The sequence below is a fragment of the Carassius auratus genome, chromosome 43 (assembly GCF_003368295.1).
Source record: "Carassius auratus strain Wakin chromosome 43, ASM336829v1, whole genome shotgun sequence".
NCBI lineage: Eukaryota > Metazoa > Chordata > Actinopteri > Cypriniformes > Cyprinidae > Carassius > Carassius auratus.
The window spans coordinates 13,896,868-14,033,491 of NC_039285.1; the positions used below are offsets into that span (position 1 = coordinate 13,896,868).

General features: G+C 37.8%; 6 protein-coding genes and 1 long non-coding RNA gene across 11 annotated transcripts; 4 read left to right on the top strand and 3 right to left on the bottom strand.

The window, feature by feature from the left end:
• Positions 1-36,314: 36,314 nt before the first annotated feature.
• On the top strand, positions 36,315-45,347 carry LOC113061754 (peroxisomal membrane protein PEX16). The gene is made up of 11 exons (XM_026231162.1): positions 36,315-36,554; positions 37,316-37,351; positions 37,481-37,557; positions 39,391-39,524; positions 39,934-40,034; positions 41,161-41,241; positions 41,326-41,475; positions 43,133-43,205; positions 43,315-43,434; positions 44,344-44,408; positions 44,505-45,347. The coding sequence occupies exons 1-11, from the start codon at positions 36,428-36,430 to the stop codon at positions 44,561-44,563; spliced, it is 1,023 nt and encodes a 340-aa protein (XP_026086947.1). The 5' UTR covers positions 36,315-36,427; the 3' UTR covers positions 44,564-45,347.
• Positions 45,348-47,018: 1,671 nt separating this feature from the next.
• LOC113061755 (para-nitrobenzyl esterase) lies at positions 47,019-60,676 on the top strand. 2 transcript variants are annotated; one of them, XM_026231165.1, is made up of 9 exons: positions 47,019-47,103; positions 48,668-49,369; positions 49,527-49,634; positions 52,964-53,160; positions 53,430-53,635; positions 56,341-56,399; positions 57,237-57,404; positions 57,628-57,849; positions 59,089-59,231. In XM_026231165.1, the coding sequence occupies exons 2-9, from the start codon at positions 48,676-48,678 to the stop codon at positions 59,229-59,231; spliced, it is 1,797 nt and encodes a 598-aa protein (XP_026086950.1). In that variant the 5' UTR covers positions 47,019-47,103; positions 48,668-48,675. The 2 variants fall into 2 exon arrangements, with proteins under 2 accessions (XP_026086950.1, XP_026086949.1); XM_026231164.1 differs by lacking the exon at positions 47,019-47,103 and having other exon boundaries at positions 48,676-49,369; positions 59,089-60,676.
• LOC113061756 (ADP-ribosylation factor GTPase-activating protein 2-like) lies at positions 60,597-74,034 on the bottom strand. 2 transcript variants are annotated; one of them, XM_026231166.1, is made up of 17 exons: positions 73,879-74,034; positions 73,082-73,200; positions 72,901-72,973; positions 72,474-72,605; positions 71,086-71,166; positions 70,027-70,132; positions 69,884-69,940; positions 69,490-69,528; positions 67,774-67,826; positions 64,015-64,151; positions 63,693-63,824; positions 63,380-63,508; positions 63,155-63,304; positions 62,948-63,074; positions 62,096-62,186; positions 61,845-61,966; positions 60,685-61,746 (listed from the first exon to the last, which is right to left on the bottom strand). In XM_026231166.1, exons 1-17 carry the CDS (start codon positions 73,948-73,950, stop codon positions 61,726-61,728), a joined length of 1,641 nt encoding a protein of 546 aa, XP_026086951.1. In that variant the 5' UTR covers positions 73,951-74,034; the 3' UTR covers positions 60,685-61,725. The 2 variants fall into 2 exon arrangements, with proteins under 2 accessions (XP_026086952.1, XP_026086951.1); XM_026231167.1 differs by lacking the exon at positions 69,490-69,528 and having other exon boundaries at positions 60,597-61,746.
• A 579-nt stretch (positions 74,035-74,613) lies between these two features.
• LOC113061757 (signal recognition particle receptor subunit alpha-like) lies at positions 74,614-83,713 on the top strand. Of its 3 annotated transcripts, XM_026231169.1 has the most exons (15): positions 74,614-74,764; positions 74,854-75,003; positions 76,072-76,155; positions 76,252-76,415; positions 76,598-76,767; positions 76,854-77,001; positions 77,972-78,119; positions 78,206-78,327; positions 78,426-78,544; positions 79,610-79,696; positions 79,787-79,959; positions 80,474-80,687; positions 80,766-80,929; positions 82,495-82,593; positions 82,683-83,713. In XM_026231169.1, exons 2-15 carry the CDS (start codon positions 74,881-74,883, stop codon positions 82,809-82,811), a joined length of 1,944 nt encoding a protein of 647 aa, XP_026086954.1. In that variant the 5' UTR covers positions 74,614-74,764; positions 74,854-74,880; the 3' UTR covers positions 82,812-83,713. The 3 variants fall into 3 exon arrangements, with proteins under 3 accessions (XP_026086954.1, XP_026086953.1, XP_026086955.1); XM_026231168.1 differs by having other exon boundaries at positions 74,718-75,003; XM_026231170.1 differs by having other exon boundaries at positions 74,718-75,003; positions 76,598-76,758.
• A 1,584-nt stretch (positions 83,714-85,297) lies between these two features.
• LOC113061238 (protein FAM118B-like) lies at positions 85,298-92,486 on the bottom strand. Its single transcript, XM_026230275.1, is given in 8 exon segments — positions 85,298-85,360; positions 87,166-87,232; positions 87,234-87,292; positions 87,671-87,899; positions 90,511-90,762; positions 91,143-91,232; positions 92,164-92,208; positions 92,323-92,486. Coding segments are annotated over 6 exon segments (753 nt in total). The 5' UTR covers positions 91,226-91,232; positions 92,164-92,208; positions 92,323-92,486.
• A 5,106-nt stretch (positions 92,487-97,592) lies between these two features.
• On the bottom strand, positions 97,593-110,823 carry LOC113061758 (acetolactate synthase-like protein). The gene is made up of 16 exons (XM_026231171.1): positions 110,715-110,823; positions 110,408-110,547; positions 107,143-107,344; positions 106,928-107,055; positions 106,334-106,472; positions 105,752-105,863; positions 104,987-105,086; positions 104,575-104,672; positions 103,759-103,895; positions 103,484-103,618; positions 102,780-102,894; positions 102,478-102,647; positions 99,882-99,952; positions 99,692-99,763; positions 99,177-99,282; positions 97,593-98,965 (listed from the first exon to the last, which is right to left on the bottom strand). Exons 2-16 carry the CDS (start codon positions 110,507-110,509, stop codon positions 98,787-98,789), a joined length of 1,866 nt encoding a protein of 621 aa, XP_026086956.1. The 5' UTR covers positions 110,510-110,547; positions 110,715-110,823; the 3' UTR covers positions 97,593-98,786.
• A 179-nt stretch (positions 110,824-111,002) lies between these two features.
• LOC113061278 (uncharacterized) lies at positions 111,003-112,707 on the top strand. The gene is made up of 3 exons (XR_003278337.1): positions 111,003-111,081; positions 111,725-112,209; positions 112,353-112,707. It is a non-coding gene; the product is annotated as an uncharacterized LOC113061278 (long non-coding RNA).
• The last annotated feature ends 23,917 nt before the right edge of the window (positions 112,708-136,624 follow it).

The following is a 136,624-nucleotide window of genomic DNA, read 5'->3' on the forward strand; positions in this document are numbered from 1 at the left end:
CTGGGGTGGCCAGACAGGGGTCTTTTACTAGAGTGTTAAACACAAGCTCCGGGGCTGCTCTCTCTCTGACTGTCAGGTGAAGGTCTTAGCCTAAACCGTAGCCAAGGGACTGATGAAGACTGGCACAGTAATAGCTGTCGCAGGGCAGATGTGGGATGCTCATTTGTCTTCACACAGGTTGGAAGGGGAAGACTGGTGTGCCTCAACAAAACTGTGTGAAGATACAAACTAGGGTCGGTTTACACCATAAAAATTAACCTGTCTTATGTGATTCAGCCAAATCAAGGCTGGGTACTGAAACAAATTTAATGATTTGATAATGATTCACAAGATTGTTATTCAATTCACTTCCAATATTGACTGGTTTCAATTCAATTTTAATTCACGTGGAAATGTCAGGTATAGTATATGCCAATCTCTCTCAAATCTTCCTCAACTAAAGCTGTGAAATTGGCAGAATTTAAAAGATGCTACTTTGTTTCATATCAAAAGTAACAAAGCACAAATCTTTTTTCTGTGATTTATTGAATGGGAGGCATGGTACAAATTATGTTTAGTCAAGTCAAGTCAAGTCAAGTCTGCTTTATTGTCAATTCTTCCACATGTACAGTACATACAAACAGAGAATCAAATTTGCATTACTCTCAGACCCTTGGTGCATACAGATAACACTAACAGTAGAGCCTAAAAATCTAGATCAAATATAAAATATAAGATACAGCTATACAATAAGAGAAATAAAAAAATCTATAAAATTAAAAATAAAGTTAAATAAAGCAGCGCAAGGCAAATAGCAGTTAGAGTGCAACCCAGTGAAGTGAACAAACAATGCAGATAAAAAGATTTTGGTCCCACATTAAGTGGCCTTAACTACTATGTACTTACATCAAAAAATAAATACATGTACTTATTGTGTTCAAATTGTATTGTTAATTTGTTTTGCTGCTATTGAGGTGGGAAACAGGTAAGGTTAGGGACAGATTCGGTGGTATGGGTAAGTTTAAGGGTGTGTTAAGATTGAGGGATGGGTCGACCATGTAATTATACATGTAATAACAGAAATGAATTACAGATGTAATTACGTGCAGATATTTTTCAAATATAAGTACAATGTAAAAACATGTATGTACACAATAAGTGCATTTTACTAAATTAATAATTTAAATTTAAGTACATAGTAGTTAAGGCCACTTAATATAAAGTGGGTCCAAGATTTTTAGTGCAAACTGACTGACTGATGAGGTTGTAGAATGCATCAGTTCCACTGAATGAGGTAGTGAGCAGACTAATGATGCACAAAGTGAATGGTGCATGTCATTGTATGTTAGTGAGAGGGGGGAGTGGGAAAACCTGGCCATGAGGAATCCGAAAGGGGGGTCTGGAGGGTCATAGTTCAGTGTTGCCTGGGGCAGAAGAGGGACAGGGGGGGCAAGTTTGGGAGCGAGTTCAGCTTCCTGACAGCCTGATGGATGAAGCTGTCCTTCAGTCTGCTGGTCCTGGCCTGGAGACTCCGCAGTCTCCTCCCTGATGGCAGCAGACTGAAGAAGCTGTGTGAAGGGTGGGTGGGATCACCTTCGATGTAGAGGGCTTTGCGGGTGACACGGGTTCCATAAATATCCTGGAGGGAGGGAAGAGAGGCACTAATGATCTTCTCAGCTGCTCTCACTATGCATTGCAGAATCTTCCGGCATGACGTGTTGTAGGCGCCGTACCACACAGTGATGCAGCTTGTCAGGATGCTTTCGATGGTGCCTCTGTAGAAGGTGTACAGGATGAGGGGCGGGCTCTGGCTCTCCACAGTTTGCGGAGGAAGTAGAGATGCTGTTGTGATTTCTTGACCAGTGCTGCGGTGTTGTCGGTCCAAAAGAGGTCCTTTGTGATGTGCACACCCAGGAACTTGGTGCTGCTCACTCTCTCCACAGTCGCACGATTGATGGTCAGAGGAACATGCTGAGTGTGTGCTCTAATGAAGTCAGCTACAATCTCCTTCATCTTCTCCACATTCAGAGAGAGATTGTTGCCACTGCACCATCCAGCCAGGCAGCTCAACTCACTCTCGTAGTTTGTCTCATCTTTGTTGCTAATGAGACCCACCATAGTCGTGTCATCCCGAAAACATAATGAAGAGGTTGGAGTTGTGTGACGGTGTGCAGTTGTGGGTGAGCAGACTGAAGAGGAGGGGGATCAGCACACATCCTTGGGGGGGCCCCAGTGTTCAGTGTGATGGTGCTGGATGTGTTACTGCCGACTCGTTGTGCCTAAGGTCTTCCAGTCAGAAAGTCCAACAGCCAGTTGCACAGCAAAGTGTTGAGACCCAGCTGGAGCAGTTTGCAAATGAGCTGTTGAGGATTTATTATTTGAATGCTGAACTGAAGTCTATGAACAGCATTCTGACGCATGAGCCTTTTTTCTCTATATGTGTGAGTGGTAAGTGGACGGCAGTGGAGATGGCATCATCGGTCATCGGCATCATCATTTGGTGAATTTAATGAGCGGTCTGTATTCAGGCATTAGCATGACAGTGATGTGGTCTGAAGCACCAAGGTAAGGGAGGGGGAGGGCTTTGTAAGCTTCTCTCTGTGTGGTGTAAACAAAGTCTAAAATCTCGAGTTGGAAAGTTAATGTGTTTGTGTATTTTTGGAATCACACTCTTTAAGTCAGCATGGTTGAAATCCCCAGCTATGATGAGAAAAGCATCAGTGTGTGCTATAGTCTGATCCTCACTGATGCGCTGGTGCAGTTCATTTAGTGCATCTTTCCTGTTGCAGTTGATGTTGTTCGGGGGAATGTAAATTGAGACGAGCAGTATGGCAGATAGGACAGCCGGCACTTAATAATCATAAACTCCACCAGGGGTGAGCAGTTTTTGCAGATCACAATAGCATCGCGGCACCACGCGTCATTGATGTAAACACAAAGCCCGCTGCCACAGGTTTTTCCTCCCGCAACGAGAGCTCTGTCCGCTCGATAGCACGTCAGCTGGTCGAGCTGAATAGCGCAGTCTGGAACGTTGTTGCTGAGCCATGTTTCCGTGAACACAAAAACACAACAGTCTCTTACAGTCCTCTGAGTTGTATTTTGAGTTGTACATCCGTAGTAATCGGGTACATAAATCACTCAAGATATGTATATCATTTTTAAAATGTCTCAAAAATGGTCTTAAAGACTTATTTTTTTAAGTTTTTGGTATTAATGTTTTTTTTTACGCAACTCGGTGATGACGTCATGTTGGGGAGAAGTCGAGGAAAGGTAGCCTCAGTTTAGTATGATGCAGCGTTCCAGGCCACCCGTAACCCGTTTTTTTCCAACCTTAAACCCATGAAAGTGCACTGGAACGGCAATCAAATCCGTGACTTCCCACCTGTGAACTCGTGTCTCATACTAGTTCGATGCACTCCGAGTTCCGAGGTCACACAGCACGCGAAACAACGATGACAGCCCATACGAATAATACTGCCTACAGATGCAGTGTTTATGCAAGTAGTACACGTTGAAAAAACGATTTTAGGTCAATGCAACGTTGCAATAAAATAAATAATCTAGTTACAATTAATACAAGTAATTTCGATCGAGCCAGTCGTGAGAGGGCAAATGAGGAATTGCCAAGAACTGATGTCCGTCAAAGCCTATGCATGGTCCGAGGAGAATGAGTGGAGAGTTGGTGAAGTGTCCTGGTGAGTTGCTATCATTTAGCATCGCAGCAATGAGCACTGGAGCTAGTTTACGAGCAGCAGTGCACAATAACCACACACACACAAACACACACACACACACACAAACACACACACACACATATATATATTAATATATATATATATATATATATATATATATATATATATATAATTTTATTTATTTATTACTGTCATTGAATAGCCCCGAGTGAAAAATCAATGTTTTCTTTATATCTAGTGGCAGTGATCATGACGTTCCTTCAGAGATGTACCGGTAACCTTTGTCATAGTGTCGTAGAACTGGTAAATTTTGTCTTTGTCATCTAGAAATAAAAGGCATCATGCTAGCTATATGGACGTTTCTAAGCGTTTATCTCATCCTCCGGTGAAAATGTTGTTGCAAACGTAGCCGTGTGTCTGTCGCTGTGTTTGACAGGAGCTTGTGTGGGTGCCGTCCCATGTAAACTGCGTTAGAAAGCTTGTGCTGCAGGGAAGTGAGTGCGTTTGGGTCACTGTTAGTCGCTATCTCACTATCTATCTATCTGTCTGTCTATCTATCTATATACTGTATCTAGTCTATCTATATATATGTATTTATCTATAATCTGCGTTCTGCGCTATCTGAATACTCTCATCTCTCTAGTCACTCTCAATGCTCTCAAGGCGGCTTTGGTAAATTCTCTCCCCAACGTGACGTGATGCAATGCATTGTGGGGGAAAGGAGACCGCTGTAAGATAGTACCTATTTTTTCGTATTATATTCCGTTTTGTGATACCCAACAACATAAAATCGATGGATAACAGTTTAAATGTTTATTACCAACAAGCAAATTGCACATATTCGTTAAAAAATTAACCTTGCAACACGGCCTTTAAGAATCAGGAAGGGTTTTAAAAGTTTTCAGGTGAGATCATTGGTGAAAAAGAGTGGCAAACCCTAAATAACATTCAGCTTCTAAAACTTCTGGAATCCTGACATTTTTTTTATTGCAATTGTTTAAATACATTTGTTTCATATAATTTTTATGTTTTTAATCTAAGAGTGTCCAGATTAAAATAATTATTGAAAGCAAAACTGGGGCTAAAGAGCCTCTGAATATAAGGCCTTGAAATCAAAAAGGTTTAGTTTGAGAACCATTGCTAGCTACAAGTCTGGAAAAAAAAAATGGTATGAAGTATGAAATAAAAGGGTTTTAAAATATTACTTTTAACTAGGGACTAAACTGAAATCAAAAACTATGTAGAATTTTTTTTACTTAAACTACTTGTAAATTTCATAAATAATAATAATAAAAAAAAAAAACGAATGAGTCCCACACTTCCAAAAGTATATATATATATAAAAAAAAAAAAATGTATTCATGTTTTGTTCCATAAACTTCAACAGGCATATTGACAAAGAGGCTGAGGCAGAATGTGAATCCATTTGCAGGAGTTTATTAAGGGAACATCTTACAAGCAGAGTCGTGTAACCAGGCAAAGTGTCAATACTGTAAGGGCAGTCCGATCTTTCAACATACACAGGGGTAATCCAGTAGGTAGAGACGAGTAGGCAGGTGAACAGGTCAAACACATACATCAGTTCAATCAAGCAGTAAATCCAAAGGAGCAATCCAAGAGATGTGAATGTGGTAACAGGCACAATCATGAACAAACAGGCAGTCAGAATACTCACAAGGGAAACGCTCGGCAAGGCAGGTAAACTGGCACTACTTTGCAGTGAAGTTACATGCTGACTCATGTTAAATAGTCCCAAACAGGAAATTAGTGTAGAAGCAGAGGGAGTGGTGAACAGTCAATACTCCGGTGAAAGCTCCCTCTGCTGGCGTGGCGTTACAGAATCCCCCTCCCTATGAGTTCCTCCGGTCACTCGGCGCGGACATCCCCGTGGTCGTGGCGCTGGTCGATCGGATCTGACTCAATGGAAGTACTCCATGAGAGACGGATCCAGAATGTTGCTGGCGGCTACCCATGACCTCTGCTCAGGTCCATAGCCCTCCCAGTCCACAAAATATTGGAACTGACTCCCTCTCCTTCTCGAGTCCAGTAATTCCTTGACCTTGTAGGCCGGTGCTCCATCAATGTCCAGTGGCGGTGGTGGCTCCTAAGCCTCATGATTTGGGTCAGCATCCGTGTGGACCGGTTTCAGCAGTGAGACATGGAAGGATGGAGAGATATGGTAGTTAGCAGGAAACTCTAATTGGTAAGTGACTTCATTGATTCTTCGTAGAATTTTAAAAGTCAATGTAGATTGGGCTGAGCTTTCCTGCTTGGTAGCCGCAACTTGAGATCCCGTGTAGAGAGCCAGACCCATTGTCCTGGTTGGTAGGAAGGATGTGGCTGACATCGCTTGTTAGCCTGGAGTTCCTGTACTCTGACAGCTCATTGGAGGCGGACGTGAGCACTGTCCCATACCCTCTCGCACCGACGAATCCAGTCATCCACAGCGGGGACTGATGATGGTTCGCCAGACCACGGGAACATAGGGGGTTGGTATCCGAGGACACACTGGAAAGGGATCAGACCTGTTGACGAATTAGTCAGTGAGTTCTGTGCATACTCTGCCTATGGGAGGAATTCTGACCGTCGATGCTGTTCTCTGCTGCAATAGGACCGTAAGTATCTGCCTAGTTCCTGATTCAACTTTTCCACCTGACCATTGGCTTGTGGATGATAACCAGAGGTGAGACTGACGTTGATATCCAGCTGTTTGCAGAATGCTCTCCATACTTGGGATGTAAACTTGATACCTCTGTCACTGACAATATCCTCCGGGATTCCATAGTTCCTGAATATGTGGTGGAACATAGCCTGTGCATTCTCCATGGCGGTGGGGAGTCCTTTCAAGGGGACTAACCGGCAGGACTTGGAGAACCTGTCTATGATAACAAAGATTGTCGTGAAACCATGGGACAGCGGTAAGTCTGTAACAAAGTCTATTGAGAGGTAAGACCAGGGACGTTGTGGAATGGGCAGAGGTTGCAGGAGTCCAGAGGGTAATTCTTTTGGGGGTCTTAGATTGAGCACAAACCTGAAAAGCTTTAATGTAATTAGTGACGTCCTTGGACATTGAAGGCCAACAGAATGAGTTACGTAACAGTTGTTGGGTGCGGGAGATACCTGGGTGTCCAGAGCTGACTGAGGAGTGGACCCACTGAATGACTCTGGGGCGCAGACCTTGTGGAACGTAATGGAGGTTAGGGGGGCAGTTGGTAGGAGCTGGATCTTGGATCTTTTCCCGTTGGATCTCCTCCATGATATCCCAAGTAATTTGGGCAATGATTACCTATGGAGGAAGAATGTATTCTGGGGTTTTGTTGTCCATGAGGACATCATACTGCATGGATAGAGCAGTATGTTACTGTTACTTACTGTTTTTACTTCCTGGGCGATAAGTTACTGAGAATTGGAAGCGTGTGAAGAGGGACCATCGAGCTTGGCGAGGGTTGAGTCGTTTTGCACTTTTAATGTACTCCAGGTTTTTATGATCAGTAATCACCTGGAATGGGTGGACTGCTCCCTCGAGCCAGTGCCTCCATTGCTCTATTGCTGCTTTCATAGATAGGATTTCCTTATTCCCTACATCATAGTTTTGTTCGGCTGCCGTTAACTTCCTGGAAAAGAATGCACAAGGGTACAGTTTACCCAGTTGACCATGGCGCTGGGAGAGTACGGCTCCAATGCCTGAGTCCGAGGCATCTACTTCCATGATGAATGTTAAGTTGGGGTCAGGGTGCTTGAGGATAGAAGCCGTGGTAAATTTAACATTTAAGATGTTGAATGCTTGAGTAGCCTCCTCACTCCACTTGAGTTTGGAAGGTTTTCCCTTGAGGGGTGATGTCAGTGGTGCTGCAAACCATGCTGTAATTTCTAATGAACCTTCTGTAAAAGTTTGCAAATCCCAGGAATCTCTGAAGTTCCCTGACAGTGGAAGGTTGGGGCCATTCAATTACTGCCTTCACCTTGGCCTCGTCCATCTTAACACCTTGTTGACTAATATGATAATCCAGGAATGATGTCTGCTTGACGTGAAACTCACATTTCTCTGCCTTGACATACAGGTGATCCTTCAGGAGCCAAGTGAGAACGATCTTGACATGGTCAATGTGTTCTGCTTCAGACTTGGAGTAGATGAGAATGTCATCAATGTAGACAATTACGTACTGGTTAAGCAAGTCATGGAAGATTTCATTTATGAAGCGGGTGTGTTGACAAGTCCATACAGCATGACCTGATACTCATAGTGTCCTCTAGTGGTGAGGAAGGCAGTCTTCCATTTGTCGCCCTCTTTGATGCGAATGAAATTATATGCACATCGTAGGTCTAGTTTGGTGTAAATCCTTGCTTCATGGAGCTGTTCCAAAGCTGAAGGGACCAATGGCAAAGGGTAGTGGAATTTTATTGTGATGTTGTTTAATCCCAGATAATCTATACAGGGCCGGAGTCCTCCGTCCTTTTTCTCCACAAAGAAGAAAGAACCCTGCTGCAGCTGGAGAAGTGGAAGGTCGGATGAGTCCTGAACTCAGGGCCTCCTCAATATAATCCTCCATGGCTTGGGATTCTGTACGAGATAAGGGATAAACACGACTTTTGGGGGGCATGGCATTGGGGAGTAAAACAATACTACAGTCCCAGGGATGATGAGGTGGTAGTTGTGTTGCCTTAGTTTTGCTAAAGACTTCTGCTAGGTCATCGTAACAGGGGGGACTATTGACAGTCTTGGTACTCGAGGGACTTTCAACACTAGTGATACAGCAAGGCTGGGGAACTGACGAGAAACAGTGACCTTCACAAAAGGCTGACCACTTGGTCAACTCACCCTGATGCCAGGACAGGACGGGGTCGTGAATGGACAGCCATAGGAATCCGAGGATGACTTCATGCTTAGGAGAGTTAACAACATAGAAGGATATGGACTCCTGGTGAAATAACCCCACTTGCAATGTAAGTGTCTTGGTTTATTGAATTATTCCATTTCCTATTGCGGTGTCGTTGATGGCTTTGATCTTAATGGATGGGTTACATGGTTGGACGGGGTAAGTTATACTTCTTGACGATATCTTCATGAATGAGATTTAATGCAGCTCTGGAGTTGATCATTGCGGTCAATGAGATGGACAGTTCTTCAGTTTCAAGGTAAGGGGAAGTTTGAAGGATTGATTATTAGGTATTGACAAGTGTTCCATATTTACCAAAATGGGTTGCTGGGCCTTGTGTGGACATCTCTGGCAACGATGGCCTGGTTCACCGCAGTAGAAAGAGATGGCATCGCCGTGCTCTTTCACTTTCAGAAAGTTTGGTAAAATTGACTTGAATGGGTTCTTCAGACATTATAGTTTTAATTACAGTTGGGATAACAGGCGGTGTTTCCTTCACATACCTTCCTTGCGGAGTCTGTCTCAAATTATCCATCTCGATTGCAAGCGTGACGAAGTCAGTAAATAATGAATTTTCTCCTTTACATACTAGCTCTGCCTGAAGATCTGTGTTGAGGCTTCTCTGGAATACAGCTTTTAGAGAAACATCATTCCACCCACCCACTGAACAGCGAGGGTGCGAAGTAAGATGGCGTACTCTGCGGCTGTTCGGTTTCCTTGCAACATTTGCAGAAGTTGAGTTGATATATCCTTGCCCCCTGTGGAATATTCAAACACTTATTGAAGTTGTTGCAGGAAATAGTCAAAGGATGGTCTGAATCTTATGTCAGTATCCCAAACAGCTGCAGTCCAGTCAATCCCCTTCCCAGACAACAAGGACATCATAACAGCACATTTCTTTTCGTCAGAGTTAAACTTGTCTTCCTGATTGTCGAAATAAATCTTCACTTTGCGAACAAACCCCCGACATCTATCAGCAGAACCATCAAATTTATCGGGTAGTGCAAAACTCACCGCTCTAGGCGTGGTTGATGGAAGTGACTGGATGTAGCTCGTCAAGTGCTTGTTGACTGCTTGAAGTTTACTCAACTGATCTTGGTACCCCTTTAAGACTTCACTTTGATAAGCGAACGCCACTTGCATGTTAGTAACTTCTGCTGGACTCAGTTGAGGCGAAGTATTCTATAACGAAGAGGCTGAGGCAGAATGTGAATCCATTTGCAGGAGTTTATTAAGGGAAGATCTTACAATCAGACTTGTGTAACCAGGCAAAGTGTCAATACCGTAAGGGCAGTCCGATCTTTCAACATACACAGGGGTAATCTAGTAGGCAGAGACGAGTAGGCAGGCATACAGGTCAAACACATACATCAGTTCAATCAAGCAGTAAATCCAAAGGGGCAATCCAAGAGACTTGAATGAGGTAACAGGCAGAATCGTGAACAAACAGGCAGTCAGAATACTCACAAGGGAAACGCTTGGTTAAGGCAGGTAAACTGGCACTACTTCGCAGTGAAGTAACATGCTGACTCATGTTAAATAGTCCCAAACAGGAAATGACTGTAGAAGCAGAGGGAGTGGTGAACAGTCAATACTCCGGTGAGAGCTCCCTCTGCTGGTGTGGCGTTACACATATACCTTATATGATATATAACAATTTAATGCCTGTTGAAGGTTATGGGACCTAAATTTTGTGAATATTGTTTGTTTATTTATTTATTTATGTTATTGCAAGTACTGATAGTGTGCGGGAATCATTCAGTTTTGTAATGAGTTTCGGCTTATTTTTGGCTGATTGTCCAGCACAGCTATCAGTTGCCTGGAGGTGTGCAAGAGTAATTATTTATTGATAAGTAATTAATGAGAAATATCAAGTAACACTTTGAATTAAATGTGACATTTTGAAGTAGAAAGACTGAAAGTGTTTTTTAAAATATACTCCAATAATCTTTGTTTAATTACGATGGACAAGAACTAAAGCACATTACATTTACAAAAATTCATGTGTAAGTTTATGACATATTTTAATTTTAAAACAAATAAACATGTTTGGGGTCAATAAGATTTTTTTATGTTTTTGAATGAAATCTCATGTTCACCAAAGCTGAATTTATTTGATCCCCCAAAAAAAACAGAAACAAAAAAAAAAAACATTAACTACTTATGTGATAATTACAACTTAAAATAATGGTTTTAATATATAATATATTTATATACATTAATATATATATATATATATATATATATATATATATATATATATATATATATATATATATATTATATATATAATATATTTCACAATGTAATTTATTTCTGTGATGCAAAGCTGAATTTTCAGCACCAATACTCCAGTCTCACATGAGCCTTCAGAAATCATATATATATATATATATATATATATATATATATATATATATATATATATATATATATATATCAGGATTCTTTGATGAATAAATGTTTATAAGAACATAATTTATTTGGAATAGAAATGTTTTAATGCGTCCCTCCCTGTTTAATACAAGTAGTATTAATTTCTTTTGAATTTTAGTGTTTATACAATGTTTAATTTGCATGGTTAAAAATTTGGGTAATGTTGGGTCATATAATGCTGAATAAAAAATCTGTCTACTGAGGCAAAACAGAGCTACTGTATAGTTTATTGTAAAAGTAAAAACAGAAATGAGAGGAAAAATGGCAGAAAAGACAGGAATACTGTATGTGAGTCCAAGCTACTTGGTATTTTTGAGGACCCTAGAAAAATAGGCCCAATGAATCGAAGCAATCATAGAGAGCTGTGAAATCCAGTCATTTATGCCGAAGCTTTCCTAAAGACTCGAGAATTTCAAAACAGATCCAACTCAATGCCCTGAGAGCATGAACCAATCAAAATCAGGCTAACCCCTGAATGGGATCCAATCCAAGAGCCCCGAAGAAGGAACACTGACAAATTGAACTCTATCTAGATTAATATCAGAGACCCAATCACCCAGAATGCCACTGCGAGGCATCAGGTGGAATGTTTTCACCAGGGTCAGGCTCAGAACAAGACACAGGCATCAACTCTGTCACACATCAAAACAGTCAACACAAAAGCCCATTTCTGGCAGTTCTGCAAAATGAGAGTATATCAAGAAGATTTAGCCTGACAGATGTGGATTTGTTGAACTGTGTGAATGATTAGGAGAAAAGGAAGATGGATTGCAGACAGGAAGAGAAAATCAGAACTCAGGCAATGTCCTTTCTACAGTGCAACCTGCTACCTTTACAAAACTAACTTTTTAATATCAAATGAGCTTAAAAAAAATCTTTCAAAAAACTAATCAGAAACTAATCTACAGCATCTTAACACAAATCAAAGTCATAAGAGTAATGTTTGTGCCCTCAGCAGCACCAACTCGATATTATGATAATTTTTTTGTATCGCGTTCGGTTCATATGTAAGTGTTTTTAGAAAAAAGTGAGCGTGAAAATCCACCTCTGTAACCCCATCCCTAAACCTAAGTTAGTATAGCCTAAATACAGGGCCTGCCCGTGGCATATGCGGTATAGGCAAATGCTAAGGGCGCCACTCATCCATAGGGGCGCCAGAATGAGTGAACGAGTGAATTTTTTTTTTTTTTTTTTTTTTACATATATTTTTTTTTTATAATAGGCTACTATTTAAAAAACATTAATTCGAAATACTACCAAATAAAGCAAAAAAAAAAAAAAAGTCCGGCTCTTCAATCTTCCCCCGCCCATCGAGTGCTTGAAGTGCGTCAGAAACAGAGCGCGCGCACGATCAGTTGTTGGTAATTTGTTGTGTAGCGTGCCCGACGCCGCATCCAATGTAGACAGCACTGCTTTTGTTAACACACAGCTCGTAGAAACGGGCCTGGCAGCTCGCGCCAGTTCTAGACACGGTGAAAGTTTCCTGATTGTGACGGAAGGCCGAATTTACATGACACATTATAAATGAGCATAGTCTGCGATAGATACAGTGCCAAAAAGAAGAGAAGAGGATAAAGACAGAGGTAAAGAGATGTAGTGAAAGAACAATTTATTGCATAGATAAGAGTAAGATACTATAATTTCATGGCAGTTATTTTTACCTTAAACTTAATGTTAGCAGTTGTTCTGAGTTCTGAGTCCCCAGACTGTGATTTTGTACAATCATGTCAGTTTTAAGACGCATTTTTTATTATCACTTTTTTATTAATGTTTTACTCTACAGTTGTGCAGTTTTGGGGGGATACAGTACAGGCCAAAAGTTTGGAAACATTACTATTTTTAATGTTTTTGAAAGAAGTTTCTTCTGCTCATCAAGCCTGCATTTATTTGATAAAAAATACAGAAAAAATGTATTATTGTGATATATTATTACAATTTAAAATAGTTTGTTTTCAATTTATTATACTTTAAATAACATTTATTTCTGTGATGCAAAGCTGAATTTTCAGCATCATTACTCCATTCTTCAGTGTCACATGTGACATCCAGTCTATCACATGATCCTTTAGAAATCATTCTAATATGATGATTTATTATGAGTGTTGGAAACAGTTCTGCTGTAATGTGTGTGTGTGTATGTGTGTGTGTGTGTGTGTGTGTGTATATATATATATATATATATATATATATATATATATATATATATATATATATATAGAAATATATATGCTAAATCATGAACACAATGACAGGGTGAAATGGGCTGTGATGCATGGGGCGCCAGGTAAAATCTTGCCTAGGGCAGCAAATTGGTCAGGGCCGGCCCTGCCTAAATAGATCGTACAAAAACATACAAATGGGATTGTACAAATGTATACAAATTTGTCACCATGTTATATATATATTTAAAGTTACTACAATCTCAATATTTGTTGTTCTTATAAAGGCCTATTATGAGATTATTCATGAAACATTAGGATGCAGATAGATTATATTTTTGTATATAATATATTATTGTCTGACAATAAAATGCCTTCACTCCAAATGGAATTGAAAAATAATGATTCCAGATCTCATTGATTTTCTCCATAGGTTTTTAATGATTACATATAAGCCTTGAAAGATTTGGTAAAAAACGACATTACGTGTGAATCTGCAGAGAAATATCCACCAGTCTGAGAATTGAAACAAGCGAACTGCTCCAAAATAACTTTACAACCCATTCACTCCCATGAAATATATATATATATTTATTAAAGTTTTTAATGTTGTGATTCACCTCATAGCTGGTTGCATTGATTCATTGCCTATAACTCTGAATAAATACTTTTTTATCCCTTTGGGAAAAATTCTTACAAAACTAATACCAAGGCAGCTGAAAAGGTGGAAAATAGTGAATACTGTCAAAATCAAAGCTACAGAAAAAGTGGAAAGGTCAAGGTTGCACTGTGTTGTGGTTTAACAACTTCAGAGTAGAGTTAAAATTCTCTAGTTATTTGTGTGGGTGGGAACCAAGAACCTATATCTTGTTTTATTATTTTCATTAAATTATTTATTGTGGAAGTGGAACCATTAAGGGGAATCGTAATGAGAATCAATATTTTCCATAAAATTCCCATCTACAGTATAATTATCTAAGAATGAGAATGATAATTAAAAAAACAGGCAGAAAACTAGTGCCGCTGTGTTGGATAAACAATCATACAGTTCAGGATCAACATACAAAAGTATTTTGCCATGTCCATGATTGACTACGAGAATCAAGCAATCCAGAGAAACAGCATACAGGACAAAAAAAAAAAAAAATCAAAAATATTGATGAATCATTCCTATACTCTCAGTTCTTGTTATTGATGTCACTGAGGAGGTGGATGGCCTTATGGAAGAAGCTGTCATGATGACAACCTTTTGAATCTATACAGACTTGAATGATAATATATAAGATATTATATATACTGTAGAAGGCTACTGTAGAAGGCAACTGTAAACTCTGCGCCAACATCCATTCAACCAATCTAAGTTTGCAGATATGAAATGTTGCCATGACAGCGACATCTAACCGTTTATTGAGGGCGCTGGAATGATCATGTCGCTGACCTTTTTTAGAGATGACCTTTAGCTGCTACACTGCAAACTGTAGTGAACACTGGCAAATTAGCATCAAACCTCAACAATAGCATCACTTTCATTAAAGTCCACCAATCATTTCCTTTAGATGGCCCTGATAGGACTAACATTTTTCAAAGTTGACCTGTAGTTCTTCTGCATTCATCACACAAAACCACTGGATATAGAGATCCCATCAGTCCGCCAATGCAATTTTCTACTTTGGTACCATTCAGTGAGATTAAAGGAATAATAAAAAAAAATTAATAAATAAAAAATAAGCCCTTGGCTCTCTCAATAGCGTTATTAAATGTGAGTAATCTACTGAGTGTTTCCCCTGAAGCAGGAAATGATGTTCTACAATGTCTGTTTAAAGGCCCTAAGCAAACAGACTTCTCTCTTCAGCCCAGCAGCTCAACATCAGTTCTAACAAAGCGTGATCTGATGTGAGTTTCCCAGGCCAACTTCATTACCATCCACCTAAAGCATTTAACTACACGCTGTGTTGATAATGGAACCCTCCAGTAGCAGGGAAGCATCTACTACTCAAATCGATATGTGGCATGGTTGACTTAAAACTTCCTGACACCTCTTCTGAGTCGAGAGTTTATACCAGAACTGCAAATGAAGAAGAGATGTTCTCTATGGATTCACTTTGGGATTTCTATGGAGATGCAGAGCAATGAAGAAAATTAAGACAAATGTTATCCATCTTCCTAGTTAGTTTTCCTTTCCCCTCTTTTAAATCTCCTCCAGATTCTGGCATCTGAAAAAACAGGTGGTCATGCCGCTTTCAAGTCCTCCTGGGGCTTTCTTACTAAAGAGTTCAGAAGTCATAATTATGATATGATATGCATTGTAAATTTCATATTTCTCTTTTTTTGACAAATACTTTTTTTTAGCATAAGTGAATCTAAAAAAGAGATTGACGACAGGAGTTTTGTCAAAGCAGCCCACATTCCTATAAATTGGCTAAATAAGTAGTGTTTTCAGGGAAGCTATGTCACTATTCTTCATCAACAGTTCATAAATTGAATGTCAAATAATTTTCACAGGCAACATTGACAATGACAACTTATTTATGACCAATAACAATTTTCTTCTTCTGTGATTCTTTCATTTACACTCAGAAAGTCTTCACTCTAAGAAAAAAAAACAGAGCATCCCACTGGTAATAAGACATTGTGATGCCATCCATGTGTGTGTTCATCTTGTAAATATGATAATTTATGCTTACACAACTAGACTTTTGATTAATGGAATAAAGTGTTGTCCAGATTATAGCAATACTGGCCAAAATCACTAACACAGACAAGAAGAGATTAACTGACATACGAAGCAACCAACCACAGTTTGTATTATTTTTAGATGTCATCTAGGTTTAAATTATACAACAACAATAGACTGCTATGGGGAAAAATATCTTCCTTTGTGTTCCACTGAAGAAAACAAGCCAGGTTTGGAACAAAATGAGGGTGAGTTAACAAAACTTTCATTTTGGGGTTAACTATCCCTTTAACTAATTGTTATAAATAACTGTATATCATAATTAATGTTAATTTTCATTTTCATCATTTCAAAACAATGTAGATGTATTTTCAAATTTCAAAGAAGACTTTACTAAGAACACTTGGATAGTACAACACATCACACTAAATAATAACCTAAAAAGAATTGAACCGCATATGGAGTATAAATGCACACAAGGTAAATGAGGGATCTAAACAGAAGCAGCTGGACAGGGATTAACTAATCAGAAGCCATGGCAACTAATGAGAACTCATCACTCAACAGACATGACAGGAACTGAACATAATCTGACATTAGCTCCCCCTCTCAGAAGGCATGACTTCACGTCACAACAGTAGATGATAGACAAGGCAAGAGAGGGTGGAGGCTTAGGTGGAGGGCGTGGTGCTTGTGAAGGACAGGAACCTGGAGAAATGAGAGGAGAGCAACACCATGGTGGAGGCAATGGTGGGAGGAACCAGGTTGGAGCTCTGGGCGAAGGCCAATCAAAGGAAGCAGAACCAGGGTGAGTGGATTAACCAGTTGAGCAGAGAGGCCGGCAGACCAGGGCAACATTGAAGGCCTGGATGCCCAAGGTGGAGCAGCTGGCTCACGTGATCTAGGTGGTGCCGGGGATTCGGTGGACCGGGGCGACGATGGACCGAGTGAGGACGACAGAGAAACCATAGGAAGGGAGGAGCCTGCTGAAGCCAAAGGGATGGAAGGTAGAGGTGCACCAGAGACCCGGATGTCCGTGCCAGTAGCTAAGCGATGACCGACCAAGGTTTGTCCGGATGGAAGAAGGAGCCCAGAGGAGTACTACAGCTGATCGGCAGAGGTGGAGAAATGGGCCCGGAGGGCCGAAGTACAACCATGGACTCATTGCAATACTGAGCTGGTGGAGTGGAAGCCTGGGCAAGGATGACAAGCCGCATAGAGCTAGCAGTGGAGCCAAGGAGCTGGATGACCCCAATGGTACTGACAGATCCAGGGAACTGGCCGAAACCAGCAAAGGAGATGGGACCAGGAAATCCGAGAGTGACATTGGAGGAGGAAGATCTCTGGATGGGACCGAAGCTTCTAAAAATCTGGATGGAATGGCTAAGAAGACAAACATTTGAGGGTGGGTACTTGGGTGGGAACTGGATCTGCGGACTACAGATCTTTAAGGGTTAGGTCCTCTCCTGGCTCTTAGGTGGACTGATCAGCGAGTTTAGTCTCTGAGGCTTTGGTGGTATCCGGCCTTGCTGACCGTGAGGGAGAGGCTGCCGTTCTGGATACTCCAGCCACATTTGGTTCTCCAGCCTGAGGAGGAGAAGTAACACTGTTGAGTCCTTCCTTTCTTCTTGTCCTTTTCTCTTTTTTTCTTTCTATTTTGTGGTCGATTATTCTGTCACAGTTCATAGAGTAATGATGAATATAGATGTGATATTCAAACTTAAAAGAAGACTTTACTGAGAACACATGGGTAGTACAACACATCACACTAAATAATAACCGACAAATAATAGAACCGTATATGGAGTATAAATACACACAAGGTAAATGAGGGACCTGAAAGGATAGGCTGGAAAGGGATTATCTAATCAGAAGCCATGGCAATTAATGAGAACTCATAACAGACATGACAGGAACTGAACATAATGTGACACATACAGCTTTTAATACAAATAAATTTAGAAATTTTATTTTGGAAATGGAAAATATGATGATGAATATAACTAATAATAATAATAATAAACTATAATAACGCTGCTAGAATTTGAATGTCTTTGGAGATTGAGAGCATTTTTCATCTCAACCAGTGTTTTTTGACAATTTAATAATATCCCAAAATACCCTTTAAATGTAGTCAATGTTGTGTCATATTCAGTAATTTAGCAAAATTACACAAAATACTTGAAGAAAAAATTTGTTAATGTTAATTTAAACATGCATCATCAATTGACATGTAAAACCAGTTAACAAAATTACATTAAATAATAAAATAATAATAATAATAAAAAATTGTTAACAAATATTTGGTCAGTATTTTCATTGAGAAGACTAACCCTGATATCAACCCAGTGCCTTTTAAACATCACTTTGTTTGCAGAATCTGTTTCATCCAAACAAAAGCCAGAAGCTGTATAAATCCAGCCAATCACATTGGAACTGATTATTTTATCCAGCGCTTGCTATTTTTGTGCACAATATGCATTAGACAGTCAGAGAACAGACTGTGAAGCTACCCATATGAGATTACAATTACTCTACTGATGGAGGGCTGGAAGTGTTGTCTGTTTACAGCAAGGCTAATTAGGGATCACAGTCTTGCACCTGTGAGGATATTGATAAGTTTCTAGCAGTTCAGATTCAGCACAATATTCTAAAGTGAAATCAGGTGTTGTAAAACGACCTTCTACATGTGATACCCACATCTCACTGCTCCTTCTCTTCCCCTACTGCTTTCTATTCACTGACTGTAGATGAAACACTTGACGTGCCTTGGTCGGCCCCATGGTCCCAGAGCAGCGGCCTGAAGTGAGAAGGGAATTCCCTGTGCAGTGCTCAGAATTGCTGGCAGATAGAGAGCCGCACTGACAATGCAGGTGTCAGATGGGCTAGACAATTGGCTGATGCACTCCGAGGGCTCTCATGGTATCACAGAAGTTTTTACTCAAGCGACTCATTCTTAAAATATCTTTGCTGAGGAATACAGTTCAGCCAGAGAGGAATTATTTGTCTCTGTCTTTTCTATTGTTAGTCGTGTACGAGAACAAAAGCCCTATACAACAGTTCTGTGGACTCAGCCAGCGGGGAAGTATATGGGCACTTTAGATAAGCACTACCTCAGTGCCGCGAATGAGGTGCTTCCCACTTCTCCAGTATTTACAGTCCATCCAAGAGCTGTTTTACAGCTTCTGTAATGCAATCTCATTGATTCATAGACACTCTCCCAAAAGAAGCATATTACCCAATTACAGTGGCCCGTAGCTCATCGATCTCCCCTCTCCAATGACAGCGGGTCAGAAAAGAAGAGCTGCCTTTATAATTCACATCACTAAGATAGGTGACACTTCACAGGATTACTACTGACCCTATCTAAGGTCATGGTTTATGCAGCTCGAACGGAGGACAAAAGCAGGCTGGTGTAGATGGTACAGCAAATTAATGCAAAACGAAGACCATTAAAAGTGAATGCTTGATTTAAAGCCGTGTGATAGCAGGAAATGGTAGGGCTGTTTTTTTCCACCTAGAGTAGGGATGTCAAACTCTGGAGGGCTACAGTCCTGCAGAGAAGACTAATTAAACACACCCCATCCTAATTCTATTCAAATCCTTCAGAATTATTTGGAAACTACCCGGTGGGAGCAGGGAACTAAACTGTGTAGGGCTTTGTGTAGGGTGTAAGAGTTTGACTCCATCCATCCATCCATCTATCCAACGATAACTAAAATGGAACATTTTGGAGGGTAAAGCATTTGTTTATTGCTGCAATGCAGCACAGATATTACACATTACTCTAAATCTGAAGGAGTTTTAACATTTGTTAAATGTGAGCCAAAATCATCAAACTTAAAAGAACCAAAGACTTTATCTACAATGTACATGCAGACATATGTATTCTGCCTTCTGCCAAGTTTATTTGTATAGCGCTTTTTACGATACAAATCATATGACAGGATTTTTTTGAAAAATGTATACAAGACGTAGTCAACCAGACAATGAACACTTAACAGCAATTATTATACGATGCAATCACACTTGTCGCAATATTTGTTAGTTCTGTATGTTGTTTCAGAGTTAGCATCATCTGAGGGGATGGCATCATCTCTTCTCAGGTGTTCTGGATCCAGACGTGAGCTTGTGGCAAAACAGAGAAACAAATAGAGACATCATTAGCATAGCTGCTGTTCCAACCAAGTACAATTAATTAGTTTAACCCAAGCTAAAGAATAATAATGCACATTTGATTAGATACAACCGCAATCACAAATTATGAGATGCATTATTCGAATGCTTGGCGAAAGAGATGTTTTTTTAATCTAGATTTAAACAGAGAGAGTGTGTCTGAACCCCGAACATTATCAGGAAGGCTATTCCAGAGTTTGGGAGTCAAATGTGAAAAAGCTCTACCTCCTTTAGTGGACTTTGCTATTCTAGGAACTACCAAAAGTCCAGCATTTTGTCACTTTATGATAGCGTGGTATAGGGCTAGTTAGATACGCAGGAGCTAAACCATTAAGGGCCTTATAGGCAAGTAATAATAATTTGTAACTGATAGGGAACTTAATAGGTAGCCAGTGCAGAGACTGTAAAATTGGGGTAATATGATCATATTTTCTTGACCTGGTAAGGACTCTAGCCACTACATTTTGGACTACCTGTAGCTTGTTTATTAAAGATGCAGGACAACCAACTAGAAGTGCATTACAATTGTCCAGTCTAGAGGTCAGGAATGCATGAACTAGCTCTTCTGCATAAGAAATAGGTAACATGTTTTGGAAGACGGAAGAATGCTGTTTTTGTAACATGGGAAACATGGTTTTCAAAAGACAAGTTGCTGTCTAATATAACACCCAGATTTTTTAGTGTAGAGGAAGTAACAGTACATCCATCTAGTTGCAAACTGTAGTCTACTAGTACTGTTTTTTGGTCCAATAAGTAATATCTTATTCGAATTTAATAGGAGAAAATTATTTGTCATCAAATCTTTTACATTTTTCAACATACTCTTTTTAGATAATTTAGAATTTTCATATGTTCTCGTTGAGATATATAGTTGATTATAATTAGCATAACAGTGGAAACTAATATTGTATTTTCTAATAATATTACCAAGGGGCAACATGTATAGAGAAAAAAGCAGAGGACCTAGGACAGATCCTTGTGGCACTCCATATTTTAATGGTTATAAATGAGATGACTCCACATTTAAATAAACAAAATGGTAGCGATCATACAGGTAGGATCTAAACCATCTTAGAGCCTGCCCTTGAATACCTATTTAGTTTTGTAATCGATCTATGAGTATGTCATGATCTATGGTGTCGAACGCAGCACTAAGTTCAAGAAAAACTAGCAATGAGATGCCGCTTTGATCTGAATGTCATTTTGTAATTTTAACAAGTGCAGTTTCTTTGCTATGGTGGGGCCTGAAACCTGACTGAAATTCCTTATAGAGATCTTGAAATGGGCCTATAATCTGCCAGTTCACTAGGATCTTGTTTTTGTTTCTTAATAAGAGGCTTAATAACTGCCAGTTTGAACAGTTTTGGGAAGTGACTTTAAGATAACGACGAGTTAATAATATTTAGAAGCGATTCTTCTGCTACTGGTAACAACTCTTTCAGTAATTTAGTGGTTACAGGATCTAATAAACATGTTGTTGGTTTAGATGCAGTGATAAGTTTATTTAGCTCTTCCTGTCCTGTAGTTGGAAAGCACTGCAGTTTATGTTATTGTATTTCTGATGTTATCTATTTTATCAGTGAAGAAATTCATGAAATCATTACTGTTAAACATTGATTGAATATTTGAATCAGGTGGCGTCTGGTTATATGTTAATCTAGCCACTGTGCTAAATATAAACCTTGGAATGTTCTGGTTATTTTCAATGAGTTTGTGGATATGCTTGGCCCAGGCAGTTTTTAGGGCCTGTCTATAACTGGACATACTGTTTTTTCCACGCAATTCTAAAAACTTCCAAGTTAGATATCTATATCAGTATCATGATTAAAATTATGACTGGCCCCGGTGACACCAAAAGAGTTTGTTAGGTCAGTAAACGCAAGTCCTAATGCATCATTTGTATTATCAAGTATACAGCGGGGTTCAATATGTTGGCTAGTAATTTCAGATATGACATCAAAAATATTGCACCAAAAGCTTTGGAGACTAGGACATAATGCATAGCTGTGAGGCAGGGACTCATTAGCCGTCCTGCATTTGTCACATTTTGTACAGACACCTGGAAATATTCTAAATAATTTTGTCTTAGAGTAGTTTAGTCTATGCAAGATTTTGAACTAGATAAGCCAGTGTCTGGAATTTATAGAACATCTATTAACTCATTGGAAATTGAAAAGTATTTTAGTTTGTATTAGTTTGTAGTTTGTATTTTTCCTATTTTTTTTCAAAGGAAATAAAGGTACCATCTTGAAACAGATCGCTTACTGTGTGATTTCCTGCATCTCTCCATTGCTGAAAACCTTTATCTAGTATAGAAGGTATAAAAGAGGGGTTGTCAACTGTGGGAATAAGTGAAGGTAATGTCTTCACCCCAAAATGCATTTTAATTTGTTTCCAAATACAAATAACAACTGCTAATGACAGGGCTGCTTCAGTAAATTTATTTTTTACAGCTTGCTGGTGAAAGAATCACAGCACCGAGATTGTATGGGGTACATTCATCTTGTTCTAATCTGAGCCAGTCAAATTGTCCGCTTTTATCATTTAAAATTATTGATACAGTTCTGAAGGTTAACCGCCCAGTAATAGCGGTAGAAGTCTGGAAAGGCAAGACCCGCTACATTTCTAGGTTTGGTGAGATGTAGTTGTTTAATTCTATGGTTTTTATCTTTCTAAAATAAAGGGTAAAATAATTGAATCTCGTTGCTTAAAAAAGGACTTTGAGGGGTGTTTTGTAACAAATACAGGCCCGTCGTCAAGGGGGGGCATCGGGGGGCAGTGCCCCCCCAAATGACTTTTTGTGCCCCCCTAAACGTAACGCACAGAACAATTAACCAAACTTGCATTACTGTGCATTCACACCGCCGGCGTCGAGAGCGTCAAAGTGGCCGGAAGTCATTCATTTTCAATGTAAACCAGCGTCGAGGAGCGGCGCGGCGCGACTTGGCGTTTGAGAGCGTCGAGCAGAGTTTAAATCAAGGCAACTTTATGTTAATGAGCTATGACGCGGTTGGGCAGCAACCAATCGGAACGTAGAAGTCAACCGCTTGAGAGGATTCCAGAGAACGCAGCTCCGATCACATTAGTTCCCAAGCAAAATAGAGGACAGGTTGATTATTGCTGTTTCGCGTTTGCAGTAATCTATGATGTGTCCCTGTTTGCATACCGGGACATAAAAAAATAATTAAAAGTGATACGTGGACCAAGGTGTCTGAGATCGTTCAGTAAAGGATCTTAATATTTCGTCCACAACAACATTTAATGAGATCAACTTATAACGTTAACCTCCTTGTGGTTAGTCTGCATAAGATCAACAAGTCTGATAGCTTTGCGAACACTTTCCATACAAATTCGGACTACGTCAGAGCATCTGAGCGCTCACGAATCTTTCTGCAGCGTCGTGAGCAGAACTGCAAGAGGTCTTATTGACGCTCCCGACGCAGTCGGTGTGAACGCGCATTTAGACGTTAGATATTGAATGTTATTGATTTAGAATAACGTTGTTTCAGCAGAACTTGGCTCACAGGAACAGTAATCACTACAACGGTAACACTAGAAATGCATAACACATTACCTTCAGAAATTATTCAGACGATTCATTATTCAACGCATTATTACACAGAACATAATTTTAAATATAATTATATTCATAAATGACTGTTAAAACATCCCAAAACAGAACCCAAACCTTGCAAAGACCTACCTCATTAATTACTCAAATACAACAGCCAATGGCAAGTCTCCAGCAGCAGACCTTTCAATATGTTATTTTTGTGTTAGTAGTTTTATTAATTCAAATTACAATATGCAGTTTGTGTGTAAGTATATGTATATGTATATATAAATCATGCAATTCATTTAGTTAAACATACAGTATTGTATTGTTTATACGCAATTCCTTTGCGCAGCTGAGCTGCGCGTTGCATGCGATCTCAGAATAAATTTTTGGCGGTTTTGGAAATGTTAAGAGACAATAAACAGAGACGTTGAGATCAAACGGTGAAGTATTTTATTTGAATAATTGAACAAAACAAGACTATTGTGGTCTATTTTAGTTATAGCCTAATATGGGTTTATGTTATGGTCTGTCTCAGATCAAGTGTGCCCCCCTATGAAAATTAAATGCCCCCCCCATTTGGTTTGTTCTGGCGACGGCCCTGAACAAATATAGTAGTTGCGAGAGAAAAAACATCTTAATCATTTATTCTACCTATTAACAAATTAGGAAAAGTCCTCCAGATCCCTTTTTCTAAAAGGGGGGCATAGTTGGCTTCTTGTAGAAAGCTAAATTTCCTGGTTATAACAATGTCATTAGCTATTTTAAAACAAACATTGCATGAGTTCACTTTTGTTTAGATTAATTCTATAACCTGAAAATGAGCCATATTGTTCAATCACTTTTAAAATTACAGAGATACTAGACACTGGCTTTAGTCACATATAAGACATTGTCTACATATAAAGAAATTTTATTTATAGTTGTTTTAGTATGGAGCCCATGAATTCTCTCATCACAGCGGATGGTTCCGCTAGAGGCTCAATGGCCAGGGCAAAAAGAAGGGGAGAAAATGGGCAACCTTGTCGAGTACCCCTAAATAAAGCAAAAGATGGTGATAAAATTCTATTTTTGAGTATACATGCGCTAGGGTTTTTATATAGAATTTTGAGCCAATTCTTACTTGGAATTTCGGTAGCAGAGGGAAGAGGTAAGGCCACTCTACTTGGTCAAAATCCTTTTCGGACATTTTAGAGAAAAAATCACCAGATCACATCGATTAGTCTGGGAAGAGTATAAAATATTAAACAAACCATGAACAATATTAAAAGAACTATAGCCTAAAACAAATCTAGTCTGATCAGGATTCACTAGTTTTCCTAAAAGCGTATTGAGTCTAGTGGCTAATGTCTTTGCTAACATTTTTTGGTCCACATGAATAAGAGATATTGGCCTATACCCCCCAACCTCCTCTGGATCTTTACACAATGCATTTTTATGAAACACTTGCCGAGTCCTTGCACGGCTGCTTACGGCATTTCTTCTGACAACACATAAATCAGCTATTTTCAAACTTATGTAAATAGAAAAGCCCAAAATGGCTCTTTTCTCACCCGAGCGATGAGAATATGACAGCATCTGACTAAACCGTGACAATTTGCCTCCACCCGAAGCATAGATACAGAAGGTCTTCAGTATGCTCTGCGCAAAGGAGAAAAAAAAGACACAGTGTCACACAGTATGACGCCACCACAAACCTTCAGTTTGCTTCCATCCCTGTGAAAGAGAGAACAAAACAACCCGAAGACAACAACCAGAACACCCTGTCATTTACTGGATCGAGTCAAGGTGCTGGATGAGGTTTGTGATTGATGAAGACATCTCCACAGCTTCTGTCAGTGAACAAACGGCTGACATACAGGGCACCAGAATCTGTATCCCAGAAACAAAGATGCAAAACCTGCCACAAACATAAAAAAAAAAAAAAATCCAGCAGCTGCATGTCTTTGTGTAACTGTGGAATTTTAATATGAAGAATGAATTAATATACTTCTCACACACAGAGGCGTAGCAATGGTGCAGATATAAGGCAGGCAAATGGCTTACTGATTAATTTTGCCTGGGGCCCCCACTTCATGTAGGTATTCATCTGATGACATGTTATACCTGGAAGCACATTGGCTACAGCAGCAGAAAAACAGGAAACTGAGGCTAAATTAGCATGTTCGACCTAAATTGGACAACAGCAGTTTTTGGCAGTTTTTTTCTTCAACAGGGAAGTCTTGATTTCTTCTGCAATATTCACAAAATTGGGTGTAAACAACATGAAAGCATGGATCTATCATTTCTTGTTAAGCGATTCAGGCTTGTGCTGTAATTGTGTGGGGATATAGTATTTATTAAACATTCAAATTTTAAAAACAATGATGGACTTTTCCATGGTCCATCAGCATAACGGGAGAACTCTGAATCATATCCAGCTGCCGACTTGATTTTATAAACCTCATTTATAAAACTTGCATACAAACAGATTTGTTCATAGAATATGCATATACTAAATCCACACCATCATTCATATTTATAAAAAAAGTCTTTGATGCGGAAAGTGCTTAACGCTACATCAGGTTCTTTGCGGACGCTGTGTACATAGATGCCACATTCGATCGCTCCAGACATGTTGACGTATCCACCTTCTTGGAACGTTTATTGTGTCATCACTCAGTAACATGCAAGGAGTTTTCCGAGATGCCACAACATTACACAGCTGTAATTTACATTCCCAAAGAAATGGGATTCACTTTTCACACGTGAAAGCTTGTGTTTTTAATTTGTATTAACTCAATGTTACAGGTTTTAAACTAAGGTAACTTTTTAATGTCGTTTTAGTCAATGGCTTCTTTTATTGTTTTATTTTAGCATTTTATCTGAAGACCGCTGCAAGACTAATGTAGATATTCATACATGCGTAGCTACTAGGGTGTAAAGATTCACTCATTTTCTCGAGGCATTGATTACAAACCCTGACGATTCATATGCATCGATCTTGAAACATGATTTTTGAATAGTGAATTGCCGATCAGTAATCGTACAGTAATCGATTTAAAACGCTAAGAATTCAATGAATCGCGATTTCTTTAGCTATTCAATGCTTTCAAAATATATACACATTAAATTACTACAAGCACAAATTAATGGAGACCTTGAACAGTTTTCATACCTCTTATCTCTCCTTCACGTGCTCCACTATTACCGCCCAAGATTGTAACAGTATTGCGCTCGTGCTCCGTTCGTCTCTGACGCAGCTGATGTGAGATCTCTCCTTAGAACTCGTGGCCAGTAATACTAAAGTGAAGTAGTTTTACTTTTCTGTAGTTTTTCAATGACAGTCGAACGCTGTTTATTTATTGCATGGACGGAGCAGAAATGTAAGTGTCTAAAGCACACGCACAGTTCCATTGAATGATAAATGTGTTTTAACAATGCTGATGAACCGAATGTACAAGGAAACTGAGGCCCTGTCCCAAATGGGGCACTTCATGTGGACTTGTGGACTTAAATTGCACGTGCTTGCCGAGTCTACGAGTCCGACTCCGTAGGCTGTCCCATTCATAGATGCAGGCTTCACACACTTTAATTACCCAGGAATCCTTGCGAAATGCCATTCAGACAATTGGATGGGAGGAGATTTCTCTCAAGAGCAATTGCTGACATGGCTGCGAAGAAAATATTTAAGTGTAGGTATCATTACGGTTTTTATGACCTAGGTGTAAATTTTTACCAGTTGTTACCTACAGTTTATACAAACATTATGGTCATCGACCAGTGGTTGATATCTCATAACATAATAAAAGCACACTGAATAATACGATCGCATTATGATTCATTAAATAAATAGAACAGAATGTCAGGGCTTTACTGAGTTATATGTAAACTTAGTATTTATATTTAAACCTGTAAATTCATCTGAAACTCACGCACTTTTATTAGGTGTTAAAATTGTAATCTTAGTTCAAATGGAACATTATGTATTATTACAACTGTATACATTATTTAAATTAACATGTATATATTGTCTTATGCCCAGGTGGCATAAGCAAAAGCAACCAGACCAGACCAGACCGTTATTTCCAGCGTGACGATCAAGTCTGTCCCAAAAATACCTCTCAATGCACCCTCGTGGACTCGCAACAAGGGCCCTATATGTCTGCACTATATGACGTCACCAAAGTGTCGACTCTGAGGAAGTCCACAAGTCCGGAGTGTGCCATTTGGGACAGGGCCTGTTAAAATAATCACAGCATTAACAACAACCTTGAAATAAGAGCGCAAGGTTTATCTGACGATCAGATCCATGAAAGTAGCGTTTGTTGCTTTAGCAAGATATCTGGTGCATTTTCCTTCAGAATCTTCATTCGCTGATGGAGAGGAAAAGTTACATAGCTACTGTAGCATTTTATTTTGTGAAAATTAGATAAACAAGTTTTTACACTGAAAGAGAAGTGATTTCACTCTCATAGACGTGCCAGACTTTATCTGCAGCTAAACTGAATAAAAGCAGAATGAACTTATAAATAAATACAATATATAAATGATGCAGTGCTAATTGACATCATTTATTACAGTACATAAACTATATCACATATATATAAAGTATATTTTCTTCCTTATTCTGAAATGATGTCTACGCCCCTGGTGTGACAAAATGTTAGCTAATAGATAACACTTTTAAAGCTCTTTTTTTTTTTATCTTGCCATAAAAATGTATGCATGCCATGTCATGCCATATCATTAAACTAGCATCTAACAATGGACCAAAATGTTTATTTATTTATAATTTTTTTCTAATCTATGGTTCTAGAACCATACAGGCAAATCATTTTCAAACCGTAATTTCCCCCGACTAAGCATTTATAGAATTTAGGGGAAAAGAGTGAAGAATTTTATCGTTATAATCTAATCGAATCTAATTTAATTGTGAATCTAATCAAAAATAATCATTCTAAATTTGCAAAAATCGTTCTTGAATCGAATCAAAAACTTATGAATCGTGAATCGAATCGAATCGTTGCCTACCCAAAGATTCACAGCCCTAGTAGCTACAGTTGCAGACTCACAATCTACTTTGCCTTCAAATGTTTACAGACCAGCTTTGACTGTTCAAATAAGGCAGGCGACTTAGATATAGCAGCCCATAGAAACAGATGCTTGTAAGGCATCTTCGTATACATTTCTATTGATTTACAAACTTTCCTTTGTGGCAGTGTTGGAAATGTAAGAAATATTTTTGTAGCTCACAATTCTCAACTAAAGGATTTGGACGTTGACTGGCGCTCTTGTATACATTAATGACAGGCGGCATTTACAATGCATTTACAATTTTCATTACAGTTCTGATCCCAGTAAAACTCAGACACCTCAAGACATCTGTTTTAAACAAACACGAGGGACAGTCTGTGATGCGAAGGCCAAAATTGCATCCAGACATCTGAGACTGCAATGTTTGGATGATTAACAACAGGCCTTAGAAGGAAAATGGCCCATCTCAGCAATTTGATAAATTTAAGTGTCCAGCAGGGCAGAATAGTCTGTAAAAGCCTTTATGTGTGAGTGAGTGAGTGAGTGTGTGTGTGTGTGTGTGTGTGTGTGTGATTTCTGAAGTGTGTGATAAAATAAGCGGAGGAAGAATAAGAACGGTGGCCCATATAAATCATTTTGACGGGTGGCTCTCAACACCCTGATAACATTATTACTTTTGGGATAATTACCCTGGGTAGATAACAGCTAGTATGGCCCCTGCATTATAGAAAATACTTCTGTGCATGGATACATCAGAGTGATGAAACAACCTTTTCTGAAAATTATAAAAACCTGTTGATGCAGCTGTTATGCCATTGTTGAAACCACAGTGCTATCCTTTTCCAAGTATCTCCATTTCTTTTACTCACAGTTAAAGGTGATGTTTGTAAGTTTTTGACTCTACTAAAGCATAAAAATACCATAATATTTTTGCAGATATTTAAGAAACATGCTAAGTTAACATACTTGTTTAACATACTTGAAAAACAATGCTACAGTCAGTTCTCGTTTGAAAATGTGAGTTCCGGGCCGGAATGCTCAGATCTGTTTTGGTTTGTGAAACCTGCCCAATTGCCAGTTTGCGGAAAACACAGTCAAGTGCGCTTGTTCATATACATATAGCACCTTTAATATATGGCAAATCAGCAGCAATTAATTTTTTTGAAGAGTTAGGTCTTCATTAAAGTAATATGTTTAGATGTAATTTGTCTAAATCAAATGTTTGAGTTGGTACTATACCAACATTATTCCTTAGGACAAGAGTTTCCTTCATGCAAACAATTGCTATAGATGTACACAGTCATAACATGAGTTGAAAGATTGGATGTAACTTTACACATACTATCACTGTGTTACTATTTTCAAGTGTTATATGAAACATATGTTTTCCAAAACAAATTTTACTGTAAAACTATGAGAAAATTAAAGCCATAAATCTAAACTAGTTGTGTTTAAAATGTGAGGTTGATATAAAAACAAGGGGGAAAAGAAGAAAGAAATGCCCTTATGTCCAGCCCAAGAACTCGTCACAGGTGTAAGACTGAACTAAAGGGATTACAGTTCATTTGAAAGTGCTGTAAATTTAAGAGCCGGGCAAATCACTCCATTTAATGTCTTCATGTTCCATATTGCGGCAGAGATTAAGGTATTAAGGCCAACAATTTACTCTGGCCTTTACTCAGTAAAGTGAGAAAGACAGTAATCAAGGGTATACGTGAGAGAACAGCTGATTAAGGAGTTTGCGTTATTTATGAATTGTGGGGAAATGTAAAAAGAGGGATTGACAGCACATTCTTTCCTGTCGTGCATTCAGAGAACCTCTTCTGCATACCTCAATTATTAACGCATGGTTATTTGAGTTACTGTGGTCCTTCTCTCAGCTCAAACCAGTCTGGCTGTTCTCCTCTCACTGAATACATTGGGTTGCTTCAGTGAGACTGTCACTGAAACAAGTGAAACAAGCACCTGCTTCAAGATATTGTTTACAAATTATAAATGTGAACTTTATATTGAATAGTGTATATATGAAATTATATATGAATATAATAGAAATATATGCAATCAGATTAATTTTATTTAAAAATAACTATTAGAATATCATTGATAAATATAGGAAAATACATGTAAAACTATTAAAAGTCCCTTTTAATATAAAATGCTAATTATTAAAAGATCTCCAGCACAGCTGATGGCTCATGGTTCAATTTTATGGCTGTACCTTTATTAAACTCTGCAGTCTGCTAGAATCCCTCCTGTCAGCCAATCAGCTGATTGGCCAGAACAGGCGTCTCTGTCTTCGTTTAAATTAAGCAGACACCTGCGGGGAAAGTTGCGCCTTGCATCAGCTCCTCTAAGGCCTGCCAACATTGTGGTGTCCGGGCCCATCTCCATCCTCCTTGGCCCAGGTGTGTGTGCGAGCAGCCTTCATTACACCGAGATTGGACAGGTGGATGTGTGCGCGCGCCATTTCATTACCGTGAGATTGCTTTCTGAGACACACACACACAGACATGGCAGATGGGAAAGGGAGAAGAAGAAGAAGCGCACAGCTGTGGTTGTCCCCATGATCCGGAGAGTTTTCCATCTCTATTTCTATTGCGAAAGAGATGCAGGATAAAACCAACACAGACGACTATATGTATGAGAAATGAGAAAGAGAGGAGAGAGTAGTATACTGAACAATATCCCTATTACAGAAAGATAGCAAAAGAAAGACAGAGAGGGAGAACATCAATTCATTGCAGACACACACATATTCTGTGTTGTTTTGCCCCTAAACATTGATTATGCTGTCTAGAGGTGCATTTAAAAATAGACCAGCCTGTTTTGTGGTTAATATTTAATCACTCCAGTTACTTAGACTTATTTGATGAATTATTCACAAAAGGGGCGTATACAAATTATGTCTCCTGTCAATCAGTGGACTCCCATGGTGGGATGGGCGGCATCCTCTCTGAAGTCACGCTACAAAACAATCTTCAGCATCCTCGGCTGCCAGCTGTAGATCACATATAAACAATATGGCTGTCGTGACTCCATGGATGCTTCTGGAAATTTACACACCACCACAGCTGTGTTTTATGAGAGCTTTATAACAGTTCCTCAGAGAGTGATGTTTCAATTCATTTTTTTTATAATCCACTGGATGTATTTATACATCCAAAATGATTCATATGAACCTCTGTCTAGTTTATCTAGGGTACATGCACCTTGACTCTGTCACAGCTCACAATGAAAAACCACCACAAGCTTTAAGTGTATAACTTTGAAAGTCAGTGACTGTGGACATCTCATAAAAAAAATACTGTGTACAATACAGAACAGTGATATTACGCAGTGCCTGAAAATAATAATTGCTGCATCTACACAAACTAGCTGGGGACTATTTTCAGGCACTGCCTAATATCACTGCACCTGCTGCATCCATCGTACAACAGCAAAGTTAATTGATTATTACGCCAGAATGAGAGTATAGTTCCTAGCCGTATTGGCCTAGAAAATCGCAAATTTTCATTTTCCGTCAGTCTTAGTACATGATGTAACTACAGAAGAGTCAAGTTTTAATAAGGAAAAATATAGAAACTTTTTGGGAATTTTAATCAGTCTAATCAGATTCAATGATCTATGCTAAGCTAAGCTAAAATGCTACCACCAGACCCTGAGATCGACTGAATGGATTTGAAAATGGTTAAAGTCACTTTTTTAACCATCCAACAGCATTCACGAGAATGACGAGATCTCGCGATAAGTGATGTTGTGAACGTGATATTGCTATTGAATTGAATTGAGAATTGAGTCAACAAATTTTTTTTTAAGTTATGAGGACAAACAACCTAGTTCAGTCAACTTTCAAACTAGTTGAGACACTGAAAACTTAAAATTTTTAGTTGAATGAACAAATTCAGTAACTGCAAGTTGTGTCAACATAAAAAAATTCATTGAAACAACTAAACTGCTAAATAATTTTTTACAGTGTATTTTACTGTTTAAATTGTCACAGTAGCACTTAAAACAAGCTTTTTTTGATAATTAAATGATCAGCATGATTATTTTCTTAAGGAAAGCTCCTCAAAAAGCGTTGTCTGTGTTAAAACTAAAGATAAGTATTGGGACACTGATTTGCACTCCATTTTTTCCTTCTGTTTTGAATTCATCGGTTGACGGTTCTCAAAGATGAATGCAAAACCATGAAGTTGGCAAAGAAGACTGAGATTAAAGTAAAGAACCACACTGACATTTTCTGAAGAAATCGTAAGGAGCGCTCGCCCACACCAAAAACAGAAGAGATCCAAGGAAGCACTGAGTGGAGAAATGGATGTCTAATCTACACTCGTTCCCTTCATAAGCATCACTCATGTCTGACGAATGACCCTCAGTGGAGCGCCGGGGGGGCAGAGATGTCATCAAACTGCTGTGCTAAATCATGAACACCATCGCTCACCTTCAAATCTGCAGACCACAGGCTAACGGGAGCTCCAGGGGGAAAGCCCTGGCTTCATGGCTTCACTATTTTAGATAAGAAAAATTAGATTTTTGACCCCTCTAATCTTCAAGGGAAGCATCTATTAAAGTGTATCCTTTCCCTCCTAGAGGTAATGATGAACCTGGCCCTTTCATCTGATCTAAAGATAGACTGTAGCAATTTATTTCAACAGAGAATCAGACAGCTTTTAGATTTAAATCCAGTCATTTCATTTGAAAATCTGCAGCCAGGTCATTCAGTGACATTTCAAGAGGTCGAATCGTATATTTTAATTTCGAACTTCTAATAAATGTTCTTTTTGGACTTTTAAAAATAAGTTTTGAATCCTGATCAAGTAGTTTAAGTTCAGTTTAGTTTAGAATTCAGACAATCATATGAATTGTGTAACACTCATGAATTCAGGCATCACAAAATTATAACATACAGTATGACAATTTGACATTTGTTTCAACATCTGCTAAATAATACATGTATTGCTGTTTAAGTAAAGGTAAGCAAATAGAAATGTAAAAAAGAGGAGAAGAACAAATGAGCATGCACAAATAAATACACAATACTGATTTTAAAAATATTTGTATATGTCATGTTTTTTCTGCAAAGATTGTATTCCTCATGACCTTTTTTAAAGTATGTAATCAGATTCAACTATTTTTTATTTCTTTACATATGGCCTTATTGTCTATATATTCATCGATTCATGGTGCTGGTTATTCAAAAATAGATTTTTTTAAAATTTGAATCAAAATCTAACCTTGACGTTAGTCATCTAAGTGAAAACATGTAAACTGTTGTTATGGTTAGAGTTTTACAATTGTACAATTTTGGCATAGGCAGATTTTGACATTGTAAATTCATTAAAAAAATATCCTGCTCAAGCACTTATCATGTCATATTCATTCTCTCAGTATGCATGAGGGATATAACAGAGGGATCAAATATTAAATTAAATCTTTAGTTTTGATTAAGACTGAATTAATCATAGCAGGACAGTGATGAACCGTGTGCCAATCAAATTCAAATTCCACCAAGAGCACTTAAGATATTACAATTTAATTCAGAGAGAAATTATTTAAAAAAACACACTCTGAACTCTATCTTAGAGGTTTAAAGAGAAAGAAAAAAAGAGAGCCTTGCTAATTAAACAATAATATCACCAATGTACATGTGAAAAGTGAATCAGCTCAGTGTGAAATCATGTTATTCTCATAGTGCCTTCAATTTATTGTAAGCACTTCTAATTAACCCTGTGATTCAGAAACATGGTTCAAGAATCTGGTAAAGGACAAAGAATCTTGTCCTTTAGTAAATATTGATTCAAACTATTTTTACACAGTGACCTAATAATCATGATTTCTCCCACAGATTAAGGTTCTGTCATTGTGTGTGTGTGTGTGTGTGTGTGTGTGTGTGTGCATATATTTGATGAAAATATAGAAAAAAGTAACAACAGCAATATTGTGAAATATTATTACATTTAAAAAGAACTGTGTTCTATTTAGACCTATATTTTAAATACGTGTTAGCAGAATTCTCCAGTCTTCGGTGTCACATGATTCTTGAGAAATCATCATGTGCTGATTTTCTGCTCAATTATTATTCATGTTCAATTATTAATAATGGTTCTTATAATTAATAATTGAGTTTACTGCTCTTATTATTCTTATTAATATTTCATAATATTACAGTTTTGCTGTATTTTTCATCAAATAAAAGCACCCCTTGGTGGGCATAAGAGGCTTCTTTCAAAAACGTAAAAATATCTTAAATATTCCCAACCTTTGATAGTCTATTCTATAAACATTAACATCACTGTATAGAAAATACATTTTTTCTTATTTTCAAAAAAAAAAAAAAAAATCAACACTTACTACACTGACAAAACAACAGTTTAAATTGACAAGATGAAATGGAAATACAAGTTACATTTCATGTCTATTGCTTTAAAAGTTAACACATTAATATATTATGAGGCATATAACTGTGGAAGAAAAATATGCCTTTAACATTACCTTAAAAGATGTTACCAGAACTCAATTCAATATATATAATGATTTGTCAAGTCAGGGGGTAATGCAGATTTTATCTATTCAAAAATAATTCATGCCTATAAATAAGATGAGGCTTCGTTCTCTCTCACAATATCAAATGCCTATTTCACTTTCCTGATGTTATCCTCTTTCATCCATCAGATGAGCTAATGGTCTATATGCCTTCTACTCTGTCCATCTCTAGATGCCCAGCAATGCCAGCATTCTGTTGTTCTGCCAATAAACACTGGCCACACTCTGGTGATGCTTGAACTTAATTGTGCTTTTTCGCAACCTCTAGTGTTCAGTTATTAACATAAAGTGAGAAATGGATCATCAACCTTTTAAAGAAATGAAAGTGGATTGCTTCTATAAACGCATATGCTCAATTAATTCCAGTTCATTTGAAAGCGCTGATTATGGTTGTGGGCTATATTAAACTTTTGGGTCATGCATCTAGAGGTTTTGTAATCCCTGTCTGCGCTGTTGACCCATTGAAGAGGTTTTAAAAGATTACCGGTTCAAAGAGAGAACATGTTCAGACAAGCATACTGCTTAGTGAACCCTAAAACAAACTGCTATTTTCTTAAAAATAGCATGTGATACAGTTTGTATCATGAAATTATAAATATTTCAATTAAAAATGATAGTACTCAGTACCATATTCATGATAGTACTCAGTGTGGTATGCGGTGAAATACACACACACACACACTACTACTACTACTACTACTACTACTACTACTACTATGCAAAAGGCCATTAGCATTTTCACCAACAACAAAAAATGGTCTAAAGTCAGGTATTTCTATCTTTTGTTTTAGCATAGTGTGTCAATAAATATCAGTTTAAATTTCCAAACTGGTATTACTATCCTTGTGGGGACATAACGTACGGAATACCACGTCCACACATCCTTCCCGCATTCCCATCAAGGGTGCAAAAATGTCTAGGAATTTTAAAGCCTATTTTTTTCTGCTGCTCCAGAGTGATTCTTTACAGGGTTCAGGTGATTGACATTCATTTAAAATATAAAAAAAATATTTTGCAGTGTTCCAGCCATCATGCTTTTGAGAATGCCAACAGCCACCGTTTTCCGGGTATATTGACATACTTAAGAAGAACACTTACGTCTGTTCATCTTCAATAAACCGCTTTGAATGGATGCATTACAAACGCAAAGGAAAATAGAATTTAAGCAGGTTACTGCGACTTTAAATGTCGCGCACGCGCGCTCACCGTACAGGAAGTGGTGTCAGAGGAAGTCGCCTGCATTCGCGGAAGTGGTGTTCTCCGTGTGTTTTCTGTGATGTGTTGTGTGTGATTGGGAATTTATTCATTTCGCTGTGATGTCGGTGCTTTACATGGATAAATTAAGTCGTATTTATGAGCGCTATCAGGAGTATGTGAGGTCGAACCCAGCAGCCGCGTCTCACGTGGAGAGCGCAGTCCGCGCGCTGAGTTACCTGATCGCAGGTGAGAAAGTCTGCATCTCAAAGTGAAAGTAAACATAATCACATCTTATACAACAGTGTCCTGCAACACTAAACTTAAATCTATGTTTATTCAGTAGGCACATTTCTGTATTATGTTGTTATCTTCTGTGTCTGGATACTTGTTTTTTTTCCCCAACAACATTCATATCAAATGTATGAGGGAGGTGGATTTTAGCATGCATTGGTTTTGCAGTTTTCATACATTTCTAACGTTACACGTACAAATATTTAATGTAGCCTAATTGGCATGGCATAATTAAAACGCAGTTTTAGAGTTTTGGTTTTAGCATGCCACATGGTTGTCACTGTTTATTGCAGTGAGTTCTTTATTAGTTTGGACACACCTACTCATTTTTTATCATTAGCTACTGTGTTCACGTTTTAGAAAAAAATAAAAATAAAAAACTTAGAAATAACTTAAACTGAAGTATTGAATCTTTACACTGACTAGTCATTGCAATAATCACACTCTTTCAGCTAATTAGGTGTCAAGACCAATACAAATTAGCCCCCCCCCCCCAATAAATTTTTTTGTTTTGTTTGTTTTTATCTGTGCAATGACTAAACAAGCAAATGTATTTAAATATTTTTATATGTAAGCTCTTCAAAGTGACCACCCTTTAGTTTATAGCTCTAGATGCACAGTTTTGGGGTAAAATTGTATTCTTTTTGCATTAACAGGAACTTTAAAGCTTTTTATCATTTTGATATTATATAAAGTTATGACTTCTCTCATTACAGGTCGCTTCTCAGACTCTCATGAGATCTCAGAGTTGGGTAGGATTCACTACTTTGTATCATCTTCTTTTGTATTAATGTTGTAGGTGTTTGTATTAATCTGAGAGCATGTCTCTCTATGAATTCTGCTGGGAATTATGTGTTAGTGTTTCTCACTTTGATTTGCAGTCTACTCAGCATCTAACCTTCTAGTGCTGCTGAACGATGGTATCTTGAGGAAGAATCTCTCTCGGACATTGCCTATGGTAAATACATTTTTTTTCATCCTATACTATTAGTAAATGCTTATTTGTTTCATTTTCCACTTCCTTACAGGCATTGTTATGCTCTTGTGCCTTAAGGAAGCACTATCTTCACTGACACTGACAGTTGTATTGCATCATGCAAACAATTAGACTGAAATGATCAGGGACTTAGTTCAAAGTAAACTTCAACCACTCTTTGACATTAGCAAACTTCCATTTAGCATAGTTTGAAATGCTCTTTTTAAAGTAGAGAGTTCTGACAGTTACATTATGTTTTCATGGTACATCAAGCTCTTTTATCTATTAAAAGATCCAGGAAACATGGAGATGTTTTCCATAAGATGACCCATTCTTTCTCTTTTAATTCCTCACTTTATCATCCCACTTGCATAAGGACTGATATGTGCATGTGCAGTTGGCATGGCAACCACCACAAAATGATCTACGAATGAGAGTTTTCTATTGTGAAACTTGAGAGACAGCACAGTCTGTTTCTGCTTCAAGAGAGATGATTCAAAGTTGTGGCAAGCTTTATGTGTTCAAAGTCACAGCCTGCTGCTTTCTTTGACTGCACATCATCAAAAAATGTATTTTGTCCCAACTCTGTCACTGTTCTGCAACAGACTTGTTGTTATCCACCTTTTTGTCCCGTTGATGGCGGCCTCTTATTGCTCAAAACGGCTTTGAAATGGGCTGTGTGTGAAAATACGTCTGACCCCCTGCAGACAAACACACTCAATTTTTGGGAGCAAGCACAGTTTACAAAACTCCTTTGTTTTTTCCTTTTATGTTTGTGCTTGAGAAACATATTTATCTTTACTTTCAGAGCGGCTTAACATAGGGACAGGAAGAATGAGTTTGCATTTACAGCTTTGGGCATCTGAGCCATGATCTTAATGGAGCTCCTCAAAGGCTGTTTGACTTTACATTGAGTGATAGTTCAACTAGTCTCCAGCCAGACTAAACGGCATAAAGTCTAGTCCTCATTGAAGCTTATTCTAGCCAAGAAATGCCATTTAGACTAAAATAGACCATCTGACTGATATGTAAAGGGCCCAATCACAGTTTATATCAGAAATGTACTGATCAGGTTTTTTCTGCCCCTGATCCAGTCCGAGTCATTGAATATTGAGGATCTGCTGATGCCGATCCCGTACTTGTATTTTCCAGTTGCTTGGTGCACACATTAACTACAGACTGTGTGGTCACACTTAAGAATTAATAAACTTCTTGTATTTTATATATTTATATGTACTATAAGCCGAATAATTGCAACATAAAGGAGGAAAAAAGTGGAGATAAGTTTAGAAAGCATGAAGTGTCAGTCAAGTGTATGGGGTGGGGTTGGCACAGTGGATAAGACACATGCCTTTGGTGTGAGAGACCCGGGTTCGAATCCACTGTGAGACACCAATGTGTCCCTGAGCAAGACACTTAACCTCTAGTTGCTCCAGAGGCGTGCGACCTCTGACATATATAGCCATTGTAAGTTATGTTGCTTTGGATAAAAGCGTCAGCTAAATGAATAAATGTAAATAAATGTCAAGTCCAAAGCAAGATGCAATTATGACAAGATGTCTTAGACATGTCTTAGACAAGTAAACTGATCAAATACAATAAACACAGAAGCTGGATCGTGTTTGTAATGCACTAAAACAAACCTCATTGGTCCTCACATGTCACGCAAGCACATTTGAGCATCAAATTAGTTTATGAAGGTTATGACTGAGGTTACATTCAGAATAATATTGAACATTTCAAATATTGAACAAATTGAATCTGTTTTGTCCTGATCTTATGCTTCTCTCTCTTTCTCTGTGTGTTTGTGTGTAGACTCTCTCTCAGCAGAGACTGTTAACCTGGTTGTCTGTACTGGAGTATGTGGAGGTTTTCACTGAGATGGGGGCTGCCAAGCTGTGGGGAGAAGCTGGACGCTGGCTAGTTATTGTTCTTATTCAGATTGCCAAGTAAGAAACTTGTTTGAGTATACTTAAAGGGTAGTTATCTTTAGTTACACACATCCTCATGTAGTTTCAAACCTGTATGATTTTGTTCTGTAGGACATAAAGGAGATGTTCTGGGTGCTCTTTTCTGTACGGTTAAAGTGAATGCAGGCGTTCACAATAAAAGATGGGCACAAAAGCTCAAGGGCAAAAAAAAAGTCCATATGACTCCTGCATCATTTTCTAACATTACACAATAGCTTTGTGTGAATAACACAACCAAGTAGTTTTTTTTTTTTTAATCTTCCCCTCTGCTGTAGCTTTCAATGATGACTCTGCTGTTATGTTCAGTTGAACTAATAGTTAAGCTGATAATCATTGCTGTATTTTAATATCTGATTTCTCATTTTTCCATTCTCTCTTGTGTTTTTAGAGCGATCCTGCGTTGTCTCTTGCTTTTCTGGTACAAATCAGGCATCCAGACGTCACCTCCTATAATTCCTCTGGACAGGGATTCTCAGCTCCGTAGTCAAGGTGAGATGTCATGGAGAAAAATCACAAGTGTTTGAAAAGAGGTTTGCTAAAATAACTAGAAAACAAACAATGGAATGTTGTCTTAACTAAGCCTTTTCTGAAAGTTTAACCCTCTGGTGTTCTGGTCATTTTAGACCGAAAAATTTTACATTTTAGAATTTTTGAAATGTTTTATTTAATCATAATGGCAAAAAAAAAAAAAAACTTGTTGACTTGGTATATGAACACACAAAAAAAATTATGGACATGATTTTGTAAGGTTATATGGTCTTAAGAAATTATCATATTTGTAATCTTTGCGGTCAGATATGATCGCCATAGGAAATGAATGGGAAATATGAAAAAGACAAAAATACAGAGCAGTTTTTGGGGGTACAGTCAACAAGTAAGCTGCAATAAAGTAATCTTTGATCATGTCTAAAATGGATTTTAAATAAAATAATATGCATTTTTTATGTAAATATAAATGGTGCATATACATATTAAGTTAAGTGAAAAAACTGTTTGGAGATAATGCCTTCATTATTTGTAACTAGATTTTTTTGTTGATAAAATCACACATCACCTTTAGTGATCTTGGCTACTGCATGTTCCTGTAGCTCAAACAGTAGAGTCAGAAGCTAGCAATGCCAAGGTCATGGGTTTGTTTCCCAAAGAACGAAAAAGTGATAAAGTGTAAACCTTCAATGCAATGTAAGTCTCTTTGAATAGTCTGCCAAATGCATAAATGTAATTATACTAACACAAAGGTTTCAAACTCAAAAGTCAAAGTTAATTTATTGCTTTTTTTCCACTGCATGACAGGAAGTGAAACAAACCAAAGTGTCTCTGGAAGCAACCATGCAGGGCATTTAGCAAAGTCACAACAAACAATTAACGCACAGCAACAAGTACAAAAACATTTCCACTGATGACAATAAATAAACACTGTGTGAGACAATAAGTACAGTATATGGCCTGTGCAGATAAGCTGTGATTGTGTAGTTCTGTTGAGCCGGAGCCCGTGGAGTTTCTGCGATGTGCCCTTGAGCGAGGCAACGAGAGACTCAAAATCAATATGCTGTTCGTTCTTTATGTGGAAAAGTGATTTCCTGTGCACTGCTCATACAATGATCTCCCTTCACAGAGAACAATGCGGAAGAAGATGATGAGGACACTTCTTTCGTGGGCCAGCGTTCAGGAAGAGTGGTGAGACCACTGGGAAGCGGTAAGACTTGAAGATACAAACCCAGTGTACCAAAAAGTTCTGTCGATGGAAAGTTATATTGAGTCCTTTTTTTTTTCTTTCTAGCACCATCGTTACAGTCTCGTCTTTGGGGTCTCCCTCAGAAAAACACAAAAAATTGGAATCGAGAAAAGGAGCTTCACTCAAGCCCCACACCTCTGGGTCTGCAGGAAACCATTGCAGAATCCCTGTACATCGCAAGACCGCTTGTTCATTGTATCCTTTCTGCTAATTTTCTGTTTTATGACAATTGTCACAATATCAGTGGGATATTATCCTAGGATGGCCATAATAGTTCATTATTCTCAAGGGTGTAGGAACAATCTGAAAACTCAGATAAGTGAGAGTCAGCTATAATAAGTTTTAGGGAGGGAACGATGCACGAGTTGAAAATCGTTAAGAAATTGTGATGATTCAAGTCGTTGAGATGTTAATTGAGTCGCAATTACATTTGTGGGAGGGGGTTTATATGAATACTAATAGTTTAGATGGTATTTTCTTTTTATTTTGCCTTTGTATAAAGCATATGAAAGTAATATTTATAAGCCCAGTGGTAACCAAGAAAACACTCTATTGCTGCTGTTCCATAAGCGCCACCTGCTGTCAGAGAGAGAATTTCGCGTTTTTATTCAGCCTGTCCGCTGTTTTAGTTTCGTTTCAGTGTAGTATAATTTAACAAAGCTAAAGTCAGAACATTCAGTTTTTCCTACAAATTTGAAATGATATTTCTATTATATTTATCTTTCTAATTTAAATAATAATTTGTTTGGATTGTAATTAAAATGCTGTGGTTGCCTCTAATTTTAAATATACAAGAGCACAGGCAAAGATTTAGTTTGAGATTTCAGAGAGATTTTCATTTGTATTTATTATTTGTTTTAAAATATAGTTTAATTAATTTACACATTTCAATGTTGCAAAGTAATGTGCAGCATTTTGTCTGAGAAATAATAAAAAGACACTTTTTCATTTATAATTTGTCTTAAAACTAATTTGTTCAAGAAATTGTGACAAAATCGTATCGTGAAATCAGTATCATGAATCGTATCACATTGTGAGTTGAGTGAATCATTACATCCTTAATAAGTTTACTTGCTTGCATGTTCGGTCCACAGATGATGCTCGCTTTTGTCACCTTATGTGACCGACTGCACATCTTTTTCTTCACAACATGGTCAAACAAACTCTTAAAATGAAATACAATGATTATTTAAAAATAATAATAATAATAATAATAATGTTCTAGTGCAGTGATTCTCAACTATTTTGTCTCCAAGGCCTCCTATTGTCCAAAACAATGTTTGAAGGTCGACGCTTCTAGTTTCTGTAAATAGATTTCCGGATTCCAGAAGTTTTAAGAGCTTTTCAAGGTTCCCACTCTTTTAACCAGTGAATTTATGTGGATTTTTTAATCGTGATTTACTGGTTAAGGATTAAGGATATGGATTTTTACCCAATAAAATATTTAGTAGCTTTGTAATTATGCCAAAATGTGTGTTTATTATGAAATCCCTTTTGAAGTTTTAAGATTTCATTGGGTTACCTCCTATATCCTGGTTTTCCAAGTTGTTGAGGGGGTGAATTAATATAAGAAATATCTTGATTTTTACTTTTAGCTTATCATATAAGTCATTTATTGAGGCCTCCTTAGAAGTTTGCTTGATGCCATGGCCATTCAATAGAGTCTAGCATGAATGTTCTGATCTGAAATGTATATGAAAATAAAACTAACCAATTTTATTTTATTCAGAAATTTGAAGATGAAATAGCTGGATGACACCCAGCCCAAGTTAATACGATTTTTTAAATTTTTTTGCATTGGTGATTAAGTAATTTGAACATTTTGCCATCCATCACCCTTAACATTTGCTAGTGGCCAGTCTTGGGATTTGCGGAAAACGTTCCTGGAAACCTTGGATCATCTCTGGTCTCTTAGAGATAACCAGGTACAGAGTGCTTTGCGTCTCTCTCTCTCTCTCTCTCTCTCTCTCTCTCTCAGTCCTCCGTCTGTCTCTGAAGATAAAGAAGTTCAGTCTGATGCTGCTTTCTGTACAGTTTCAGTTTGTTGAGCGACTTCAAGACGCTGAACCGCAGAGAGAGGGCTGAGATGAGGAGACGGGCCTTCCTTCTCCTCTACTACCTGCTCCGCTCCCCCTTCTATGACCGATACTCTGAGTCAGTGTCTCCTTCATTGCATCCGTTGCATTAGTGTAGTCTTCTCATGTGATGCACTTCTGTTATTTTTATGTTCAAATCCTTAAGTCTAAAATAGTTCACCCAATATGAATATTTGCTAAAAATTTACAGTGCTCACTCTCAGGCCATCTAAGATGTAGATGAGTTTGTTTCTTCATCAGAAGAGATTTGGAAAAATTAAGCGCTACATCACTTGCTCGCCAATGGATCCTCTGTAGTGAATGGGTGCCGTCAGAATGAGAGTCCAAACAGCTGATAAAAACATCACAATAATCCATCAATTGATGAAGCTGCATGTCATTAAGAATTTTAAACCATTGTTTCTGGGCAAAATTCAAGTCATAATATTTGACTCTTAAACTCTCTCCAGTGAATAAATCTCTAGTCTGAATCAGGAGAGAAATACACACAAGACAGATCAAGCAGTAAATCCTCCTTTTCATTGGAGAGCGCATTTATGGATTACAGACTGGTATTTTTTGGCAGAAGCGACTGTTTAAAGTTAAAATACCTTATTGTATTTGTTTATTGCAAACACACAGCTTTTCTCTTCATAAGGCCGGAGTTGTGTGGATTATTGGTGGATTATTGTGATGTTTTTATCAGATGCTTAGACTGTCATTCTGACGGCACCCAATTACTGCAGAGGATCAGTTGGTGAGCAAGTGATGGAGTGCTACATTTCTCAGAATCTGTCCCAACACAGAAACAATCTCAACTTGTCAGAGTTACAGTTTGCCCCTGCCAGACAATAAAACTCCTGGCATTTTCTCCAGAAAATATACAAATTGAGTTCTACAAAATATCTATTTAGATTTATCAATGCACCGTTTTATTGTATAATGGTACTTTTTGTTCCCAGATCTAATGTCTCTTTTATACTCGCAGGACGAAGATCCTCTTCCTCCTTCACTTTTTGGCAGATTATGTTCCTGGAGTCGGTTTGGTTGCACGTAAGTGCTGTATCCATCTCACACAACGGATGTTCAATGCTGTCACACTAAAAGCTCTTGAGTTATGTGCTGACAGGATTTTTCCTGTCCTCTCAGGTCCGCTGATGGAGTACTTGCCCATTTGGCAGAAGATCTACTTTTATAACTGGGGCTGACCTCAAAGTGAATCTTTCACAGGACAGTGGCGCCCAAATGTTAGAAGAATGAGAGGAAGCCATTTAGAGGATGCGACAGCGACACAAAGACTCGAATCACACCTGTGCCAGAACATTACCACATTTATTGAGGAGTTTAGCAGTCAGGGAGTCACAGGTACACTGCTGGCATATGAGAATATATATCTGGATAATGATTTTCCGAATGCGGTTTTGTTTATCTTTTAGCTCTCACAATTTTATGCATCTGAGCCTTTTTTGTGCACTTTTAAACATCTGTTATCTTGTTAAACTTCAAGCTCTCCTGTACCATAATCTATCCCTCAGCACGAATGCCTTCCTTTTAATTTAGATGTTTATTTCCAAGGAGGATAGTTTTATCGAACACAATAATCAACTGGCTGAAATGAAGTCAATTAGACAGATGTTCTGTTTTTTGTTTGTTCTGTTTCGTGCCTCAGATGAGATGAAGCTGAATGTGATACTTTTAATTGCAGCTACAGTTGGTCATTAAATGAAATGGTCTATCAAATATAAAGGTCCCCCATCATTTCACAGGACAGCAATGAGGCTTTTGTTTCTAAAGCAACATTATGAGCGTGTTTTTTCACTGTGTGTGAAATAAACTCATTCGAGTCTGTTTTAAAACCCATCATTAATTTGATTGATTTTGAAGACTTGAAGCAAAAATGTAAAGCATGCCTGTTTTGAAATGGTGAAAGTGTAAAATTGGATAATTGGTTTTGTATATAATTATATGCATTTAATAAATCTTTAAATAATACGTGTCCTCATGCCTCGTGTTTTCTACCAGAGAGCAGAATTTATAATGCTGCTATGAACTGCTCATACACATGAGACATAACTCAAGGTCTGATCTCACAATGTTTTTGTTCAGCTTTTCAAATCAATGTTTGAATTAAACATAAATGTGATGTATGTCCCAGCAACCCCCTCGCTGTGCTGTAGTGTATATGCTCATGAAAAAAATCACTGAACTACAGTATCAGCAATGCCGGAGATGATAAACTGCTTCCTTAAGGAAGCCAAAAAAAAAAGTCCTCCTGGACCTCAGAGTTAGGAACAGCCAAGCTATCCGTTATATATCCCTGTGGGGTTAAAAGATATCTCTCTTGAATTGTGCCCCTAGATATTCACTAGCTCCACATGGCAATGCATCTATCACTTTTGCGCTTCTCATTCCAGGCCGAGGTCCGAATCCACCAGTGGTTTTGTGAGATTACACATAACATCGTCAAGTAATCGGTCTAACCACGACATAATGCAATTAGTTTAATAAATTCAAAAGCCTTTTCACTACTAGCAAATTACCTCCCGTGTTGGGAAGGGATCGATATCTAAATCAATTAAAAAACAATTAAACCTTTATAGAGTTCGTTAATCACGCCTGGAATTGATTTCCTGAATAAAAGGCATTTGTTTTGTTTTTTTGTTTTTGTTTTTGACACAAATGTAACATCATCTGTTGCCTTTTTTTTATATTAGGTTTAGTTGGGTTTTTTGTTTTCTGTTTTGTATAAGAAAAAGAAAGGTTGTAATGGTATGTGTGTATGTATATATATATATATATATATATATATATATATATATATATATATATATATGTATATATATATGTGTGTGTGTGTATATATATATATATATATATATATATATATATATATATGTATGTGTGTGTATATATATATATATATATATATATATATATATATATATATATATATGTATGTGTGTGTATATATATATATATATATATATATATATATATATGTATGTGTGTGTATATATATATATATATATATATATATATGTATATATATATATATATATATATATATATATATATATGTATATATATATATATATATATATGTATATATATATATATATATATATATATATTTATATATATATATATATATATATATATATATATATATATATATATATATATATATATATATTTCATGCATTATAAATGAAAATAAAACCATAATAAATTGCATATTTCAGTCCTTTAAATCAGGCTGTTACATTCAAGATTTTTTGGGGTTAAACATTACATAAGTTAAAGGTATTGAAGGCAAAAATTATCTATCTATCTATCTATAATGTATATCTATGTAGAAAATTAAATATATGAAAATGGTTAAAAATTATTTTCATTTAATTTAATTTCCAGTTCCCGTGTCACAAATTGTTACCCTTGTCCTTTTTAATACAAGAAAAGAAATGGAAACATTTTTTATAGTCTCTTAAAAGTGTCCTATTTGGCTTCTTACACTTCAAACTATAAAGTTAACATGACTATTGTTATGCTGCACCTATATGCCCTTTAGAAAATCAGATTTTAATTTGGGCTTTAATAATGGTTTGCTTTATTAGTTAAAATGATTTGTTTTTGGTGGTTGTGTGACATTGAAATGTTTGGTGAAGCAGCCATGTAAAACTCGAGTTGTGGGTGGAGTCAGAGACTGTTTTGTCTGTAACTACGTGCGTGCACGAGCTCTAATGTCACAGTAAGTACATTACATGCTTGATTTTGTGACCTTTTTTTAAAAACTTTTCATATTAAATTGAGGCTTTGAAACAGGAGCAAGTGAATATGGGTTGGTAAATAAAAATGAAAAAGTCTCTCTGATTGCTTGCGTCGTCGTTGCGCTATTTCAAGTAACGTTAACTATGTATCGACATTAGCGGGGGCAGAACGTTTTTAGTATAGATTTGTTATTTTTGTTATGATTTTCACGGTTTAGTACAAATACATGCGATATATACTGTGCTTAAAGGAGTTCTTCGAGTCTAAATCTGTTGTTGAAATCTTTTCCTCCTCAGAAGTTTTAACAAGTTAGGATTGTGTATGTTGCATTATTTTGTGGAATGTGCTCATTTGTGAGGTAATTTTAACATTTAACTCGTAAGGCAATGAAACCGGGAAAGTGTGGCTTCTAGGTGGTCATTTTGTGGTTTCCGCTGATTATTCGCTTCATCCTGCGTCTGCCCTGTCACAACAGCACACAGACTTCATGCTGAGACTTAAGACATACACTAACACAAACCACACACTGTAAAACCTGTGTCTAAGGCATTATAATGCTTTATAGTTATGGTGGTAACCACAGGCATTATAATACATTACATATATATTCACAATACTATTGGTTTGCATATACTGCAGTCTGTTAGACAATATGCACACTACTGATTGAGTGCATAAAAACCGAACATTACATTTCCTTAGTTATTATGTTTTAGGATACAATACGGACCTATGCTCTACAGGTGCAATAATTAATATTGCCATTGACAGTTATTGTCATTATAGGTCATACACTGTACTTTTGACTTTTGTGCATTATAAGGCAATTACAGGTATTTATTAAAATATATGAATTGCATTGTATTTGCAATTAACAATATATGGATTGCAATGTGAATTATAAAGGATTATGATTGTCCTTAGAATGCATTATAAATACAGGCTTCACAGAAAATGTTTTCATGTTTTTCGTCAAATCTGATGATAGTATAAGATCAGTTTCTAGCCATTAAGAAAATGCAGTAACATTTTATTTGAAGGTGTCCTTGTAACAGTGTAATTACAAAAATAAGTACTGAGCATTGTTAATGAACAACTTTTGGGTCGCATAATTATGACATTTCCTGTTATGAATATATAAAGTAACATACCAGTCAAAAGCTAGGACTTTTCTATTAATAATTAATATATTTGAAATGTTATTGAAATAAATGTATTATACACACCAAGGCAGTATTTATTTGATTTTTAAAATGTTGCATTTTCAGTAGAAGTTTTGAATGTTACTTATTTGATTAGTTTATCATCTGAAATGATAATTTATAATCATAAGTTTTATTTTTCTTAATCTTTTGTGCTTATTTCCATGTTTAACGGGAAAAAAAATCTCAATGTGGTTTCATGCATTTGGACCTCTATATATAGTACAAAGAATGCTGACCCAAAAAAAAAAAAAAGGCAGTTGTGGAAAAAATGCAGTTTGTTCTGTCTGAATGAACAAGGAATTGACTTGCACTTGTGTTGTCTCTCTCTCTCTCACACAGCAGATAAAATGAGTGAGGATGTATATGAGGTCCCTGAGGGGGCGGAGTATCGTTATCTAGTGCAGGACGAAGAAGAGGAACAGATACAGTACGTCCGTCGCAACTATGTCAGTCCATTCCTGGTGGTGTCGCGTAGGTGCATGTTCTTCATCGGCTGTGGCGTGATCGCGCTCCTCTCTCTTGCGGGATACCTGGCTTACGTGGCTGTGACTCCGCCTCCCAAAGTGGCAGAGGTGAAGACGGAGTGTGGTTGGCTGCGTGGGAGCTGGAAAGGTGGAGCTTATTCTTTTAAAGGCATCCCATATGCCGTACCCCCTGTGGGTGAACGTCGCTGGCGACCCCCGGCGGACCTAATGGAGGCGGGACAGTGTTGGAAGGGCATGTACGATGCAACTCAATTTCGTAGCATCTGTGCGCAGGTGCAGCCCCTCCGAAAAGACGGAAAGGTCATGGGACAGGAGGACTGTCTGCATCTCAGCGTGTGGACGCCGAGTCTAAAGCCCACCAAACCACTGCCTGTCATGGTATGGATCCACGGAGGGTACCTCCACATGCTGAGTGGCCAGGAGAGAGGATACTCACCCACTGAAGAGCTGGCGGCCCGCACGCAGACAGTGTACATCAGTCTGAATTACAGGCTCAATGCTTTCGGCTTCATGGCCCTGGAGGTGCTTAGGGAAGGATCTCCCACCAATTCCTCAGGTAAGACCCCTACCTGTCCCGTTCACTCAGGCCTGCTGTCCATCTCATTAGCTCTCTGCTTGTCACTACAGCATATTGAAATTCAGAAAACGTCACTGCATGTGCACGGTTCTCAATAGTAATTCACTTACTGGCATCTTTCTGTTTGCTGTTAAAGGGAATTATGGCTTCATGGACCAGATCCAAGCACTTCAGTGGGTCCAGAGAAATATCCATAACTTCGGTGGTGATGCTGGAAGGGTCACCATATTTGGTCAAAGCTCAGGTACAACATACAGTGACATCTAAAAGTATTTGAACACTTGACATGTCTAATTGTCAATGCATAAGTCAGGGTTTTTCAAACTTCAAACTTAAACTAAAATATTATATATATAATATATAATAAGTTAGACATATAAAATGTACTTTTTAATTGGAGAGTACATATTATATAAAATCTAATAATAATAATAATAAATCATATTTATTTCTAACTGTTAAATGTACTGTGAATGTAATACAACAAAATAATTATGATCTAGTCTCAATCCTGACCATAAAGATTCATTAAATGTGTTAAAACTGCTATGCTAAAATGCTAAACATTGATGTTGGTGGGTGATACAACCAAAATCTGGTATCAAAATATAATTATTTTTGCTGGCAATATGGTTTTTACATTTGCCAATTTTGATGTCACCACAACAACTAATACTAGCTATAAATAATATAAATAAAAATGTATCAAGCTTACTGAATACAAGATAACAAATCAGTGACAAGCAAAGATTCAATTGAAATAAACTGTGCTAAATAAAAAAATTAAAATAACACTGCAAAGTCTTCACTGTATGAATTAAATAGTTGTTGATATTAAAGCTACTAAAAGGTTTTTCAGTCAAGAACAGTGAGCTGTTTGATTTACATTAATGTCACAGATAGCAGTAGGTATATTACGCTGCTGTCACTTTAAGACCTAATGCATATATTCAATAATTGAATTATTTCAGATTTTCTCAACTGGTTAGATTCACTTAAGACATAACAAACAGTTTTTACCTAAATACTCACCAAGACCATATTCTGTGTGTTTTTTTTTTTTTGTCCATTTACATGCAAATTAAAAACATAAAAGACATCATGGCAATGGATTAACAATTTGTTCTCATGATTTATTCATTCATTCCTTTGCAAGTCAATGTGACTGACTGCGTTAATGTTAAAAAAAAAAAAAAAAAACAAGATTAATGGCAAGCAAATAGTGGAGAAAAATAAATAAATTCAATGTATTTGTTATGCAGGTGTCACATATGCAATAAATCAGCACCAAAACTCTTCTTGAAGCTGTGCTTCGGCTATGCATAAAAGGTGAATACTGTAACCTGTTTATATGGCCGGCAAAATAAATTTGCACTGCTAATGCATTTGAAACCTTCCCTTGTAAAAAATAAATACATTTAATATACTTTAGAAAGAGTTTTTGTAAACTGAATGTGAGGTTTTTGGATGTTTATATGTTATTAACCAATAAAAAATTTATCATAGTTAAAATGTATATTAAATTGAACATGAGTACTATTTTTGACCGATTTAAGTATGACTTTTAAGTACATCTTTATATGCAATTTCATAATTGCTTCTATTGTCTATGAAATATGGTTAAAGTGTATTGCTGAATGTACTGACAAGCATACCATTTATGGTAATCATAAAATATACTTTTAATGTCATTTGTACTGAAACTTGTATGTCATGGATTTAAATATATTTGTAAATACACATTAATGATGTTACACACAGGTCATTTAAATGATATACTTGTACTATGTAAATGTATTATCACTACAGTTATAAAATAATGAAGTTCCCGTTAAATTATATGGAAGTGCATGTGCTTGAGTATGTTAGTAAACACATCAAAATAAATGTACTTTTAAAATTAACAAAAAATCTTTTAAACAGCATGATTTAAATATATTTTTTATTTATTAATTTGACATTATTACAATGTGCACTTTTTTTTGTCTACTTAAAGGGATAGTTCACCCAAAACCTTGGAACACAATTTAAGATATTTTAGATTTAGTCCGAGAGCTTTCTGTCTCTCCATTGAAGCTGTGTGTACGTTATACTGTCCATGTCCAGAAAGGTAATAAAAACATCATCAAAGTAGTCCATGTGACATCAGAGGGTCAGTTAGAATTTCTTGAAGCATCAAAAATACATTCTGGTCAAATAACAAAAACCACAACTTTATTCAGCATTGTCTTCTCTTCCGGGTCTGTTGTGAGCGCGTTCACTGCAGTGTAGTGATATCCGGTTTGCGAACAAATCACTCGATGTAACCGGATCTTCTTGAACCAGTTCACCGAATAGAACTGAATCGTTTAAAATGGTTCGCGTCTCCAATAAGCATTAATCCACAAATGACTTAAGCTGTTAACTTTTTTAATGTAGCTGACACTCCCTCTGAGTCAAAATAAACCAATATTCTGGAGTCAGATCGATAACGAAAGATAGACTCGTTCTCGAGTCAAGAACCGGTTAAATTAATTACTCCAGGATATTGGTTTATTTTGACTCAGAGGGAGTGTCAGCCACATTAAAAAAGTTACCAGCTCAAGTTATTTGTGGATTAATGCTTATTGGAGATGCGAACCATTTCAAATGATTCAGTTCGATTTGGTGAACTGGTTCAACCGGTTCACTAAGAAAAAACGGTTGAATCAAATTATTCATTCGCGAACCAGATATCACTAACACTGCACCGTACGCATTCACAACAGACCCGGAAGAGAAGACAATGCTGAATAAAGTCGTAGTTTTCGTTATTTTTTGACCAAATTGTATTTTTAATGCTTCAACAAATTCTAACTGACCCTCTGATGTCACATGGACTACTTTGATGATGTTTTTATAACCTTTGTGTACATAGACAGTATACCATACATACACTTTCAATCGAGGTACAGTAAGCTCTCGAACTAAATCTAAAATATCTTAAACTGTGTTCCAAAGATGAACGGAGGTCTTACGGGTTTGGAACGACATGAGGGTGAGTCATTAATGACATAATTTTCATTTTTGGGTGAACTATCCCTTTAAGGCCCGCCTTCTGGAATACTAGATGTGCTGTGATTGGTTAGTTGGGCCAGTGTGTGCTGTGATTGACAGTACTCAGTGCCTGGTCGGGAATTGCCTTGCCTCTTACCAAAGCTACCTGCTGCGAGCTTCAGTTTAAATATTGCGTCTAAATCAAATTAATTTGAGCGCGATTTAAACCCGGGTGTCTCCAACATAGTGATAACACTCGTTGTCTTCTCTAGTGCAGCTCTACCAGGTCTCATCCCATTCATCGATCTTTGTGATACCACAAATCCCGGGAAAATATGCGTTGTAGTCCAAACGTGTTGTTCGTTGTAGTTTTTACATTTAAGTTTAGTTTATTTTAGTTTTGAATTGGACTTTGAGCTTTGTAACTTTACAAATATTTTATGCGCAAAAAAAACAAAAAAAACAAAAGCATTACAGACTAACTAAAGTTAAAAAAGTGAAAAAGCATAATAGCACCCCTGCATAATAGCAGTTTTTCTCTCCTTTTGTGATCATAAGGAGGAACTTCGGTTTGGACCTTGATGATGTCTCCACTTGCCAAGGGACTCTTTCATCGCGCGATTGACATGAGCGGCTCATATGTGTATAATGCTTCCCTGGAGTCAGCAGAAAAAGTCAACTTCAAATTCCTGCAGAGAACTCGCTGCGAAAACGCCATCTGCCTGAGAGAACTAAATATCACTCAAGTCCTTCAGGTGAGAAATGAATGGCTGAGTTTGTAACCTTCCAGAGCAAGGCAGCAGCAGAGTCATGGCTGACTAACAACAGCCTCAACCTATCGGCCCCTGCATCCGTAAACTCTCTTTGATAAATCATCAAACCTCGACCGCCTGCCAGAGCTCAGTAAACGCTCATGAATTCCCAATGAAAATCTGCCAATGAGGTTTAATTTCTCTAAATGGTAGTAATATATCAGAAATGGGTCTGTGGTTGAATTAATGTCAGTGATTTGTATCTGACTTAGGCAATCCCGTGGCAGGAGTACCCATCATGGGCAGCCGATGAATTAGCCGATCTTCCAGTCAAAGGTGTTTTTCTTGGTCCGGTAGCAGTAGTTGACAACTATGTTCTCAAAGCTCCTCCGTTTGAATCCTGGGAGAAGGGTGGAGCCGGAGCCTATAATGACGTCCCATTTGTGGTCGGAACAACTGAACAGGAGACTGATTTTAGGTAACCAGCTTTGTTCGGATTTCAGTTATAAGTTTTAAAATGACAGTGTTTTTAAAACTGACAGGATTGTTCACCATTTAGAATTGAATTGAGAAAGGCTTTAAAGTTCAGGAATTATAATTGAGTTTGCAAGGAGAATGCAAAGTTGTAATTTGGATTTTCATTCAACAAATGAAGAAATATAAATCATATAAAACATTTTGATTATTTCTAGATTTCTAGAACCCTCTTCTTCTTCTTCTGAGACCAAATTTTTGAATTTATCTCCTCCTAGACTTTTAAAGCTACAGCCACCAAACTTGGGTCAGATCTTCAGACTGGTCTGACTCGGGTTGCTATATCTTTTCTAACTTATCCAGCTTACGTTTTATGTAAACCAGACTATCAAACCACCTAAAATCCCATAGAGTTTCATTGAGGGGGTGAAAACTTTTATAAAGTAAGACTTATGGTGTGATATGAGCTGTCTACTGATATAGCAAAGCTTAACTTATGAAAAAAAAAAAGTCAACCAAGTCTACCAAGCTAGTTTTAAAGTGGTCTTGGCCACTTTTTTAGCATGCTAGTCTGGTGTTAGCTGTTTTTTTTTTTTTTTACTGATTCAACTGGTTTTAGCTGGATTCGCATAGAAATATACTAACATCTAACTAATGTTAATCATGCTATAAACATGCTAGCATCATTCTAGAATTATGTAAATAATTATGCTATAATTTATTAATCTTGTTAACAGCATGCTATTAAATTGCTAAACATGCTAACAAAATGTTAGTAACTTGTTAATCATGCTAGAATAATGCTAGCAACATGCTAATATTTTAGAAACATGCTAGTAATGCTATTCATACTAGAAACATGCTAACACCATGTTAGTAACCTGCTAATTAAATTCTAACAACTTATTAAACATGTTAGAAACATGCTAGCATCATGCTTGTAACATGTTAGTCATGCAAGAATCATGCTAGAATCATGTTAGCAACATTATTAATTTGTTAATCTTGTTAACAAAATTTTAGTAACTTGATAATTATGTTAGCAACATGCTAGTGACTTGCTAATCACTTTAGTATAATGTTAACAACATGCTAATGACTTGCTAATCATGCTAGAAACAAGTTATCACCATGCTAGTAACATGCTAATCAGGTTAGAAATATGTTAGAAATTTGTTAAATGTGTCAGAAACAAGCTGACGCCATGCTAGTAACATGCTAATAATGTTATAATAATGCTAGCAACATGTTAGTAACTTGCCAATCATGATAACAACATGCTAGTAACATGTTTATCATGCCAGAAACATGCTAATTACTTGCTAATCATGCTAGTAACATGCTAACGATGTTAGAAAACATGCTAGTAACATCCTAATCGTGCTAGAAACATATATATATATATATATATATATATATATATATATATATATATATATATATATATATATATATATATATATATATATATATATATATATATAATGTATATTATGTATATAATACATATTATAATCAAATAATAAATAATATTTTATTAATATACTGAGTGCATGAGGTGCCACATACTTTTTTAAATTATTTTTTTGGCGGAGTATACAGGTGTAAATATTCACTTTTACTTCACGCCATGAAACGTGATTTTATTATTGGAATTTTGACTATTTCTAAAAATATTATGACGCTAATCTTATTTATTTGTTATTTTCTTTGATATGGATAAACTGATCAAAAAAGCTCAACTCACTGTCTTGCGCTGGCCGCTTTGTAGGCTATTTAAAAAACAAACAAACTTGAATTTAACAAACACAAAATGCTCTAATCATATTTCTGAATTAAATTAATAAAGAATCTTAAAGAAATAAGACCACTTTGCCATTAAAAACCAAAACTAAACTATTATTTTGGCAGCAGAACTGCCGGACTAACAGATTGTGCTCCCATCTTCTTCCCTAGCATGTGGACATGCTCATTTTTCTGAATAAAAATATGAAATAGGTTATTGTTACAGATGTTAAAATTACTGTTTACGTAAGTGCCATCATTCAGACTGTTCACACTATGTTTTAGCGCATACTGTGTTTTAATCCTATATTCATGGCTGAATTAATCTGTTCTAATCTTAATTAATCTGTAGATTTTTTTTAATGCTATTAATGTTCAAGCTCATTTTTAAAATACAAATGACATAGGCTCCTACAGCCTTGTGAGCAGTTGATAATCGACAGACTGTTATGTTAATAAGTGCTGTCATTAGGTTATGATATATTAATATGTTTCAGCAATCATACAGCCATCAATTGGCTTGGGTTAGGATAGACCTTTCTCTAATATATTAAACAGTTTGTTATCATAAAGATTGAAAGCCTGAGTAGTCTCTTTCCCTCTCTCTCTTTTTATGGGTGTGTGTTCATGCTTGCATGAGTGCGTGGGTGCATGCGCGGGAGGGGTGCGATTCTCGACTACTAATCGAATAATACCCAGCGATTATCGACTATTACTATTACTTATCAACTATTACATATAAGTGTACGTATACTATGTTGCCATTTTTAATGTTTTGTCACAAAATTTGTATTAGACTAATGAAATTCCTTCAAATCAATTCAGTTAATTCCCTCTTCCTGTCTTTAATACTTAAACTCAGATTTTAACATCCTGTGGAGTGCGGCCAATTCATTGCATTCTGATTTTGTCTGTTTACTTTAGTCCTCCATATGAAAACATCTCAACATGGACTTGGGGAGACTATCGGTGGATTGTGACAAGTAAGTCATAACAGACACTAGTCAAAAGAGTTCAGAAAAGGTACAGGTGACGAGGGAGCTTCAGAAGAACAACAGTGAGCTGCGCTCATGAGATGTTGTTAGGACATATGTCAGTAAAAATTAATTTTCCTGTCCTGTCAACCGGTATACCGGAATGTCATAGTGATGTTGTCAAGTCTTATATGAAGTTATCAATAAAGTGATTAAAGCTGCCTTAAAACTGTGCATGCAAATATCTGTTATATGAGTCAGAATTAAGAAATTGGCTCTGAAATGCAGTGGTTTTCAAACCAGTGCTGCAGCACTATCCTTTAACAGACCCGATTCAACCCATCAGCTCATTAGTAGAGACTTTAAGACCTGAAGAGGGTCAGAAAAGGTAAAGAGAGAAAAATCAATTCAGCAGTGGCAGCTCTTAAAGTAATAGCACCCAAAATAACCTAATAATCAGATGCTGTGATCTCTGTTCATCAAGGAAGAAAAAAAATCAGGAAATCAATTACTTTTGTAGCTTTAAGGGTTAATCATTATTTAATTTAGAATTTGGTGTTAAATTTCCTACTTGCTGAAGGGCACATGTAGCTAAATATGACATTTAATGGGTTTATGTGAAGATTGTTTTAAGTTCACTTAAATTAGAGGTTGTTATTTTATTTTAGTTAAGTCTAATAAATCTTCAAATTGATAGATCTCAATTATACCGGAATGTTGAATGGCTAGTCAATGGTTATAAAAAAGGAAAACTGGTTAAGGAATAAAAAATCATAGAGAAATTGGTATTAAGATTGGTATTAGTGAAGTCTACAAGTTTTTTCTCTGTGTTGATTGTTCACTCAGATAAACTGACCCCTTTCGGAGAGGCCCTGACCAATCAGACACTGAATCTGTACAATAGTTCAGCTCCGTGTCCAACCTCTGACCGATGTCCAGAGAGACTCTTCACCACCATGGTCTCTGACATGAGGGCCACCTGTCCCAGGAACGACCTGGCTAAGAGAGCTGCAGGTTCAAATGAATTTTTCATTGCCAAGTTCACAATTAAAAAGGAATTGAGCTTTATCAGTACTCTGAATATCTTAGCATTTGTGAGTGCCAATAAATATTTCATGGTAAGTGGCTGTATAATAAGCAGGATAATGAACAGTGAGCTGCTTTTGCTATTGAGTGTAGATTATGCTTACGTTTGTGATCCATAGTTAGTTTTTTAAACCTAAATCATGTATTTCAGGAGCCTTAAAGAGTCCAGTGTACCGTTATCTGGTGACTTACACTCCATCAAAACAGGCAAACCCCTCCAGCTTTCTTCCCTTCCCCAGTCGCTTTGCCTTTCATCTTCTAGACAGCCTGGCCTTCTTCGGGGGTCTTGAAATGGTGCTGGGGACCCTGTCACCGGCTGATATCAGCTTCCAGGAAATGATCACCAAGTATTTTGTACATTTTGCCAAAGAGGGTAAGTTTAATGGGAGATCTCCCATACTAATAATAAAACAATTGAAATCAATAGCAAATGCTTGACCCTGTGTCTTGAGGTTTAATGTTTTGAGCACATTTGCTACTGTACAAAAGTTTCTAGTTGCTGAATGAAAACTAATCTTTTCTTCAACAAGCATGCATTATATTGATCAAATGTGTCAGTGAAACATTTGTAATATAACAAAATAATATTATTTAAAAAAATGAAGTAGCACAGCCATTTTCATCATTGAAAAATAAAATGTTTCTTGAGCAGCAAATCAGCATATTAGAATGATTTCTGAAGATCATGTGACACTGAAGACTGGAGTAATGATGCTGAAAATACAGCTGCGCTTCACATTTTACAATATATTGTCATAGAAAACAGTTATCTTAACAGTATTTACTGTATTTTTGATCAAATAACTATGCAACTATGATGAGCATACAAATATATTATTAATAATCTATTATTATTATTATCAAGAGTTGTTGTGCATCTGTTATTCAACATTGTTTTCATCAATGAAAATAAAAACAAATCTTAAATTGTTTTCTCATAAAAGAACTTTTTTTTTTACTGATACAATATAAACATTTTAAGAAAAACCTCCCATAAACTCTTTTTGTTGAAACCTTTTTGTTAAGCCACAATCTGTGAGAAATCCAGTATGCCTATTATACTTTTATTATAATGATTTGTAGTTAAATGATTTATGTCATACCATTGATTCTGATTAATTGGTAATTTGCAGTGCATCATGGGATGTGTAGTTTCTTTCTGTTAGATCCCATCAGGATGCCACTGCCAAGTCCAGAAAAGTTGGATCAGATCCCACCAGAAGATTTTGTCTGCTATCCAAAACTAGTTTTCTGATATTGGATAAATTAGTTAACACTACATTTTGTCTGATATCCAAATCAGTCATCAGCTAACTCTTTTAACACCCACAATTATTATTATTATTCAAATGTTGATATTATTCATCACCAAAGTTAATGTTAACTAAAACCAAAGTAAATGTTTACTGAAATAAAGTATATGTTTTGTTTTGTTTTTTAATATTATTATTTCAGGTAGTTGCCAAGACGATATTTCCTGTAGTTTAAGCTGAAATACCAAAATAAGAAACTAATAAAAAGTACTTCTGGAACCTATGCTGGTTGAAATTGTATGTGATCACTGTGATTAAATCTCGCCCATAATTTTCCAAAACTCTTGCTAACCTCACAGGTAGGATGCCCGAGGAGTGGCCGGAGTTCCCCTCACGCGTCGCCCTGCTGGACAAGAACATTTCCTTCGTAACAAACTACTCTCGCGAGAGGTGTGACCTCTGGGAAAAGAATGGCTTCTTCTCATACGCCTGGATCAACTGAGCCACATCACTGGTTACATCAATCCATCCACTGCATTTTCATCTGACAGCGTGACACCGGCCAAGCTTTACTGCGTGATTATTCAGCACTGATATATCTGAGAAGACTTTGCAGAGTATGGAATGTATTTTGCACAGTTGTTTGCACCTACAGAAAAATAGGTCAGTTTCTATAGGAAAGGAAATCACAGAGATCTCTTGTGTCTCAATAGTTTCTCCTAGACCGCAATGAGCTCAAACAGAGACTCAGATCCATCTAATGTTGAAAGTCTATAAAGTTACATATCTATTTTTTTCCAAGATCAAATTATCAGAGCTATTTTGTAGCTCGGTTTTCTTACTGCATATCAAAATATATTCTTTATTTTGGGATAAACATCTGAGACAAACTGAAAGGGGATAAAGGGATTCTTCACCAAAATGTGTTTTGTCCATAAATCTATTATTCAGGATTTTTCTTGTTTGTTTGTAACACTAATCGGCTCCATTCATATATTTACCGAATATAGCCAGTCTGCTGTTTCTAAACCTGTTATTCTTTGATTGTGTGCCTAAGTAAATCTAAAGCTTTGACATGGAGAGGAAGCCAGGGATACAAAGGGATAATGCGACTCTCTTATCGCCCTCTTTTAATTTAACTGCTGTGCAAAAAAGACTGAAGGAGGTTTTATGCTTACATTGATCTTTTGTTTGTATGTAGATGCATTAACAGATGTTTTTGTACCTGTGATCAAAGGGTCTTCTAGCACTCCTGAGCAGACTTAAGAGTAAGAAACATCGTAACGTCTTCACATACAGTCTGAACCGGGAACTGTTGTGTTTTTATAACAGCCCCATTTCTCTGGCACAGCTGAATGAATGCAGAGGTCAGAGGTCGTTCCGCCCCTGTGCAACAGGACGAAAGACATCCGCTGAAAAAGAGCACAAGAAAGCCCTGACCCACATACAGACTCCTTTTTAACCCTGTAAAGCCTGACATATTAAATAAGTGCAAAAATAAGATTTTTTTTTTTTTGGAAGTTTATTTAATGTTTAGACAATCTTTTTTTTTTTTCTTTTTAAGTTTGACATTTTTTACGAATACATGAAAATATTTAGCTCATACTCCAAAAAGAAACACCCGTTTTATTCAGAGGCTCAAACTGATCAATTAAGAGGGAATTATGACACAGAAGGCTTTATAAGGTTAACATCAGCGAGGCCAATCCTCTACTCGTTTTATTTTTTATTAAGGTTCAACTGTAAACACTCACTCACTGTGTGCACTAATTATTCCATTACCACTCTTGTTCGTTTTGCACTTTATCTTAATCCTTGTGTCATAAAATGATTGTTGGGTTTATTGAATGAAAGTCTTAAACGGCTGTTGTGGGGGATTTCAATCTTTATTCTCACAAATCTCAATAGATTCTTCTCAACAGGCTACAATAAATAGCTTTTATTTCAGACTGCAGTTGGATTGTAGTTCTTTATTTTCAAATTTAGCACTGGGATACAAACGAACAGGCAGACAAATACCATTCGCCAGCTCCCGGTCTGGCATTAACCCAAGAGAAAAAGGGAAGGAAAGCTTTAATGCATGTACTAGAAAACAGAACTGCACATGCACAGAACCAGAAAACAGACGCCAGTGGGTGAATTTTAAATCAACTATTTTGACAGCTGTCAATCAATCACCTAAACTGAGGGCCTCTTATTAAACTGTCGTTGATTATATCACGTCACTGTTAACCTCCTCAGTCCGCTTGGTTTCTTGAGCATTTTCTCTGTGAAAACGAGTGAATGCTGGATCCAGCACCAGTGTCTTCGGCTTATGCTTGCATGCAAAACAAACACGGTTCAGTTTAAAATCATCGGTCCTCCTAACAACTCAAAGTCCCAGGAATCAGTCACTCACACATCCGCATCCACAAAAAGCCTCAAGAACACGTCCTTGACATGCCAGAATATATTGCACAATATATAACGGTTATTTTATCACTTAACTAATAATGTAAAATGCATCAAAATTGAATAGACTGCATTTAGGAAATGGGCTCCAAATATTCAAAATGTAGAAATACACAATATGGGGTTCCCTTTCCTTGTTTACTGAATGCACTGAGGTCTTCGGATACCGTTAAAATACAAAAAGAAAGCCATAAGAACATACTAGCACTCCAATTATGCATTTAATTCCAGACAAAATACTTATTTGAAATCAAAGACCAGTACATGGCAGAGAAAACAGGACTGTTGGTTCAAACAGAAAGCACTGTGATTCTGAAGACAAACTTTACACTCTTTCCAGTGCTTCAAATAGAAATTAAAATACTGTCAGCAAGAGTGTCTACAGTGGTCTGGGGAGAGACTGGAAGCTCCCGGGTCTTGGTCTTTCTCTCTCTCTCGCTCGCTCGCTCAGATGTGGGTTCATGGATGAAAGACAGACCAGATCCAATCAACAATGATGTGCATCCTGTTTAATACAACTTCCGTTTCAATCTAATGCAGTCCTTTCAGTAAGATCCATAGCGATCCTGAACACACACACGATCAGATGGAGTTAATACAGCTGATGTGGAAGTGTGTATTTATGTGTGTGTGTGAGAGAGTAGACTGAAATGTGTGTGTTCACCTGAATGGTGTTCATAACTCCGTTAGCCAGCACTGCCATCTTCCCTGCGACAGTCTTCACACCTTGCTTGAACTGAGCGATGTCCGGACCGGAGGGAAGCACGTTGTCAAATCCTGATGAGCCTACAGAGATGTAAACCAATGAAACCGAGAGGGTTCCACAGTCATTTTATACAATAGAGCAACAAATCGAAGACTTTTCCATTTTATAATCTAATTATAACCAATATTGCTGAAGACAGATGTGTTTACCAGAGGAATGGACACTGCCATCACCAAACAGGTCAGCGGAGCTGATGGAGGTGCTTCCAGACATGCCTTCTAGACGAGTCTTTGCTTCATACTAGGGAGGAAAAATTATATATTTATATAAAACTGTAAATGAATATTATTTAAAAATACTAATATTACTGTGTGTGTGTAAAAAAATACGTGACAAATGTATACATTTAAATGATTACAAATGTGTGGACATTTTTGTAGAAACCATGTTACACTACCATTCAAATGTTTGGGGAAAGATTTTCTAAATTTTATTAATCAAGGACAAATTAAATTGATCAAAAGGGATAAAGACATTTATAAATTCTGAAATTATGTACTTTGGAACCTTCTACTCATCTAAGAATGCTGAAAAAAATATTACACAAATTACTAATCCACAAAAATACTGATCAGCTAAAACTTGCAGTATATTATCTAAAAAAAAAAAAAAAAAAAAAGATAATTTATAATATAAAAGATTTATTTAATCCTTATATTACAAATAATTGTTAATCAACAAATATTTTAGTAAATGTATAAAACATTATATAAAATATGTATGTATGTGTATAAACAAAAAGGGTAAAATACAAATGTTATACAATTCAAATATACTAAAATTCATCTATATATTAAAATGTTATAAATTGAAATTATGTATCACTATATTAACAAAACATACATAGTAGTATATATATATATATGTGTGTGTGTGTGTGTGTGTGTGTATCCTTTACAATATATAATTACAGATTAAATATGTATTAAAAAAAGAAAAAGATTAGTGTGAAAACCACCAATCATAGACTCAGAACTCAAGCTGTAGTGGGCTCACTGTACCTCTGGGTTGCTCTCACGGCCGAAGAACATGTCAGACGAGATTGCTTTAGCATTGGCAAACTTCTGTCGTGCTTCGCTGGACTCTGTGACAGGCACAGACGCCTCAGGTTTCCGTCGGCTGGGCAGCCTGAAACACATCGTGTCAACAGTCATAAAAAGCCACAAATCAAATTACCGTCTACTGGATCAGGAGGTTATTCAACAGACCTTTCTCCGATTGGCTGGATGCTAGAGATGGTGACCTCACTGTCTTTAGGCTCCTCCTTCTCCAGAGCCCAGGAAGAGAACGATGATCCTCCATCATTGTCCCACCGTGAACCAAAGCCGTCTCCTGAGGTGAAGGGGTTGTCCTTGTACCTGAGATCACAATGATTGATACAAATGACACTTGCATATGCTCACATTCACAAATGCTGTCTGTCACAAACATACTTGGGCGGTCCAGAGGTGAACCCGGGCTCATCAAACATGTCCAGCTTAGAGCGAGAAGAGGATTTGACTCCGACCGGGGTCTCCTGCTCGATCACCTGCATCTCCGCCATCACGGAATGAGACACGGCACTGCGGACCATCAAAGTCACATCATATCAGCCTCATTAAGCCGAACGTACCATAAAATGAACAAACAGACACATCGCTTATCATCCCGGGCTATTCATCTGCTGCAGACAGTGATGTCATGCTGGAGGGGAGTGATGTGATTAATGTGACAGTGGTTAAATCGAGGCTGTCGCCGTGTCTTTACCTCCTGTTGCCGAATCCCATGCCCAGCCTCTCCGCCTGTTCCTTCTTCTTGCCCTCAAGGTTCTTCAGTTTCTTATCCTCCATCTTCCGGTCAATCTCCAGCTCTTTGTAGGCCAGTCGCATCGAGGCCACTCTGTGAGAAAAGAGGGAATGCAATCAGAAAGAAGGTGAGGATATAGCTCTGAGTGCACGGTTAGAGAAGTCATCGCCTTACTCAAACATACACTTGACCATTCTATAGACTCTTAAAAAAACATCTGCACAGCATCACAGCATCTGCACACGTCCAAGAAATGTTGAATGTGTGGCATCTGGAGACTCACATGGACTCTTCGGCTTGTTTCTTGGTCTCAGTGGTCTGCTCCTCTCTCATTTTCTCGGCCACCTGGGCTTGTTTTTCCACCTCAGTGAAGCTCTTGCTGCTCACCTTCTGGGCACCAAGACCCTTTTTAGCGCCAAGCTGAAATCAAAATGGTAACAGTGTAAAGACATTTATTTATTACACTCTGAACAAAGTAGCACCTGTAAGCAGAACCATGAATTTTGAGGTTAAACTACAATATATGCTTCTATAGATGGTTTATAACTCATGTATATTTATACATAAAAGTACAAAACACATACTAAACATATTTTGTTCCATTCATACAGTATTGTTCAAAATAATAGCAGTACAATGTGACTAACCAGAATAATCAAGGTTTTTAGTATATTTTTTATTGCTACGTGGCAAACAAGTTACCAGTAGGTTCAGTAGACTGTCAGAAAACAAACAAGACCCAGCATTCATGATATGCACGCTCTTAAGGCTGTGCAATTGGGCAATTAGTTGAAAGGGGTGTGTTCAAAAAAATAGCAGTGTCTACCTTTGACTGTACAAACTCAAAACTATTTTGTACAAACATTTTTTTTTTCTGGGATTTAGCAATCCTGTGAATCACTAAACTAATATTTAGTTGTATGACCACAGTTTTTTAAAACTGCTTGACATCTGTGTGGCATGGAGTCAACCAACTTGTGGCACCTCTCAGCTGTTATTGCACTCCATGATTCTTTGACAACATTCCACAATTCATTCACATTTCTTGGTTTTGCTTCAGAAACAGCATTTTTGATATCACCCCACAAGTTCTCAATTGGATTAAGGTCTGGAGATTGGGCTGGCCACTCCATAACATTAATTTTGTTGGTTTGGAACCAAGACTTTGCCCGTTTACTAGTGTGTTTTGGGTCATTGTCTTGTTGAAACAACCATTTCAAGGGCATGTCCTCTTCAGCATAGGGCAACATGACCTCTTCAAGTATTTTAACATATGCAAACTGATCCATGATCCCTGGTATGCGATAAATAGGCCCAACACCATAGTAGGAGAAACATGCCCATATCATGATGCTTGCACCTCCATGCTTCACTGTCTTCACTGTGTACTGTGGCTTGAAAATGTTCCTCCATTTCTCTTTAGGCCAGTTGATGTGTTCTTTGGCAAATTGTAACCTCTTCTGCACATGCCTTTTTTTTAACAGAGGGACTTTGCGGGGGATTCTTGAAAATAGATTAGCTTCACACAGACGTCTTCTAACTGTCACAGTACTTACAGGTAACTCCAGACTGTCTTTGATCATCCTGGAGGTGATCATTGGCTGAGCCTTTGCCATTCTGGTTATTCTTCTATCCATTTTGATGGTTGTCTTCCGTTTTCTTCCACGTCTCTCTGGTTTTGCTCTCCATTTTAAGGCATTGGAGATCATTTTAGCTGAACAGCCTATCATTTTTTGCACCTCTTTATAGGTTTTCCCCTCTCTGATCAACTTTTTAATCAAAGTACGCTGTTCTTCTGAACAATGTCTTGAACGACCCATTTTCCTCAGCTTTCAAATGCATGTTCAACAAGTGTTGGCTTCATCCTTAAATAGGGGCCACCTGATTCACACCTGTTTCTTCACAAAATTGATGACCTCAGTGATTGAATGCCACACTGCTATTTTTTTGAACACACCCCTTTCAACTAATTCAACTAATTGCCCAATTGCACAGCCTTAAGAGCGTGCATATCATGAATGCTGGGTCTCATTTGTTTTCTGAGAATCTACTGAACCTACTGGTAACTTGTTTGCCACGTAGCAATAAAAAAATATACGAAAAACCTTGATTATTCTGGTTAGTCATTGTACTGCTATTATTTTGAACAATACTGTGTATATATATATATATATATATATATATATATATATATATATATATATATATATATATATATATATATAAATTAGTGTCAAAATGAACGTGTTAAATGCAGGGTATTCTTTTTTTCTAGGGTTGGCCGCTCCACTCACAACTGTTGCTTCTGTCTCTTTTCTTTTCTTTGACAAGAAATTGAGTTTTTTTAGACGCAAAACGTATTTATGACCACATAAAACGGGAGACTTTTCAAACGTGGACTCCAACGTGGACACTCAGTGCCAGGCACTAGTGAAATGAGTTCAGAAAAGATACAGGTGACGAGGGAGCTTCAGTAGAACAACAGCGTTGTCAGGACATGTCAGTAAAAATTGTTTTTCCTGTCCTGTCAGCTCTTATACTGTGCTTGTAGAACCTGATATTCAATTGCACAAACAAATGTGGCACCTCGTGCTATAGCCTGTATCACAAGCGCAAAAGAAACTATCAAATTATACATACAGTGGGGATCGAAAGTTTGGGCACCCTTTGCAGAATCTGTGAAAATATGAGTAATTTTCAAAAAATAAGACAGATCATACTAAATGCATGTTATTTTTTATTTAGTACTGTCCTGAGTAAGATATTGTGCATTAAAGATATTAACATTTAGTCCACAAGACAAAAAAAATGCTGAAATTATTAAAATAACCCCACTCAAAATTTTGGGAACCTTTGGTTCTTTATACTGTGTTCTGTTACCTGATGATCCTCGACTGTCTTTCTGTTTTGTGATGGTTGTGCGTGAGTCTCTTGTTTGTTCTGAACAGTTAAACGGAGCAGCGTTCTTCAGAAACATCTTTAAGCTCCTGCAGATTCTTCAGTTTTCCAGCATCTTTGCATATTTGAACCCTTTCCAGCAGGGACTTTATGATTTTGAGATGCACTTTATCACACTGAGGACATTTGAGGGACTCAAACACAACTATTTAAAAAGATTCAAACATTCACTGATGCTCCAGAAGGAAACAAGATGCATTAAGAGCTGGGGGGTGAAAACTTTTGGAATTTGAAGATCAAGGTAAATTGTACTTAATTTGTGTACCGGGAAACATATAAGTATCCTCTGTTGCTTACGAAGGGCAGAACTAAATGGAAAAAAATTATATTTCAACAAAATAAGACAAATTTGGCCATCTTCATTGTGTTCAAAAGTTTTCACCCCCCAGCTCTTAATGCATCTTGTTTCCTTCTGGAGCATCAGTGAATGTTTGAATCTTTTTAAATAGTTGTGTTTGAGTCAAAATGTCCTCAGTGTGATAAAATGCATCTCAAAATCATAAAGTCCCTGCTGGAAAGGGTTCAAATATGCAAAGATGCTGGAAAACTGAAGAATCTGCAGGACCTTAAAGATTTTTCTGAAGAACGCTGCTCAGTTTAAATGGTCAGAACAAGGGACTCATGCACAACCATCACAAAACAGAAAGACAGTCGAGGATCATCAGGTAACAGAACACAGTATTAAGAACCAAAGGTTCCCAAACTTTTGAGTAGGGTTATTTTAATAATTTCAGCATTTTTTTTTGTCTTGTGGACTAAAATGTTAATATCTTTTATGCACAATATCTTACTCAGGACAGTACTAAATAAAATATAACATGCGTTTAGTATGATCTCTCTTATTTTTTGAAAATTACTCATATTTTCACAGATTCTGCAAGGGGTGCCCAAACTTTCGATCCCCACTGTATGTATAATCTTATTTTTATTTTTTTAAGTTTCTTTATTTTTAGGCAGAGCTACGGTTCTAGTTTCTGTATAGTGCTGCAAGACTGACACCTACTGACTAAAACTGAACACTGCAACATCAGGAAGCACAATTCCCTCAACAGGAAGTGACTGAGGGCACTGATTGTTCACCTACCCCTTTCTTTGCAGCGGCTGGCTTCTTCTTTCCAATAATGGAGGGTTTCACTTCTGAAAACAGACAGCATTGTCAGAAAAAGGTAAACGGGAAACCATTTTCTCCTAGATTATTCCAGAGAACACAACTTCTCCAGACAAGGATCATTAGTGCATGGCGATAGAGCCAACGGTGCCCTGAGAAATATCATGCTGGCAAAGCCTGAGGAAAGAAAAGAGGTCACACCTCACATAATCAATTCGATTTTAAGAGCAAGAGTGTGTTTAAAGTGTATTCATGAACACTGGGAACATCCATGCAGCATTAATATTGCATATTGATTCAATGAGTTACACAAATTAACCATAAATTGTGGTGTCTGGAAGCTTTGTGCCAAGACGAATGCTGAAATCGTTCTTCAGATTTACATCCACTGCATCCTGATCAACAATGAAAAGCCTCTCTAATCTCAATCCAGACCAGAAAAACACAGCAGAGCTCTGTGTCCAGTCTGGAAAGTGCATGACAGATCTTTATGAGATCAGAAAACCCTACTTTACACTACTTCTTTTGGTCAGCGAGTAAGTTTACACTCCAACTATGGGAAAGTGGGATAAGATATGCCACTTCTGAGTGGAAAAGGAAGGAATAGTTCACCCAAAAACAGAAATTGTTGAGTTCAAACAGCTGATAAAAACATCTCAATCTGCACGATTGTACTGAACTGTTTTTACTTCTAAACGGTGCTTGATTTGTGCATATTTCACTCCCGATTCAGAAAAGGTGGAAAAAAGATAGCTTGATGGATTTGTTTCTTATAAGCGTGCAGCTTTAATGGATGGACTGGAGTGGTGTGGAATATTGTGATGTTTTTAATCAGCTGTTTAGACTCTCATTCTGACGGCACCCATTCACTGCAGAGGATCCACTGGGGAGTGATTACTTTCTCTGTATCTGTTCAAATGAAGAAACAAACACAGGTCACAAAAAGTGGTTCATTGGCAACTTGCCCCACGTAAAGAGTCCGACTCAGAACTGGCAGACACTCAGTGAGTAAGAATAATTACATAGCATATAGATATGTATACATACATATAATACGGACGTCGTCGACAATAATAGTAGAAATGTTTGTAGTCGATAGTCATTAAAATGATCAATTTGAAAGTAATGTTCCAGGTTCAATAGAAGTTAAGCCCAAAATATACTTCAGTTTTTATGTGTAAACCAAGGTATGAATAAAGTGCATAAAGTTTATCATCAGCATATTATGTGTGTACTTTATAAGCACAGCCAAATTTTGCACATATAGCCCAAAAGGCTATGATTTCAGCTGTATTTTGTGTGTGTTTGTGTCAAAACTGAATTAAACTTTGAATTTTAAGTTCTATTAACAGCATATATTTCATAATGTTGATCAGTACTGAATTTCTCAATTTTAAATTAAGTCCCAGTCAACAATTGTGTCAGTGCAACAAATACACTGTCCCTGATGACACCCTGGACAGATTTGAATTGGTAAGAAAATGCATCATCATTTAAAAGCAGTAAAGACTATTTCTACGGTAACATCAAGCTTTTAAAATCTGAGCGGTTTTGCAGTAATATGATAAAGAGGAAGGGGTGGAGCCAAAGCGGCACACACACTCAAATTAAGTCTCAGTCAAGCGCAGAACCATGCTGCTTCATTCTGATCAGCCAATAGGCATCCTGCCATTTCAAAATCATTCATATCACCTTCTGGAGAATCTGCAGACGTCAATCTCATTGAGTCGTCTACATTAACAGAACAGACAACAGGCTTTCAATTCATTTGCAAAGAATGTTGCAGAACTACATTTGTTGGCTTGCTATTACACATACACATGATTTTAAGAGCCTTCAGTACATAGTTATGTGTTTCGGTCATATTTTTTAAAAATGTTTTTAAACCATGCAATTTTACAAGTACCATAGCATGTGATAATTCATTAGTTTTCCAAACAGGTCCTGGAGCTTGACTTACTTAGTGATTCACCAATGTTTGGTGAGAAAATACTTCCAAAATAATAATGGAAATTGTGTGGTGAAGGGAGAAATGTAATGTACATTCTGCCTGAGCGCTCAAGCATGCATTCTGGGAAACACTCACCTATTGTGGCTTTAGGACTTGTGCTCAGTCCTTCAATGCTTGGACCCTCTTCAGGTTCTGGTTCACAAGGACAAGAAATGATTAAATATAAAAGTACTGACAATGAAATGCATGCGCTTTGATGTGTAATGTGGTCCACTCACGAGTGCTGGTCTCTGAACTCTTAGGATTGTTCTGCTCCAGTTGAGGGGTTACAGCTCCATTCTGATCTGTTAGGGACGGGGACGCCATGTTCCAACTGCTGGCAGGCTGCAGGAAAGAGAACAAATATTACATTTAACCCATAATAATAAAGGCATATCTGCATGAGTGCACACACATATATGTGCACACACATATATATATACACATATATATATATACATATATATATATATATATATATATATATATATATATATATATATATATATATGTGATATATATATATATATATGTGTGTGTGTGTGTGTGTGTGTGTGTGTGTAGAGTTTGGTTCCAAAATGCACTAAATCCATTTTGATTATTTGGGTAAAATTGTGTTTTCTTTACCAAGAAAGTGGCAAGATAAAAACCACTATTTTCTGTTTCAAACTTTCACATAGCATCTTTACAATATGACATTAAAAATTCAAATCCAGATTTTGATTATCAAAGATTTATTACAAAATTATTTTTCTCCCAAAATGCAATAAATCCATGATACATTTGTTTTATTTTTTTCCAAAATGCAATAAATCCATTGAATCAATATGAGAGTCATTTTTCATATTGAAACTGATGAAAATACACAACATAGTAAGTTGATCCACATATGACAGCCTCTGAACTTGGTCAATGCTAATCTTATTTACAGGCACTGGACTAAAAATACATTTAGTCAGTCATCGCTCCAAAAATGAACTCAACGGGTCATCTTGTTAATGCTAAATTAACTACAGCAATAAAAGAAAATTTCATCATGAACAAGAACATGAACAATATCACATTCGACCACAGAAATTACATTTCCCTTACATTAAACTTCAAAAAGTGCATTCATCTTTCCCATGATTCATTTATTTAGTTGACTAGTGCTATGTGCTGTATTAACAAAAACATAAATACATGCAATATCACGTTCATAATCGAATGAGATTCATCTATTTTTTTTATATACAAGTACTCCTTTAGACATCAAAACTCAATTACAATTTAAAAATCCACAACTCTCTGTGTCCTACCAGTGTGTGCTCGTCAAAGAAGTCAGTCTCTCTCTTCTCTGTGGGTGATGCCTGAGCACAGCTTGAGTGGTCAATCCACAGCTACATGGTGAAAGAGAAAAAAAAAAAAAAAAAAAAACTAAATAAATGTCCTGAATGTAGCTCTCCAAATACTCACTTGTTGTCTGCTGTGCTTTCAGAACTAGAGAGTCTTGGAAGATAAAGCTACGTAACGTGGAGTTTGTTCAGAGACTCAAGTTCAAAGTGTATTCAATATCACAAACACCACAGCTGCATATTAAAAAAAAGAGATGAAATCCAAATACATCTTTGCATTACATTACATACCTAAACAGCAACATATTAAAACATGTGAAGAAATAATATATTAATATATTTTAATAAAGCCCCTTTCACACTGCACGTCGGACCTGCAATATTCCCGTAACATTGCCTGGTCGCCTTCTGTGTGAAAGCAACCACGTCCCGGAATTGATTACCGAATCAAACCCGGGTCGGGGACATAGTAACATTGCGGTAATCGATCCGGAACGAGCGCTGTGTGAACAAAAGCCAGATCTAATTCCGTATCGAAGTGATGACGCGCGTTATCGCGCGACTTTTTTACCGGCTGTTTTGAAGGAAGATCAACATTCGCGACGAAAACATATGTGCAAACTGTAATGAAGCAGAGATCAGTTAGTTCCTCACTTTCCGCGCTGACTCAGAGATCGTTTGCTTGCTTCATTTAAAGTATAACGTGCCAAGCATTGTCGACTCGTACATTACACGTTACGTGCTGATGTCACGTGTCATTACGGGATCTTTAAGGGTTGTGTGTGAAAGCATGCACATATACCGGGTCATCACTGGCAGTGTGAAAGTGCCAAATCTAGCGACCAGGGAACAATTACAGGAACGCTTTACCCCTGTATTTGCCGGAATGGCAGTGTGAAAGGGGCTTAAGTGTCAATCACATAAACAATAAGTTAAAGTGCAAGTAGTTCACAATTAGTAGGTTGCATGTCTGTTTTCAACATCAAAAATCATGCAATCAATCAAACTCTTCCACAAAAACACTAATCAAGGCAAAATAATATATGACCCATACAACAAGTTTACATGGTTTATGATACCCACAAATGTGTAGTTCTCTGAATTATTGGGGTTTAGACACTAAACAATCAGGTAACTTATAAACACAGGCCTGTTGTAAGAAAACTGACACACATGATGTCCGAGGTAAAATCTTGAAGCACAGCCAGTTTGAAAGATTCTGATTTTAGTGCATGTTAATAGCATGACACAAAAATATCTTTAAATTACCAATGCTGACAAAAACTCCACAGGGCAAAGTTCATTTTCTATGCAGTGATAATGCTGGAACAGCATGAGATTGGTATACTCACATCAGTGCCATACTTGGAGAGAGCAGCGTTGGCAAGCTGTCGAATCTTCTCTCTGTACATCTGAGCCGCACGACTGTTATACTTCGCATTGGTGTCATTGGTGGTACAGCCATGCTGGCGGAAAAAACCCATCTGAGCACAAAGAAAACATGGGAGTGATGAAGTGATGTGACATGCACAGTGTTTACAGGCTAGGTTTTAAAGGCAGAACTGCATGCATACTATATGGTAAGAAAAAGAAGAACAAACCACGTTCGTTTGTTTGTATTTAACACCATGCCAGGCCAAATTAGGTTTTCACCATTTATTTTTTTGCTAAAACTCTTAAAGTGTATTTGACTTAACTTGGTTTAAATAAATAAGTTCTCTCACAGGGTTAAAACCAGCACAATCTAATAAAACATGCTTCAGCGATAAAGGGACTAACCGCGTTGGCATTTCCTCCAACCTGCATACATCTCAGCTGAAACCAGCTCCAGTTGGAATCCAGTTCTGTGGATCTGAAAAGACAATATTCTACACTTTAACTCACCCTCTAATTCTCGCGAACGAATGAATGAATTTGACAGCATAATTTAACAAGTAGAGAAGTAGAGGTCCAGACTGACCTGATAAAGCTCAAGTGCACTCCCAAGGAGCGATGTATCCCAGAACAGTCGATGCACAGAAACACTCCATACGAGATACTGGCCCAGCTCGGGTTCTTAGCAGCACAGTCAAAGCAGGCCTTAAACAAACACACCACTTTAATAAAACTGACTCATAAAAACTCAAACTGACATATGTCTTCATATGTCCTCTACAGGTTAATAACATGGGCTCCATGCTACTAAATGGTTGAAATGCACTTTAAGACTACAGACAGACAGATGTTCCATGTTTATGTATGTTTATATAATCTAAATTATGATAATAAAAGTTTCAAAATACGTCCAACTGAACTGAAAGTACAGTAATCCGCGATATCATGCCCTAATATACATATTTTACAAATATAAATGATTCGATCCATCTTGGGACATTCTAGACAGGCATCTCCGCAGGTTTTGAGCTAAAGTTACATTATTACAGAATAATTTTCTATTTTTCATCGCCGTTGCGTCATTCTCGTGTAACAGACAGCCGGTAAACGAGTGATTTCTTTCAAAACAGCTCCTTAAGACCTAATAGCTTGTTAATATCAAGTCATTAGTGTTTGACAGCTTGTAACAGGTCTGTTTTACAGGTGTGATACTGGAAGTAAACATGATGTGTTGATTGGGACCCGGGCCTCATCAAACACCGGTTTAGCGACACACAGATGACACGTAATCCAACAGGAAACACTCACATGGATGTCTCTGAACAGACTAGAACGATACTATAAACATTCACAGATAGGTTTCAATAAGATCTGGTATGTTACCTTGTTTGTAGGTATGGAGCGCAAACGTTTAAAAATGGTGAGAATTTCTGTCTTGTTCGGTTCTGACGCCATCTTGCCTAAATGCCAACTGAGCAGAGCGGAAACAGAAACCAGTGAGGATCAAAAAGACTAACCGGAAGTAATATTGGTGGAAAATAGCAAAATAGAGGTCTCTCTATGTATATTTATATCTAGAATAAAGTTTTTGATGTATTATGACAACTTTTCCGAAAGAATGTAAGTTGAACGTGAATAAAGTATTCATTACAAAAATATGAATTTTACTTTTACATTATTTACATTTATTCATTTAGCAGACGCTTTTATCCAAGGCGACTTACAGATGAGGACAGTGGAAGCAATCAAAAACAACAAAAAGAGCAATGATATATAAGTGCTATTACAAGTCTCAGTTAGGTTAACACAGTACACGTAGCATGGGATTTTAAATAATATAATAAATAAAAAGAAAAAAGATAGAATAAAAAACAATAGAGCAAGCTAGTGTTAGAGGTCTTTACACACACACACACACACACACACATACAATTGCATAATTAATGAAAAGAAAATAGAATACAAAAAGATTAGAAAGGTAGTTAGATTTTTTTTAAGATAGAATTAGAATAGTGAGTGTTAAATTTAGAGGGTCAAATAAAGATGGAAGAGATGTGTTTTAAGCCGATTCTTGAAGATGGCTAAGGACTCAGCTGTCCGAATTGAGTTGGGGAGGTCATTCCACCAGGAGGGAACATTTATTTTAAAATATAAATAATATTAACGCAACATCAGCAGCTCCACCGTAAACGGAAGTTGCGTCACTTCCTCGTTTGTGGCTCTGACGTGTCTGAGCGTGAGGCTTCATTCTGACGGCACGTTAAGTCAGGTGGAGGCCAACTTTTGAAGCACATATTTATTTATTTATTATTTTTTTAATACTTTTTTGTTGAACGGTGTTTGTTCGGTTGCTCGTAGTATCGGGTTCACTGGTGTTTGGCAGAGATGCTGGACTTCTTCGCCATCTTTAGTAAAGGCGGGATCGTGTTGTGGTGCTTCCAGGGAGCCGGAGTCACCGAACCCTTCAGCGGAGCCATCAACGCGCTCCTCCGCTCCGTCATCCTGCAGGTGAAGCCCGCCGCTGTCAGCTGTGTACAGGAGGATGTTAAATAACTCAAATATTGACTTACAGGTGCATTTGAGTCGGGAGTTTGTGCCTGTTGGACATCCATAAGTGTTGCGTAAAGCTTCATGAACCAGCCTCGACAAACTGACAGAGATAATCGTATTACTATATTCATAAATGTAAATCTATCTATTCGTCGTTTCCAAGATGTTGATATAAATATTATTATTTTTAAAGAACACAAAAAAAATGTAATTGCTTGTAGGATTCAATAAAAAATACAGATTATAGCTCACTGTCAAATCAAATATAATGTTATATGAAAAATTATTACTTTTCTCCTCTAATAAAAGCCTATCACGTTATTGGAAAATTATTGTTATATCGATTTATTGTTATATTAAAATTATATTTCAGTACCTCACAATTCAAAGGGAAAAAAGTCAGAGTTGTGACAAACTCAGGATTGTTACTATCAAAATAAAATTCCGAGTTGTGAGATACAAACTTGCAATTTTGACATTTGTGAAAAATAATTGTGAAATAAAAAGGTCACAGTTATCTTTTATTTATTTTTTTATTCTGTGGCAGAAAAAAAACTGAATTGCAAGTTTCAAGATGTAAACTTTAATTTCTACATAGTCATAATTTACAGTTTATATCTCAGATCTCTGCCCTTTTTGTTCTCAGAATTGTGAGATTTGTGCCCAAATTGTGAGATATAATCTATAATTTGCAAGAAGAAGAAAAAAAAAACATTTTATCCGGTGGCAGAAACAGACTTTTATTGTAAACAGCAGTAGCTGCTTACTCAAAGAACATAGAATAGAAAACCACTAGTAAAAACAAACATTCCACAGATATTAGATATGTTTGATCAACTATTATCTAACTTAAAATTAATCAATATCATCTATAATGCAATCAACACTTATTCCGCCTTTTCAGCCAAGTACAGCCTTGATTTTGATGAAAGATTAATCGTAAAAATGTCAGATTTAGATTATAGCAACATGTGTGTTAAGACATATGTGAAACTGAATGTTTGTTTCTTGGCTCTTCTTTTGCAGGAGAGGAGTGGGAATAACTCCTTCACCCACAATGCCCTCAGTCTCAAATACAAGCTGGACAATGAGTTCGAGCTTGTGTTTGTAGTGAGTATAGATTTTCCTCCTTTCAATGCAAATGATCGAATTCTTCAGATCAGTCACAGCTGTCCATGTGTCTGATGTTTGCCTCTGCTGTCTCAGGTGGGTTTTCAAAAGATCCTGACGCTGACGTATGTGGACAAGTTCATAGATGATGTCCAGCTGCACTTCAGAGATCGATACAAGAATGAGCTGGAGAAGAGAGGCGCACTAAAGTTTCTGCTCAATCATTTTGAATTTGGAGATGACTTCCACATACTTCTGCGGTGAGCTAGACCTTTTCCTGGGTCAATAAATATACATTTTTGTCAAAAAAAAGCATATTTTTGTCTGGAAAAAATAATTTTACTCACTCAAGCTTTACCAGCAGAGCTGTGTCCACATTGTTATTTTATTTTCAACACTTAAACTCTAGGCATCTTCATTATATTATGTATGTGATTTGCAGAGAGGCAGAGGGCAGCAGCAAAGCCAAGGCCCCCGTCTCTATGAGGACTTTCAATGAGTCCCAGAAATCCCAGAAAACTGTGAAGTCTATGATTGAGACAAAAGATGGAGACAAAAGCAAGGAGCAAGTAGGCAAGAAAAGTAAAAATGCCAAAAAGGAAGGTGAGAAATGTGAGATGATTAATGTAGGAAACCAGTGGCTTTTTTCCCAAGCGACAGGTTGTTAATGCAACCGTTCTTTCATTTCTTCTCCTCAGCTGAATCAGGAGGGGATCAGGCTAAAGCTGCCTCGAAGAAAGCTGTGGAGAATGGAAACGAGGGCCTGACCCAAGAGGAGATTATCGAGAGGAACCGTGCCAAGTTCATCAGTAAGCAGCTGGGTGGAGGAAAGCCAGAGAAGTCCAGGCAAGGCACTCTATGAATAGTGAGAAAAAGCTTTGTTTATGGCACATGAGGCCCTACTTTTGAATTTTGGGCCCCACGGGTGTCACAGATCTCAACATGATTTTCACTAAACATATCGGTCATCTGATGACATAGTTATAATAATTTATCCTGAACAAAGAAGATTTTTAAAGCATGGTTATTATTATTAACTAAGAAGCTGCTTACAATATACCTTATTCAACAAAAATCTTTAATGTGTTTAGGCCGTACATTTAAATTAAATAAAAAATTAAATGTATGCATTTAGCAGACGCTTTTATCCAGAGTCCATTGCATTCGGGCTTTCAATTTTTACCTATCATGTGTTCCCGGGGAATCGAACCTCCAACCTTGCGCTTCATAACGCAATGCTCTATCAATTGAGCTACAGGAACAGTATATTGGAAACACAAACTTTTGAATAGGTTTCAAAGTGCAAGTTTTTGGAAACAATATTAAAAATAAAAACATGAATTTGTGAAAACAGTGACGTCATGCACATGCATATTACGTGTTTAGTCTACAGGTATATTTGCAGACATCCTCTTTTGAAAATGCAAAGGAAGAACTTTTCTGTTTTTGTACAGTCGTCGTCACGTAAACATACCTTTAAACCATAAAAAATAAAATTGTAACTTGAAATAAAATAAGCATTAAATAAAAAAAATAACTAGTTAGCAAAGCAATATATTTCTAATTTTCGGTTAAGTTAAAATACTAAAATGATTAAATCTAATAAATAAATACAAAATGTATAAAAAAAAGAAAAAAAAAAAAGTCAAAAACACAACAAAATACATTTTAAAACTTTGAAATATAAAAATTCCAAACAAACAATATAATAGTATAACATTTTAGTATCGTTTACAAGTTTTTATTTTGTTGTGTTTGTATAATTTTGTAAGTCGCTTTTGGGTAAAAACTGATTAAATGTAAATGTATCGTACAGTAAGTCCCCTAAACCCCAGAAGCCAAAGGGGAAGGTGAACCGGGTGTGGGATATGAGCGGGAAGAGGATTGCAGAGCTGGATTACAGTGGAACCAATGGAGACTCCAGTGATGCACAGAACCAAGACCCCGATGCCACAGCTGAACCGGTGAGCAGTCCATTATTACTCCTGACAGACGGTCTCAAACTCAAAACTTTGCAGATGAAACTGTCAGGTAACTGTGTTCCTCCCAGCTGATCCAGGTGGATTCGATGAAGGGTGACCTGCGAGGTGTCGATTATGAGTCCTCAGATGATGAAGATGAAGAAGTGCAAGAGGAGGACAAGGTTGTGGTGGCAGACACTAACAAGAAAGGGTAACATTCTATTCAAATGTTGTATTTCTTCATCTCTACTCGCTGCTTCTGTGTCTACAATTGATATTGAATGTGCATTCTGTGTGGTTTCCTTTCAGAGGCAAAAAGGGTGGTTTCGGGGGAATGTTTGGGATGCTGAAAGGCCTGGTGGGAGCTAAAAATCTGACTCAGGAGGACATGGAGCCAGTCCTGGACAAGATGAAGGATCACCTCATCGGTATGACAATTGCACATCATTTGTTTACATGTTTTTAAAACGATTATAGGGTTTAGTCATGGAAAGCCTGTGACAAACTGTAATATGGCGTTTTCTAGACCTGGAAAATTCATCAAAATTAACTTTGAATTTGTTTCTATTACCCTCTTTTGTAAGTCATTTTGGTTAAAAGCACACACACACATATATATATATATATATATATATGGCATCTTAAAAAAGATACTGTAGTTGATAATGTGTAAAAAATCTTTGTGTAAAAACATTTGAGTAAAATAAAAATGTCTTAAATGTTAAAATTGATATAAATGCATACTAAATTTAACAGTACAGTAAAGAGAAGCATAATTTTGTGATTAAAAAAAAGAGTAAAATAAAATTCAAAAGCATAAAAATGATATAAATTAATACATTTAACTGAAATTGATTAAAAAAAGATTGCAATTAATCATTTTAAACAATTTTATGAATAAATAATACATCTAACAGCACAGTACATCTAGAAAAAAAATTATCTGATTAAAATAAGGATAATTTGATTAGATAAATAAGTACATAGTACAGTACTGTAGGTATAAACGAAGTAATAATTACACTATTTTTATATAAATAAATGAAAATTTTATTAAGTAAAAACATATCAAATATCTAATAGTACAGTGATATAGGATTAAACAAGCATAACCGAAACCTGATCCTGATAATATTTTATGCATTTAGAATATTAATTTTCCACAGTATAAACTGGGTCTTTATACATGGAAAATGTATAGCTGCCTTTTAAATTTTAAGATGCGTTCTCTCACATACGGATGATCATATTTGGGGATTAAAAACCCCACAGTTGGTTATCGATCCTTATAAAACTTGCTTGTGAGCAATACAGGATTTTGATTCATGACTTAATTGTTCTTTTTACAGTCTGTTCTTTTTAATGAAATTATTGAAAAGATCATAAACGGACCTGATCAAAATAATGCTTCAAGATTTCATTAATCATGGAACTGTGTATACGGTCTACGTTATAGCTGGATCAAACTAATTGCAGTTTTCTTGTTTCTTTAGCCAAGAATGTAGCCGCTGAAATTGCCTCGCAGCTCTGTAACTCTGTGGCCAAGAAGCTGGAAGGCAAAGTCATGGGCACCTTCACCAGTGAGTGAACAGCTTTCACACACCTGTTTGTCTTGTCCTGCTTTCTGGCCTTCTGCTCATGTAAGTCTTCTCCTGGCGTTCTCTCTCCAGCTGTGGCCTCTACAGTAAAGCAGGCTCTGCAGGACTCTCTGGTGCAGATCCTGCAGCCCAAGCGGCGCGTGGACATCTTGAGAGACGTGCTAGAGGCTCGTTCTCAGCGCAAACCCTTCGTCATCACCTTCTGTGGGGTGAACGGTGTCGGCAAGTCCACCAACCTCGCCAAGGTAAAAAAAAAAAACACCTCAAAAGGTCCTTAAATTTCTTGAAATTACCCAATAGAAATTAATGATCTGGATTAACTTAAAACAGACTTTTGTTAAGAAGTGCTTGAAAAATTCATATGCAGTTGAGAATTTTAATGTATTCTGGTTTCATAAAAATGTCTCATTCTCAACAAGGCTTTATTTATTAAATCATAAATACTGTAAAAACTGTGAATATACTGTGAAATAATATTGTTACAATTTCAAAGAAACGTTTCTTATTTAAATACATTTTAAAATGTAATTTATTCCTGAGATGCAAAGCTGAATTCACGGTCACATGACCCTTCAGAAATCATTTTAATAGGATTTGAATTAATTTAATAAGTCTTTACTAAATCAAAAGTTTTTCTCTCTTTTTTTTTTTAATTAACTGTTTTCAACATTGATAATAAGAAATGTTTCTTGAACAGCAATTCAGTACAGTATATTAAATATAATATAGAGGTCATGTGACTTTTTTTTCTTGGTACAGATCTCTTATTGGCTGATCGAGAACGGCTTCACGGTGCTCATCGCGGCCTGTGACACGTTCCGTGCGGGTGCCGTGGAGCAGCTGAGGACTCATCAGCGCCGTCTGAACTCTCTGCACCCCCCCGAGAAGCACGGAGGGCAGCCGGCCATACAGCTCTTCGAGAAGGGCTACGGCAAGGACGCTGCTGGGATCGCCATGGAAGCTATCGCCTTTGGTAAAAGACAGTGTGATTATTAAAGAAAGTAAACTTCACCCGGATTCTTTTGTTAACACGTCTCCTTCTCTCTTGCAGCTCGTAACCAGGGCTTTGACGTGGTGCTGATCGATACCGCCGGCCGTATGCAGGATAACGCCCCTCTGATGACGGCTCTGGCGAAGCTGATCGCGGTCAACACTCCAGACCTGGTGCTGTTTGTGGGAGAAGCGCTGGTGGGGAATGAGGCTGTGGATCAGCTGGTAGGTGCAATGCCTCGTATGGCCTGTAGACGCGACTGCTACTATGACGTATCCATCTTCAAATGTTTCTGGATAGGGCTTTGTGATTTATCGTAATTGTCATAAAATCACGATTTGAGCGTGCGCTGTTTTTAAATTGCTTTATAGCACAATTTTCCCAAAGTATGCTGTCCACACCAATCAGAATACAGCGTGCCTTAATGGAGCGTGAGAACAGAACTGACCTGGCATATAGTCTGTTTTAGAGACATGTTACAACTTTTTGGTTTTCTTTTGGAAATCTGTTTTAAATTCACACTGAATGCATTTATGACTTTAAAGCATGTCTGTGTGTGTGTCGAAATCGTGATTAAAATCAAAATCGCAAATATGATAAAAGAAATCGCAATAGGTTTTTTTTTTTTCATATCGGACAGCCCTATTTTCTAGAAAATAAAAAGTGCCTTTGAACTACAGAGGGCTTGATGTCTCGGAGCGCATTAATGCACTAAAATAATACGCTGTTACAAATATAGTATATATATTTTTTTTTTTCAGTAAATTCTTCTTCCACTTACATTCATTTGAAAATTGTGGACAGGATATTGTTCAAAGATTTACACTTGAGTCTTACAAGGAAGATCGAAAGAATGCCATTAAAGTCCTTAAATCATAATGGAAGATTTTTATCTCTTTTTTTTTTTTTTTTTTAAGTAGAAATTGATACCTTTCTTTAAACAAGGATGCATTAAATTTATCTGCACGGTGTGATGCTTCCTCAATATTCCCACTCTATCAGTGTGCGTTGTGGCTTGTTTTTGTTTTTTTTGCTGTTGTTTTTTTTATTCTGTATCATTCAAATTTAGTTATTAAAAAGTCTTACAAATATACTGTATTTCATTTAATAAAATAAATAATTATTACAAAGAATTTAGGTTTCGACCCGAATTTTCATTTCGATGCATCCCTGTTAATTAAATGCTGTTCTTTTTACTTAATGTGCAAAAGTGTATCATGGTTTGCACAGAAATATCAAGACGTAAAAACAGTTTTTGTTTTCATTTTATTTTTAGTGGAAATTTAGTTATTTTTTGTTGTGTTTTTTACTTTTAACATTTTTCGTCCATATAGATTTTTTTTTTTTAAATAGAAAACTATTATTTTGAATTGTAATGATAGTTCACAATATAACTTTTTGTTGTTGTTGTTGTTGTTTTATTGTATTTTTGCTCTGATAAATGCAGCCACGGTAACCAAATATCAAAAACAATCAAAATAAATAAATAATCAGACAGCCTCCAAGATATATAATTACAAAAATGGTTTGGTCAGTTTTAACTACTTTGAGAAGAGTAACCGGTACAACATGGCAACATCTATGTATAAGAACACTGAGAGACATAAAATCAAACACACACAAGGAGAAGTTAATGCGGTATAACTCCATATCTGGGCTGCACAGGATTGTTCTGTTTCTATTGTATCCATTTGCATGTGGGAAACTGCTATCTGAAACCCAGTCCTGAGCTTCTCAGAAATATTCCACATCACTGTTGATGTAGAGGATGTTTGCTGCTGTGTTGTAGGTTAAATTTAATCAAGCGCTGGCTGATCATTCCAAGACTGACAAACCCAGGCTCATCGACGGCATCGTTCTCACCAAGTTTGACACCATTGATGACAAGGTATGACTCCAGGATCCTTTTTCATGGCTTTGTAACCGTTTATATGAAATGGATTTTGGTTAAGAGAAACTCCACATTGTTTCCTGTAGGTGGGCGCTGCCATCTCCATGACCTACATCACCGGTCAGCCCATCGTGTTTGTGGGCACCGGGCAGACGTACAGTGATCTGCGCAGCCTCAACGCCAGGGCTGTGGTCAGCGCGCTCATGAAGGCCTGAGATACACCACCCACATCACCTTCCTCTGCTGCTCCAGCGACGGTTTCGCTTAAGCTAGATATGAGACCCTCTCAGCTTCCTGTGAATGCAGACATGCTTTTCCTACAGGTTTAACTGAAATTCAGTTCTTATTTAGGATCCTCCTTTGTGTTTTGTTCCAGGAAAAAAAAATAGTGTTTCAGTTTAATGAGTGGAAGGAATATCATTTGACTTGATCTCACCTCAGCAACCATTTTTGATTGACATGCAACACAGCCAATCAGACAGCATTGGTTTGGTTTTCATTTATGTAATGAGAACAACTGTTCTCTACGATCAATTGTTCTTGTACTTTCTGCCCACCCCCCCAAAAAAGATGGACTGAGGTGTTACTCAAATGTTATAAAAGATATATAATATATTCTAAATGTATTTTGTCTGCTTTTTGATTAGTGTAGGTCATTCAGATGATGGCCTGCAACCCAAACGGTCTCGTGAAATCAATACCATAGTGCCTCAAAACAAGTTAGCCGTTGTTCCCAAAACAATTCTGTGCAAACGCTGCCTTTTCTCACTCAGGCTTTCCATGTCTCTGGAAATGAAAAGTATTGTTAGGTTTTGTATGGTTGGTGCTTGAGGTTTAAAGACGCCTCAGCAAAGAGTTGTAAAATGCTGCGTATACCAAACTGTCTGAAGCCCTGCGAAGTTACATATTTGTTTTAATTCATCAGTGACTGTCCTGCCACTCTTTTCTTTCAGATCCCGTTTTCTTAAAACAAATTCAGGTCTTAATTCTCTTTCACCTTGTGTTAATTAGCACTAGCACAGTGGCAAGACTGGACAGCTTCATAGAGAACATTTATTGTATTTTGAGAATGTGTAATATTTCTTAAATAAAAATGCTACAATAGCTTGTAATGACATCATGTTTGGTACTAGTAGCCTCTAATTGGTTCCTATACTGCTATTCTCAGCAATTCTGCGGAGGCCCGTTTTTCTGCCACAAGGGGAAAAACATGTAACTGTCACTTTTTATCTCAAAATTCAGTTTTTATCACTAACAATATCAAAATGGCATGACATAATCTCAAGAATTCTGTCCTTTTTTTTTTTCTCTCACAATTCCAAGTTTCCAAATGTAAGTTGCCTGCGAAGTGGACATCACAGGATATTTCAGCATGATTCCAGTTCGAAGCGAACGTATATGTTCCATTTAAAGTGCATTGAAGTGTGTGAGAGGTGAATTTAAATTGTATTTATTAACAGATGTATATGATGTGAAGACGTTGCACAGTGCAAATCCATAAATGAATGTTCCGAAGTGAGGTAAACTTCAACAGATTTCCCCTGCTCAGGGAGTAGGGAGCAATGAACACTGTATAAGGACCATGTCAATGGGAACACAGTTCATGCACAGAGCTAGCTTCTAATGAGCTGATTATCTGAATCAGGTTTGTTAACAAAGAAAGACATACAATATGTGCAGAGCAGTGGGGCGTGAGGACGAATTGAGAACCGCTGGGAATAGAGCTTGTTGTTTGCCGTTTCTCTGATCACAAATGCAGACATGGTTTTATGTTTACGTGGTGCGATGACTTTATAAGTCATTATAATCAGTAATTATGTCCCCACTGGATGCAATAAATGACTCGTTTGAAATGAGTTTTATGGTTTTAATCCTGTCTCGCCACTGTTCTGACCGACACAAGCATCAAAGTATGACAAGGGGCATAACATTTCCATCACACGCTAGAGGCATTCAGCCAATCACAAAGCACTGGATAGTTGACCAATCAGAGCACACCTCTATTTTCAGAACAATGAGCTTTGTAAAAAAAAAAAAAAAAAAGGCAGAAAGACAGTGCATACAGGAAAAACAATATACTACAGTATGTGGAAAAACGCATAAACGCACTGCATTATACCACATACACAAAATAATGTTTTTTTTAGCAACATCATATGACCCCTTTAAGAATAAGGTGGGGGTAGATGTAATTCATGAAAACATATTCACTGCACATTTGGTATCAAACAGAAGCTTTATTTTACAACCGCTTTATAAATACCTAAAAAGACATTTATGGACAGAGATGATACCACTAGTTAAAATACAAAAGGTTTATAAACAATTGTTTACATAATTTTTTTCTGGCCAAGCATTTACAACTAGAAATAGGGACTGTCAAAAGTACAATAAAATGTATTGAAAGCTGTGTAGCTTGAGAGGAATGATATAATTATATCATTATCCTCATTATTAGTCAGTCTCCTCCTGACAAGTTCAAGTAGATTCATGGATGCGAAGGTGCTTCTGTAAGTAAAGACTGAGAAATCACATGAATTTTGATTCGTACCATCAGCTTATGATTTTACAAGTAGTAAAAGCATATTTTCCGGATTCTCACGCGTAAAGTGTAACACACAAAGTGTTTATTTAATTTTCTCCTCCTTACAGGACATATTTAGTAATTATGTATTTAGTAATAAATGTTCTTAATCATCTTTCAACCAATAAAAACAGTGTGTGTGTGTGTGTTATATATTTCATAAAGCTTCTGGATCTCCCTCTGCAAAATCACACAACAATGTAATAACTGAAGTTATGGACTGATATGATGATTTTCTGTACACTTTGAATACATGCGAGTCTACTCATCTTATAAAAAAATACTTAAAATTGAAATGTCCTTTTCAGAGTAAAAATTATCTTTACGTATATCATGAGTTATTCATTTAGAAATATAAATAATTTTTCAGTTTTTTAAAGATTTTTTTAGTAATCGTAATAGTAAGTTGTTTTTATTAAACATATGCTTTTACAAAATGTTAATGTTGTACAGGAAGGATCCGATTATCTGATATTTTGACAGATTTATTAATATTGACAATCATGCAGGGGTCTCTGTAATATAATTAATTTTATTCTGTATGCTAGTCTCACCACATGACTTTGGTTTGGTGAACAGAATTTATTCAAATATTAGTAGCAAATGCAAAAGTAACAAATAATATTTTTAATTATTTTAATAAAGAATTATGCTAAAATACATTTCATTAATTATTTTTATTTATTTTTTTCTTAATTTTGATATTACAATAATTATAACACTACATGATTTGGGGGGTCTTATTTTCTGCTAAAAATCGTAATTGTGATTTAAAACACTATTTAAAAAATATCCAGCTTCATAATTTGTAAAGTTAAGGGATTATATATCAGTAAGACTATAAAATATTCTAATATAAAATAATAATAATAATAATAATACATATACATAATATTTTACATGTTATTATTATTGGTAATTTATTATTAATTATTATTATTATTATTATTATCATCATTATAATTATTATAAATACTACTGCATCTACTAAATAAAAAAACTATAACAAAAAAATAAAAAGGATCATTTTAGAAAAGTAATATTTTTAAAGCTACATTACTAAACATTTTTGGTGTATTTATTTCTTCATTTTCAAACGTTAAAGGTGCTGTAGGGAACTTTTGTAAAAAAAAAATATTTTTTTACATATTTATTAAACCTGTCATTATCTCCTGACAGTAGAATATGAGACAGATAATCTGTGAAAAAAATCAAGCTCCTCTGGCTCCTCCCAGTGTCCTATTGCCATTTGCAGAAAGTCATGCGCTCCCGGTAAAAAACAACCAATCAGAGCTGCGGTCCGTAACTTTGTTTGTGTTCAAAATGTAGAAAAATGTATATAATAAACGAGTACACCATGAATCCATTTTCCAAACCGTGTTTTTGGCTTGTCCTGAATCACTAGGGTGCACCTATAATAAGTGTTTATATTCGGACTATTTTAGATTGCTTCGGGGGTACCGCGGCGGAGTAACCCAGTACCTTTGTGATTCTTCATAGACATAAACAGAGAGAAGCAGTTCCGGCTACGATGTTCTTCCGCAAGACGCAAGCAGTTCTGTTTATTAACCGCTAGAGCGTCAAAAGTTACCGACTGCAGCTTTAAACCATGGGAAGCCCTTAATAAGCACAGTGCCACACTTTTAAAAACACAGCACATTTATTCCAATTTGATAATCGCACTGAGTCATATCGCAATTCTGGTTTTATTTCAATAAATCCCTATGTCTCACCCTGACATTTTTTACTTTATGCACCGAAATTAACTGATCTAGACTTAAAAACTGCATTATGTCATAAATAGATCATCATTACATAATAAATTGTTATTCTGTTTTTATCAACATCATATAAACTTTATATAATGCTGTCATAACATGTCTTATTTGGGTGAATTATTTCAAGGACTGGAGAATCTCTTCCGCCCAGAATGCTTTGGTTCACAGTGTCCTCCACCTCGGTGAGAGCAGAAAACAGTCACTCACCATGACTTCTGTGTTCCTCAGAACATTCTGGTAGCCAGCAGGATGCAGCACGATGCCGCTGGGGTTGGTAAACACCGTGAATATGAAGCACGCTCAGTCTTCTCTTCTCCTGAGCCCACTCCAGAACCTGCACACAGCCACACAGCGGCATTTCATCCTCCACTGCTCCCAATCCGGCTCCCAATAGGAGCATGCAGCTGCTTTCAATGACTGCAGGTTCTAATCAAGAGGCATTTGATGCAAAAGGTGCATAAACACCCATCTAAAGGCCGTGCTGGAAAACCACACATGGCCTGATGAATAAAGACATAGGGAACTGAATAATATTGTTACATCAGAAAAGAAATGTCATGGAGAATAAATGACAGGTTATTGAAGTATTTTCTTTCATTAATGCTGCATTTTCTGCACAGACCAAAATTAGACCTCCTTCACTATTCAAATGGATAGCATCCGATAAGGCAGTGTGAACTGCACTGCTATATAATGCAGACATAACTGGTACCTTCTTCTCATCTGTGAGATCCAGAGACTCCAGCTTGGTTCCTTGGTGGGCAGCGTAGATCTCTAGCAGATTGTCAAAGTTGGTGGTGAGGACCAGAGCGCCACTCTCCATCAACTGCAGCACGGAGCGAAGCAGATGCTTCCCAGCGTTCTCCATCTTACTCTCCAGGTCATCAAACACCTCGTAGAGGCAGTCTTTAAAAAAGGTGGAGCGAACATTTCCCGTGCGCTACAAAAAAATTTGAGATGTAGGGAAAAACAAATCGACTAAAGGACTATTCAAATAACTCTTATGGGAATGCAAAGTTACAAGAGTGAACCACAGCAGGCTTCCTGAAAGGGGAAATAAGTTTCATCTTCTTCACAGGCCTTGAAATGTTCTCCATGGAACTCAATCAAAGGGAATAAAGCACCCTAATTCATATTAAGGCTTAAAGGCAATGAAATGATCTTGATTTTTACACATGGTGATGTTCGCCAATGCAAACTTTAACCCTGATAATAGAAATCTCATAAGAAATGGAATACTTCAGTCAAATATTTAGGCTGACTGTAGGTAATTAGTAGTAGTACGGAGAGAGGGCTTAAAATAGAGGACGTTTGACAGCAGTGCCCTTGTCCTGCTCAGAATCAATCTTATTACACTGAGCTGAATTCATTTTCTGAGCTTGGCAGAGGCACATGGAAAACCAGAGAGAGAGAGAGAGAGAGAGAGAGAGAGAAGCTTGCAGAATCCACTTTCTTAGGAAGAGGCTAATTATCAGCAGTTATGATGTGCACTAATAATGCCTCTGATCTCAGTGGAGTAAATGTCTTTCAACTGTTTACACCTGCTATTAACCTCTTTCTCATTCTGATCATATGCACTCAGCATTAAATACACATGTAAAATGGGTGCAGAAATTTTTTGTATCAAACCACTCAAATAACATTTTATCAGGGCTCCAGACTGCACCTAAAACAGTTGTTTTGAGAATAAAAATATGCATATTCCGAATCACCATTGTTGAAAATATGATTTTAAAAAATGTATGTCATTTCTTTTTAATTGTATGTTCTGTGAGGAGTAATCTATTATATAATTTGTTGTGTTGATGCAATAAAATAAGACGATGAGCATGAAAGTTTCAGTGGAGAAAAAATAATGAAGATGATAATGCTGTAAAAGGAAAGTAGACACACAAATGAAAATGTGTAGAAGAATAGTTAAAGGTAAAGTTCACTTAAAAATGTAAATCTTAACGAAAGAAATTTAGCATTACATCGCCTGCTTACCAGTGGGTCCTCTGCTGTGAATGGGTGCCGTCAAAATGAAATAGCTAACCTACAAACATGCAGCTTTTCACTTCACAGGACATTATATGATGGACTGGAGTAATGACGGTTACTTGTTGATTACTGTGATGTTTTTATCAGCTATTTAGACTCTCATTCTGATGGCACCCATTAATTTCAGACAACAACAACAAAAATTGTGAAAATGACATAAAATGATTTAGGACCTTTAGACTATTAGTTTATCCGTTACAGGCTTGTTATCATCTGTGACAAATTCAATATTGTGTCACCCTCCCTAAGGTCTACTAAGGTATTTTTTTTTTTTTTTTTTTTGTCTGGAGCCCTGATTGGGCCCACGTGAAAATAACAGCACTGAGCAACAAGCATTCAGAAACGAGATGAACATGCAATCATTCTTGGAAGGGTGTGGACTTTTTTCGTGCTCATCAACATATTAGCACAATACTATTGATGTCTGAATTAATAAATAAAACAGTCTTGAGTGTTTCAAGCATGACTTATATATTCATGCCCAAACATGTCAAAGTGATAATTTATTTTGGTATCCACTGACTTCCTGCGAACATTACAAAGAATGCATAACTAAAGAAATATGTAATGTAGAAGCAGAAAGGACTAACATCTAGCCCGCAGCATGTTGTTCTGGAGGCAATCCTAGATGCATGTTCAGATTAGCCTATTTTTTTGTGTCACTGTGGTCTGCGTTGCTCACGTGAGACTCACTCACACACGTATGTTAAATCACTGAAAGACCTCACACTAACAACAACAAACAAACCGAGCTCGGAGATTCACTGGGATCGAGACAGACAGCAAGCTGGTGTTTTTCTAGCAGAGTTGTTCTGTTGATGTGTTTTGTTCAGCTACGACCAGGCAATGAAACCCCAGCACTGGAGCTGAAATTCATTACCTAACTCCCTTTCACAGGCCTAATGCCTTCTAAATCCTCTAGTGACACTGATGGGTTTGGATGCAAATGATACTGCGGCCTGTCAATGAAAAACAGGGATAAATCACTGAGTGCTGTTTTGATGGGGCGACAAAAACAACACTGGTGGCACGTGGTTCTACGCCCCATTTTGGCTGGAGAGAAAGAAAGGGACTAATGATGGACAAACTCATTGTTGTGCTCTGCGGTCCGTGCATGGCCCAGAATTGTCCTAATGATCCACATGTTTATTAGGGATCAACAATACAGATTTTTTTTTCAAGGTTTTTCCTTGCCCTACAAACTTTTCCTTAAACACAGAAACTGAAACATCGGCATAACAGATCACTATAGCCCATCAGCATCAGTCGAAGCAGCACACAAAGCACATTTCTTCTTCTTTGCTACTGGTTATTACACAGAATAAACAAACATGAGAAGGTATGTTAAAAGAAACAGTACAACATACTGAAATGTTTCTTGTAATTGCTCAATCAGTGTTTCAAGATTAATTAATATTCCAATATTTCCAGTTGCTGTTTAATATTATTAAAGAAAAACGGACTGGAGTAGAAACTGCCTTATGTGCAATTAGTGGTAAGTGGTAAGAAAATGGTGAAAGTTTCTGGATAAGGTCATGAGCAACATGCACCAGGTTCTTGTCCTCTTGCAGACTTTTCTGGAAGCGGCGGCTCTCTTCCTCCTCAAGCAGATCAAAGTCATTGGCAGCATCGAGCAGCGCCTGGATCAGACCTTTCCAGGAGGGCAGCGTGGGGACCTGAGGAGCTACGGCTGAACTCACCCCCGTGCCGATCACCAGCACCAGCTCAGGAGCACGCTTCGTCTTCAGGTTGGGCAACAGCTTCCTACTCAGCCAAGGAGAGGAAATGTAAACAGGTCAGAGGAACGAATGGAACTATGCTACAGAGTTGCATGCCAGGCATGATTTAAACAGATTTCAAAAATATGATCTAAAACTTTTAAACAATCAGTAAAATGTCAAGACAGAAGACAGAATGACATGAGGGTGTGTAAATGATGACAGAATTGTCACGTTAGGGTGAACTACCATTTTTTCCAGAGAATTGGAAAAGGTTTTTCTTATCAGGCAGTACAGGTCTTTGAAAAATCACACGTTCATAAGAACAAGTCAGCAAACAGGAGCTGACTTCAGTGAAGAATATTTGGCTCTCCCTGGGAATGTGCTGGCAGCAAAGCAAGACACGAACATTTGTTGTTTTCATACCTGGCCTTCTTAGCCACTGTGTCGCCATCGTCAGAGTCATGGGAAGGACGCTTCTCTGTCTTCACTGTAACAACAGAGGCCATTCGACTCCTGAGAAACACAGATCCCCAAGTACAAACAACAAATATTGACCAAAACGCTACACAACAGACAGACAGATTAATTTATATGAAAAACTACACAGTTTTATAACATAATTTCATTATATAAACCTAGTGAATTTAAGATTAGTCTTAGACCAAAGTCAAGTGCTCATTTATAAGGTTAATTAAGCTTAACTGAACTAATTGTCCTTTGCCATCTTGACACTGAAAGAGATTTATTCTCCTGTGGCTGGAGGAACGGTTTTCAGGGTATTTAAAGCAAGAAATCTGAAGATGCTGCAGTGATTTTGTTGTATATACTTCACTCAGGAATTAACAGATGACAGGGTATCTCTCTTTTCTTTCTGTTTTCTCTTTGTTTTTCTTTTAAATTCATGCCAGTCAAATTCAGGTACACATAAAGGGCCCAAAAATCATTTGCATAACCTACAATAACAAACACTGATCAGACATCCTCGAGCTAACAAGCTAACAGGCTAGCTACAGCTTTATTTTAAGCGCCTAATAATCGAATTATTATAAACGAATAACTTTATTTTCTGTTAATCTTTGAATCCAATCCATCAGGAGTACGAATAACGTAATAATTATTATATAACATGTCTCGTTGTTTTAGCGGGGGCGTTACTTGAAGCCTGAAGTCACCTGTTGCTTATTTTGTTCCATATGTGATACAATACAGCTTTGGCATGCAGGTGAATATTACACTATTGTCTTTTAGATATTATTTAATCTCCAAACTTCACGACTAATAATAATGATAATAAATTGTATGCTTAAAGTTACAAATCGAGATAACGGAAAAGAGGAGATTGTCTTAAAGTACCAATCCGCTAAATAACATCAAACGACTAAAATAATGTAACGACAACAGTACAGAAACAAAAAGGGTAACGTTAACTTAAAACACGACTTACCCAGATGAACAGAGAGAAAAAATTAGGATCCAAGCAAATTACTCCCTTAAATTTGTTCGAGGTGTTTGCTAATGATAAAACAAAACACTAGAAGCAAACTCTCTTTTTTATCGAACAAATTCTAAGATCTAAATATCAGTAACGTTAGGGTATCAGTACCAGTCAGTCTTCAGAGTCCAAAATTAGTGATGTTCGGTTCTTGAACGAATCGTTCTTTTCTGACGGTTCACAAATCAAACTGAATCGAAGTTAACTTTAGTTCCAGTTTGATGAAGCCGTCAGTAGCCAATCAGTACGTCCAACTCAAAAAAAACGATTGAGCCAATTCAACCAACTGTCGAAGTTTACCGAGGATTACAGAGGACTCAACAAGAACCGAATTAGCCGTTGCGAAGTTTGCCGAGAATTACCGAAGATTCCAAAGAGTGAATTGACTGTGCAAGCCTGAGGCGCGTACTGGAAATAGTATGGAGGTAAATCAGTAGCTAAACTCAAGAGGTTGAAAATGTTAATTTGAGAACTTGCCATATTAATATATCTATTTGTAAGTTGAAATTTACACTCACAGCTCTGATTTGAAAAGTTGAATCTTACAATTTGCACACACAGATAATGACCAAAACACCCATGTTTTGAATTGGAAGTTGTAGATTAATAGTTACAAAGGTCTTGAATGACATTCACAAAAATAAAATGACAAACACAAATGTTTACGACATATTTACTTTTGCACTTTACTTCAGTTTTGCTGCACAACATCAAGTCGGCCCTTACAACCTCCAGATCTGGCAAAACAAGTTCAAATCCTAAAGCTTTGACTTTTGCCACTCCTTTTGTGGTATTCCTGTTGCAAAACTCACTTATTGTGCACTTGTATATGCAGAACTAAGAGAGCAGGGCCGGGGGTGGGGCTTTGGTGCGAATGAAGACATCTTATTGGTCAATGTCCAACCAATAAACAACGCCAGCTATCACGACTTGCCATGAAAGAAATGAGTGTTTTATGCATATGTATCAGTTATTTGTAAAGCACTGCAAACTATTTTCACTGAATATTCTTAGCTTTTACAGAATTTTAAGATACTGGATTCATCTTGACTATATCTATAGACTTATTTGATTTTTCATTGTTAGAAACTAAATGCATAGAAATTAGAAAGTAGAAATAACCCATGAAACAACAATGGCATCCCCTACAGATAATATTGCCTACGGATGCAGTGTTTATGCAAGTGGTACACGTTGAAAAAATTATTTTAGGACAATAAAACATTGCAATAAAATAAATAATCTGCAACCAATTCATTGCGCCCAGGAAGTTTGGCGTGACTTGCCTGGAACGCTACAAAGTTGTGAGTCGTGGTTTGAAGTCGTGATTTACAGGCTCAAAAATCTGCCTAGAATGCAGCATAAAGTACTGGGAAGATTAGGCAAGGTCTGGTGACGTAAGTCTGCGCACGTTTCTCAATACAAAGTACGCAAATTTTGGACTTGCATCTTTAGTAGTTCAGACGTTGCGCATTCGACTCGGGAGTGTGATGTCCGCGACGATGCAAATCTGTTAATACTGCAAACAGCAGCGTGCTTGATAACATCCCTTCTATGCTCGCCTTGGCTACTGCAATTTTCCTCACTGTATATTTACAATAAAACAAAAAAGAGTATCAAATACCACTGCACTCTTTCATTTTTCATTAAAAAATAATAATAGCAGCAGAAATGTACTTAGTTCAGGGAAATGTGTATATATACAGCCATTACAATAAAACAAAGTATTTTGTCAATTGCTTCTTTTTATTTTTATTTTAACATATAGATAAATTGAACAGACCAAAGATTACCAGTTAGATTTACCTAAAACAAATGATCCTTCAGTTTAACCACTAAAGAGACATCAGAGCCAGCGGCACATATCAGAAGGTCTAGCCGAGGTGAGAGTGCTTTGAAAAAGTATTACCTCGCCAGCAGGGACTTTCTAAAGGGGCATTTTTTTACCCGGAACTTTATTTAGTTCCTGGTTCCTGCGGTGGAAACACACCGAGTACCAGGCCAAAGTCCCTAGTTCTTGGGTAAAGTTCCTGCGGTGGAAACGCAGCTTCTCTCATACGCTTTGTTTTAGTTTTTTAATGGTGGGTGTTTACTGTTTACCGAGCGGCAACCTCCCTTTTTCTCTCGTGAAGCCAACAAGGAAGTGACTTAAACTGTAATTCATGGCAGCTTGAGGCTGGCTGCAAAAGGTCCCATCAGTGCAAAAGTCAGTCCCATAGACTCCCCAAAAGTTGTGAAGTGTAAAGTTGGGCATGTTAAAATGCCCAACTTTACAGCAGAAAAAAACCCTTCATGACAACTGTGAGGGGGGTGAATTTTTTTATAACTCATCCGTTATATTATATTAAGACTTAAAGTTCTGCATAATTAAGGGCGTGGCCACTTGAGTGACAGGTGGATTGCAGCTGATGACAGTGCCGTTGCACCAGGTGGGCGTGGCTTCAGCAGGTAGCTCCTGCCTTTTTGCCCATTTTGGAATGTCCATGAGAGTCGTGCGGTGGCGTGCTGCCAAGAGGGCGATGGCCTGCTCTACACACTTTAAGCTTCAAAAACGCTCTTCAGGAGTCTAAGGATGACCTGACGGACATTACGTCCATGTTTTTATACAGTCTATGGTGTTTACGCCGTTGGCTAGAGCAGTGCTGATTGGGGAAAGACCTTCAACGAACCCGGACCTTCATCGAACCCGGAACTAATTGAAACGTTTGTGGGGGGGTACTGTAATAATGTCAATTATGTGAAAAATAATGTGTTTATCGAACCACCAAGCATGAGAGCATGTTCTTGTACACCCCCAAAACAAAATCAAGTCTTTGTAAAACAGCATAATAGGAGTCCTTTAACCACTTCTATCCAACCGTGAATCTGCTTTGAGCAAGAGGTGGACTGGAGGTGTACCGCAACAAAACCCTGCCCTTTATTCAATATGTCGTTTCACTTATAAATACATCACAACACTGAAGTCAGTTGCAACTTCCGGTTCACGGGTATCTTGATACTGATATTTTTCAAGGTACTGAAATTAGAAATTCCTGTATCATGACCACTAATTCACATACTTTGTCATAAAATAAAAGTGGGTTTTGTTCAAAGTAGCTATTATCCACATAGATCTTTGATATGAATATTTTTTTGTAATTCATTAAAGGGGGGGTACAATGGTGTTTCATGTATTCAGAGTTGTTCACAGTATTAAAGAGATGGATTCTCATGCTAAACATGGCCAAAGTTGTAAAAAATAATGTAGATGAATAACAGAGAATTTCTGTGCCAAAAATCTTACTTCCAGGTTGATCCAATTTTCTGCAGTTTTTTTTTTTTTTGGATCGTGGATTTAATGATGTAGATAAGAGTGGAACTCCTTATATGAGTATTTCTCTTGGAAAAGCCCGTCTGCGCACACATTGACCAGAGGAGAGCAAGACCGCGCACATCAATACGCTTCATCGGGAAATCGTCGGCAGCACTGCATAGGATTTGTTCGAGAATGTCTCCAAATAAGTGTGTTTTTGAATGTGAGGGAAAGTTTACCGTGTTCAGCTTCCCAAAGAACCCAGTGTAACATGAACATTGGATGCAGTTTGTTTGTCTGGGTCAGCAAAGGAGTGTATCAAGTGCGTTTGTTTGTTCTGGTCATTTGAGTGACGAATGTTTTATAAACAAGGCCCAAGTCTACCTGGATTTGCACATCGTTTGCTATTAAAACATGGAGCCATCACTGTGATAAAAGACCCCATTCATGAAAGTACAATTGCATCAGATTCCTGTCTTTTGTTGGAAATCAGCACATAAGTGAATATATATATTAATGGAAACAACACAAAACATCAGTATTATAGCTCCGCCCACAGCACGCCTCCAGGAGCTCGGCTTTTTCCGGAGAGAATCAGAAAGCTGTATTTTTCTTTTATAAATATGATCAAACTAAAGACTTTTTGGAAACATGAAGGATGCAGTACTACTCAGTACTATAGGTACTCAAGATTAACATTAGATTAGGTGAAACTGTGTATGTTATGTACCCTTTAAAAATTGCTGACTAAAATGTAACTAGTAACTAGTGAACGGAGAAGTTTTTGAGAGTACTTTGTGCTTTAACTTGTGTTTTGACACCAGTACTTTTACTTGTAATTGAGTATTTCAGCAATGCAACAGTACTTGTACTCAAGTACAAATTTTGAGTACTCTTTCCAGCCCTGGTTTACATTTAAAAAGCTCTAATGAATAATTTTTGTTTTTTTTCTAGACACATTAAATTGATTAGCTATATAAACTTTTTTATATATAATATATCATTGTATAAAATTAAAAAGGACAATCAGCTTTCTACCTTAATTCTCTAGGCGGCTTCACCTTTCCATGTCTTATTAGTCTGTACCAGGCCTCTCTTTGCTTTTATAAATATTGTGCCCTTCTTGAGGGATCAGCATCCTGTCGAGCCCTTTATCATCGCTGTTTCTCTGCTGCTGACATCTATGGAAAGTGTTGATTGTGTACTTATTTGTACTGTTAGTGTTTTGTCCTGTACATGGAGATAGCGTTCAAAATTAGGGGCCAGTAAGAAAGGATGCATTAAATTGTAAAAAACTATTCCTCAGTTACATGGGGGTGTTGTATTACTTAAAGTGAGATATTTAATCATGTTGATAATGGAAGAAATATTACTATTGTATATATATTAAATAATATTGGTAAATAGTTGATAAATTGATAAATAGTGTTTAATGTTCTGACCTCTGGTAAAAATCTTATGTTAATGAAATCATTTAGAAAAAAAAGCGTTAAAAATGTATTGTTTTATGAACATAATATAATATTATAATTACATTTATAGCATTTGCAAACATGCAACTCAATGCCTGAAGAAAGAGCCCAAGTCTGTAAGTTGGTTCTTTTATAACAGTTCAGTCTCAGTGAAAGTCAGATATGTTCAGTGAAAGTTAATAGGTTAAAAGCAGAGCATGCTCTATTTTGGAGAGGTGATGATGTGTCTGTGATTAATGATGCTTTATGTGAAGACACAATAGCATTACTTTCTTCCTCTAGGGAACAATCGACATAATGCAAATTAAACAGGTAACTGTAGTTAAATAGTATTTTGTGATCAGACAAGTGACAAATCTTTTTAAATTTGCAGTGATTTCTGGGTATGAGCAGATGCAAAAGTGGTGGCCTTTAGAAATGCTGTTTTTTGTTTCTAAGGATTTGGAGGTACATTCTTACACTCTTATCAGACTTTTTTCCAAATTCTTCAGAATTACTTTAACACAGGTAATATTTAATACTTGCTGATGAATAATTCCTCATGGGTTAGTAGATGCATAGTCTGTCTGACATCTAGTTGCTTGTGTTTTGAGGGAAAAAAGCAAAAACAATTGTAGGACTGTTCTTTAGAGATTTTATTACATTTATTAAATGTTGATAAATTATGTAGCCATATCCAAATGGTAATTTTGTAGGTGATGCTGCAGTGATCAAACACAGACCGAGGAGACTCATTATGGTATTATCCAGGTGTGATATTGCAGAAAAAACAGGACTGCATTTCCAAGTATTTGTTAGGATATTACTTTGGTTTAGATTGACATTTCTAGATAAACAAACACAGACCCATTTGATTCATTACTTAGTGAAATATTAATATGTCCAAAATAGCTGCAGATGCTGTTTTTTGAAAATTATTTATAGCAAAATTGATTCGAACAAGACCAGTTTAACATTCAGTAATTACCGGTACTCCACTGTATAAAGCAGAAAAATCAATCCTGCAAACCTTCACATAACACACGCAAGTATTCCGTTGTTGCATTATTATTATTATTATGTCAACACAGTCATATATAAAGTGATATATATATAATTTACTGGACATCACACTGTAAATTTTGAAATGGATTCAGATTTTTCTAGTATTTTACAAAATGTTGTACATAGTAAAGGCACTGTGCTTGTTCCTTTTCAGCTCAATGAAAAAAGTACTTGCAAAACATGTCCAAGCTCACATTTCAGCCCAAAATGGTACAGTATTGAGAATATTTATTAATATATATTTTTATTACTGTACAATGTAATATTACATACTGCCCAGTACGTAACTTTAAAAAAAATGTGCATTAATTAAAGAACAAGACATACTACAAATGTATACAAATACGTTTTAAAATACAATTTCAATGATATATCATTATTTTCTCCCTTTTTTGCTTCAAGGTAATGAGAGTTGGGGGATTATGTAATGTCGTATTTGAAAAAAATTCTTAATGATCCAAAATCATTAAGAATTTTTGGATCATTATATCACTTTTTTTTTTACATTATATCACTTACTTATTTTGGTTTTGGGATGAATTATGACCAAGACTTGTTCTTTAGAGTTTTGCTTTGAACAACCTATTGGTCACAACATAACGGAAGAAACTTTTTCGATATCTGATCTTTATCTGATATTTTGCTTTGATCTCTTTTAAAAAAGCTGCTGAATCCATATAAGGGTGTGTCCTGTGGCATATTTTAAACATTACAACACAAGAAAGACTTTGGGTATCTAGGCAGGATGGTGCACAGTGTGTTTCTCTCTAAACTGAGATTGAACCTTCCCTAAAGCTGGTCTTTCCAATCAGAACGTTCAGCAGAATGGCCTTTCCCTCTCTGCACTCCTTTTGCGCCTTTTTAATGATGTCATCAAGTTGCGACTCATCCTCTCGGCCAATCAGGTAACCTTTGCCCCCATAACCGTCGGCTACAATATGATAATCTGCAAGTAGGAAATGGAACAGAACAGCACATGATGCAACTCATCATTATGAATGTTCAACATACAATATTTTACTTTAGAAAAGAGCTTGATCATAATATGAAACATTTTTGTTGATCGGAAGACAACATTTTACTGCAGATTCTAAACATAGCATTGACATTTAAACATGCAGTAAAAACCATTTAATGACGGTGCCAAAGCCTCTCACCTGTAAAGGCAAGACCGCAGGCTACGTTGCTCCCGAGCATAGGCACTTGTTCTCTGGAGATCTGACTCCAGCATGCATCATTTCCCACCAGAGCGATCACTGGGATCTGACGTGAGACGACAAGGGAGTCAATACAAGTTTTCGAGAGAAAAGCAGGTGGAAGCCACAGCGAGGATGTTTTTGAAGCCATATTCCAGCATCAGTTTCCACCAAAAATATTCAAGTTGGTTATAACAAACAAAGTTACAGTATACATTTTGTTCTTCAGAACACAAATGAAAATATTTATAATATTCTCTTATTTTATCATTCCCTCCATTGAAAGTTTCAATGGACTTTCAGTGCAAGAAATCTCTTAGTTTAGTAATTTCAGGCATCTTCATTTATAATTTGGATGACCTAGACGAGGTAAGCATTTTTACAAAAAACACATTTTTGAATACATTCTGAACATGATGCTGTAAAAGTTGCAATCAGTGGCTTAAAGGCTTGTTACGTTTGTTAAAGTTGCTAACCTTGTGACGTGTGAAGGTATCAAATTCAGCCACGCTATATCCGAGGGAACCATCGCCGTAAACGATCCATACCTGTCAACAAGATATTGGCTGTTTTTCACCCCAATAATGTGACTAGGGTTGAATTGTGACTAAATTGGTGCTCTGAAGAAAGAAAAAAAAATATTTGACGCTGAGATTAAGACCTTACCTCAGACTCAGGTCGACAAAGCTTTGCTCCAAGAGCAAACCCTCCACCAACACCCAGAGTCCCAAAGGCCCCTGGTGCAAAGACAAGCCACAAGCCATGATGAACACAAACACTTTGAGTGGATTTGTCAGAGCTAGAAATTGTTGTGGAATTAGATTTGTACCAAAACTAAATTTGACTTTTCAAGAAATTTCCAAAACTATAATAACACTCTGAAAATGTAAATACTGAAACATGTTATTCAAATAAAATGGCAAAATCATGTATTATGAATATGCTGCCACAATTCTAGTACACTTGGAAGTAGGGCTGCACGATGTGTCGTTTAAGCATCAATATCGCGATGTACGAATCCACAATAGTCACATCGCAGGATGTGCGACATAGACTGTTGTAGTTGATCCGTTATTCATTAGCTGTATGGGCCAGAGAGCGCGAGCACGGGTGAGAGAGAGAGAGAGAGAGAGAGAGAGAGAGAGAGAGAGCGCGAGCGCCCGGCCAGCGACACACTAGATGCGTGGTGCAAGCATCTCAGCTGCGTGGCATGTCCGTTTTTAATTAGGCTCCCATGTTAACAGACGCCTATTTTTCACGTGACACGAAAGCGGGCTGGAAGCATTTCCAGGCAAAATAGAATAGGAAAATATGTTTATATGTCATTTTGTACAGAGATACATATTAATTCATGACACTTAGATGTTTGAAAGTCTATAGGTTGACATATATTCAGATATAAATGTAATTTAAAAAAGAAATTAAAAATGATCGATTTTCAAATATTGCACCTGTCACCGGCCTGTCTTCTCTCTCCCTCGCATTTAAAGCATTTAAAATGAGAATGTAATGCTCACCCCATTTTTGTTTGTAAGAAAAAATTAGATTTCATATCGCAATATATATCGCAGAAAAATTAAATATTGCAATGTAATTTTTTCCCAATATCGTGCAGCCCTACTTGGAAGTTTTTATGCTCTGCAACGTAATGCACCATAATGGCACAAAAAATGTGGGCGGACTTAACAGCAGTCTACTCTCATTCGCTAGTGAGATTTGAATGGATAGCACCCTGACCTGAAAGTAGAGACTTAAGTGGTGCGAATTATGGAAAGTGATCTGAATGTGGTTCTCTTTTCTTTTTTAGTGGAACTGATTGTTTGTGTATTAGTAATTAATATTTAAGGTTTGGGTAGTCTTATACGTATAACTACTTTTTCGAAAAGTCGTCATCAGCATCATCTCCCTTCACAGCCGGACACTAAAAGGAACACTCCCTATTTTTTAAAATAGGCTCATTTTCCAACTCCCCTAGAGTTAAACAGTTCAGTTTTACAATTTTCGAAACCATTCAGCCGATCTTCGGGTCTAGCAGTAGCACTTTTAGCTCAGCTTAGCATAGATCATTGAATCTGATTAGACCGCTAGCATCTCGCTCATAAATGACCAAGGAGTTTCTATATTTTTCCTATTTAAAATCGAACTCTTCTGTAGTTATAATATGTACTAAGACCGACGGAAAATTTTAAAGTGTCGGAGACGTGAATTAAAATTTTATTGATTTACAGAGGTAAATGAAGTCACAGTTGTTCGTGTCTAAAGGCGCTGCACAGCTCAAATCAGTGTTCCGAAGTGAGGTAAACTTCATCAGATTTCCCCTGCTCAGGGAATAGGGAGCAATGACCACTGTGTAGGGACCATGTCAATGGGAACACAGTTCATGCACAGAGCTAGCTTCTAATGAGCTGATTATCTGAATCAGGTTCGTTAACAAAGAAAGACATACAATATGTGCAGAGCAGTGGGGCACGAGGACTGGAAATGAGAACCGCTGCTGTAACTACACAAACTAGCTGGGGACTATTTTAGGCACTGCATAATATCACTGTGCCTGCTGCACCCATGGTAAGCTTAAAGTGTTTTCACCAGACCCAGAGATCGGCTGAAAGAATTCGAAAACAGTAGGAGGGATGGAAAATTTGCCTTTTTTCAAAAATAGTGGAATGTTCCTTTAAGGCAGCTAAATTAAGTTAATGTAAGATGATCGATAAAATCTATTTAAAAAAATCAGTGTAACATTTATGTCTTTCTTTAACCCATTCAATAAACTATATTTCTAAAAACTACCTATACCGAATTGTAACTTGATCTTATATATATTAGATATAATACTTTAGTTTTAAACCCAGCTCAAAAATGATTATTTCTTTATGATTTTCAAATAAATAAATCAGATGTTCACATTTACTTTTTTTTTTTACAAGCACTTTTACACTTTTGTTATAAACGGTTTATAAAATATCCTCCCCTAAAGAGATATATTTTTACTATATAGGTTTTAAATGAATAAAATGGATAAGTGTGTGTAATGCATGTACAGTATGTGTGCGGGTATGTATTTTCAAAGAAGCCTGAGTCAGCTTAGAACTGTGAACATTTAAAAAAAAAAATCTTCCATAAGAGTTCAGAATTAATAGAGGATGATTCTATTCTATGGATAATTCTATTCTGTAGAATCAGAATTTTTTTGTGGATTCTTTTAAAGTTGTTCAAATGTTCACAGTCTACAGACTTAACACTGGTTTCGTGTGTGACGGCTAACCTGGGTCCAGCCAGCGGATCGGGCCCCGTGGTCTCATGATATATGCAGCGCTGCCGACAAAATCACCCCCATCGGCCACTATGATGCTGTCCTCAGCCAAGAGCTCATCCACACGATGCAAAACACTCAGAGGGTTCAAATGCCTCTCTGTCTTCTCATCCGCTTTTGCTCTGAAGGCAAACATGGGCATTATGAGAAACTAAACCGGTAGAAGACATTAAACGTAGCCAAAAGAATATGGACAGACATCGCTTCTAATTAACAGGAGGGACTGAGAATCCAAGCAGGAGAGGTAAGATCACCTGTTAGCTTTCTCTTTGATTGCATCTCCCTCTTTCAGGCTCCTAGGCCATTCCTCTGGACATCTGTGTCCTTTCAGGGCTTTTGAGAGACGCAGGAGGAAAGAACCAGCATCGCCTAAATAAGTTGGGAAAGGAAACCTTGTTAAATAACAGGATACATGATATAGTTTCATTTTAGTGAATTAGTTGATTCACTGGTTACAGAGATATTGGTATTAAGGTATATGCTTTTATTTAGTGTTTCTTTAGTGTTAAAAGGTCACACTAAAGGGAGTTAATCTCTCCAATAGGAAAACACTTTGTTTGAAGTCCTACCATTATTTAAATGAAATAGCTGATGTCACCATTTTATACATTTGCATTATGTCTGCACACTATTTACTAGTTATAAGTGCTTTTCAGAAAGGTGGGCTTTGAAAGGACCGAAAGTAAAACAGAGCATTTCAGGAAGAGAGTGAAAAGAGCACAGTGTGAGAAACATAATGTATTTTGTTAACTTTAAATTATGTAAATGTATTCTAGCAGACCCCAAAATATTACGATCTTGTAAATTAGTATAATATGAGCAATTTAATGTAAATGTATTTGCTCCACTTTTTGTGCAAATCTGCTAACTGTGAAAATAAATTTTAATCTCCATATGTTATAGTTACATTTTTATGTTTTTTAAATATATTATTTAAAAGAAAAATTTAGTTGTTCACCTTGAATAGCCACTGTTGGCTTCCAGAACATGTCTGAGTTCTTCAGTAACTGACTCCTGTCTCTGTTGACGGCGATGATTTTGCTCCGTCTGTTCAGTACTCTTCCGTAACTCAGTCTGAAATCACACACTGTGCCTATGCACCAAACCAAACACATTCAGGAACAAGAACTAATAAACTAAGCAATCTAAATAGGGTCTTTGCACCGTGGTGCTCGGGCCCTAACTATGCAAAACCCAGGGTCCTGCACATATCCCAGTGGCGATGTTGCCCACCTGCCAGCAGCACAAGGTCAGCCTCTTTCAAGGCATCTCTCCTGTTCTGTCTAATGTGCAGTGGACTGTTCTTTCCCAGCATCCCTCGGGACATTCCACCCAGGAAGCAGGGAATGCCTAAAGATTCTAAGGCCTTTCTGTAACAGAAACATAGAAGGAAAAAAAAATCTAAAAATTGACTTCAGTCATAGGTTCTGGGTGCTTTTGATCAATGATGTAAATCAGTGGTTGTTGTTGGTTTGGACTTAGAATCCAAATGTATTGGCTGATCAATGTAATCTTTATATACAGTCCCAAAATTCTGGACACACATACTCAATTTATGTTTCATAGGATCTTTTAAATGATTTTGATCAAATGCAATTTGTAAATAACTTTTACACAGATGTGCCTGTGCATTTACAGAAACAACATTAAAAAATGAATGGATAAAATGGACAGTGGAAGGTGAAGTCACCATACATAATTTTTCATTACAGTTTTAAAGCGTCCCAGGACTGGTTTCATGAATCTGGATAAAATATTGTGAGTGATACTAAAGAAGAAGAAACATGGATGGTATTGATGCATTTAGAATTTTTGTTCACTACAAAATTCTTATTCTTCACACTTTATCTCATACGTTGAGCAGGTGTGCCCACATTTTTGACTGGCAATGTATGGATTAATGTAATATGTCAGCATTACTGTAATTTACAGGAGGTGTTGTAGTGAGTAAATCTGGACTAGTGACCCAAAGGTCAGCATTTTACAGACCTGACAATGTGACCCGTGAACTGTTCAATGAACATCTGAAGAGAAGGCTACTCAGTTTACCTGACATCATCTGATGGTGTAGGGGGCAATGTCGCCTGACTGCCTAACAGTATGACGGGTTTCTTGGCTCTGCTCACCAATTCCACACACCTTTGGACCTGGAAAGAGTAAAGGGTGAAGAGCCACTCAAGTGCAATGTGATCTTATCTTCTGTATTTGGTGCAGAAGTCAACATTTCAACATTTCCCCTTTAGATTTCTTGAGGTTTCTTTACTGGGGTCGGTTGCATAAAATATTTAGACTACTCTTACAAGTTAGTGATCTATCTAGTTTATGTTATGTGTTAGATTGAGACTTGATGATGATGATGATGATGATGATAAAATAGTGTCATTATCATTAACATGATCAGTTGCATCTACTGTCTACCTTCCAATACTTTATATGCCAAAACAGGGTAGAGAAGTTTCACCTCATCCTCTGTGGCGTGTGGGATGTGAACAGGAAGTGGGGACAGATCACATGTCTCCCATGCTCCAGCAAACAAGTTTGATAAATGATTCTGGAGATACCTATAGGATGACAAGAATGACAGCTGTTTCAGTCATGCTAAAGAAAGTTATTAAAAAACATCATTTGTCATTTAATAACAACATCAAGTGCAGGAATAACAGTATGTGAATAGAAGGGTTGTGACGGAGAGGAAATTTAATTAACGTGTGGCAATACCGGTAATAATGGTATCACTGTGGGGTCGAGTTTGTTGGTTCGTTGTTCTTCCACACTTTCGTTCACTTTTAAACAGTTTCTAAATGCCCGCACGCATTTTACTTTCACTTTAGAGGCAATTCGGCGTCAGTTGCTTGAAAGGACAACAACAAACTCACTTATATTAAACAGAACTTTTGTTTACTAAACTAATAAAAATACACCATGCTCTAGGCTTAATATAATATAAATAACTTACACAAAGTTTAAATGTAAAAAAATATTAAATAAATAAAAATAAGCAAACACTGCGCAACCAAATAAATAAGAAACGGAACGTTTATTAGCAAAACGTATAAGAAATTGGAGGCACGGCATATACTTTAATAAATAAAAATAAATAAATTACATAAAGTTTAAATACATTTAAAAAAAAAACAGTTAACACTCTGGAACCTTATAAATAAGAAACAACTTACAAAATCACTTTAGATAAATGGCATATATATATATATATAAATGATTATACCATGCAATGATTCTCCCCATCAGGCCTTTGGGAGTGTTTTTAGGGGCAGACTCTTTCTCCACCACATGGTAAGGGTACAAGGTGTCTATGGGAAACTCTATAAACACTGGGCCTGTGGAAAAGAAAAAAAAAAACACTGTAGAATTATACTACAGAATTACAAACAGCACTCATTTACATATAATTATATAACTTATAAATGCAATTCAATCTGCTCAATGAGATGAAGCAAAAAACATGTACATATGAATGTTTATATGTATGAAATATGTATACATGTACTGCATGAAATTAACTATTTTGACATTGAAACATTCTATTAATATGATTTGTGCAAATCTATTAATATGATTTTTTGTTTTTGTTGGTAACATTATATGAATTAAACTGAAATAATAAATAAAAACAATTATTATAATTATATAGAATTCAATTCATTTTTATGTTTTTGCTGGGTAACATTATATGAATTGAATGAAAAAAAGAAGAAAAATAATAATTATATATATTTAGTCCAATTCATAAAGTTACCCACCAAAAAACTACATTTCCTTGGATTTGCACAAATGTAAGCAGATGTACCTGGTGTGCCAGACTGTGCGATGGCCAAGGCTTTTCTGACAGTGGGAACAATTTCTCTCACGGTCCTCACTGATGCACAGAACTTACAGAGAGGCTTGAAGAGGGACATTTGGTCAATATCTTGAAGTGCACCTCTTCCCTGCAAAGAAACCATCAGACATAATACTGATGACCAGTGAATAAAGAGTATGATGCAGCTGACACCCAACAATTATTACACTGAAATTCAAATCATTAAAAGCCTTTCCACACCAATGACTTGAAATTGTAATAATTGTCATAATCATATTTTTCATTGTCTGCAACTTTTGGGTGCTTCCATAAAATGGATATCAAACTTGTTAACTACCAAAGAGTCATTCATGTTTAATTTTAAAAATCAAATCCTTGCTACCATGTTTCAAGGCTAGTTCCCCGAGAATCACACAGGAGTTGAGATAAAATCCAGTGTTTACACAAGACACAGATACAATTATGAAGAAAGATAAGGCAGTTATAGAAGTACAGTATAAGCCAACCAGAGCAGAGAGCTAACATGAAGGTGACATGCACATGAAGTGCTTGTGACTCACAGTCTGTACAGCACTTCCTGACCTGTAAGAGAGTAGCAGCGGCACCACCAATCAGAAGCAGCGGTGATTCGGCCATCTGAGCGTTCTTCACCGCAGTCACTGTGTTCGTCAGTCCTGGCCCTGCCGTCACCGCAGCCACACCAACTGTACCTACAGCAGCAAAACCAACGATTATCAGCTTCTCCTACTTCTTCTAACACGATGTGTCCACTTTTCTTTCGTTTGATTCAGTCTTACCGGAAAGTCTTGCTACGGCATCAGCAGCAAACACAGCTGTGGCCTCGTGGCGTGTGTCAACAATGCGGATGCCCAGTTTCTCACAGGCCACCAGGATGGGTGAGATGTGTCCTCCCACCAACGTGAAGACAAATTTGACCCCATGAGCTCGCAAAACCTCCGCCACGCTCTCTCCTCCATGTCGAGGGCTCTGCGTCTCAGTCTGGGAATGATACAATGAAATGTATATAGCAAAAGATATTTTCATTCATAATGTAACTTACACACTGGGGAAAAAAAAAGATTGCAGAAGTTGTAAATAAAACAAAGATTATTGGAGTACATTTTACAATAAAATACTATTGTAGTCTTTCTACGTCAAAATATCATATTTAATGCAATGTTACTAGCTAAATTCTTATATATATATATATAAAAATTTTGGACAAATTTACTAACAATTTCTGAGTGAAATCTTTATACACCATTTTTTTTTATTTTCAATGCTTCCAAGTGTGACAGAAAACATTAGGGCCGGACTTGGTTCAGCTGTTGATTGGATGTTGAGAACGGGAGGCAAATGAACGTGAGGTTGCAGGAGCGGTTTTAATGGACTAAATGATAGGAAAGTTCTGCATACATCACCAGAGATGTCCAGTTATGACATTTTGATTAAACATTGTGAGGTCAGAAAGATCACAAGAAGACTTACATCATGCATTTATAAAATAGGTGAATTTTCATTTAATGCCAACTTTTAATAATTAATGCATCATTTGTCCGATCTTTCTTAATGGATCAGTCGATCATTTTCAAATACTATGCAGGGCTTGAATTTCGGTGCGGGAATGCGGGGATTGCGCATAATTTAAACCATTCCCGCAAGGTTAGCTTTTATAGTGCGAGAAATTCCCGCACAAATATATTTGCTTCATCTCAGAGCAAATGATTAAAAAATAAATTCACACTTGCGAGAAAAAATATGTCAAATTGTCTAGTCAAATTGTCTTTTATTTTCGAATTTAATTCCTCAATCGGCGCTGGACCGGCATTTTCTGTCTCAGCGCTGAGCTCATAGACAGTAAACGGCGGAGCCCTGGCTGCTGTAGACAGATCATGTTTCACGCTGTCAATGCAGCGGTCTGCGTTGCGCTGATCTTATTCACACTATCAAGTGAAGGTTCAGCATTCTATTATTTTGAGTCAAAATGAGCTGTTTGTGAAGAAATTATCCGCTTCCAAATTGTCGTTGTAATAACGAAACTGAAACATTAAAAAACATTTTGCTCTTTATGGTGTGCGAGTGATAGAGCGCGGCAGCAACGAACCAACTGATCAGCTTACAGCGTCACAACATTGAATGCTCGGCCGAACAGCTGATCATAGCTGTACTTTATTATTTTTCATCTCCATAAATATATCTATAAATATATCTAGTAATAAAGTTAACGCAAGGGCTAGAAATCAATTAATATTTTGCTGATCCTTCTTGTCATCATGGAGAGCGCAGTTGGTTGCATGACAACGACAGACGCCACGAGAGTGCAAGCGCTTGTGGAAATGAGACTCGCGCCCGAGCTTTCCACTTGTTTGAGCATGTGACTGCGCGTTTCCCCTTGTTTTCTATTCATTATGCGCAGCATATTTCCCGCGCGCACAAACACGGCCACAGACAATGAATTGTTTGGTTAGCGTAGTAGTTTAAATATGGACCGTTGGCTGAAGCGAAAGACAAGTTCGGATGATGCAGATCACGATCCAAAGAAAAAAGTTTTCACTGAAATGGAGAAACTCATTCAGACAGCCATGGTCATACCAGTAGCGAGTGTGTCGTGTGAACGTGGATTCAGCACACAAAACAGGATCAAAACTAAATTCAGAAATTCACTGAATAATACAAGTCTCACAAATCTAATGATCATTTCAGAGCTTGGACCTTCCCTTGAGCAGTTTGACTTCAACAGAGCCATCATCAAATGGAAAGAAATGAAGATGAGGAGACAGATGAGAAACTTAGAATAAGTCACATGAAAAAAAGAAATGGAAAAAAATGACTGAAATAGAACTGAAATGTATGAAAGACATAAATACTTATAGTTTAAACGGAGTTCTTAATATCAATTTACGATATCAATATCAAAAGTAAAAAAAAAAGCAAAGAATTGAACTGAACTGAAACACATGAACTGAAATAGACATTAATATATAGCATAGGCCTAGTTTAAACAGAGGTCTTAATGTCAATTTGAAGAGCATGATGTATTTTGTATAAAGTTTTTTTTTTTTTTTTTGTTAACTGATTTGAGAACTGGAAATGCACAATTCATGCATACAAATCTGTAGATATTAATAAATGAACATGATTAAATTAGACCGATGCATCAAAAGTTATTCTCCCCCCCATAATCTTTAGATCCCCCCCATGTGACCCATGTAAGGGGGGAATTCCCCCCCAGTTTAAAAAACGAAATTCAGGCCCTGCTATGAATAATTTGTTCCCGAAACTGATTTGATATTTGAATTCAACTCACACCATCCAAACAGGGGAGCGTTTCCCAAAACCATAGTTGCTAACTAAGTTGGCAACTTTGTTGGTTGCAATACAGGTTAGCAACTATGCTTTTGGGAAACGCACCCCAGAGCAGTTAGCAGCTCACTGGAGCTGTAGATCATCAGTAAGTAAAAACTACTTACAACGTTCATTTCAATCTGTTTTCACACAAAGCTATCATTTGACTTTGGAAATGTTTAAATAAAAATAAATCCTTGATTTAAAAAAATTTAATGCCAGTAAAAACTTATTTTGTTCCTTTGTTCTTCAAAAAAAATAAACTAGACAGGGTTTCTGCAGAGACACTCATTACCGGTTTTACTTGTTCACTTATTCATTACAAACAAAACCATAAGCTGTCATATACATTTCTGGCAATGCAATACAAATGTTTTATAGGTGAAAAATTGCTTAGTGTTGGGAGTCTGGCCAGGTGACAGCAGGCCTGTTATTAGAGCATTACAGCACCTTTTGCTTTGGTGAAAATACATAAATAAATCAACAATAACCCAAGTCCTGCTGTTGTTGTTACGCAAGAGTAGCCATACTCGTGTACACCTGACACACACCCTTGTGCAAAACTGTGCTTCTTCACCTGGTAGTTTACAAATTACAATTGTTTTATAGTTATGAAACATGCATGTTATTATTATTGTGAAAGTCACTACTAGACTACACAACTACGTTGTGAAATGTTTATAGATTATAATGCAGATTCGTCACAATGTCCCATACCTTATGAAACAGTTGGTAAAGTAAGCCCAGTTTATAAGATGCAAGGATCACAGCCCCAAGGACAGCACCCAGAGAGCAGCTCAAAACCACGGTAATGTCCATCGCTAAAGTGGGTTGGTGGTTTACGACCTAAAGTCCACCTGTCCAGCAAATGCAGGAAAACAAGTGAATCAGCAAGCCGCTAACAGTGCCGTGGGTTTCAAAATCGACTTCTCCCGTGGGCAAAAAAACGAGACAGCGGTTATTATTCAAAACGCTGTCGTGTATGGTGTTGTTATGGCCTAAATAAGGTCAGACAACACCGTACCTGCCAGCTCTTCCTCCCTGCTCCAGTTGCTGCTGAGGCTGATGAATGCACTCCTGTTGACGGCGTCAGGAACACAAACAGAAAGTACTGAATGGAACGAGTGAGAGCGTGTTACGCAATGGGCGGAACAACTGTTACGCTTTTTGCGTAGTTGCCTGTCCTTTCACATTCAGCGCACTCAGTTAATTATCTTTGAGAATAGCAGGCTGCGCCATACCGTGATTGACAGCGCAGTCATCCAAACGGAGGCTGGAACGTATCTCTGTTACTCTAGTAACGTACTGTACAACCACCAGGAAACACATGAGTAGTGTCATTGATAGGTTGCTGTTTTTGTTATTTTTTTGTTTGTCTGTGAGAGACAACGGTGAGAATATTTTTTTCCCCAGAAATAATTATTTAAATTGAAGTGTATAAGTCATTTTCATACAGTGGTATTGTTTTTGGAGTTAATAATATATTAAAACTAAGGCGTAAAGTTAGCAACATATAAGCAAAAGCTCTAAAGACGTTATCCCCAGGATTCACAGGCTTAATCTAAACCCTGTCTGTGACCTACATAATATAACATATTTGTGATTTTGCTGTAAACATGTTTTATAATGCATAACTAACAGGGGAGCTCCATTAAGTACACGACTCAATAGTGGATTTACATAAACCATATATACTTCTTGAAGACTATTACTAAAATGTCTATTTATCATCTGACTGGATAATGTTTGGTAACAGACATGGAACAGGTGTCTGAGTGATGTATGTGTGACATTGTGTAGAATTCACTTTTGTCAACACTGCTTTAGATGAGTGTAAGTCATGTAAACAAACAAATCTACCTAAAGTAACTAAACATAAGTTATCTATTTTATTTGTCCATTTGCAATATTGATAATTTAAGGAACATATGTGTTAGACAAAAAGTGAGTTACATCCGTTATTAACTCAACATGTAAATGCAGTATATCACAGATATATGACAGAGGAGACTGAATCTTTTCTGGATGTTACAGAGACAGATGAGACGTGTGTTTATCTGCTTCAGAGAAACTGATGAAGCAATGCGGCCATCACAGGGTTTATGTAAGTACACTACAAAAATAAATGCAACATTTTAAATCTTAAGTTGTATTTTATTTTAATGTAATTTTATACAACTATTACACCTCTTTTCTTATTCTTGATTTCTGTGCATTTGCTGCAGATCTTTTGTGGTGGAGCAGGACCTGCAAGGAAAGGTGAAAAAAGGGAAAACCTGAAACAAAAGAATAATGTAATGACCTTTTGTATTGTGTATGTGTATTTTTGTAGGACATTAACATTTCTGTAGACTGGTGTGGGCACTGAGGATGGAGAAGACCACAGCATCATCCTGGAAATGATCGAGAGTCACAGATGAGATGCTCCCTCACTTCACCTGCCCTTTGCGGTCTCATCAGGACCAGATGCTACTGTTGTGTCTTCATCCTCAGTTTGAATACCAGGGAACACTTGTTAGGTAAAAACTGTTAGTCTGAATGCACTGTAAGTCACTTTGGATAAATTTATAATTTATTTATAAATTTTAACCACTTTAGTGGTTTAGCCCACTACAAAAATAATAAATCAATGCATGTACAACTCTGTGTAAATGTTTTTCAGGTAGTCGTGCTCATGGGGTGCAGGCACACGAAAGTTTGGAGCAGACACAGCAGTAAGATTGTCCTGCACGTGTTCTTCTGCTCTAGCTTCAAGGTTGTGTGGTTCAGAGAGCTGTCATCAAGGTCTTCCTCATCCTGTTGCTCAACGACATCCGCATTGAGAAGAGTGAGATTGTGAAGTGCAGCAGCAGAACTGTATCAGCTGTGTTCAGATGGCAGGAGGATGTTGGGTTCACCAAGGATGTGTTGTTGACTTGTATATGTATGCATTTATTGTGATGCTTACTTTTATACATAGTTTTAATCATTTAGACATTTTTTTTTTGTTCTCAGTAAATAAAATGTAAATATTTTATCCATTCATGTATTAATTGCTTGACTAAAAATTGATGTATTCACATCGACTGCATTTGTTTACCTAGTATATATTCATAGCTATGTCACAAAAGAAAATAAATGTAGCTTATTTTACTAAAATATAATTAAATTTTTTTATATATGATTATTGGTTGCCATTTATCGTTATTATTGCATGTAAGTGTTGGGGTGGGCAAAATATGCAATTCATTATGGGGTAATTTTAATTTTTGAATAGTAATACTTACATTTTTAGAGTATCAAATCAGCAGTCTTCTACAAAGGTGAGATCTTCGAGCAGCTGATCGAAGTACCCCTTTGTGCAGATACTGCAGAGCCGCTGTGTGACATTTGTGCACCCGACCCTCTTTTTTATTGTTATTACCAAATTATTACATAAAAGATCATGGTAAGACGGTTGTATCTAACAATAAACAATCATAGTCCCATAAAACAGTAAATAAAAAAAACAATTAAATTTTATTGTTAAATAATTGAAAAAAATATTCAAGAGATAACGATTTTGGGTTTTCTAACAATAGAAAAATGCTTTAAGGATAACACTTGATCAAATTAGTGAAGTTAAAAATATAAAAAATTCAAATCAACAGTATTGGCTTTACTACAATCACAAAATAAAAAGGCAGCCGTTTCTTCAACAATACTACAACATGGGCAATGTTCTTCATTATCAAGATACTTACAAATACATGAATTAAACCTGTCACTTATATCTTTTACGTTTTTGTGCTTGTTTTAACTTTGTAGGTCACATGATCAACATAGCCGATGATGATATACAAATGGCATTCATACTTCATACATACGCATTTAGGCTGTAGAGTATGTACTCTTTTAGCTCTCGTTACTTATTGAAATTAAGTGCCTAATTAAAGGGTATGCGGTTTCGACCGCATCCCGACAAAATCTCGTTTTGACATCTAGCGTGGTTCTGTGTGATTTGAACAACTTCAAGTTACGCCCCTGTCTTGCAGTCTGCAGACAGACCCTTCTCGGGGACTGAGAGCTCTCAGACTAAATCTAAATTATCTTAAACTGTTTTCCGAAAATAAATGGAGGTCTTACTTGTTTGGAACAACATGAGGGTGAGTTATTAATGATATAATTTTCATTTTTGTGTGAACTAACGCTTTTACTGTATCTTATAATGTTAAGGTCTTAAGTTGCGTTTAAAACACTCAGCCTAGATAACAGCTCGCCGATGCCGAGTCTGAGCCGAGGGTGCCACAGAGCAGCAGAGCTCAGGCCGATTACTACACGCTATCTGGGGCTGTCTGCACTGGAATCATTAGAGCATAATGAAGTTTATTACCTTCATTCATTATATAGTTGCATTGCAAGGGGTGGTGAATTAGTTTATCCCATAAGAATTGTACACCACATCATATAGGAATGTCTAGCAAACAAAGGGTTTTCCTTCCTGCTGCCTCTAGAAACCCATAGGTTGTAGATTACATTTGTATGTTATATGAAATGAAAGTATGGCCAGGAAATTCTGGACATATTAGGAATACACTGATGTATTTAATGTTAAGAACATATCAAAAGTATGTTTTGGGGATTATTGAGTTGTATAAGGACCATATGGCATATATTGTTTTTCAGGAAGATTGTATGACAATCTGTTACGTATTGTGTCGGGGCGAAGAAGGACATGACGCAAAGATGCAGGTAAGTTCCCCGAAGGGTGCATTTTATTAATGGAAAGGCTGTGAAAGGGGGTTGGCGTTAGACAAGTTGGTGCTCAGTGCTTGGCTTCCTTTTCAATTCGTGCACTGTGTGGTGTGGGTCCATGCTCTCCCGTGTGTGGTGGGGCTGACAGTCACACACTGCTCTTTGTAGAAACAATAGAAGATGGGGTTAGCAGAGTCTTGCAGAGGAGCTCAAATGGCATGGAGCTGGTGGAGGCTTGAGGGACCTCTCGGACACCGAAGAGCACGTAGGGTAGCATCTTGTCCCAGTCCCGCTTATCTTCGACCGCCACTCAGCACAACATCTGGTTTACAGTCTGATTAAAATCACTCGATGAGCCCATCAGTCTGGGTGTGGTACACCATGGTGCGGAGCTGTTGGACCTTTAAGAGCTTACATAGGTCCGCCATCATCCGGGACATGAACGGGGTGCCCTGGTCAGTCAGAATCTGGGATGGGATGCCAACCCTGCTACACAGAAGGAACAGCCCCTGGGCAATGGCTTTCATTGTGGCTTTATGGAGGGGGGTGGCCACAGGGTAGCGGGTGGCATAATCCACGATGACTGTGCACGAGCTGGGGGGAGGGGACCAAGGTGATGTCCGTTGGCAGGTTGGGCAGGCCTGACAGAACTGCCTGACTTCAGTCTCCAGGCCCAGCCAGTGGAATCGGCCGTGGAGGCACTGTATCGTGTTCTGTCACCATGCACACAGGTGATGGGCAGCTTCGTTTGGCTTCAGCTTGTGGAGGTAGGACCAGCGTCTTGACCAGGCTGACAACATTGCTGGAGTCAAGAAGGGCGAGGAACGGGTGATCAATTACTTTCACTTCCGCCCACGGCGCATTCTCCGTGTGCACAGTGCAGCCTGCCAGCCAAGGTCATCCCAGAGAGTGGGGCGCTTCGGTTGGCATGGGCTCATCTTGAGGGCCAGGAACCGCCGGCCTGGTTACTGGATGCCCTCTGGCATTTGCAGCTCCTGGATCAGCCTTCGGGGAAATGGCGGCGCTCTCTCCCCAACCTCCCGGTGTTGGGTGGCCGCCGCCAGCACAATGGTCTTGACCAGCTCATCAATGTTGGACAGGTTCCGCATACTGGCTGCCTGACGAAGCGGGCAGGGAAGGACCTGAAGGAGGTGGTCAACCACAACACGCTTCGCTACCATCACGGTGGGACCCCCGGCCAGAAACTAGTGCTGGGCAAGGCAAGAGAGGTTGGCAGCTTGAGCCCGGGCCAGCTGCTGTGGGTCGAAGGTCCACTCATTGAAGAGTTGGGTGGCGCTGATCGGCGATAGCCCCGTCCAGCCCAGTATCTCCTTCTTCAACTCCTTGTAGGAAGCGCTTTGTTCTGGAGGAAGCACAAAGTATGCCCATTGTGCCTCTCATGTTAACAGCAGGGCAACGATCCGTGCCCACTTGTCCTTGGGCAACACCTTTCGTTTGGCCATAGATTCGAATATCTGGAGATCTATCATTATGTCATCATGCACGGTCATTTTGGGCAGCAACTGCTTTGCCTGGACACGGGCGTCAGGTAGCGGAGTTCACGGGGCAGTGGCCAGATGGAGCGCGGCGAGCTCATATTTGATTTCCCTTGCCAGGAGGCCATGTGCTCCATAATTTGCTGCTGGCGGATGCTCACCTCGGTGAGGTGTTTCAGCAGCTCTTCCATCCTTGGGGGAGGAGCGCCACCTGCGGGAAACAGAGAAGGTACGTGAGCCACAGGGGAAATGAGAAAAATGTTTAAAAATCCAAACTAGTCCAAAAGGGGTAACACTGCGTGTGGAGGGGCCGTCGATGACTTCTTCACTGTCCTGCCTCACCAGTGTGGTAGGGTGAAGGAGGACACGACACGAGGATGCAGGGAAGTTCCCAGAAGGGTGGATTTTATTAATGAAAAGGCGGTTGGCGTGAGGCGGTTTTTGTGCTCAGTGCTTGGCTTCCTCTTCAATTGGTGTGCTGTATGGTGTGGGTCCATGGTCTCCCTTGTGCGGTGGGGCTGGCGGTCACACACTGCTCTCTGTAGAAACAATAGAAGATCGGGTTAGCCAAGTCTTGCGGAGACATCTCTCACGTCTGTGTTAGTTTGCTGGGTTTATGTAGCCAAAACTTGATGGGGTGCAGGTGTGGCCACTCAGCCCGTGACAAGCAGGTGCAGGTGTGACTGCTCAGTTTCCAGGGCGACGCTGATGAGAGCTTGGGACACAAGTCACAGTATATGTTAAACAAAGAAGAGCACTAGTGCCCCATGCTAGTGGATATTTACTTTTGAGCTGGCTAGCTTGTTGATGTTTTGGTGCATAGCCACCAAGACATTATTAAACTTTTGTCTTTCTCTTAATCGTGGCTTCAATGAGTCAAAAAATGACCTTTCTGCTTCTTCGAAATCCCACAGGTGGCTGCTCAGCCACAACAATTAGCTGATGAGGATGGGATCATTAACGAAAGAGAAGGACTTGTAGTCAGCAAAGATGGCAGTGATTATCACGGAATCAGGCCTGTGTTTCATAAAAGCTGCCGAGAGCTCTGTGGATTATGAAGATCATTTTGTCTATGGAGGCCAACATAATTGAAGAAGACTGGCAATACGCTGTTTTTCTGTCTGTGCAGTGAAAATAAATTTTCGTTGCTCAAGGATTTATTGGCACCGAAAAGACCATCAGAATCATCATTAGATGACATTTTGAAAGTGCTCAGAGACTTCTATATACCAAAGAAAAATGTCTTGAAAGATATAGTTTTCGTGCACAAAAACTGCTGAATGGGGAATCCCTGTCCGAATATGTGGCTGTGCTGAAAGGATTGGGCTAGTTTTGAGAAGCAAGTGGGCAGGATTTGTTTTGAAAACCTGGCAATCCTGATCTGAACGCACATGCTGGAGATGTACTTCTAATCACAGAACGCCTTTACTGATGAGATGCGAATGAAAATCGTATTCGATTTTTTGCACAGTCCTACCATCTAGTTAAAAAAGCTAAACAGCATTGCCTTTGTGTAATAAGTTACAGAATCTGTTAAACGCACCAACTTAAATAACAAAATACACACACTTTACTGTGGTCCATAAACAACGCCTTCTCCAGACAAAGAGGGAACTGCTCCATCTTCCAATAATATTTGTGCAAATATGGCATTAAACTGATTGAGATTGAGGAAGCTGTCCTCAGCAAAATGTGCTGCACATAGTTTTACATAAGGATTATAACTTTCAGGAACCGAGTTATAAATTGTAACCATTGGTCTCTAAGTGTAACCATTGATCCCTCTTAACATCCTCATGCCCCTCTTAACATCCTCATGCCTCCACTTAATGTTCACTTTATCACTTTCACTTTATTCACTACCTCACATAGACACACTGACAGTGTCACCCTGTTTGCACATTTGCTCCTTGTACATCCTGTATATCTTAATATTTAAGACTACAGTAAAATGCATATATGCACATTGTACATCCCTGTACATCTTAATATTTAAGACTACAGTTTACTTTCTTGCACATTATTTTGCATTCTATATTTAATTCTACAATATACATCTTTTTTATATTTTATTCTTATATTTTTTATTGTTTACTTTTATTTCGTTCTTACATAGCTATATTTATGTATATTTTCATCTGTGTTGTTTTCTTTAATAATTGCACTGTCCATAGAGCACATTGCACATTTCACTGCTGGTTATATATGCTATATATAATTGTGTATGTGACGAATAAAAATCTTGAATCTTGGTACAGCGTCCCTGGGAAGCCCAAACAAAGATGATTGGACTCCTAGATGAAAATAACAAACAAACTAACAAACAAACTACAAACGCTATTCTTCCTCTTCTCCGTCGGAGCGCAACAAGACCACGCTATGGAAGGCCGTTTCAGCATAAAAATGTTCCAGCGTTACTCGTCGTAATTATATTTTTACTAGTAACAATTAAATTAAAGAGCACTATAATTTAATTTGTACTTGTAACAATTACAATTATAGAGCTCTATAATTAAATTTTTACTAGTAACAATTATGATTGTAGAGCTCTATAATTCAGTTTTTACTAGTAACAATTCCAATTAGAGAGCTCTACAATTCATTTATTATTAGTAAGAATTCAATTGCAGAGCTCTGTAATTAAATTGTTACTAGTAATAATCCAATTGCAGAGCTCTACAATTCCACTAGAGAGCTCTCTAATTCAATTGTTACTAGTAAAACTGAATTATAGAGCTCTCTAATTGTAATTGTTACTAGTAAAAACTGAATTAGAGAGCTCTTTAATTCAGTTCTTACTAGTAAAATTCTAATTACAGAGCTCTATAATTGTATTATTACTAGTAGAAACTCCTATTCATGAGTTGCAAAACAAAAGTGTGTTTCAAAATAAAAGCCCTGTAGCGTGGTTCTAAAGTATCCAGAAATATATTACAGACTTAGATAACATATTAATCATGTTCACATTAAAGTAAAATTAAGATGATGCCTGAGATGAAAGCCTATATTTAGTAGTTATATTCATTCACCTGTGTATATTGGTAAAGCTAAGAGCCAAGAACACTCCATATCACTGGACATAATATAGGGTGAAATGTCTTAAATGTGCCTAATGTGGGAAACCTAAGGTTTAGTGTTTGTAGGTCCCGCATAAATACATGAATGTCAGTGAAACTATGGATTATCTGAAGCTGTGGTGCTATGTCATCAAAATCACATATACAACCTATATGAGAAAGTAGCACAGAAAGGAGGGACCTTGAGTGAAAGCCACCCAAAGTGTTTTGACTAACTTGATATTAACAGAGGTCAAACAAAAAGACATTTTTCAAAGCAGTACGTTATACAGATCGGCCGAAATTAAACACATAACAGGCCGTTTCTGATTTATGGCCGGGTCAATTGGTGCATCTCTAGTAATCTTGATGAGACTCATTTAGTGACAAAATGCAACTCTTGGCGCACACGGGAAACTGCACTTAAAACTCGATCAAAGGCAGATATTGCAGACTGCTGTCCTGCCTCTCCACCGTGTACTTCGTCCATGTCGACTGCGGGCGCCAAAGTTTCCCGTCTGCCTGTTTATATACCCCAGTTGAAAATGCATAAGGCATGATTAGCATAATTATATTTTACCGATTACAGAGCTCTGTAATGCAATTGCTACTAGTAAGAATTGCTATTGTAGAACTCTGTAATTCAATTTTTACTAGTAAAATTGCAATTACAGAGCTCTCTAATTCTAATTGTTACTAGTAAGAACTGAATTATGGAGCTCTGTAACTTAATTCTTACTAGTAACAATTCAATTAAAGGGCTCTGTAATTTAATTATAGAGCTCTATAATAAAATTTTTACTAGTAACAATTGAATTACAGAGCTCTACAATTGAATTCTTACCAGTAATAATTTGATTATTGAGCTCTATAATTGAATTACAGAGCTCTCTAATTGAATTGTTACTAGTAACAATTATGATTAGAGAGCTCTGCAATTAACCCTCTGGAGTCTAAGGGTATTTTTGGGGCCTTGAGAAGTTTTGTCATGCCCTGACATTTTTGCTTTTTTCAGTTTCTTATAAATATCTAAATGGGTAAAGTCTAATATCACTGTAATCAGCACAAACTGGGCTATAATAATATGTGAAATACATGCATGTACATGATTGTATTTTTGAGATGAAATGTTATGCATGGTTAGTGAAAAACTAAAAATGTTAAATCACTTGAATAAGGCAATAAAACACATACATAAAATTGGTTGCCAGAAAAGTTGAGAACTGGAGCTTGTAGCCTAGAATTTTTCTTTCTGAATGATGTGAAAATCATCTTGTTTACTCACTCACAGAAAACAATATATTGATTTAAATTTTCTAAAACACTTTTTGTTGGTAAAAGTCATATGCGAGTAGGCGTCAACTATCATGAATATCATTGTGATTTACACCTGAGAAGACAAAGCCCTGCATAATGAGCTGCATAATGAGCCTCTCAGTCAGCTGTGCCACTGTGAGGGAGGACTTACAAGAAAGAATGTGAGAACAAAATAAAAGTATATAATTTTATATTTGTAGTTTATTAAGAATATATTTAATTATCCCACAACATAATTTAATATCCACTTGGGGTTAATTATAGTTTGGAAAAAGTATTTGGAAAAAGTCTGACTAGTAAAATGTTTACACTTTATGTGAAAACTAGTACAAATAAATAAAAAGAGACTTACTCATGTTTATGATCTCTGCTGAATAAAGTGCTTCATTCTTTTTTCTGAGGAAATTCATTTCTCAAATCCTCAACCACATCACATCTTTTTGGAGTGATTTATGTCTTATTCCTCTCATCGCGAAGCAAACAGTAAAATAAAATAAAAACTTGAAGAACAGTCTCGCTGCCTTTTCTTCTGTGTGGGCGTGTTCAAGCCGCGCGCTTCAGTTTGAATCTGAATAGCGCGTTCAGAGCGGGGGCGTGGTCACATTAGATATAATGAGCGGAGATATGAAAAATAGACATCGCGTTGTTTTCATATGGATTACTTTATCTCAGAATATTTGTTTTCGGCAGCACTTGTTTAGTTTAAAAGTAGACATTCCAGGCTTTCTATAGATATCTCTCTCATGTCTCTTCGTTGAGTATTCACGGAGTTACAGTTCATTTTAATGAAATGTTTGTACATGACGATCAGCGGAGACAAAGACTGTAGACAGCGCACTTTGTTTGTTATCTTTATTTTATAAGTGCACAAAGGTTTTTTGTTATTATGTCTGTATCCAAAAAAAACTAGACCCTTTACAGATTCGATTGATGTATTGCTATTATCTGTACGATTAAAACTGAGAGTGTAATTTAAGTTATTTTCAGGGTTATAAGAAAAGAATGACTCAAAACGCATATATGCGTTAATCGACTCGAAAGGGTTAAATTATAGAGCTCTGCAATTACACATATCTTTAATGCGTATTTTTACTAGTAAAAATAAATTGAAGAGCCCTGTAATTAAATTGTTACTCGTAAGAATTCAATTAGAGAGCTCTATTTATTGTAATTGTTACTAGTAAGAATTCAATTAGAGAGCTCTATAATTGTAATTTTTACTAATAAAAATTGAATTACAGAGCTCTATAATTGTAATTGTTACTAGTACAAATGTAATTGTAGAGCTCCATAATTGTTATTGTTACTAGTAAAAAACGAATTAGAGAGCTCTACAATCATAATTGTTACTAGTAAAAATTGAATTATAGAGCTCTCTCATTGTAATTGTTACTAGTACAAATTAAATTATAGAGCTCTTTAATTTAATTGTTACTAGTAAAAATATAATTACGATGAGTAACGCTGGAATGTTTTTATGCTGAAACGGCTTTCCATACCACGCCCTATTTTTTTCAAAAACCGGTTCTAGTGACGTCTAGTAGGGTTTTCTCGATTGCATTGTTTCATTCCAGGGAGCATCACTGAATGGACAACTCCAGATCTAACAAGCACTTTAATAGGTGTTCTTACCATATTCAGAATGGAGTCTGTCGCCTTAATGGCTGACATTGAGTCTATGTAAAGGTTCCTGCATAAGATTCTGATCTTTTAAGGTTTCTATGGTGGCCAAAAGGCAACTTGAGTGAAGGCTTAGAGGAATTCAGAATGGTTATACATCTGTTTGGAGCTTCTTCATCCCCAAGTTCTTCTAATTATGCACTCAGGAGATGTGCAGAGGACCATGGAGATATGTTTAATTGCAGAACAGCAGAAGTCACCCAAAATAATTTCTACATCAACAGTGCAACATTCTATTTGTGTCACATTCGACACTCATCTGGAACGATGCACTTTGCATTACAACTTACCTTTCAAAAGTTCCCCACATGAAACTGGGAATGTGAAATGGTGATCGTGGAAATAGTCTATCCCTTAAAGTTAACGGAAAAATATTTTCTTGCGTTTTTTTGATCTGTCCTAAAACCATTTTCATAAGTCCTATGCTCTCAGTTCATGATAATTGTTCAAATAGTTTTATGATCACTCTGTGAATGGTGGCTCTGTTTTCCACTGTGTTAAATACAGTAACACAAACATATAGATTTAGGGTAGCGCCATATTTAATTTCTGACATGAATAAAAAGGAGGCTGTGAAGGACTGAAGTACACTGCATTTATGAAAAAAGATAAATAAAATAAAACCTATATTATGGTAATGTGGGGTAAAACTGTTTATACATGTTTCCCTTTCATAGGTCACTTCGATGCTGCGGTGACGTCACCTGCTATGGGAACACCTTCGGTGTGACGAATGTCTGAAGCCCTATACCATCCCGCCAGTCCTATTGGCCAAACAGCGCTTGGCACCGCCCTACGCATGCGTACCCATCGTATACCTGGGTGCCGTGTGCCATTTCGCTCAGATTTCATTCCTTCAGGGAAGCGAATCATATGTGCCCTAAGAATCATCTCGCGTTCTCCAGCAGTTTCTACGAGCAGTGTTTAACTCCTCTTTCGGGGACGCGATGAGTCAACGAAAGGTAAGAGCCGTATAATGGGTTTATCACAGGGAGGCACTCATGAGAGATTCGTTAGCAGCCTCTCTACATGTTCTCTCTGTGATAGCCTACGGCTATGGTAAAATAAAAAAAATTATAAAAAAGTATCCGCGCTCTGGAGTCTATTTCTTAAGTCGCCTCGCTTCTAACCCCCACCGTTCGCTTCTGCGGTCGCCGAGGCCCAGCACGAGGTGTTGGTTAGGGGCGATATGTGCGGCTTGACTATGAATACAGTGATGCACTGGAGTTTTTCCACTTGCTCGCTCTTCCCCACACGAGCGTGTTAATCAGAGCAGATTTGCTTTTCTACTATGTTTGTCTAACCGCGGCTTCGAACTCAGAGTAGGCTCTGGCCGGCATACGTGGTTCTCTCCCTCCAAGCGGACAGGAGAAACGCGCCTCCCCTTCCTCAGTGTGCTATTTATGTGGCTATCCGCGTGGTGGATAAAATACCCTTCTCACGGACCTCCACCAAGAGGTTTCGAGGTCCTGGAAGCAGCCTTAATCAGCGCATATCACGAACGCCGCGGGTTTCGCCACGATTAAGTCCTCCACTATAGAGTGCTGTTGGACCGCTAATGCACATCCAACACTCTCACTGCCGTCCCTACACTCTAACATTGACTGTCTCGCAGCAAACAGCGCTTCGAGCAGCATTGGATCGGGCTGTGACGCCAAACGTAAAAAAATACAAATAAAAGATCCCTCAGACCCTCTGCGCAATCCAGCTTTCAGAATTCGAGGGGCGATTCAAGGGTCCTACACAGACGACCCGTTTATGACGGCTCGCACAGCCGCCGCTTTTCGTAAGGCGGCAGAGCCCGATGTTCAATTCGTTGGCCTAATTCCTGCCGTGGACACGTTTCAGGATTATACACAACGGGACGCAATGGCTCTTATGCATACACTTCCCCTGTGCACGAATGCCGCAGGTTTTTCATGCACGGACATTTAACGTGTATGACAGCGTTGCAGAAAGCGGAAATTTTGAGACTGCTAGTATTGTTTCGGGCCGTGTGGAACGCTTGCCCGGCATTTCTCAATGGGTGTTACGCACAATTTGTCATGGATACACCATTCAGTTTTTAAGAGGCCCGCCTCTTTTCCGCTGAATTCTTTCCACGGTGGTAAACCGATGGAAATAGCGGTGTTGCGACAGGAGAGGTCAACTCTGCTGAGCAAAGGGACTATAGAAAACGTAAACCCCTCTCAGATGGAGGCAGGATTTTACAGCCGTTATTTTGTAAAAAAAAAAAAAAAAAAAGAAAAAAGTGGCGGATTGTGAGCCCGTACTTCTCAAAATGCATGGATGCAGCTCTGGCCCCGTTGCGGCTCTAGGGCGTCCGTGTTTGAACCACTTAGACGATTGGCAGGTTTTAGCGCAATCGCAGACTTAAGCACACTCTCATCGGGTTCTTGTGCTGAATCACTTAAAGAGCCTGAGCTTACACACAAATTTTCAGAGAAGTGTTTTAATTTCCTCTCAGCGGATAACCTTTCTGGGAATAGAATTGGACTCTCGCGCGATGACAGCAAAGCTTTCTCTCCCGCGCGCTCAGTCGATTGCGTCATTGCTGCGGCGCTTCAAAGCAGGTCGCACAGTGACAACGAGATTGTGCCTCAGACTTTTAGGTCTAATGGCAGCGGCATTCCCCGTAATTTGTCTGGGGTTACTTCACATGCTCCCTTTTCAGTGGTGGGCGAAAAGACTAAATATTTCACCCCGTTGTCTTCCGCATCGGACGGTTTCGGTGACATGGAGTTGTGTGATGTCGTTAAAACTATGGATGCCAACCGAATTTCTCCTACTGGGGTTGGGCTGGGGATTTGTGCTTTCCCAGAGACCGTCACGACGGATGCGTCTTTGACCGGTTGGGGAGCTGTTTGTCAAGGGCGACCAGCCCACAGAGTGTGGACAGCAGCACAACGCAGTTGGCATATAAACAGGTTGGAATTACTGGCAGTTTTTCTGGCTCTCCAGTATTTCGCGAATCTGCTGATCGGCCGTCATGTGCTGCTCAGATCAGACAACACAGCGGTTGTGTCATACCTGAATCATCAGGGAGGATTACGCTCTCGCCCCCTGTGCAGGCTGGCGAGACATGTTCTTCTTTGGTCTCAGAACAAATTTCTGCCGAGCTGTTCATGTCCCCGGACGTTTTAACTTCGGCGCGGATATGCTATCCAGACAGGCTCTGGAACAAGGGGAATGGAGATTACACCCCCAAACGGTGAATCTCTTATGGCCTACACATTGCCCACTATGCTACTCCCTATGCCCCCATCGCCCCTGGGCTTTGCTGCGTTAGCTCACAGTAGGCCCAGGACCAGTCTGTATGCTTTTTCCCCCGACTCATTTGATCCCAGCGGTATTATCCTAAATACGGCTGGACAGAGTGGAACAGCTGCTGCTGGTGGCTCCGTGATTGCACACGCAGCCGTGGTTTGTGGACCTGATCAGTCTGTTAGCGGGCTCTCCATGGAGTTTCCCCTCAGACAGGTTTTATTATCACAAGCACAGGGACTGATTTGGCACCCGAGGCCAGATCTGTGGAAACTGTGGGCGTGGCCTCTGAGCGGAGTGAATTAGTATGTCCCGGTCTTTCTGTTGAAACTACCGAGACTATACTGAGTTCTAGAGCAGCTTCTACGAGACGCTTATATGCTTTCAAGTGAAGACTGTTTACGACCTGGTGTAAAAATCGTAATGTGGATCCAGTTTACTGCCCAGTGGCTTCAGTGCTGGAGTTGCTTCAGGATCGTTTTTCGAAAAGAGTGACACCAGTCACTCTAAGGTTTACGTGGCAGCTATTCAGCTTACCACAAATATATAGACGGTACCTCAGTGGGCCATTATCCACTGGTTTCTCGTTTCATACAGGGTGCGTGACGGCTGAGGCCTTTCCACCCATGCGAGTTCCTTCATGGGATTTATCCATTGTGTTGCAGGGTTATCAGGGCATCTGTTGAGCCCTTGGAAACTGTACCGGATAAATCCTGACTCTGAAGACACTTCTTCTTATGGCTTTATCCTTCCTCAAGAGAGTTGGGGATTTACAGGCTCTCTCTGTCTCACCCTCGTGCATGGAATTTGCACCGGGATCTGTGAAGGTGTTGTTGCGACCGAGGCCTAATTATGTTCCTAAGGTCGCATCTAATCCCTTTCGCTTTCAGCAAATGGTCCTGGAGGCTTTATCCCCTGCTGAGGCGGGGTCAGAAGATCTAAATCTTTGCCCCTTAGGGTTTTAAAGACTTATGTGGATCGTACAGCCCCATGGCGTGAGTCTGACCAGCTGTTTGTCTGTTTGGACATAAGAGTAAGGCCATGCGGTTACAAAACAGCGCATGTCCCATTGGCTGGTGGAGGTAATATCTTTAGCCTATGAGGCGCGCAGACTCACTTCGCCCTTAGGAGTTAAAGCTCATTCCACTAGAGCTGTGGCTTCTTCTCAAGCTTTTCTCAGTGGATCTTTTATGGATGATATCTGTGCTGCAGCAGGATGTAACCATGGTTCCCTGAATAGGGAACGAGATGCTGCGGTCCTGGCCGTGCCATACCTTGATAGCATTCTTCTTCAGTCATGAAATCTGAGTAAAATTGCGCGCGTCACCCAGGCATACGATGCATACACATGCGTAGGGCGGTGCCAAGCGCTATTTGGCCAATAGGATTGGCGGGATGGTATAGGGCTTCAGACATTCGTCCCACCGAAGGTGTTCCCATAGCAGGTAATGTCACCGCAGCTTCTCGTTCCCTATTCAGGGAACCATGGTTACATACTTAATGGAGATGTTATTTATATATATATATATATATATATATATATATATATATATATATATATATATATATATATATATATATATATATATATATGCTGCATAATATTTATATATGAAAAATGTATTTCACTTCTGCTCTTTGCATGAGACATTTTAGTTTGTCATATCACACTCACTACACTGTGAATATGTGGGTCATAGAAAGAAATGGTCGTCTGTCAGCTGTCTTGCTTTTGCTTGTGTTCAAGTAAATTGGCCCTGAACCTGCTGTTTCCTATGGCAAATTCACACAAGCTGCTCATTTTTGTCTGATTTGCTGTTCAATCTCATGGACAGCTTTAAAAGCTTATTACTCTTGTCACATCCTAAGACGTATGTCATTGTTGCTGTTAATACTGTGTGTTAACTCCATATGTAACTGTGCTTCATTGATGCCTGACATCCTGTTGGGAGGTGTAGTTTTTGCTGGTTTTCCTCTGTTCCTCCCTGTCCTCTCACAGAAGTCCTAATTGATGTCACCTGTTCCTCGTCAGAGCTGTGGAGCGGAGCTTGTATTTAAACCGAGGGAACGGACACTACACCAGAGAGAGTTTGGATTGTCTGTTCTCCCAGTTGGTGGTTTAAGCAGTGGCGCTGCTTTAAGAAAGCCTGTTGTATTTGATTGCTTTTAGGTGTGTTTGACATCAGCTGCGGCTGGATGTAACCGATCGGCGAGAGTAGCCACGTGCAGGTGGGGACAAGCTGCAAACGGAGATATGAAGCCGGACATGTTGTGGCTCCCGTAGTTTGCTGCAATTACGTCAGTCATGGCAGATCACATGGCGTTTGCTTACTTGATCGCGTTTAAGATGTGTGTATAAGTGGTGTATGGAAAGGTGTCTTCCAAAACAAGATAACATATTGGATATATACTTTAGCAGTATGACATGAGTGTTTCTGCTAATACACAATGATAAAAGTAATCTATAAAAAATATTCCCTGGTGGGTATGTGTTTTTTAAGAAGGTTTACAGTACCCTCCTGTTGAGCTCTTTTTAACATTTTAAACATAACACCACTGATTTTCATATACAGAAAAGCACAATTCTGTTGGATTTATGTTGTGATTTTGACCAAATATTTGAAAGTGAACAGAATGTTGTCAAGTTGATAAGTTGAAGTTACAGCAAGTTGTTAGCAGTTTGCTAACCACATGCAGGTGAAGTATAAACACAGCAAAATAAACTACAGAATATGAAGAAAACAAACAAATGGAGGAACATAATGTATTATGTATCATTTGTATAGGAACATAGATTTTTGACTACATTAGATTGTATGTTTTTAAGATTAATATTTTAGTTATTAAAAATGCTCATTTGAATAGGTTATGCCGCTGAATACTGTAAAAGGTCTGTATAAAAAAGAAAATCATGCAAAATAAACATACACAAACTTTACATTAACAATAAAGTAAATACAGTACAACACTATTTAATAAATATGATTTGCAGATGCAGTAAGGAGGTGGGTGCCACTTTTATTTGATCAACATATGCTTTTTTCCTAGTTTTGTGGAACAGTGAGGAAGTCAGGGAAGAGACATGTTGTTGATTTTGATGTTTTGTTTTCTAGGTAAGTTAGGTTACTTTGTTTTTAGTTAGCATCCCCTTTTTGTTTGTTATTTTGGTCTTAACCCCCTCCTGAAGCTACAAGCGTCTTATTCATTTTTTTTAATTATCCATATTGTTAAACCTCTAATTTTCCCTTACCCTTTAATGCTATACAAAGACTTGACATTGTAAATAAAATCTTGAAGAGTTTCCATGAGTGTGAGTGCTGGGATTACAGATAGTCAACTCTCTCTAACTAATTTTGTTTTTGCAAGTTCACTGACACAATTGTTAATTTTTCTTAAATGGCATATGTTACTCCCCTTGTCACCCCTAGACACAGAGGGGGACGTAACATATTTGGGGGCTTGTCTTAAATCCTACTATTGAAGTCTATAACAAATGCAGAAAGCATGACTTGCTGGTGATAGCAGATTTTTTTTAGTATCACTGTTCCAAGAGAAGCTGCTAAATGGGTAATTAAAAATAAGCTTTACACGGAGCTAGTTGGTATACTGCCAAGCGATTTGGAAGACATGGAGGAAAATACTGAGACTGCAGATGTAGGTTGTTTTGCTGGTCTGCCTCCCAGTATTGATCCTACCTGTCCACGCATTGACCCTGTAGTTGCGCTTAAGTTTAAAGAATTAGATCTTGCCTTGAAGAAGCAGGAACAAGAGCTTCAAGTAGTTAATCTTCGTACATTAGATGTACAGGCTAACAGAGATATTAAATTGCGTTCCCTGGATATAGAGGCGGAGACTTTACGGCAAAAACCTGTCCGGGCACAGCGTGCTAGACTTCCCTCTTCCCCTGCTAGTGTGCGAACTACTCTTTCCTCAGGCCCTCAAGAGTCTCACTCCACTTTTGATGTGACCAAGCACATAAAGCTTGTACCACCGTTTAAAGAAACGGAGGTGGATTCTTATTTTATAGAGTTCGAGCGTATAGCTGGTAAGCTAGGGTGGCCAAAAGATATGTGGGGGCTATTGCTCCAGTGTAACTTAGTTGGCAGGGCACAGCAAGTGTGCTCTACTCTGTCAGTTGGGCAGACGGCCGTTCTCCGAGCTTATGAGCTAGTGCCAGAAGCTTATCGTCAGCGTTATAGAAGATTAACGAAAACAGTCAATCAAACATGCACAGAATTTGCTAGAGAAAAGAAAAACCTCTTTGAAAAGCGGTGTGGTGCCGGTAGAATTTCGAGTCTTGAACAGCTTCAAGAACTAGTCTTACTGGAAGATTAAAAAAATTGCGGTTATCGCTGATGAATTTGTTTACCAACAAAAATGTTTTTCCGGTGAACCGTATGTTTCAGAATCAGCCTCCCACTGTCTCGAACAGTGTTGGAGATAAGCGTGTATGCTTTTATTGTCTCGACCCTGGCTATAAAATAGTGGACTGTAAAGTGTGGAAGCATCAAATGGGCACAAATACTAAAAGTTTTGCTTTCATTCACTCTTCTGCAGCTGTTGAGAATTATATGCTATCACACATCTATGGTTACAAACCGTTTATGTTAAGAGGAACCGTTTTTGCTCTCCCGATTCCCCTGCATACCCGGTCTTGATTCTACGTGACAGTGGGGCTTGTCAGTCCCTTATACTGGATAGTGTACTGCCTTTTTCATCAGAGTTTTATACGGGCACAAGCATCCTGGTTGGAGGTGTTGAACTGGGTTGTGTAAAAATCCCGCTACATGGTGTCTGTTTGTCATCTGAGCTAGTTTCAGGACCTGTTAAGATTGGTGTGTGCTTTGAATTGCCAGTGAATGGGGTAGACCTAATTCCAGGGAATGATCTGGTAGGTAGAAAAGTGTTTTCAACCCCAATTATGATAAAACCTGACTTGTTTAGTCAGGGGAATTTATTTACCAGTTTTTCCACTGTATTTCCAGATTGCGCTGTTACTCTTGCACAAGCCAGAAAATTTTCTGATGTCATTGATTCCTTTATTGCACCATCGTTTGAACCTGCAGAGTGTACGCTTGAGATTGAAACTAAGCTAGATCTTCCTAGTGATGAAGAGATTCCTCCTGCAGAGCTGCCATTCCTGAAGACTGGTAGGGAGCAGCTCATTACTATTGTTACGTAATTGTACGTATCTTGAGGGGTGTGCCTATTGTATCGCTCTCTTGTTTCTGCTTTTTTTCCAGGTTAAGAAGCAACACCTGCTGTTAATCAATGCTCCTAAGTGACAGCCTCTGCTGAATCGCTCTTGTGACTTCTCCTAACCATAAAAGCCAGCTAGTTCTCCAGTGCAGTAGGGAAGGGAGGTTTTCTCATTGTCTCTCTTGGGAGGAGTCCCCGTCGCAGACATGTGGTTCTTTTTTGGTGACTGATTGTTGTAGGACTCTTGTTTTTGAATCCCTGAGTGCAGGGCTAGTTGTTTGCATGTTTTATTTTCCAAGTACTTTATGATTTAAGGAAGCTGTAAGGAGGTGGGTGCCATTTATTTTTATATATTCTCTTCTCCTGTTTATGGGTAGTCAGGGAGGTAGGTTTAGTATTGTCTTTTGGTTTGCATCGTTATTTTGTGTTTAGGTTATTTAGGTTCCTAAAGTATTAAGACTTATTTTTGTTTGTTATTTTGGCCTTTGCCCCCTCCTGAATTTAATTTGCTTCCATGTAATGTCTCTGTTTCTTATGTTCTATTAATAAATCTTTATTTTTGTCTAACTTATGGTCTGGGTGTTGAGTCAGTGCTGGGACAGAAGACAGGGGCTCTGAAGACGATTCATTTATTTGGATCATTTTTTTTTTTCATCTGTTCCTTCTCTACGCTAGACAGGGGAGATCTTAACACTATGCAACGCTCTGATCCAACCCTTAAACATCGCATAGAAGCTGCCGATGCAAATATTAAATTGCCAGCTGGGGTGGAGTATTATTGGGACAATGAGGATTTGATGCAAAAATGGAACCCTAGATTAGCTGATGATGCCCTCGCTAGCTGTCAAATAGTGTTGCCCTTTGCTTACCACTTGCAAGTCCTAAAGCTGTCACATGAGCAAGTTCTTGCAGGTCATTTAGGGATTGCAAAAACGTATTACCATCTCACTAAGTATTTCTATTGGCCTGGAATTAAGTCTAGCGTGTCCCGATTTTGTAAAGCGTGTTACACATGTCAATTATCAGAAAGTGCCCCCAGCCCCCTTACATCCAATACCAGCAATGGGAGAACCATTTGAAAGGTTAGTAATTGATTGTGTAGGCCCTTTGCCCAGGTCCAAATAAGGAGACCAGTATATCATGACTATACTGTGTGCTGCCACTCATTTTTCCGAGGCTATCCCTCTGCATAATTTAAAAGCTAAAACTGTAGTCAAAGAACTAGTTTCTTTCTACTTCTGGGTTACCAAGGGACTAACTTCACTTCAAAGTTGTTTGCGCAGGTGGCAAAAGAGTTAGGTGTTAGTCATGTGCTGTCAAGCGCATATCACCCACAGAGTCAAGGTGCTGTGGAACACTTTCACCAGACTCTTAATTCAATGTTGCGTGCATATTTTTTAGAGTCTGGGAAAGAATGGGTTGAAGGCTTACCCTTGCTGATGTTTGCCACCAGAGAAGCAAAACAGGAGTCAACTGGGTTCAGTCCAGCAGAACTGGTGTTCGGCCATAATGTGAGGGGTCCTCTTAAAGTGTAACGTTAATCAGTTTTAAATGTTGTACATCTAGGTTACATTGCAGTTTATTCGGTGACTGTGTTTGCAGTCAAACCTGCCTATGAAATGTTGGAGTGTGATCCTACTTTGATTACACGAATAAAATAGTTTAAAATATATTAAAATAGAAAAGTCATTTTAAATTGTCGTAATATTTCACAATATTACTGTTTTTATTATTTTTTATCAAATAAATGCAGCCTTGGTGAGCAGAAGATGCTTCTTTTAAAAAGATTTAAAACTCTTACTGACCCCAAACTTTTGAACGGTAGTGTATGTTGCCTGTGTGTAGCTAATCTGGATTCCTTCGGAATAGAGGTTTGGATATGACCTGATTTCTTTATATTGTTACTGTCAGACACTACACCTGCACCTGAGATGGAAGATCCTGTGAATCCACCTCCATCGCCGGACACTGTCTACACAGGTCATGAGACTGAGCTGAAGACTTTGCAGGATAAAATTGTGGTTGTGTGCTGTGCTTTCACCAATATGTGTCCAAGTATTGTTGTGAAGGCATCATGTTAGAATTATTCACCATGCTCACATCTAATATATAAATGTTTTTTTGTTTTCCAAAAATTTTTTTTTGTAATGTCTCTTCTCACATATACTGTTTTTTAACCATGTCTGTTCATAAAATACACAAAGATTGAATCAAATTCTGCCTCCTTTATCTTTATTAAGGAAGAATTGTGCAAAATCAGTGTTCTTTGGTTGCAAACACAATTACATAACTTAAATAGTAGTAACAACCAACTTAATTTCAGTTTCTTTATATATTTAACATATAAATACATTCAGATGAATACATTTATAAAGAGTCGATAGAAATTATGAGAAACTGAAAATGTATGAGGTAGGTTGTGGGTGAGAAGTCACAGACACATGACTCTTCTCTGGCTGGTGCGCTGCTGAGTCCCACGCAGTCTAAATGGAATCACTGTATAGGACAGTTCTGATTATCGCAAGCAAACATGTCATCAAGCTCTTCAGGCTGTCTGTAAAAGCACTACAACACAGCCTTTTCACATGCCCTTCTTTTGGGCTGGAGGGTATTACCTTGACCAGTCGCTCTGCTCGTTAGGATCGAGTCCTTTGATTCTCTTTATTTTCTCGTCATATCTCATCTTTGCATTAGGATTTAGTTTTAGGCGGTATGGTCCGACAATGTTTTCTTTAGCCCGCTGCATTTTGTAGGATTATATTCTGTTTTTCACGCTAATTTCTCATTATTTTCATGCCAGAACACTAGCCTGCTATGCCAGACGATGTTAACTGGCCAAACACCCATAATTCTTTGCGTTCTGATGACGTTGCCGCCCAGTTGGTCACAAGTGTTATGGATCTCTATTTTTTGCATCCATTGTGGAATAACTCACGGTCAGAAACTGCGTCTTGGTAGTAAAAACACGGCATGGTTTTGCAGCGTACAGAGTCACAAACAGAATGAAGCGATCCGCCAGAAAAAAGAATGAATGAAAAATAGGCGGAAGATAGTTTATTTGAATTTGGCGCTCACTCCTGGGACCATGTGACGCGCTCTGACGCACCTGTCAGCTTTTTTTTTATTTCTTTTTAATTTTCGACAGTTTTTATATATGTGAGGGTGTGTTTTATGTTGAATGTGAATGTATCTGCATGATTACCATCTGTTTGAGTGCAAATCAGCCCAAATCAGCTCGCTATCACTGTATGATCACGGCTATCAAAGTGAACGCGTCTATATGAATAGAGTGAGTGGATTATTTACTTTGGCACATTTGTGTTATTACCATCTGTATAAGTGGCCATCAGCACTTATTTGCATCGTAATTCATTGTAAAAGATGCCTTTTTAGCAATCTCAGGAAGTTTTAAATAGTCTAGAGACCTATCTTGCTCACCTCTCTACATGTCAACGTGAAGATATTGTGTCTAATTAGTAGGTTCCCTATGCTGCTCTCAGATGTCCCCAGTCAAACTACTCTCATTTGTCATGAAATTAATGTTGGAAACTCCCTCCTGTCAAACAGCACCCATATCAGGTTAACCACTGAAAACGTGAGATCATGAAAGAGGAAGTGCTTGTTGCTTGAATGGTTTCATTCAACCTAGTCAAAGCCCCTGGAGCTCACCCTGTTTGCTGGTACTGAAGTCTGACACTAAATATAGATTCTGTAGAGAGTATCGCAAAGTTAATAGTCTTACTAAACCAGACTCTTTCCCTTTACCTCGGATGGAGGATTGTGTGGACCGAATTGGTGCAGCCTGCTACATCCCTAAACTTGACTTACTAAAGGGCTATTGGCAAGTGCCACTAACAGACCGGGCCTCTGAGATATCTGCTTTCGTGACTCCAGATAATTTCCTGCAATATTCTGTAATGGCCTTTGGGATGCGAAACGCACCAGCTACCTTCCAGCGTCTGATGCACAGACTTTTATCTGCAGTAGCCAACTGTGAAGCTTATCTGGATGATGTAGTGATCTTTCCAGATACATGGGAAAACCATCTAGAGACACTTACTGAGGTTTTTAGTCGTTTGGCTGAAGCTTCGTTGACGTTGAATCTGGCGAAATGTGATTTTGCAAAAGCCATTGTTACATACTTGGGTAAGAAAGTTGGCCATGGTCAAGTTTGCCCGGTGAAGACTAAAGTGTTAGCCATCCTGGACTTTCCAGTTTCCATAAATAAATGTAGTTTCATAACAAGGTTCGGGAGAAGCACGTCAGATACTTAGCCTAATTAGCACAGGTGGAATCACTTAAGATAATCAACCTTAGGGTATAAATACAGATGAATTAGCCTACCTGTCTCCATTGACAGTTTATCAGCATCCCCCCCTCCACCAGAGTTCATTTTACACTTTTATATACAGGGAGGGGGGGTACTCTAGGTTCGGGCCGTCCCGAGCTCTGAGTCCCTTCCCTGGACAGCACGCCAAATATGCATTATAATACTTCAGCTAATTATATGTAAGTGTGAACTCGTGAAACGAGAGTTGCATAGAATTTTGGGTATGGTAGGGTACTACAGAGGATTTTGTGAGAATTATTTTTGTGAGTCCCTTTAAGAAATTCCTATGGAGTGCAGAGTGTGCCAACGCTTTTGCTGCTGCAAAGGACATTATGTGTAATGCCCCTGTGCTTGCTTGCCCCAGACTTCACCCTGCCTTTCCAGTTGCAAATAGATGCCAGTGCAGCTGAAGTAGGAGCAGTTCTCCTGCAAGAAAATGCTTTTGGAGTGGACCACCCAGTATGTTATTTTTCTAGAAAAATATCCAAATGTCAGCAGAATTACAGCACCATAGAGAAAGAGACTTTAGCTCTCCTCATGGCTTTCCAACAGTTTGAAGTTTATGTTGGAGGTAGTTGTTCCTCAGTGTTTAGTTTATACTGACCACAATCCCCTGACCTTATCTCGAATGTGTAATTCTGGTCAATGCCTGATGCGCTGGTCCCTCATTGTACAAGAGTACAATTTGGATATTCGTCATAAAAAGGGTTCCGAAAATGTCATTGCAGATGCACTGTCCAGAACCAATAGTGCAGACAGTTGACCTGTGGATACTTTGCCCCTTTGTACAGGAGTACATGTTTTGTTGCATTTTTACAAATTACAGTGGTAATCTGTAAATTTATGGGTGGGGGTGTTACATCCTAAGACGTATGTCATTGTTGCTGATAATACAGTATGTAACTGTGCTTCATTGATGCCTGACATCCTGTTGGGAGGTGTAGTTTTTGCTGGTTTTCTCTGTTCCTCCCTGTCCTCTCGCAGAAGACCTAATTGATGTCACCTGTTCCTCGTCAGAGCTGTGGAGAGGAGCTTGTGTTTAAACCGAGGGAACGGACACTACACCAAAGAGTTTGGCTTGTCTGTTTTCCCAGTTGGTGGTTTAAGCAGTGGCGCTGCTTTAAGAAAGACGGTTGTATTTGATTGCTATTGTGTGATCAGGGCCTGTAGTGTATCTTCAAGTGATTAGAAATTTGTTTCTCTTTTTTTTTTTTTCTGCCTGCAGACGCAGTAAGGAGGTGGGTGCCACTTTTATTTTATCAATGTATGCTTTTTTCCTGGTTTTGTGGAACAGTGAGGAAGTCAGGGAAGAGACATGTTGTTGATTTTGATGTTTCGTTCGCTAGGTAAGTTACAGTAGGTTACTTTTGTTTTCAGTTAGCATCCCCTTTTTTTGTTATTTTGGCCTTAACCCCCTCCTGAAGCTACAAGCGTCTTTATTCATTCTTTTTTTTTTAATTATCCATATTGTTAAACATCTAATTTTCCCTTACCCTTTAATGCTGTACAAAGACTTCACATTGTAAATAAAATCTTGAAGAGTTTCCATAAGTTTGAGTGCTGGGATTACAGATAGTCAACTCTCTCTAACTAATTTTGTTTTTGCAAGTTCACCGACACAATTGTTAATTTTTCTTAAATGTCATATGTTACTCCCCTTGTCACCCCTAGACACAGAGGGGGACGTAACGCTCTCAAAAATGAAAACTCTGTCATTCCAAATCCATATGATTAATTGTTTTTTTTTTTTATTATTATTGGAAGACAAAAGGAGATGTTTTACAGAATATTAGCGCTGCCCTTTTGCACCATATTATTTGATATAAAAATTGTCTGATAGATGGTTTGAAATTAACAAGAATAATATTTTTTTTTCTTC

Bases quoted from the DNA above. Each gene is read 5' to 3' on its own strand.
- LOC113061756 (XM_026231166.1), bottom strand. From the start codon at position 73,950: ATGGCGTCAGAACCGAACAAGACAGAAATTCTCACCATTTTTAAACGT. The intron at 72,974-73,081 runs GTCAGTCTGGAC...TTGTCTTTTCAG, and splicing joins GTGCACTTGAGCTTTATCAG to ATCCACAGAACTGGATTCCA. The intron at 63,305-63,379 runs GTATGTTTGTGA...TTGTGATCTCAG, and splicing joins TTCACCTCTGGACCGCCCAA to GTACAAGGACAACCCCTTCA.
- LOC113061757 (XM_026231169.1), top strand. From the start codon at position 74,881: ATGCTGGACTTCTTCGCCATCTTTAGTAAAGGCGGGATCGTGTTGTGG. The intron at 75,004-76,071 runs GTGAAGCCCGCC...CTTCTTTTGCAG, and splicing joins TCCGCTCCGTCATCCTGCAG to GAGAGGAGTGGGAATAACTC. The intron at 80,688-80,765 runs GTAAAAGACAGT...TCTCTCTTGCAG, and splicing joins CATGGAAGCTATCGCCTTTG to CTCGTAACCAGGGCTTTGAC.
- LOC113061754 (XM_026231162.1), top strand. From the start codon at position 36,428: ATGTCGGTGCTTTACATGGATAAATTAAGTCGTATTTATGAGCGCTAT. The intron at 41,476-43,132 runs GTATCCTTTCTG...AACATTTGCTAG, and splicing joins CGCAAGACCGCTTGTTCATT to TGGCCAGTCTTGGGATTTGC. The intron at 43,206-43,314 runs GTACAGAGTGCT...CTTTCTGTACAG, and splicing joins GGTCTCTTAGAGATAACCAG to TTTCAGTTTGTTGAGCGACT.
- LOC113061755 (XM_026231165.1), top strand. From the start codon at position 48,676: ATGAGTGAGGATGTATATGAGGTCCCTGAGGGGGCGGAGTATCGTTAT. The intron at 49,370-49,526 runs GTAAGACCCCTA...TTGCTGTTAAAG, and splicing joins ATCTCCCACCAATTCCTCAG to GGAATTATGGCTTCATGGAC. The intron at 56,400-57,236 runs GTAAGTCATAAC...TTGTTCACTCAG, and splicing joins CTATCGGTGGATTGTGACAA to ATAAACTGACCCCTTTCGGA.
- LOC113061758 (XM_026231171.1), bottom strand. From the start codon at position 110,509: ATGGACATTACCGTGGTTTTGAGCTGCTCTCTGGGTGCTGTCCTTGGG. The intron at 106,473-106,927 runs GTCAGGAAGTGC...GTTTCTTTGCAG, and splicing joins CCGCTGCTACTCTCTTACAG to GGAAGAGGTGCACTTCAAGA. The intron at 99,283-99,691 runs GTTAGCAACTTT...GTCTCACGTCAG, and splicing joins ATACCTTCACACGTCACAAG to ATCCCAGTGATCGCTCTGGT.